Below are 142,269 nucleotides of genomic sequence, written 5' to 3'. Positions count from 1 at the left end.
TACTTGGGAAGTGGAGACAGAATCGCAGGTTTGAGACCAGTCTCAGCAATTTAGAGAGACTCCCAGTAACGTAGGGAGAACCTGTTTTAAAATAAAAATTTTAAAGGACTGAGGATGTAGCTTGGATGTAAAACGTCTGTGGGTTCAATCCCCAGTAACACACACACACACACACACACACACACACACACACACACTCATGGTAAACCTATCAATAAAAATTGGATTTGAGCTGAATGCTGGGGTGCAGTTTGTAATCCTAGTACTTGGGAGGCTGAGACAGGAGGACCACAAGTTTGAGGACAGCCTCCTCAAGTAGTGACAGTCTCATCAATCTAGCAAGACCCTGTTTCCAAATAAAAATAATATTGGGTTGGGGGATGTAGCTTAGAGGTAGAATATCCCTGGGTTCAGTCCTCAGTCCCCCCTCTACCCCAGTGGATCTGTGCTAAAATACAGTTAAGTGTTTTTTCGATACAAGGGATGGAACCCAGGGGCATTCTACCCCTGAGCTAACACCCCAACCCTATTTTTTATTTTTTATTTTGAAACCGGGTCTCACTGAGTTGCAAAGGGCCTCACTAAGTAGCCGAGGCTGGCTGTGAACCGTGATCCTCCTGTCTCAGCCTCTGGAATGCTGGGATGACAAGCGCGTGCCACCACGCCCGGCTGGTGGTGTTTAAAGGTATTAAGTGCCTGTTTTCTGCTCGGGAGGTGTCGTGGGGGCACCGGCCTTATCAGCTGCAGGACTCTGAGCAGGTTTGTCTCTGGGAGCCGGGGGCTGCGCCTACCTTACGGGTCTCCCTGTTCTACTGGGTCATGTGATTTACTCCTGCACTGCGCTGAGGGGAGGCACAGCCTTGGAGTTGAACTCAAGAGTAAACAAATCCAAATCCCTGCCTCAGCGGAGCTGACACTCGATGTGAATGACAAGGGAGGAATTGGATGAAGTGTTAGCAGGGCCTGCCTGGGCCCTGGAGAACCTTCAATAATGTCAATAAAGCCTGCTGGAGCCGGTCGTGGTGGCACAAGCCTGTCCGTCCAGTATTTGGGAGGCTGAGGCAGGAGGATCACAGGTTCAAGGCCAGTCTCAACAACTTTGTGAGCCCCTGCCTCAAAATAAGAATCAAATAGGGCTGGGGGTGTAGCTTGGAAGTAGAATGCCCTGGGATCCATCCCTAGTACCCCCTTCCCCAGGCCAAGTTGGAGTCTTCTGTTTCATGCAGTTTGTCAGTGTGAATTGAGTCACTCCCTGGCTTCTGTCCAGAGGGAAACTGCAGCAGCCTGGGCCTGCTTAGGCGCGGTACACGGTAGGTGCTCCGTCGATGCTATGGATGTTGGGATGCTGTCTCTGCACGTGGCTGCTGGTACTGTGTTCAGTTCCGGCTGAGGTCCGTTCCTGGGAGCTGCGGGTGGGCGAGGGCACTCCGTGCCCAGTGGACAAAGTATCTGGCCCAGGGCCACTCGGTCTGTGTGAAGTGTGAGCGGCCTGCCCAGGCACCAGCCACCCGCGCTGCTTTGGGGATGGCAGCGGAGCCCCAGGGTGAGCGTGGTGCGGTACCTGGGCACACGTGACTGCAGGGCCCCGGCTTCTCCGCTGCCCGAGCCGCTCCCCAGGGGCGGGGGCCAGGTCGGGGGGCCAGGTGGGGGCCCAGCAGGGTCCGGGTCCCAGTGTCCAGATCAGCCCGTTAGAAGCCAGGGTCCTGCCAGCCCCAGCTGTGTGACCTTGGGCAGACCTCAAAACCTCTCTGAACCCCATGTGCTTCATCTGAAATATGGGTCTTAGGAGGCCCTGTCCACGGGGCCCTGATTGGCGGGGAGGGAGGGTGTATGGGTTGTGGACTGAGCGCAGCTCCTGGCAGCCAGAGGGCTCTCCCCGAAAGGAAGCTGGGCTACTGTGGGGTCCTCCAAGGCCCTGAAACGCCAGATTCAGCTCCCTTTCATTTACCAATGGAAAAACCAACTCAGAGGCAGGTGACCTAGTCAGGGTCACACAGCAGGGTTGACCCAGATTTGGCTAACAGGAGCCCCGTGGATCACCTCCCACAGGGCAGGTGTTTTGGAAAGCACCCGCCTGCTAATTACAGTAGCTGGCAGCTACTGAGCGCCTGCTGTGAGCCGGCATCAGTCTAAGCTCCATCCATCCATCATCCATCATCCATCATCCATCCATCCATCATCCATCATCCATGCATCATCCATCCATCCATCCATCATCCATCCATCCATCCATCATCCATCCATCCATCATCCATCATCCATCCATCGTCCATCATCCATCCATCCATCCATCATCCATCCATCCATCCATCCATCATCCATCATCCATCCATCATCCATCATCCATGCATCATCCATCCATCCATCATCCATCCATCCATCCATCATCCGTCCATCCATCCATCCATCCATCCATCATCCATCCATCCATCATCCATCCATCCATCCATCCATCATCCATCCATCATCCATCCATCCATCATCCATCCATCGATCCATCATCCATCCATCCATCCATCCATCCATCCATCATCCATCCATCATCCATCATCCATCCATCATCCATCATCCATGCATCATCCATCCATCCATCATCCATCCATCCATCCATCATCCATCATCCGTCCATCCATCCATCCATCCATCATCCATCATCCATCCATCCATCCATCCATCCATCCATCCATCATCCATCCATCCATCATCCATCCATCGATCCATCATCCATCCATCCATCCATCCATCCATCATCCATCCATCATCCATCCATCCATCATCCATCCATCCATCCATCATCCATCATCCATCCATCCATCCATCCATCATCCATCCATCCATCATCCATCCATCATCCATCATCCATGCATCATCCATCCATCGTCCATCATCCATCATCCATCCATCTATCCATCATCCATCCATCCATCATCCATCATCCATCATCCGTCCATCCATCCATCCATCATCCATCCATCATCCATCCATCCATCCATCATCCATCCATCATCCATCCATCCATCATCCATCCATCGATCCATCATCCATCCATCCATCCATCCATCCATCCATCCATCATCCATCCATCATCCATCCATCCATCCATCCATCCATCCATCCATCATCCATCATCCATCCATCCATCCATCCATCATCCATCCATCATTAATCCATCCATCATCCATCATCCATCATCTGTCCATCCATCCATCCATCGATCCATCATCCATCGATCCATCCATCATCCATCCATCGATCCATCATCCATCCATCCATCATCCATCCATCCATCGATCCATCATCCATCCATCCATCCATCCATCTATCCATCATTCATCCATCCATCTATCCATCCATCCATCCATCCATCCATCCATCCATCATCCATCCATCATCCATCCATCCATCATCCATCCATCCATCATCCATCCATCCATCCATCATCCATCCATCCATCCATCCATCCATCCGTCATTCATCCATCCATCCATCCATCTATCCATCATTCATCCATCCATCTATCCATCCATCCATCCATCCATCCATCATCCATCCATCATCCATCCATCCATCATCCATCCATCCATCATCCATCCATCCATCCATCCATCCATCCATCCGTCATCCATCCATCCATCCATCCATCCATCCATCATCCACCCATTCATCCATCCCTTGCTTGCTGAGCACTCATTCTTGAGCCTGTACCAGGGAGCATTCTGGGCTCTGGGGAGACAGCAGGGAAGAAGGCGGCGTTCTGCAGGGGGAGGCCAATAAGTAGGTGTGAGAGAATGTTAGCCGACTGCAGGTCCTCACCGCCAGCCTCCCTCCGCCTCCCTCTGCCGCCCTGTCCCAGCCCGAGCCTCCCTGTTGGAGCTTCCTTCTTCGGGGGTAGGTGCTCCCTGGGGTCTCAGCCTGCCGGCCGCCGGCCATCTTTGAATAAGCCTTTTTAGCTCTAACGCTGATTGATCCAAACTGTGCTCATGCAGCGCACCTCCCCCTCCCTCTCTCTCCCTCCCCCTCTCTCCCTTCTCCCTCTCTCCCTCCTCCCCCCTCTCTCTCCCTCCCCCCTCTCTCTCCCTTCTCCCTCTCTCCCTCCTCCCCCCTCTCTCTCCCTCCCCCCTCTCTCTCCCTTCTCCCTCTCTCCCTCCTCCCCCCTCTCTCTCCCTCCCCCCTCTCTCTCCCTTCTCCCTCTCTCTCCCTTCTCCCTCTCTCCCTCCTCCCCCCTCTCTCCCTCCCCCCTCTCTCTCCCTCCCTCTCTCTCCCTTCTCCCTCTCTCCCTCCTCCCCCCTCTCTCCCTCCTCCCCCCCTCTCTCCCTCCTCCCCCTCTCTTTTATGGGGATTGAACCCGGGGCCATGCCATCTCTCTGAGCTACATCTCCATCCCTGCTTTAGTTTTTATTTTGAAACAGAGTCTCACTGAGTTGCCAAGTGGCTTGCTATGTTGCTAAGGCTGGTGGCAAACCTGCGATCCTCCCGTCTCAGCCTCCCGAGTACTGGGATTACAGGCATGGCCCACTATAGCTGGCTCCAAACTGCTCTTTTTACATGCACATGTTCTGGGATGTGGCGCTGGGCATTTTGGTGGGGCTGAGTGAGGGTCACAGGGATGCCTGTGTCCACCGGGGTGGGAAGGAATGGGGGGAGGGCTGGGCTGGGCGAGGCTGACCGTCTCTGCACCGTGCCCCTGGCCGTGCCAGCCTCAGAACAGGTGATGATGGTCTGGCTGGGGCATGAGCTCACCAGGAAGGACCGAGCAAAGCAGGTGGGTCAGCAGGGGAGAGTGGGTGTCAGCGGATTCTTTCCCGGGCAGCTGGGAGGGCGGGCTTGCAAAGGGCACGGCCGGCCAGGGAGCAGCCTGTCAGCAGGGGCCTAGGAAGGGCTCATCGAGCCCGAGAAGTGGCTCTGTGATTGGCACCAGCAGGAGGGACACCTGCCACTAGCTGCTCACCTACTGTGTGTCGGGCACCAAGTAGGTACCCTATGTGTCTTCTCATTTGGGCCTTGAAGCCCTTCTGGGACAAGGATGATTCACTGCAGCTTCTATAATTTTTTTTTTTTTTTTGCAATCCTGAGGATTGAATCCAAGGGCATTCTACCTCCAAGCCACACCCCTAGCCTTTTTTATTCTTTATTTTGAAACCGGGTCTCATTAGTTGTGGAGGGCCTCACTAAGTAGCGGAGGCTGGCTGTGAACCTGCAATCTTCCTGTCTCAGCCTCCCCGGGACTGGTATTATAGGCGCGTGCCGCCACATCTTGCTCCTATATATTTTTTTGATGCTGGAGATTGAACCTGGGACCTCAAGCAGGCTGAGTGTGCACTCTACCACTACGTTATGTCCTCAGCCTTATTTTTGCATTTTGTTAAAGATTTGAATTCTGTCTATGGAAAATTGGCTGAAACATATATGAACAAGTCAATGGATGCTTAGAAAGAAGGCATACTGGGTTGTCATCACTCAGGAGGAAACAGAACCTAACCAGTGCTCCAGACCCCATGTCCCCACCAACTTCCTCCTTCCACATGAAGAAGACCCTGGGCCTGTCTCTCTTGTGGTCCTGTCTCTGATGCTCCTGTCTCTCATGGTCCTGTCTCTCTTGGTCCTGTTTCTCGTGGTCCTGTCTCTGATGCTCCTGTCTCTGATGCTCCTGTCTCTGGTGGTCCTGTCTCTGATGCTCCTGTCTCTGGTGGTCCTGTCTCTGGTGGTCCTGTCTCTCTTGTGGTCCTGTCTCTGATGCTCCTGTCTCTCATGGTCCTGTCTCTCATGGTCCTGTCTCTGGTGGTCCTGTCTCTGATGCTCCTGTCTCTGATGCTCCCGTCTCTTATCCTGTAGTTTCCCCTAAGGCTTTCCTTCCTGGGTGCGGATCCTTAAACAGCGCAGTGCGATTCTGTCTTGAACGTCATGTAAATGGGACCCTGCACAATCTGCCCTTTAGAATCCAGCTGCTTTTGCTCGAAATGTGGTTTTCAAGGTTTGTCATGCATTTACATTTGCAGCTTTAGTTTGTTCTAGAAGCTAGAAGCAGCTGGAATGGCTAGCCGTTATGGTGACCATTTTTGTTTTCTCTGCACACAGCCTCTCCGAGGACCCCGCGGACACTGCAGGGAGGTGGGGATTATTAATGTCTCAGTTTTCCTCTGAGGAGAAGGAAGCTCCTGGGAGCTGTGCGACTCCAGAGCCTGACTCTTAGCCATTCCATGGTGTTGCCTGGCAACAGGGAGAAAAGGGGGCCCAGAGAGGTTAAGTAACATGCCTGGATGGCCCAGCAAGGCCAGGACAGTGTCCAGACCTTCAGTGCTGACTTTGGATTTTCCTTCTGACCTCAGAGGCGATTCTATGTCCCACCTCTCCAGCAAGCAGAGTCTCCACACACACCTGAAGATTGTGTGTGTGTGTGTGTGTGTGTGTGTGTGTGTGTGTGTGTAGTACTGCGATTGAACCCAGGGGCATTGCACTTCCAATCCTACTTTTATTTTGAAACAGGGTCTTACCGAGTTGCAGAGGGCCTCACTAAGTTGCTGGGGCTGGCTGTGAACTTGTGACCCTCCTGTCTCAGCCTTCCAAGTACTGGATTTACAAGAGTGGGCTAACACTACCACTCCAATGGTTTCTTTCCTTCTTTCTTTCTTTCTTTCTTTCTTTCTTTCTTTCTTTCTTTCTTTCTCTCTCTCTCTCTTTCTTTCTCCCTTCCTCCCTCCCTTTCTTTCCTTCCTTCCTTCCTTCCTTCCTTCCTTCCTTCCTTCCTTCCTTCCTTTCCTTCCTTCCTTCCTTCTTTCTTTCTTTCCAGTACTGGGGATGGAATCCAGGGCTATTCTACCTCTGAGCTACACCCCCAGCCCTATTTTTTATTTTGAAACAGGGTCTCACTGAGTTGCAGAGGGCCTCCCTAAGTAGCTGAGGCTGTTCGTGAACCGTGATCCTCCTGTCTCAGCCTCCCGAACGCTGGGATTGCGAGCCTGCGCCACCATGCCCGGCTTCTCCAACAATGTTTTCATTTTAATTTTTTTCAAATAAGAAGGGAAAGCCAATATAGTAATATTGAATATTAACAACAAATGCTGCCTGTATTATGGTCCTCTTTACCCACGAGGTCACAGACCATGGAGGGGCCTCGAAGGCCCAAGTTGCCCAGCCCAGGGCGGCGCAAGTGTGGCCGCCGAGCCGGCCTCGTCTCTTCCAGGCACCAGCTGTTGCTGTAACAGGCAGCTGACCACCACAGTGCCGAGGGGCCTGGGACAGGCTGGGGCAGTTCCGAGACTGCACCTGCCCCACGGTGCACAGCCTCGTCTTCATCTAGTGCCTGCAGCAGAAGCCTTCCTCCAAAGGCTGCCGGGCGGCCGGGAGCCCGGGCCTGGGATCCGCAGGAGTGAGAGCAGCGCGCGGTTCCCAGGCTGGAGCCACCGCCTGGGCACTGCCTGGACGTTGACGGTGACATCACACCTCCGCTGGGCGCCAGCAGACTCGCTGACTAACACCGTCTCCAGCCCCGGCTCCCAGTCCATCTCTCAAGCATGTGGCCTTCCCTCTGTAATTACTGCATCTTAATTAAAAAAAAATCAACCCCTTTTTATACTTAAATAAATATATTGTAAAAGGAAACTTATGCTTAAATACATGCGTTAAGGAGGAAATATTTGACCGATTACAAACGAGGATAATATTTATAGCTGGGCGTGGTGGCACATGCCTGTGACCCCAGTACTTGGGAGGCTGAGACAGGGGGAGCGCAGGTTTGAGGTCAGCCTCAGTGGCTTAGTGAGGCCTCTGCAACTTAGTGAGGCCCTGTTTCACATTTTTTAAAAAAGGGCAACTTGGGGCACAGCTTGAAGGTAGAACATACCTGGGTTCAATCCCCCAAATAATAATAATAATAATTAATAATAATAACAACAACAACAATAATAATAATAGCACCTGACATTTATTAAGCATCTATTTTTTTTTTTTTTTGCAGTACTGGAGCTGGAACCCAGGGCATTCTACCTCTGAGCTACACCCCCAGCTCTATGTTTTATTCTTTCTTTTGAAACCAGGTCTCACTGAGTTGCAGAGGGCCTCACTAAGTAGCTGGGGTGACAAGCGTGCCCACCACGCCCGGCTCTTAAGCATCTATGGCGTGTCAAGCACTCTCTTGGGTCACTCCAGGTATCACTCATTGGATCCTGAGGTTCAGAGAGGCTGAGCCACTTGCCTGACATCACACAGCAAGCGCGAGACCGAGCTGGAGTTTGATCCCACGAGCTACACCAGTGTGTCAGATCCACAAGGGCCAGAGGCTGTGGTCTGTGCATCCCTGGGCCCGGCACTCAGTCATGCTCAAGAAGTATTCGTTGAATAAATAAAGGAACGAGAGCCGTGTGTGTGTGTGTGTGTGTGTGTGTGTGTGTGTGTGTGTGTGTGTGTGGTGGCTCATGGAGGCTGAGACAGGAGGATGGCGGTTCGCGGCCGGCCTCAGCTACTTAGTGAGGCCCTCTGCAACTCAATGAGACCCTGTTTCAAAATAAAGAAAAAAATCAGGCTGGGGGTGTAGCTTAGAGGTCGAATGCCTCTGGGTTCCATCCCCAGACCTGCAAAAAAAAAAAAAAAAAAAAAAAAAATAGGGCTGGGAGTGTAGTTTGGAGGTATAGTGCTGCTGGGTTCCATCCCCAGTACTGCAAACAAAAAAAAATGAGTAAATGAGCAGTTGGTTGTCATAAGAAGAAAAGGATCAGAAAAATAAGTGCGGTGGAAACCAAGAAGATCTGGCTACTCAGTGATACGCAGTGAGCCCACTCGGATGCCAAGCGCCAAGCCTGGACCCCTTTTCCAAATAAGAAACGTGTGTGTGGAAGGCCTGGCATCCCAGCACCTGGGAGGCTGAGACGGGAGGATCACAGGCTCGAGGGCAGCCTCAGCAAGCAGTGAGACTCTCATCAACCTAGCAAGACCCTGTTCTAGAATAAAAATAAAATAGGCCTGGGAGTGTAGCTCAGAGGTAGAATGCCCCTGGGTCCAATCCCTAGTACCACAAAAATAAAAAAATAAAAATAGAGAAATCAGCGTGCGTTGGAGAAATGGTAGGGACACTATGGGATCCCAGGCTGTTTCTTGGCAACTCAGAAAAAGTACAAGAGTTGCTGGGCGTGGTGGGCACGCTTGTCATCCCAGCATTCGGGAGGCTGAGACCGGAGGATGGCAGTTCGCAGACAGCCTCAGCTACTTAGTGAGGCCCTCTGCAACTCAGTGAGACCCTGTTTCAATATAAAGAATAAAAAAATAGGGCTGGGGGTGTAGCTTGAAGATAGAAGGCCCCTGAGTTCCACTCCCAGTACTGAAAAAAAAAAAATAGTACAAGAGTCAAATTGGTTAATTTTCTCTGCTTAGAAATCAATTGTATTTCCTCCTCCTCCTCCTCCTCCTCCTCTTCCTCCTCCTCCTCCTCCTCCTCCTCCTCCTTTTTGTGGGTCTGGGGATGGAACCCAGAGGCATTAGACCTCTGAGCTAAACCCCCTGTCCTATTTTTTATTCTTTTTAAAAAAATTATTATTATTATTTATTTTTTTTATTTTTTATTTTTTTGGTGGTACTGGGGTTCCTGGAAGCCCTTCTACCTCCCAGACCTATTTTATATTTTTGAAACAGGGTCTCTTACACCAGCGCGGCTGGCTTCGAACCTGCGTGATCCTCCTGTCTCTGCCTCCCAAGTGCGGGGATTACAAGCGTGCGCCACCACACCTGGCTTTATTCTTTATTTTGAAATAGGGTCTCACTAAGTTGCAGAGGGCCTCACTGAGTAGCTGAGGTTGTCCGTGAACCGCGATCCTCCGGTCTCAGCCTTCTCCTTTTTTAATACTGGGGATGAACCCAGGGGCATTCTACCTCTGAGCTACACCCCCAGCCCTTTCTGTATTTTTCATTTTGAAACAGGGTCTTGCTAGGATGAGGCTGTCCTTGAGCCTGCAATCCTCCAGTCTCAGCCTCCCAAGTACCACAATTACAAGCGTGCGCCCCCACACCTGGCTAGGTCCAGACACCCTCCGCTGGGGTGCCGTGACACCCTCGCACACAGCAGCCCCTCTGCGGGAGCATCTCTGCAGTGAGGCCAGGGCTTGGGAGAAATCAAGGCTCCATCTGAGGCAGCTCTTGGCATGCTGGTCCAGGCCTCCCTGCCAGGGGCGGGCGGGGTCACATTCAGCCGTCCTGGGGCCAGGGAGGACGGGCCCAAACGTGGCTGCTACTCGATCCTCCTTCCTGGACCAGGGTGCTCTGGGGGTCACTGGCCACTCCTGCTCTCTGGGCCTGTGGATGAGTCACGGCATGGGCATCTGGGCGGCACCTGTGTGTGCCGATCTGCGATGATGGATGGGGTGATGGGGGCGGGGAACAGAGGAGCAGACCAGCCAGGGGGCCAGCGAGGGGCTGTCTGTCCAGTCTCGGGGACAGGATCCTGGGATGGCATTCCTTCCCCGTAATCTTTGGTCGCAGGAGGCCACCATATGTGTACAGATTCCAAGCTGGCCCTGAAACAGTGTTGTTCTTTTTTTTTTTTTTTTTTTTTTTGGTACTGGGGCTGGAACCCAGGGGCTTTTCTACCTGTGGGCTATACTCCCAGACCTATTTTCTATTTTATTTGGAAACAGGATCTCACTAAGTTGCTGAGAGCCTCACTAAGTAGCTGAGGCTGGCTTTGAACCTGCGCGATCCTCCTGTCTCAGCCTCCCAGGTACTGGGATTACAAGTGTGCGCCACCACGCCCGGCTATGGTCCCTGTTTTAATCTCCTTAAGGATCCCAGAGTATAGCGGTCTTTTCCCCATTTACAGATGAGGAAATTGAGGCTCAGGAAAGCCCAGTGATGTGGCCAAGATCTCATGATTGGGAAGGTCAGAGCCGGATTAGAAGTGGATTTAGAAGTCTGTGTTATTGTGTGTGTGTGTGTGTGTGTGTGTGTGTGTGTGTGTGTGTGTGTGTTGCTGGGGATTGAACCAGCATTCTCCCTCTCCCTCTAGCATTCTCAGAGGAGCATTCTACCTCTGAGAGACAACCCCAGCCCTATTTTTTATTCTTTATTTTGAAACAGGGTCTCACTGAGTTGCAGAGGGCCTCACTAAGTAGCTGAGGCTGGCGGCGAACCCGGGTCCTCCTGTCTCAGCCTCCCAAAAGCTGGGATGACAAGCGTGCGCCACCATGCCCGGCTGAAGCCCGTGTCCTTGACTCAGTGTGAAGGCCAAGGGTGCGATAGGCCCAGCCTGGTCATGGGCCATCTCTTGGGTACCAGGATGCGGGACATTTTCCTTAGGCACATCTTCTGGGGTGTGCACTGGGGCTTGGCCAGGGCATCGGAATCTGCTGGGGGTTGGAAGCTCGCTGTCTCCATCCAGCTGATATTTATTTGTTGTGTTTTTTTGTTTTGTGACACTGGGGATGGAACCCAGGGGCTTTCTACCTCCAAGCTACACTCCTAGCCCTATTTTTTATTTTGAAATAGGGTCTCACTGAGTTGCAAAGGGCTTCACTAAGTAGCTGAGGCTGTCTGCAAACCGCAATCCTCTTGTCTCAGCCTCCTGAATGCTGGGATTACAGGCGTGCGCCACCATGCCCAGCTCTCCATCCAGCTGATATTTAAAGATGGGAAGGGTGTTGAGGTTGGAGGAGGGGCGCCCAGTGCGTTGCTTTGGCGCCTTGCTCTGCACCTAAGGACCTTGGGTCTTGGCATTAGTCAAGGCTGTTTGGGGATGAGTGACAGAACTCAACCGATTTTAGCAAAAAGCAGAATTTATAGCCAGGCCTGGCGGCGTGTGTCTAGATTCCCAGCTATTCTGGAAGTGGAGGTGGGAGGGTAATGAGATTGAGCTTAGTCTGGTAACATAGAAAATAGAGTTGGGGGTTTAGGAGGGAGGCAAAAACACCAACTGGGCTATCAGAGACCCCTGTTTTATTGGGACCCGGCCCCTCCGGAGAGTCAGCCGGCCGTGGGGGAAGGGACCGAGGGGCCACGTGTCTGGAGAGCTGCGCATAGCCCTGATCGGCCGGCTGAGTCACGTGGGGGATCGGAGGCACCGCTGTTTTATAGGCATGCTGATTCTCGCGACATCTGCAGCATCGCGATGTTTGGAGTCTTGAGGCACCTGTAGTCTTGCGATATCTCCGCTTCTGGCTTCTGGGGTTCCGCTGCGAGATCGCACGGGGGAGGGACCCTACTTATCACATATTAAGACTTCAACTCAAAAAACATGAGCCTCTGGTTTTGGGTTGTGGTGCACACCTCTAATCCCAGTACTTGGGAGACTAAGACAGGGAGATTTCAGGTTTGAGGACAGTCCCAGCAACTTAGCAAGACTATTTCAAAAAGCAAAAAATAAAAAGGGCTGGGGGCACCCAGTACTTGGGAGCCTGAGACGGAAGGATCTCGGGCTCATGACCAGCCTGAGAAACGTAGTGAGGCCCTCCACGACTTAGTGAGATCCTGTTTCAAAATAAAGAGTAAAAAATAGGGCTGGGGATGTAGCTTAGCGGTAGAATGCCCTGGGGTTCAATCCCCGGGACCACAGAAACATTTTAAAAGGAATTTTATTCTGCTACCTTGGATGGTAGAATACCCTAGTACCACAAAAAGGGGAGAGATTCAACTGATTCATGTAATTAAAATATTAAAGATAGGGATGCTTGCAGGTACAGCTGGATCCAGGGATTTGAAAGCCCATGCTTCTGCCCCTTTCTTTCGGCTCTTCTGTGTTAGTTTTGTTCTGCGGGGGGCACCCCGAGATGGCATTGAATGGCGACCGGTGGCTTTGGGCCTTCTTCCTCCCGGCTCAGCACCACTAAGCAGAAGACGGCTCTCCCCCTGGCCTGGGCCTGGACTGACCCCTGGGGCTGCGCTCACTCCCCCGGCTCCTCTCATCTTTATCCCCTGGTTCCCATTCCTGAACCAATGGGGGCGAGGCGCGGGATAGGCTGCTCTGATTGGCCGAGGAGACTGGATCAGGCGGGCATCCTTGGAAGTGGGAGAGGGGACCAATGGGGTAGGGACGACTCCCCTGGGGGAACTCGGGCGCTGGGATGGGAAGCAGCTAAAATGGGGACTGGGCAGGGGCTACCCCCACCCATCTGGCTCTGCCACCAACTTGCTGTGTGAAGGGGAGCCGGACTTCCCTTCTCTGGGTCTCAGCTTCCCCCTCTGGACAGTGGTGACCTCCAAGGGCTCTCCGGGCTCCCAGCTCCTCTCCCAGCAGCTCAGCACCTGAGCATGTCAGACCCCAGCTGGGGCCTGGGAATGCGTGGTCTTCACGGGCCCCGGGGTCTAACCTGGGAACCTGGCGCGGGGCCTCCGGTTCCTCCCCTGTTGGTTGGTCCGTCAGTCCTGGCAGGGTACAGCCTGTGCCGGTGGGCGGGAGGGGTGTGAGGTCTCCTCACCGTGCCCAGCACTCTCCATGTATAATTGGCTTCAAATGCAGTGATCTCATTTCTGAACGCCGAGGAAGAGAGGGTGGGGGTGCGCCCGCTCGCTGGCAGCGGCCGAGATCCTTTGTGACTAACCTGTCCCCCCCACCCCCGGGGAGGCCGGGACAGCCGGGGGCTCTCTTGAAGGCAATGTCACAGTTTGATACAGACAAACCGCGCTTCGTGGGCTTTAGGGAAGCCCTGCGTGTTTATTTCTCCATCCGGTTCAAAGCCCAGGTTAGGCCTCTCAGAAGCCCACCCGACCCAGCTATTAACCTCCCTGGGGAGGAGGGAAGCTGGGTCCCTTCAGGGCCGTGTTGTCCCGGCTGGGTGCTCGGCGGGCCTGCGGCCAGCTGAAGGGCCGAAGCTCGTTTAAATGCCCATACATTAATTTTGAAAGCAGAGCTTTTATAACTTGTAGGCAGCCTGTCACAGCACCATCTGTTTGGCGTTTGTCACTACTGCATGCATTACATAAGAGGAAAGACATTTTTAAAGAATGCGGCTACATTTAGTAATTGGATTGCCGGAGAGGAGCCGGGGCGGATGGCACCGTGATTCAGAAATGCCATGGGCCTTCTCTGGGGTGCGGGGGCTCCCCGAGTTCCACCCAGTCTTGGCAGACACCTGAGCGCAGCCCGGCTCGGCAAACAGGCCGGACGCTTCTCCCACCCTTGCCTAGATCGCTTCCCTGATACCCTCCGTGGTCGCCTGGGCTGGTTCACTCGAGTATTCCCAGTAACGTAAGGACCGTAAGTCCCTGAGCCCCAGTTTTCTAGCTGAAAAGCCCCTGAGCCCATCTGCCATGCTGATGCCCTGTGAAGGGAACGGAGCCTCAGTGTCCCCATCTGAACAGCGGTGATCTCTATGGGCTTCTGGAAAGTGGCATGCTGATAACACCACTGTGTGTGTGTGTGTGTGTGTGTGTGTGTGTGTGTGTGCGCGCGCGCGCGCGCGCGCAAAATTGAACCCAGGGGCACTCTACTACTGAGCTTACCCCTCTAGTCACTTTTTTTTTTTTTTTGGTGGTACTGGGGTTCCTGGAAGCCCTTCTACCTCCGGGCTACACTCCCAGACCTATTTTATATTTTTGAAACAGAGTCTTTTAAGCCAGTGCGGCTGGCTTCGAACCTGCGCAATCCTCCCGTCTCCGCCTCCCAAGCGCGGGGATTACAAGCGTGCGTCACCACGCCCGGCTTCCCTCTAGTCACTTAAAAAAAAATTTTTTTAAAAAAATTACGCTTGTAATTCCAGTACCCCAGTACTTCACGGGTTTAAAACCAGCCTCGGTAACTCAGTAAGGCCATTTGCAATTTAGTGAGATCCTGTTTCCAAATTTAAAAAAATAGGGCTGAGAGTGTAGCTCTGAGGTAGAATGCCCCTGGGTTCTGTCCACAGTACTAACACACAGAAAGAAAGAAAGAAAGAAAGAAAGAAAGAAAGAAAGAAAGAAAGAAAGAAAGAAAGAAACGAAACGAAACAGGTTCTTGCCAAGTTGCTAAGGTCTTGCTAAGTTTCTGGGGCTAGCTTCCAACCTTGATCCCCCTGCCTCAGCCTCCCAAGTTCTGGGATCACAGGTGCGCACCACTACAATATCTTCTATGCTGGTGTGTGGTTCGAGCGCAGCCCACGTATAGAGCCTGCCCGTGGGAAGGGCTTTACAAATGCCAGCTATTTTAGAGCCGGGCGTGATGGCACACGCTTGTAATCCCAGCGCTTGGGAGGCTGAGACAGAAGGGTCGCACAGGTTCGAAGCCAGCCTCAGCTACTTAGCGAGACTCTGTTTCCAAATATAAAACAGGTCTGGGAGTGTAGCCGGGAGGTAGAAAAGCCCCTGGGTTCCACCCCCAGCACCAAAAAAAAAAAAAAAAAAAAAAAAAAAAAAAAAAAAAGCAGAATGCCAGGTATTTTATAAAATACTTTATATTTTCATTTATGTCTGCTGCCTAGTGAGTGCCAGGTTCATGTTCCTTGCCCTTCTTCCCAGCCCTGTCCCTTCCGCTTGATCCGGCGAGTACGTAGGAAGTGCCGACACTGGAAGCAGAGCTGGCTTCAGGCGTGTGTGACCTGCAGTTCTGCACGGGGCCCTGTGCTTAGAACGTCCTGTGCTTGGTCCAATGTTCTGCCGCCGCTGGCTTGAAATTCTAATTTTTTTTTTGTATGTGTGGTACTGGAGGTTGAATCCAGGGACATTCTACCTTTGAGTTACACCTCCAGCTCTCTTTTAGTTTTTCAGTTGGAAACAGAGTCTTGCTAAGTTTCTGAGGCTGGCCCCGAACCCTCCATCCTGTTGTCTCAGCCTCCTAAGTGCTGGGATTACAGGTGTGCACCACCACGCCCGACGGAAATCCTTAATTTTTGGACAAGAACTGCATTTCCCTGGCGCACTGGGCGCTGCAAATCATGCTCTGCTCCTGCCTAAATCTCTGAAATAATGCTGTATTTTCATTTGACTGTCAGATAGTGAAAGTAACATTTGAGTTAACATTATTTTATTTTTATTTTTTGGTACTGAGGATTGAACCTAGGGCATTATTTCTTTGACCTACACCCCCAACCCCTTTTTTTTGTGGTTCTGAGGTTCCCGGAAACCCTTCTACCTCCGGGCTATTTTATTTGGAAACAGGGTCTCTTAAGCCAGCGAAGCTGGCTTCGAACCTGTGTGATCCTCCTGTCTCCACCTCCCAAGTGCGGGGATTACAAGCGTGCGCCATCATGCCCTTTTTTAAATTTTTTTTTTTTTTTTTTGCGGTACTGAGGATGAAACCCAGGAACATTCCACTTCCGAGCTACACCTCACAGCCCTATTTGTTTTATTTTAATTTGGAAACAGGGTCTCACTAAGTTGCTTAGAGACTCAGTAAGTAGCCAAAGCTGGCTTCAAACCTGTGTGATCCTCCTGTCTCAGCTCCCAAATATTGGGATCACAAGTGTGTGCCACCACGCCCGGCCCAACCCTTTTTAATTTAATTTAATTTTGTTTGTGGCACTGGAGATTGAACCCAGGGGTAGTCTGCCTCTAAGTTATACTCCCAGTCCTATTTTTTTTTTTTTTTTGGTGGTACTGGGGATGGAACCCAGGGGTCTTCTACCTCCGGGCTACACTCTCAGACCTATTTTATATTTTTTATTTGGAAACAGGGTCTCTTAAGCCAGCTGAGTCTGGCTTCGAACTTGCACGATCCTCCTGTCTCAGCCTCCCAAGTGCGGGGATTACAAGCGTGCGCCACCACGCCCAGCCTCCCAGTCCTATTTTATTTTTATTTTGAAACAAGGTCTTGCTGGGGTGATCAGAGTCTCACTATTGCCGAGCTTGTCCTCAAACCCGCAAGCCTCCTGTCTCAGCCTCCCAAGTACTAGGATTATAGGTGTACACCACCACACCGGGCTTTTTTTTTTTTTTTAACAGGGTCTTACTGAGTTGCTGAGAAGTTGTTGAGGCTGTCCTTGAACCTGAGATCCTCCTTTCTCAGCTTCCCAAGCACTGGGATTATAGGCATCCACCACCCTGCCTGGCTTGGAGTTATTTTATTAATTAATTAATTAATTAATTTATTTATTTATTGGTGGTACTGGGGTTCCTGGAAGCCCTTCTACCTCCGGGCTACACTCCCAGACCTATTTTTTACATTTTTATTTGGAAACAGGGTCTCCTAAACCAGCGCACGTTGCTGGCTTCGAACCTGCGCGATCCTCCTGTCTCCGCCTCCCAAGCACGGGGATTACAAGTGTGCGCCACCACGCCCGACCTGTTATTTTAAAATTGGGAGAGCTTGCCTAAAAGTCTAGCTTATTTTGGAATATGAGAACATCGTGTCTTTTTTTTTTTTTTTTTGGTGGTACTGGGGGTGGAACCCAGAGGCTTTCTACCTCCGGGCTACACTCCCAGACCTATTTTATATTTTATTTGGAAACAGGGTCTCACTAAGTTGCTGAGAGCCTCACTCAGTAGCTGAGGCTGGCTTCGAACCTGTGCTATCCTCCTGTCTCAGCCTCCCAAGCGCGGGGATTACAAGCGTGCGCCACCACGCCCGGCCTGTTATTTTAAAATTGGGAGAGCTTGCCTAAAAGTCTAGCTTATTTTGGAATATGAGAACAGCGTGCCTTTGAGAGTCTGCGCCCTCGCACGGGCCACAGTGGGTTGGAGCTGGACTCCTCTTCGCGGGATACATCCGCCGTTGTCTCTGCATTCCCGGAGATGTGACCCTCTGCCCATCCACAGAGCATGGTAGTCAGGTTGTGGACTTACCGACAGGGCTGTCTTCCAACTGCGTCAGTCGGCCGGCATTTGAGCACGGGTAAGTAGCTCTTAATAACAGAAACCTTTCCTGAAGGGCTGTGGGATTAAATAAGCTACTATATGAAAAAGATCTCGAACACATGTATTGTATTTCTTTACTCTTGGCTGGTGCAGAAGTCAGTCAGAGGCTGTCCCCTCCAGGAGCTGGAAGCTGGGGCTACGGGAAGCGACCCTGAGGCCACCTCTTCTCGCCTCTTGGCATGTGGAGCAGCATCCCTTGTCAGTGTTTCTGTTTGCCCCCACCCCGGCCCCACCCCTGCAGGACCGGTGTTCACGCTGTGGCCTGCTCTCCCAGAATTACAAGCCTCATTTTGGGGGGAAAGGACTTCTATCCCTTAAATAGCCCAAGTCATAGCTGCCTGGGGCCTTCCTTAGCATACGCAGCCTGTCCTCTTCTCTCCTCTCCCTCCTTCCTCTTTTGCAGTACTGGGAATTGAACCCAGGGCCTTGCTCACATCTAGCAAATGCTCAGCCATTGAATTAAATCCCCAGCACCTTTTACTTTTTTTATTTTTTTATTTTTTATTTTTTTGCGGTACTGGGGATGGAACCCAGGGACATTCTACCTCTGAACTACGCCCCAGCTCTATTTTTTATTCTTTTTTTTTTTTTAAACAGGGTCGCACTGAGTTGCAAAGGGCCTTGCTAAGTAGCTGCGTCTGTTCAAGAACTGCAATCCTCCCGTCTCAGCCTCCCCAATGCTGGGATTAAAGTGTGTGCCACCGCGCCTGGCTCAGCCCCTTTTAATTTTATTTTGAGACAGGGTCTTAAATTGAACTTGTGATCCTCCTGCCTCAGCCACCTGAGTAGCTGGGATTGCAGATGTGTGCCACTGCACTGGCTTATACTTGCTGCTTAGAATACAGCTTTCCCTCATCTTTGCTTAGCGGTCTTCTCATGCTGTCCAGTTCAAATGTCACCTCCTTGGCGAGGCCTTCCCTGCCCACCCTAGGAAGAGGAGCCTGTGACCTGTCCATAGACATTCATTTCTACTGTTTCTTCCCAGAATATATTTGTTTTATCTCTCCCAGAGGGCCTGGCCTATCACCGCTGTCTCCCCAGAACCCACACCATTGCCTGGAGCATGGTAGCTGTTCCATGGTTATCTGTGGAAGGAAGGAAGGAAGGAAGGAAGGAAAGAAGGACGGAAGGAAGGAAGGTGTCCCACCATCCTCATGATATATTCAAAACAACTGACCACACAACTTAGAGGAAGGTTTATTGGCTCAGTCTTCTTGGCGATCCCAGGTTTAGTCCATGTGAGGCCAGAGTCTGTGGGGCTCAGGAAGCAGAGAGAGAGGCAGAGAGCCAGGCTCTGCGCTCATCACAGAGGCGGGAAGCAAGAGAGAGCCAGCGAGCAAGGGGACTCACATACTAAGCACAGGCACTACCACACCCCAGGGACCCGCCTTCTCCAGCCGCACGCCACCCGCCTAGGTCGCCACCCAGTAAGTCCATTACAGTGGATTTATTATCTGCTGATGTGATCACAACCCTCACAGCCGGGCTGATATAAACCGCAAACATTAAAACACGAGCTTTTCAGGGAATGTTCTATATCTACTACGACAGAACTCTTTGACTCCTGTGACCACCCTGTAAGGCAGGCATAGGAGACCTGAGACACCGAGAAGCAAAGAAGGGGCAGGAGGAAGGGATCCACCCAGGTTTTCTGCTTCTAAGCCCCCAGTCTTCACCCTTGCCCCGCAGGTGGGAAGCAGGGTGGACCCGTGGACCACTGGCTCCCCGGCCACCCCGAAGGGGTCCAGGGAACAGCTTCTGAGGGTGGGAAGAGGGAGCCAGTCAGGCAGCCACAGCCTGGGGACTGTTTACTGGGGGCTGGTGGCCATCGCCATGACAACCAGACAGCCTCCAGCTTCCTGCATCACCAGGGAGGCACGTTTGGCTGGGGTACAGTGGGGACAACGCGGGAGGGTGACGGCAGAAGGGAGGGGACCCAAGCACCCATTCTGGGGGAAGGAGTTCTCAACTCTAGAGTTGTGTGAGGACTGGACGGGCCTGGCCGTGTTGCGTGTACGTGTGTGTGTGTGTGTGTGTGTGTATCCATCCTAGAATGTATGGAGCCAAGATATCCAGGTTTGAATCTCCGCTTTGCTGACTTCCTGTGACCCCTTGAGCAACTAAATTAACCTCTTGGTGCCTAAGTCCCTTCCCTTAGTCCCTTGGGGAGGGACAAGAACAGCAGCTTGTAGGCTGTCGAGAGGAGAATATTCCTCGGACTGTTCCTTAGTTCTTGAAGTCAGCAGACATCTGACTGGAGGTCATGCCCTGCTGGGCCAGTGGGGACTCTCCTCCTCAGGATCGCCACTACCCTGGCTTCTTTCATTCATTCAACAAATATTTATTTATTCATTTATTTTGGCTCTGGGGATTGAACCCAGGGGCATTCTACCTCTGAGCTAAACCCCCAGCCCTTTTTATTTTGTTTTAAACAGAGCCTCATTAAGTTGTTGAGGGTCTCACGAAGTTGCTGAGGCTGGCCTCAAACCTGTGATCCTCCTGTCTGTGACTTCCTGATAGGGTAGACAGACGTTACATAGGAGAAAAAGGAACATATATATGATGTCGGATGGTACTCCATCCTACGGAGAAAGAGGAAGCGGGGTGGGGGATAACAGCTGTGTGTGGGTGGGCGGGCAGTGTGCTGCTAACGTTTCAGAAAGCAGCAGATGAGCCTGTCATGGAGGGCCTTCCTGAGAACGTGACCTGTGAGTGACGTGGTGGTTTGGGGCAGGAGTGTTGGGGCAGAGGAAACGACAGGTGCACGACAGGCTCGTGTGTGGTGGCCTGTGGATGGTTCTGTGGGTGGTGATGTGCAAGCGTGTTTGCTCCTGTCCTGAGCTGCTGTGTTCGGCCACAGGGTTGGTGCCTGCATCCCCTGTGGCCCCGCGCACATGTGGAACTGCCTATACACACGTGTGCGGAGCATTCCTATGTGTGTGCCTCTGGCATGTGGGTGCGAATGGTATGCAAATGGCTGTGTATGTACGTCTTTATTTAAAATGTTGGCATTTTAGCCGGGCGTGGTGGCACACGCTTGTAATCCCAGCATTTGGGAAGCTGAGATAGGAGGATCATGGTCTGCAGCCAGCCTCAGCTACTTAGTGAGGCCCGTTGCAACTCAATGAGACCCTGCTTTAAAATAAAGAGTTAAAAATCGGGCTGGGAGTCTAGCTCAGAGGTAGAATTTCCCTGGGTTCCATCCCCAGTACCACAAAAATAAATAAATAAATAATTTATTTTGCAGTACTGGGGATGGAACCCAGGGGCATTCTACCTCCGAGCTAGACCTCCGGTTCTATTTTTTAGTCCTATTTATTTATTTATTTATTTATTTTGCAGATCTGGGGACGGAACCCAGGGGCATTCGACCTCCGAGCTACACCCCCTGCCCTATTTTTCATTCTTTATTTTGAAACTGGGTCTCACTGAGCTGCAGAGGGCCTCACTAAGTAGCTGAGGCTGTCCATGAACCGCGATCTGCAAGTTTCAGCCTCCTGAATGCTGGGATTACAAGCATGTGCCACCATGCCCGGCAAAATGTTGGTATTTTCAAGACACACACCTGTAATCCTAGGACTTGGGAGGTTGAGACAAGAGGATTGAAGGTTCAAGGCCAGCCTCAGCAAGTAGTGAGACTCTGCAACCTAGCAAGACCCTGTTTCAAAACAAAAAATAAAATAAAATAGGTCTGGTGGTGTAGCTTGGAGGTAGAATGCCTCTGGGGGTTCAATCCCCAGTAACACACACACACACACACACACACACACACACACACACACACACACAACACACACACATACACAAACACATACACACGCATTGATATTCTGTTCTTGGAATTTTGCATTAATTTTTTTTTTTTTGATAGTGAGACTTGAACCCAGAGGCATTCTACCTTCAGCTACACGCCCAACCCAAATCTATTTCTTATTTGGAAACAGGGGTCTCACTAGGTTGCCGAGAGTCTTCCTAAAGACAAAAGGAATGGTGATGCACACTTGTAATCTCAGTGCTTGGGAGGCTTGAGACAGGAGGATCGCAGGTTCAAAGCCAACCTGGGCAATGTAGTAAGTCAGAAACAAATAAAATTAGGCTGGGGGGCATAGCTTGGAGGTAGAATTCCTCTAGGTTCAACCCCCAGTACAAATACATAAATAAAAAAAATAAATTACCGAGGTTGACTTTAAACCTGCGATCCTCCTGTCTCAGCCTCCTAAATACTGGGATTATAAGCGTGTGCCACCATGCCTAGATAATGTTGAATTTTGTGTGTATGGTACTGGGAATGGAATGCAGGAGGCATTCTACCTCTGAGCTACACTCCCAGCCCTACTTTTTATTCTTTATTTTGAATATTTTGAATATATTTATTCTTTTTAGGTCTCACTAAGTTACAGAGGGCCTCACTAAGTAGCTGAGGATGGCCTCGAACCTGTGATCCTTCTGTCTCAGCCTCCCAAGTACTGAGATTACAAGCATGAGCCACCACACCGGCTTAATGTTGACTTTTTTTTTTTTTATAAAAAGAAGATAACACCAAAATATTATTGGTTTTGATTGCTTGTATTTTGGGTGCCCCTTGGTACTCTGTGTCTGAGGCAAGTGCCTGGCTCTCCTGCCCTGGGGAGGGAGGCCTGGCAGAGGCAGGAGCCTCCCCCTCTGGCTTCAGCCGGCATCTCTGCTCATCAGCACAGGACAAGAATCCAAACCCCACTTGATCACACTTTGTTCTTTTAAGACAAGATTCATTCAGTGCTATGTGCCAAGGACCCTGCATGTATTATTTTGTCTTATCCTTACAACTATCTCTGGGGCAGACACCGGTGCATTCAAATGAACATATGTTTATGTAGGGCCTACTGTGTGCCAGGAGCGCCATCTGGGTACTCATGCAGGTCTGGCACCCGGTCCCTATTTTTCTGATTACAGCACCCCAGTTTTCCTTTAGGGAACTTACCCTACCTCCCTCACAGTCCAAGTGCTTCAGCCTGGGCTTTCTGCAGCCCTCCCCCAGGGTCCACCGGTGAGCACGTGACCCAGGTGGCCCAATCGGCAGAGACTAGTCCTCTGGCCACATCTATTGGTTATGGGATGAACACGTGACCCATGTCGGTCCAATCAGAGTGACTCCTGGGACTTTTGCTTCCCTTTTGGGAAAAAGAGAGTACTTTCTTCCCTCACTCCCTCCCTTCCCTCCCTCCTCTCTCTGTCTCTTTTCCTTTCTTCCTTTCTTGTGCTGGAGATTAAGTCCAGGGACATTCTACCTCCGAGCTGCACCCCCAGCCCTTTTTACTTTTCGATTTTGAAACAGGGTCCTTAGGTTACTGAGATTCCCACTGTTGCTGAGGCTTTCCTCGAACCTGTGATCCTCCTGTCTCAGCCTCCTAAGTACCAAGATTATAGACATGTGCCGTTACACCTGGCTCCGCTAATATTTCTAGCTCTGAAGATGATTTAACCCTAGTGAGAGTCCACTATATGGAGAGAGAGAGAAAACGAGTCTTTATGACATCTTCAGTGCCCCCTGGATCCAGCCATGCCTGAAATCAGTAACTCTAAGGCTTTCCGGGTCTGTGAATTTATAATTGTTTTATTTAACCAGCTTGAGAGGGCCTCCGGCATCCTGTGCTCGGCAGCTCCCAATGTCATCTGCTTTAATTCTGAGATGCCTCCTGAGGAAGGGATCTTAATTCTAAGGGAACTATCTGGTCCCCGGGGGGAGCACGAGCCTTGTCCAGGCTCACACAGCCGGTCAGCTGCCCCTCGAATCCGAATCCAGGTCTTTCTGACTCCGGATCCTTGGCCAGTCCACACACCTGAGCTCTGGACGACAGGGTGGTGGGAGATGCAGTGAGAGAGACCGAGTCCATCGAGGCCACTGTTTTGCAGTGTGCCCGTGGTCAAGGCATTTCTCTGGTGCCAGCCTCAGTTTCCCCATCAGTAAAGCGATGGACACAGCAGTACCTAAACATGACGATATCATAAGGGTCAAAGGAGAGACCGTCCGGGCAGGTAAAGTACTCAGAGCTGGGCGAGGCACGCAGCCGCGAGCTCGGGCTGTTCCCAGGGGCTCTCACACCACCGCGGTCGTCTCCCTGCCGGCGGTGGCTCCCGGCGGCACCGCCATCTGTCTTCTGCCAGACAGACGCACGGGCCTGGCTCGCTGGCCCAGGAGCAGCCACTTACGGAGCTGCTTCCCCAGTTTCTCTTTAAACGCCCCTTACGTAAACTTCACATTTCCTGGAATAGAGCTCTTGAACGTCTGGACTCATTTGGAGATCAAGTCAGCGAAGGGCCTCATTTATATTAATGGGTCTCGCGTCTGACTCGAGAGGAGCCGGGACAGGGATGGATGGTCCCGACTTCGGGCTTGGTGCTGCCTCCCCGGCAGATCCAGCTCGTAACGTGGGGGTTCCTGGAACTGAGCTAGTGTGGTTCCCCGAGAATCACCCCACTGGCTGCTCCCAGAGTAAAGGCTCCGCTGGGCCCGGCCTCGCCCTCCTCCTTGCTCGTCCCTCCCCAGCCATGCTGGCTTCCGGAGCCTTCCTGCCTTCCCTCGGAGAGTATAAATGAGTATAAATGAGAACGCAACTGCCCCCTTTGTCGCCCTGGGGTCGGGCACTGAGGAGCTGCTTGGTAAGTATTTGTGCAACGGCGCGTGGTGCGCGCTTGCAATCCCAGTACACGAGAGGTTGAGACTGGAGGGTCCCAGTTCACGGCCGGCCTCAGCTACTACTTAGTGAGGCCCTCTGCAATTCAGTGAGACCCTGTTTCAAAACAAAGAATGAAAAATAGGGCTGGGGGTGTAGCTCAGAGCTAGAATGCCCCTGGGTTCCATTCCCAGCACCACTAAAGAAGAAACAAAAAATTGTGCAATGAAGCTTGGATTCATTTAGCAAACCCTTCCTGAAGCCCGCCCTGCATGAGGCTGTGCTGGGCCTTGAAACGCAGGTCGTTTGCAAGAAGCTCGCATTCTGGTTCAGGCAGGAATCAGCGGTAGTAACGGACGCTTATTGAGTATGATAGGTGGTTTTTTTTTTTTTTTTTTTTTTGGTGTGTGTGTGTATGTGTGGGGAGTACTGGGGATGGAACCCAGGGGCATCAAACCTTCAAGCTACACTCCCAGCCCTATTTTTCGGTGTTTTTATTTTATTTTATTTTTTATTTAAAAATTTTTTGGTACTGAGGGTGGAACCCAGGGGCTTTTCTACCTCCAGGCTATACCTATTTTTTATACTTTATTTGGAAACAGGGTCTCACTAAGTAGCTGAGGCTGGCTTTGAACCTGAGCGATCCTCCTGTCTCAGCCTCCCAAGCGCGGGGGTTACAAGCATGTGCCACCACCTGGCTCACTCTTTTTATATTATATATTATATTATATTATATTATATTTATATTTTGAGGGTCTGGGGATGGAACCCAGGGGCATTTGACCTCCAAGCTACACCCCCTGCCCTTTTTTTTTTTTTTCCTTTTTGGTGGTACTGGGTTCCTGGAAGCCCTTCTATCTTAGGGCTACACTTCCAGACCTATTTTATATTTTTATTTGGAAACAGGGTCTCTTAAGCCAGCGCGGCTGGCTTTGAACCTGCGCGATCCTCCTGTCTCCACCTCCCAAGCGAAGGGATTACAAGCGTGTGCGCCAGCACTCCTGGCACTGCCCTATTTTTTATTCTTTAATTCGAAACAGGGTCTCACTAAGTTGCGGAGGGCCTAAGTAGCTGAGGCTGCCTACAAACTGCAATCCTCCTGGTCTGGTTACAACTATGGCCACCACGCCTGGCTATGATAGGGGTTTTAAAAGAGACAGCACTTTTTTTTTTTTTTTTTTTTTTTGTACTGGGGACTGGACCACAGGCATGAGGCTCACCGGGACCATCTTGGTGACATGATGACAGGGAACTGAGCCCAAGAGGCTCAGCTCTGGAGATGCTTACACAACAATATGGATGTATTTCTTGCCATAGAACTGTACACTTAAAAACGATTACCATGGCAAATTTTATGTCATGTGTATTTTGCCATAATAAAAAGTTGGCGGGAGCCTGGCGCGGTGGTGCACATCTGTAATCTCAGTGCTTGGGGGTTGAGACAGGAGGATGACAGGTTAGAGGCCGGCCTTGGCAATTGAGTGAACTCTAAAGAGATCTAGCAAGACTATGCTTCAAAATAAAAAATAAAATAGGGCTGAGTGCATAGCTTAGAGGTTGAATGCCCTGGGTGCAATCTCCAGTACCACAAAAAAATGGGGAGACATAGTGTCTGGGTGCAGTGGCAAATGCCTTTAATCCCAGTACTTGGGAATCTAAGACAGAAGGATCACAGGTTAGAGGCCAGAAAGACCTTGGCCAGCCTGCCTGCCTGCCTGCCTGCCTTCCTACCTTCCTACCTTCTTTCCTTCCTTCCCTCTTTCTTCCTTCCTTCCTTCCTTCCTTCCTTCCTTCCTCCCTCCCTCCCTCCCTCCCTCCCTCCCTCCTTCCTTCCTTCCTTCCTTCCTTCCTTTCTTTTCTTGTGGTGCTGGGGGTGGAACCCAGGGACAATCTACCTCCGAGCTACACTCCCAGCCCTATTTATTTTGAAATAGGGTCTCACTGAGTTGCGGAGGCCTCACTAAGTAGCCGAGGCTGTCCTTGAACCACAACCCTCCTGCCTTAGCCTCCCAAGTACTGAAATTACAAATGTGCGTCACCACACCTGGCTTACAAGTTTTTGTTTTGTTTTGTTTTGTGTGGTTTTGGGGGTGTAGCCCAGGGGCTTTTCTACCTCCGGGCTATACTCCCAGACCTATTTTATACTTTATTTGGAAGCAGGGTCTCACTAAGTTGCTGAAAGCCTCACTAAGTAGCTGAGGCTGGCTTCGAACCTGTGCGATCCTCTGGTCTCAGCCTCCCAAGTGCGGGGATTACAAGCGTGCGCCACCACACACAACTACAAGTTTTTTTTTTTTTTTTCTAAGCCAAGTGTGGTGACACACACTTGTGATCTCAGTACTTGGGAGGCAGAGACAGGAGGATGCAAATTCGAGGCCAGCCCCAGCTACTTAGTGAGACCTTGTTTCAAAATAAAAGAATAAAATAGGGCTGTGGATGTAGCTCAGAGGTAAAATGCCCCTGGGTTCCATCCCCAGTACCAAAAAAATAAATAAATAAAAGGGGCTGGGGGTATAGCTAAGGGGTAGACTGCTCTGGTTTCAATCCTTGGTGCCAATAATAAGAAAGAGTTTGGTTTCTATCCTTCCAGTCTTCTCTCCCGCACTGTCCACTCAAGAGCCAGGGACAGAGGAAGAAGGACGTGTGCAGTTCCTGTCTGCCTGGCCCCGGCCTGGCCCTCGGAGGCCGAGTAGCCACTCACCCGGCCTTCGCAGCTGGCACCGTGGACCTGCGGCCAGCTGGCTGTGCACACAGCCTCCTGATGTCTGCTGCAGGCGTGTGGCTGCAGGAGTGGCCGGTCCCCAAACAGGCCATGAGCTCAGGCCCCGGGCATCGCCCACCTGCTCCCCTCGGGGGAGGTGGCCATGCGGTCACTGACGATGGGGCCGTTTTGAACTCGGATCTGTGTGCATTCCTGTCCAGGGGCAGGAGGGCAGCCGCGGGGCAGGCGCAGGCTGACAGGGGCTCGGGTGGGGACGAGATGTCTGCGGCTCCGCCTGTGGTTGGCGCTGAGCCGGCCCGCGGGTCTCCGTGCTCTCATTTCTCAGATATTTTTGGCCATGAGCTGCCCGTGACGTGTAACACACACATGTGTGTGCACACATTCGTGTAATGAAAGCTTCCTGAATCTGTTCTTACCTTTTTGTTAAACAGCAATGCGTGTTGATTTCTCTTCTGTTCAATTATTTGTTCAATTATTATATTTCTGCTCAATGATTATATTTCTCTTCTGTTCTATTATTCCATTGTTTTAGTCTTTATTTATTGTTTTTGGATGTGTGTGGTGCTGGGGAGGGAACTCAAAGACATTCTAGCGCTGAGCTATACCCTAGACAAATTTATATTATATTATATACTGGAGATTGAACCCAGGGTCATTATATTTATGTTATATACATTATATTTATATTATATATATATATATATATATTTTTTTTTTTTTGCAGGTTTGGGGATGGAACCCAGGGGCATTCAACCTCTGAGCTACACCCCCAGCCCTATTTTTTATTCTTTATTTTGAAACCGGGTCTCACTGAGTTGCAGAGGGCCTCACTAAGTAGCTGAGGCTGTCCGCGAACCGCGATCCAACTGTCTCAGCCTCCCGAATGCTGGGATGACAAGCGTGCACCACCACGCCTGGCTGTTATATTATATACTGGGGATTGGACCCAGGGACATTCTACCTTCAAGCTACACCCTCTGCCCTGTTTAATTAATTAATTAATTAATTAATTATTTTATTGCGGTCTGGGGATGGAACCCAAGGGCAATCTACCTCTGAGCTACAGCCCCTGCCCTAATTTTTATTCTTTATTTTGAAACAGGGTCTCACTAAGTTGCGGTGGGCCTCACTAAGGAGCTGAGGCCGTCTGTGAACTGCCATCCTCCTGTCTCAGCCTCCCGAATGCTGGTGTCACAAGCGTGCGCCACCACGCCCGGCTGCCCCATCTCTTCTTGATCTCTCTCTACCAACTTCCTTTTTCTTCTCAGCCCCAGAAGCATCACATCTTAGATAGGCACAGTTAATAATCCCAGTACTTGGGAGGCTGAGACAGGAGGCTCACAGGTTCAAGGCCAGCCTTAGCAACTTAGGCCCTCAGCAATTTATTGAGACCCTGCTTCAAAATAAAATTTTAAAAAGGGCTGGGGGTAGAACCTTCTCTCTCTGAGCTGCACCCCTATTTTATTCCTTTATTTTGAAACAGGGCCTCACTAAGTTGCTGATGCTGGCTTAGAACCTGTGATCCTCCTGGCATAGCCTCCCAAGTACTGTGATCATAGGTGTGCACCAAGAACCTTTCTAGAAAGAAATATGCACAGTATGAGATGACTCCATTTCTTTAGGAAAATTACTTTGTTTTATGATCAGTATTTATTAAACACCTACTATATGCCAGATGCACATCTAGGCACTGCAAGCAACAGCAGACAAAACTGATAAAAATCTTTGATGGGAAGCCGGACGTGGTGGCGCACGCTTGTCATGCCGGTACTTGGGAGGCTGAGACCGGAGGATCGCGGTTCGCGGACAGCCTCAGCTACTATTTAGCAGTGGGCCTCCGGGACGCAAGAGGCAAGAGAGGTGAGGACGAGTCAGGAGTCACAGGGGGCAGAGGCACAGAAGGGGCGTGGCCGGGCGGGTCACGAGGTGGACCCAGGGCCCATGTTGCTGCAGAGCCGTCTCCAGGAGGGAGCCGGGGACGGGAGTGGAGGGGCAGGGGCCGGGCGGGGCCACCTTGCAGACTGCACCAAGGGCCTTGGCATCTGTCCGCCATGTGAATTGCAGCCATGGGCAGGTCTGGGAGGCCAAGGGACATGATGAGTTTGGCAGATGGACAGGACCCTCTGGCCACCCGCGTTGAGCAGAGCCTGAGGGAGATGAGGCACCCGGAGCTGCAGGCTGAGGTGGCTGCGCGGTGGGGCGGGACCTGCGGATTCCGGATGGATTCCGGATGCCCTCTCTCTCTCTCTCTCCAGTGCTGCCGTGACGGCCAGAGTTTGGAAGCCCCAGCGAGAGACAGCAGGCAGTAGCTTAGCGATTACTGCGTACAAGAGAACGAGAGACGGGCTTGCAAAGGCCAAAGGAGGTTCCTAGTGCATTAACACAGATGATCACTCACTGAGGCACATTGAACGAAAACCGCAAGCCGGAGCCGGGGTGCTGGGCACGCTAGTCATCCCAGTGTCATCCCAGCGTCCGGGGCCGAGACAGGAGGATCGCGGTTCTAGCTACTTAGGCCCTTTGCAACTCTGTGAGACCCTGTTTCAAAATAAAGAATAAAAAATAGGGCTGGGGGTGTAGCTCAGAGATAGAATGCCCTGGGTTCCATCCCTAGTATCGCACGCGCGCGCGTACTCACACACACACACACACACACACACACACACACACACACACACACAGGGCTGGGGGTGTCACTCACTTGGAGATAGAATGCCCCTAGGTTCCATTCCCAGTACCACATTAAAAAACAAAAAAACAAAAACAAACAAACAACAACAACAAAAAAAACCCCAGAGTGCAGAGCAGCATCTGTGGTAAGCTACTACTTGGGTAGGATAAAACAAAACAAATCCCAGCACTCGGGAGGCTGAGACAGGAGGATCGCACAGGTTTGAAGCCAGCCTCAGCTACTTAGTGAGGCTCTCAGCAACTTAGTGAGACCCTGTTTCCAAATAAAGTATAAAATAGGTCTGGGAGTATAGCCCAGAGGTAGAAAAGCCCCTGGGTTCCACCCCCAGTATCACAAAATAAAATAAAAACTATAACGAAGCTGGGCATGGTGGCACACGTCTGTAATCCCAGTACTTGGGAGGCTGAGACAGGAGGATCACAGGTACAAGGACAGCCTCAGGATTTAGCAATTCTATAGACAACCTAGCAAGGTCCTGCTTAAAAAAAAAAAAAAAATAGCCGGGCGTGGTGGCGCACACTTGTAATCCCCGCGTTTGGGAGGCGGAGACAGGAGGATCGCGCAGGTTCGAAGCCAGCCGCGCTGGCGTAAGAGACCCTGTTTCCAAAGAAACATATAAAATAGGTCTGGGAGTCTAGCCCGGAGGTAGAAGGGCTTCCAGGAACCCCAGTACCCCCCCCCCCAAATAATAATAGTAAAAGAAAGTAAGCCAGGGCCCGGCATGGTGGTGCATGCTTGTAATCCTAGAACTTGGGAGGCGGAGACAGGAGGACCATGCAGGTTTGAGGACCACTCTCATGTCAGCCGTGGCTGGGTAGCGCTCTACCCAGGAGCAGGTAGGGTCTCAAATGTCGATGAATGAAGCTACCAAAGCCAGGATCCTGAGTGCCGCCTGGGGCCGGTGCCACTGGCTTGCATATTAGATTCGATATTAGCTTACATGTTAGATGTGCCAAGCCAGTTACTTAGTTTCCTGCCCTCTGTCTTTGGGGGTGGGGGGAGAAAACACCCTTGATGGCCCATCAGGCCCCCACTTCCCAGATTCAGTTCTTATAGGCCTTCCCGCCCCGCCACCCTGAGCCCTCCAAGAAAAACCACACAAACACCACCTGGCTTGCTTTCTCCATACTTTTTATTGAACTCTGCAGACTTCATGAAGGGACCATTCGTTTGGAAATTCTGAAACATCTGGACGCATTTTACAAGACAGGACAACAGCTGTAGGTCACACAAGGATCACAAGTTCATCTCACCACATGCATACAAAGACACTGGGATTTTCTCATTGTTTGGTTTCTGTGTGTGTGTGTGTGTGTGTGTGTGTGTGTGTGTGTGTGTACACGCCCAAGGCTTGTTTATTTATTTATTTTTTCATCTTTACAGGAAGGATGAGAGGCGTCAACTGATGAGAGATGGGCAGGACCCACCGATGCGACCCAAGAAGAAAGAACGGCCGAGGGCAGTTGGTTGTTTATGGCTAATGTGATTGGCGTGGCCCCGTGGCCGCCGCGGGCAGGGCAATCAGAATGGCTTTGCTGGCAGAAAAACTCTAAGCCTCACACACCACCGGTTCTTGGGAGTGACGGGGGATCCTAGCTGATGGTTTGGGGGCATGTGCTGTCACGGTGGCGGGGAGCTTTGGGGCTCAGCAAAAAGGGAGACCACTGCCTCCAAAAGCCAGAGGGCAGCCGGACTCCCAGGGCTCAGGGGCTGCAATCCAGTTCTGGTGTCGGTTCCCATGTGCCTGCCCCGGCAAGCCCCAGACCAAGGGAACCCCCATTTTGGACCTCGGCTTAGCCCACTGGAAAACCACCTTGTGTTCGCTCCACGGACTATGAGAGCTAAACTAGAACAGAGGCTGAGAAACGCAGGTAGGAGAGGAGGAAGCCAGGCTGGGGCTGGCCCCGGGGCTCCCACAGTGAGGTTCCGAGAGGGCTGTGGCCCTCATCTGTTTGGGGCCTGCAAAGGTTGAGTTTGGACATTAAGGTGACCCAAGATTGAGTCAAACAGCAGACGGCACGGGAGCAGAGGGCACACACGTGTCACTGAGCTGGGCTTTCCATCTCTCCTGTCTTCTTGGGCAGCAGCACCTCCAGCCAGGGAAGAACTCATGAAAGTGAATTCTTCCATCCACTCACTCAGAGACCAGCCATTCACAAGTTCACTCGGGCAAGAGAAAATGAATGAATGAATAAATAAATAGAAACACATGGGTTGCATGACTGCTATGTGCCAAGGGTGCACGTTGGCCGATTACCCTGAGATCCTGAGACAGAAAGGTGGACCTCCTGGCCCCTGACCTTGGGCTGAAGTCAAGGTGCTTGGGAGAGCAACGACCCTGTGCCCAGCGCACATGCCCAGGCATGCCGGCTCCCAGCCCCATAGGGAAGCCCAGGGAGCCCCGAGCTGCCCCGGGAGAAGCGGCCGGAGTCTCCTTCCCGGGCATCACTGCCGTGCGGCCCCTCATTCCACACCCAGCGGGGCCTCACAACTGCAGGGATCCCCAGTGAGGCCGGAGCGCTCCCTGGACAGAGCTGGCAGTTTCTCCCGACTGTCTCATTATTGCATGCTTGAATCATGAGAAACTTCGGGAGGGCAGAGCCTCCGTGGTGAGATCGTGAACACCGGCTTTTGTTTTATTTGGTATTGGAGGAAGGTGGCTGCTTGGGCTGCCCATCTGAACACGCCAGCGGGCCCCACCTCGTGACTTTATCATTATTAGTTCTTTGCATTGGTTGGGATGGAAGCTGGGCTCCCAGCGTGCCAGGCAAGCGCTCTACCACTGAGCAACACCCCAACCCCAGCCTCTCCTAAAAATCCCTAAGACACCTGCACCTGGGCTCACCCTGCGATGGAATCCATCGCTCCCAAACCTGTCACACATAACCGAGGGGGCGCTTTTCAGCCTCTCTTGCCAAACACTCTTCTTGGAGAATGAGGCACCAGGCTCGTCCACGGAGGAACGCAGGACCCCGGCATTCTGCGGGGTGGGAGCCGCCATCTTTTTTTTCTTTTTTCTTTTTTGTAAATCTGGAGTTCAGCTGCTTCTCCTTTTGCCTTTCTGGATTTACTTCATGGGTGGAGATTGTCTAAAGGTCTGCAACAGCATCTCCTACTTCACTTGCCAGGAAAAAAAAAAGCCCTTTGGGAACGGTGCTATTTGTGACTGCCTGGGCAGTGGGTCGCTGGCTACTGGGCGAAAGATCACCGTGTCCCTTTGAGACGGAAGCACCGTGAGACCGGCCTGAGATGGGGACTCGGTGGCCCAGGGGAGGGAGGGCAGCGAGCATGGCCCACAGTGTCCCACTTGCTAGGCCACTGGGGATGGGTAGAACGGATGGTGGACAGAGTCACTGAAATCGCCCAGGACAGGAAATAGGCAGGAACCAGGAGACCCGCCGCCACCTTCCTGCTTCAGCAACCTGCGACGGCTTGGGATTCTAGAACCTGAGTTCCTGCTGACTGTGTTCCGGTCCTTATCCTCGGTGGCTTGAACCTGTGCCCCGAATTATCAACACACACACACACACACACACACACACACACACACACACACACACAGACTCGCCTTGGTGCCTGGTCTAGTTCCAGGCCCCTTTATGACACCTCTTCTATACAGCCCCTAGCCTCTTTTTAAACACTGCGGGGGCACTCAGGACCTTCCACAGCCTTGGGTCTGCAAGCAGGAAACAGGCCCCCGGGAGGGCTTTCTTAATCTCAGAGGAAACTGACCGCCCTGTCCCTGTCATAAGAAAAGCCTTCAGAGACCTGAAGGCAGTCACCGGCAGCTGGGCGGCTTCTCTTGGTCAGCTGCCCCGCGGCACCCGACCCGGCCAGCCTCTGTGAGATCTTTTTAGGAACTTTGCAGAGAGGAATGGAACTGGGGTTAAGAGGAGACGAGGAGGGTTCGCTCGATGAACAGAACCCTTTCCAAAAGTGATCCTTCTAGTTGCCAGTCTGGAAAGTCGAGGAGAAACTCCAAATTAAGAGAGTATTATGGATGGTGGATGGAAACGCAGACCGTACAACCTCCTTCCGGATAAGACCGCCATGGGGAAGGGCGTTTGCTTATCTGGGCACCAGACCTAGGAAATGACCCAGGAGGTCATTATTTTAAAATCTTGTCTGTTTTATTTGGCTTTTGTTTGAACCAGATTACCAGGGAATTGGGTGGGGGTGGACTCTGATTCGGGTCATTGCCAGGAATAATAAATTTGTTTTGAGGTTGGCTTCCTCTTGGGGTTGCTCTGACGGGCATCGGCCAGGGCCTTTGGGGGTCTCTGGCTCTCTGATCTGGGCAGAGCTCAGAGCTCTGCTGCTGACCAGGAGGCTCGGTGGGTGCCAGTGGGGATCATCGGCCATTCTTCATTCTCCTGTGTGAATTGATGGTTGCAGAATCTTTCCACTAAGGTCCTGCTCAGGAGATGTCCTCTGCCCAGCGGTGGCTGAAAACCGCCTCGTGGAACTAATTGTCAACACAGACCCCAAACTCTCCAAGGCGTGGGCAGACAGAAGCCGGAGAGCTTTGTCAACACCTTGGGAACAAAGCGTTTGCTCTTGGGAGCCAGGCGGTCGGGAAGGGAAGGGGAGCCAAGATGGCAGATGCTGGGGACACCTCTTCTCAGCCTTTGGCTGCTGTTTTCCAGCGAGACGGTTAGAAATGAATCGGGACGAGGAGTTCATGATAAGTTGATGAGGTCTGAGGCCCCGGATGCTCTGAGGTTTGCGAGGACCTGAGCCCAGCTTCGACAGAGGGACAGGGGAGCGGGCACTGCGCACGGGAACAGTCTGGCCAAGGACTGGGGTGTTCAGGGTCTCAGGAATGCCAGCGGCAAGTTTGCTTGCATGAGGTTTATGGTTCCAAGATTTCTGGGGAGAAGAAATGCTCAGTCCCGGCAGATCCCTTGGAGGGTCTGGGGTGTGAGAGCAAGAAACCCACGTCCCGTCCTGATTTCGAGGGCCACTGTAACCCCGCCTCCCTTGTCTCACCTCTGCCCTGGACGCTTAAGAACAATGGACAGAAGCTGGGCGCTGTGGTGCACAGCTGTAACTCTAGCTACCCGGGAGGCTGAGGCAGGAGGGCCGCAAGTTCAAGACCAGCCTGGGCAACTTAGCAAGCCCCTGTCTCAATAAAAAACAAAAAGGCTGGGGGAGGCGCTCAGTGGTAGAATGCCCCTGGGTCCAATCCCCAGTCCTAAAACCAAAACAAACAACAACAACAACAACAAAAACCCCACTGGATAGGGGAAAGACACAGACTGAATGAGAACACAGACATTTCATAGCTCCAGGAAGTCAGAACCCAAAGAAAGAAAAGGAAAAACAGCCCAGGAGGCAACGAGAAAGACCAGAGAAGATCAGCTACGATCACGACAACAATAAAACCCCTAAGATATTACTGTATAAGGATAAGAGCGAAAGAAGAAATTAGATTCAATCGCCCTATTGTAAGTTTGCTTAAAAATACACGTACAGGTATATATTTTATCTGAACAGAAAAAGAGACCACCCTGAGATGCGTGGACGCGCTACGATGAAGTCACGCATCAAATACCTCTGGAGCCGGGGAGACGGCAACGGAGAACGCAGAGGTCACTCGTACTTCTGGGCACCGCGGGGGCTGGTTAGGGCGGCCCTGGCAGGGTGACGTGGAAACATCTAATTATTATTATTAATTTTTTTTTTACAGACAGCATCAGCTCTAAAAATATCTGAAGTGGTGGCCGGTAAGGAAAAGCCTGCCGGGGGCCTGGAAGCTTTCTGTGGTCCTGCTGGGGACTCAGGGAGCTTTTTTTTTTTTTTTTTTTTTTACCTGCCAACTTTGAAACCACACACACACACACACACAAAAGTAAAAAATAAATTTAAAAAAATCTCAGAGGCTCATGTCCTGGGGGCTTTCACTGCATCCTCCTTTGATTCAAAGTTACTTGAGAGAATGTACACACAATCTGGCTTTAGAGACCCTTTGTCTGTGGTGAATTTTAAATATCCCCTTCTTTGTGGTTTAGACCGTCCAGCCACAACTGGAAGCAGGACAGAAAATGTACGATCGTTACAAATAACAACACTATATTATCGTTTTACAGCAGAGAATACCGCTTTGTTTGTGTTTCCTTTGAAAGGCGGCTCTTACTAGAAGTCAGGGCAGAGGCGGAGCTACAGATGCCGTGAGAGAGAAGTTGGCCTGTTTGGAAAGGTTCAGATCACCCGCAGTAGTTGAGAGTTGGTGGCAAGAGGAAGGCATTGGAAGGTCATGGCTTCCTTAGCATCCCCTCGTCCTCCTCCTCCTCTTCTTCCTTCTTCTGTCTTCCTTTTCCTTCTTAATCCCCAATCTTTTTAGAGAAAGGGGCTTCCCAGGAACACATGTCCCTTCCTCTTCCTTCTTTCCCCTTCAAGTGTGCTTAAGATAGAATTCCTAAGGAAGGCACTGGGATTTGGTCGGCTCCAGAGACCTGCCATTTTCTTTAATCCGAAGACAGAAAGGTGAACGCACAGGCTCCCCCACGGCCGCCCGCCCCTCTCCGCACTGGCCAGACTCCCCTTTGGGGTTGAGACCTGAGCTACCGGACCCCTGGCCCTTCCTGTCAACGGGGGAAGTTGGAATTCAAGTTCATCTGGGTTCATGACCCGTTTCCTTGAATTCGCCAAAATGACCGGGGTGCGCCCACCTCCAGGCCCTTGTTTGGTTTACGAGGGTCCACCCGTTTCTCTCTGCTCCGGTGCGGGAAGAAGCGGTCCACAGGAAGGCAATCTAGCTGCTTTACCTCGGGTTCCCTCCTGTCTACCAAGACCGGTTATCACGTTCAGCTCCTTGGTGGAGACCCTTAGATGGATTCCCCAGCGCACGTGCGTACGCGTACACCCCTACAGGTTCGTGGACACGTGTTAAGAATCCTAGTATGTCCTTTTCCGGCGAGGAAGGGGCTCGGGAAATTTGTAATATTTTATTTGGAGTTGAGTAACAGGGCAAACGCTGCGTCCCCGCAACACACACACACACACAAGTAAAAGGAAAGCAAACCCCCCCCAAACTGAACCCAACACAATGCTTCCTAAGCATAGTATATGCTGAATTTCAGTGATTCTGTTTCTATAAGAACTCTATAGGTCTCTGGCTATTAAGCCTGAACAGGTAGGTTCTTAGTGATACTTCTGAATGCGTCCTTCAAAAGTGACTCAGTAAAATACTACTTCAAGGTCAGACGAAACACAGGAGGAAGGAAGGAACAGGTCCTGCGTGGCACAAGGAAGAGAGGGCCTTTGGTTACAAGGGCAGTCGCACCAGTCGGTTATTAGTTAAAAAAAAAAAAAAGAAAGAAAGAAAGAAAGAAAGAGAGGAGAAGAAAGGAAGAAAGAAATCATTTCCAATCTGTATACGTCTAACTTCAACCAACAAATGAAATGCCTTGATTTGAAGAAGGGGTGGTAAGTTCCTTCTTACTATATATGGCTATATTTAAACATGTTCACTTTCCTGATATGTAAAATAGACTATATTATTATTAATTATTATTATTAATTTTTTTTACAGATAGCATCAGCTCTAAAAATATCTGAATTGGAAATCACAACTATGTACTTTTATCAAAAAGCATTTGTTTGTTTGTTTGTTTTCCCTGAATTTTCACATTTGTGCTGATGGTGGATGGAAATGGTGGTGGAGACACAGAGACACTGAAGATGGCCGGTGGGGAATTGTCCCAGGTCACTCGTCAACAGGCCCCGGCCGGGGCTGCGCGCCCGGCAAGGAATTCCAGCGGTGAGCCCGCTTCCTGTCTCCGCCCCACGCCCTCCCTGCCCCAGTCCCTCGGCACTTGCTGTGGACGATACCCAGGAAGAGTCAAGTTCTTGTTTTCTTGGTTAACACAGCAAATACCAGGTCTGGATCCTCTCGGGAGGATCCGCGGTCCCCGGAGATGCCAAGAAGGGGTACGAACTGGGTTAGTATATAGCAGAGTACACGTGATTTTTAAGGGTGGTAGAGTGACCCCCAGGTAATCATACCTGCGACGGGCGGCCCAACCTCACGCCACTGAATGCAGTGAAGGCGGGCGGGGGTCACCCTGTGACGTTCCTGTACTGACAGGTGGGTCATAGGCAGGTCAGCAAGAGATTGCGCTACGGCGAACTGACACCATCTTTGTTCCACCAGGAAGACCAAAGCCTGTATCAAGGACGGGCGGGACTATACTATTGTACTTGGGACATTGTCTATCAACATTTATTAAGAGAACGATATGGCTCCATCGTACCACAGACCAGGCAGACCGATAATGAGTCATCGCTGCGGACAGACGAACCAGTGGCCCGAGCCCGCGTCACCGCGCCGGGGAGTGGCCAGCGGCGCCGGGTCGCTGGACGCAAAGCAGGCAGGACCACGCCAGGTCACCAAGCTGGGACAAGAAGACCGACACCAAGAAATACAGCGGAACTGCTCAGGACGCACACAAATACTTATTGCTTTTGTCTGTACTCTGCGTCGATGGCTGCAGGAAGGAGAGCTGAGCTTTTAGGACAGACGGTCACACCAAAAACACCAATGGCTGGTTGACAAGAAAAAGAGCAGAAGACAACCGGTGCCCAAGGGTCGCTGCGACCTTCTGAGATGTGCGCGTCTCCTGTACAGGTGACTTTGGGAGAGGCCCTGCCAGAGGGCCAAGGCCCCTCCTGACCCCGAGGGGTGCGGGGAAGCGCGAGGGGCAGGGAACGGCAGACAGTGGTACCCACGGTGGCCGGAAATGGCCCCGTGGCCACGACCCAACCGCGGAGCCAACCAACGGCCCACAGGAAATGGTGCTTGTTTTAAAGTGCAAGATGTTGACGCTGTCCCTGGTAGAGCTATTTTTGGAAAAACATAAAGTGCTTTTTATTCACTTTTTTTTTTTGACTTTTAGCTTGAATACCACAGGAAACAAAAAAAAAAAAAAAAAAAGAATCCCTATTACAGTAAGTGTTTTGCCTGCCGTAGCAGGAAGTATTCAGAAGTCTGGACGGGGCATTTCATTGAGGATTTTTTTTTTATTGTTTTTTGTTTTCTTTTCATTTCTGCAGGTTAAAAAAAAAAAGAAAAGAAATCAGATTTTTATGCTGTTCTTCAGCAACACAGGGCCTCTTGGAATCAGCTCCTTCTTTTGCATATTTGACACTTGCATATCTTTTGAGTCTACGCCAGCAACGCACAGAAAGCGGTTTCCTTCTAGGACCCTACACCAGTGCTCGGGTTTGTTCATCCCTCTGGCGCGGCGCCCGCCTCCCGAGCCCTTCCCCGATTTCGGGGCGGGGAGCGGGTTGGCGCGTGGCCTTCAGTACAAATGGTGCGACTCCGCAACTCAGCCTGATGATATCTCAGAATAAAATCTCAGGGGCTACAGAATACCGAAGCCAACGAAGTCGCCGGAGGAAGGGTTTTGCGCTGGGATGGTGGCTTACGGCGCCGGGATTTCCCTGCGATGTGGCGTTGCCTGTAGCCTTTGGACAGTGGGGTCCATCCAGGAGGGGATGGACAGGTTCCTAGAAGTTGCCAGGTGACACCCAATAGCAAAGCAGCCAACCCCCTCTCCCGATACCAGCCACGTGGTCCGGCACCCTCCTCCAGCTGGAGCCGGGAGGGAGGGAGCTGTCACCCCAGATGCACGAGGGTGCAGGGGGCGGGTAGCCTCAGTTAGGTCTAGAACGGCGGCAGAGGTGGCTGCCGTCTCTGCTCAGGAGGGCAGTAGAGCTGTTGCTAGGAGTCACTGTCTCCCGCGGATCGCCCGATCTCACGTGGATGGACCCGTCATGGCTCTCCAGGTGTTAGGGAACCTTCTCTGGAGTCTCTCTTCTCCGCAGGGGCCTCTGTGTTTCAGAGTCCACCCAGAAAAGCTCTGTGGCAGGTGTCCGGAACAGCCCTTCTCCTTGGACCTGACCCACGAGTCTCCCCTCGGTGGCAGGGGAGTTCAGATGCTCGGATCCCTGGTGCTCCCGTGGGCTCCTCCCCCGGGCAACACGCGGACGTCGGGGGCAATGTGGTTCTCGAGTTTGTACTTCTCCTGACCACTGGGGCCTTTTCCAGTCAATACTTCCGTGGAATAAATACAGTTCTGCCTTAAGAACTTGGGGGAGGTGGCCAAGGGGGAGCTCTCAAAGTGGTTCTTCTCTGCTCGGCTGCCCACGCTGAACTTGGGGCTGGTGCTCCCGCGCAGGCTCTTGGGCGGGCTGGAGTCCACGCTGTAGAGCAGCTGCCCCTCGTCGTCCGTGTCCGCATCGATGTACTGGTGGACCCCAGCCTCAAAGTTGAACGCGACGGCCGCGGGCTTCTCAGGTGACCTGGGGGGCGTCCTAGCACTTGCAGTGGTGTAGACGGAGGACTCGGGGCTGAACACAGGCTTGTCCAGGAGCGAGGCGCACTCCAGCCCGGCGACGGCAGCCGCGGCGCCCCCTCTGTTCCTGAGAGGGTCGTGGTACAGCCCCAGCATGGGGAGCAGGGGGCTGGGGTCGCCCTCCATAAAGTTGACTTTAAGTGAGCGTAGTTTGATGGGGTTGTGGGTCTTCAGGGAACCCTTGGGGCTCTCAATGAAGAAGCTGGAGTTGTGGCTGCTGTCGGGGGTGGAGTTGGCCTCCGCCAGCCTGCCGCCGGGACCCGCCGCGCCCCGCCAGCACACCTCGGGAGCCCCGCCGCCCCCTGCCTTGCTGGGGAGCGAGGCCAGAGGGCTGTGGGAGAACCTGGGGGCCTCGGGGAAGTCTGTGGCACAGCTGATGAAGCTGTCGATGCTGGACATACTGCGCATGTCGATGACCCCTTCAGTGCGCACGGGCAGGGGGGCCACGGGGCTGGGGACGCTCTTCATTTCCAGTTCTTCTTTGGGCTTGCTCTGCGGCGCCGACTCCTTGGTCGTGAGGATGGGCTGCGACTGGGTCTTGGCCATCTTGTTGAACATGTCTTCCAGCTGCTGGACACTCAAGTGCTGGGGGCTCGAGGACGAGTGCGCCTTCTCAGGGGACCCCTGCTCCTTGGTCTCGAAGGACTTACTCGAGCTGGTTTCGGACAGCGTCCTCTTTGTCCACCTCCACTTGCTGGGGGACAAGTGGTTGTCTTGGATCTTCTCCTTCTTGCCCAGATTCTCCCCGTTTTTCTCCACCACGATGTCCATCATCTCGATGCTCCGGGCGAAAGCGTCCTTCATGTTCATGGAGACGATGCTGCCGTTCCTCTTGGCCCTCTCCAGGGCTTCTCTCCGCTTAATCGCCTTCTCCTGCCTCTTCTGCTCCTTGTAGAACTCGGAGAAGTTGTTGACGATGATGGGGATGGGCAGCGCGATCACCAGGACCCCCGCGATGCAGCAGAGCCCCCCCACGATTTTCCCCAGGAGAGTCTTGGGGTAGATGTCTCCGTACCCCACGGTCGTCATGGTGATGGTGGCCCACCAGAAAGAGGCCGGGATGCTCTTGAACTTGGTGTCGTCCTCGTCCTTCTCGGCGAAGAAGACGAGGCTGGAGAAGATCATGATGCCCATGGCCAGGAAGAGGATCAGCAAGCCCAGCTCGTTGTAGCTCCGGCGCAGGGTAAAGCCCAGGGACTGGAGGCCGGTGGAGTGGCGCGCGAGCTTGAGGATGCGCAGGATCCGCATGATGCGGAAGATCTGGACCACGCGGCGGACGTTCTGGAACTGCAGCACGCTCTTGTTGGACTCGGTGAGGAAGATGGTGACGTAGTAGGGCAAGATGGCCAGCAAGTCAATGGCGTTGAGCGGGCCCTTGAAGAACTTCCACTTCTTGGGCGAAGACAGGAAGCGGAGCAGGTACTCCATGGTGAACCAGGCGATGCACACGGCCTCCACGTGCGCCAGCTGCGGGTTGTCCGTGCTCTGGCCAAACTCATCGAGGCTCTGCAGCTCCGGCAGCGTGTTGAGGGACAGCGCGATGGTGGAGAGGACGATGAACATGATGGAGATGATGGCCAAGATCTGCGAGGAGAAGGGAGGAGGACTGAGTTAGCAATCGGCAGCGGATAATCACCACGGGCTCGCGAAAGGGTCTGCAGGGCCCCCTGGCCGTTCAGGAGTGTTTTCATATCTCATTAGTCCCCGAATGAATGAGCCCAAAAAGGTAACTTATCCAAGCCGGGCGTGATGGCGTACGCTCGGGAGTACTTGGGAGCCTGAGACAGGAAGATCACAGGTTCAAGACCAGCCTCGCCGACTTAGCAGCAGTCTCCACAACCCAGCAAGACCCTGCTGCAAAACAAAAAGTAGGCGGGGCGTGGTGCCGCGCTTGTCATCCCAGCACTTGGGAGGCTGAGACGGGAGGATCGCGGTTTGTGGACAGCCTCAGCTACTACTTAGTGAGGCCTTTTGCAAGCCCGTGAGACTCTGTTTCAAAATAAAGAATAAAAAATAGGGCTGGGACGCCGGGCGTGGTGGCACACGCTTGTAATCCCTGCGCTTGGGAGGCGGAGACAGGAGGATTGTGCAGGTTCGAAGCCAGCTGCGCTGGCTTAAGAGACCCTGTTTCCAAAAATTAAAAAGTATACGATAGGTCTGGGAGTGTAGCCCGGAGGTAGAAGGGCTTCCAGGAACCCCAGTATCACCAAAAAATAAAATAAATAAATAAATAAATAAATAAAAAGTTAAAAAAAATAGGGCTGGGGGTATAGCTCGGAGGTAGAATGCCCTTGGGTTCCACCCCCAATACTGCAAAGAAAAAAGAAGGAAGGAAAGAAAGAAAGAAAGAAAGAAAGAAAGAAAGAAAGGAAAAGAAATAGGGCTGGGGGTGTAGCTCAGAGGTAGAATACTCCTGGACTTAATCCCTAGTACAGAAAAAAAAAAAAAAGTAAAAAGGGTTGAGAGTGTAGCTTGGAGGTAGAATGCCCCGGGATTCAACCCCTAGTATCACAGACAAAACACAACAACAAAAGAGATAATTTATCTGAATCTGTACAGATGTGACTACCAAGGCCCAGAGAACTGAGATGATTCCAAGCCAGTCGGCAAGCCCAGGGCGGGCGGGCTTTCTCCTCGAGGGCCGGGCGGCCCATACTCTGGCTTTGAAGCCCAAGTCTTCTCTGCTGCACTGACTCAGCTCTGCAGCTGTGGCACAGAAGCAGCTTGGGTAACATAAGAGAATGTGGCTCAGTCAGCTAAATGCCTAAATAACATGCAAATGAAACAGGCGTGGCTGCGTGTCAACCAGACTTGATCTCCAGAGGCAGCGCGGTCTGAACTTGACCTGCAGACCACGGTTTGCGGACTCCGGAGCTAGACGGCGGCTCATACATACAGTTAGAGTGGAGTGTTGCTTCCAGGACATCGATCCTCCTGATGATAAGGAGAAGTGGCCCTTTCTGAGTGCTGGCTCCAGGAGATTCTCATGCAATACCTTACCTCCGTCTACAACAACCCTATTAAGTATTATTAGCTCTGTTCAGCCAATGGGAAAACCTGGGCAGTAAGTGGCAGAGACAGGATTTCAACGCAGGTCAGTCTGACCCCAGAGCATGAGCTCTTAAGGCTGTGTTTTAAAGCAGATGAAAGCCACAGACCCTTTTGCTAGCAAGATGCCCGGCACGAGATTTTGACAGGCAATTTCCGGGGAGGCACGGATACCCTGGACCCTCGTTATTAACTCCCCAATGGAACGCTGAACTTTTGGGGCTAAAGACCATGGCTTACAGAGGCTGAATCACAAGCTCAAGGGAAAGAAGTGGCAGAGCTGGGACTTGGGGACCCCAAGATAGGCTGCCACCAAAGCCCAAGCTCTGGCCTCTGAGCCCTCGTAGGAGGCTTCCACGTCCTCCCTTCCTCTTCCCCCTGGCTTCTGAGACCCCGGGATCATGAGAAGAGGGTTCGGCCAGAGAAAGGGCTCCATGGGTGCTCATCAAAATGAATAGAATCCAGGCTGCGAGTAGATGTCATACAGTTCTCTTGTAATCCCAGTACTTGAGAGGCTGAGACAGGAGGATCACAGGTTCTCAGCCTCAGCTTCGGCTACTTAGCGAGGCCCTCCACAACTTACTGAGACCCTGTTTCAAAACAAACAATAAAAAAAAATTGAGCTGGGAGTGTAGCTCGGAGGTAGAATGCACCTGGGTTCCATCCCCAGCACCATGAAAAAAAGGAAGGAATTGGGAGAGCCACTTATGAGCACACACATGCAATTCCAGTCCTTGGGAGGCTGTGACCAGAGGATGGCAGATTTGGGGCCAGCCTCAGCAACCATTTGGAGAGACCCTATTTCAAAATAAAAAATAAAATAGGGCAGGGGGTGTGGGTCAGGGGTAGAACAACACTGGGTTAATTCCCAGCATTAAAAAAAAAAAAAAAAAAGGGGATAACTGAACCTTCTTGAGTCTGCAGGCCCCGGCTCTGCCATCTCCTGGTGCTGGGTACTACTGACTGTGTGGGTGGAGGTCAGAGGTCAACATCCCATGATACACAGGACGGCCCCTGGAACCAAATATATATCCAGCCTGAAATGCCAACAGCACCCAGGTTGAGCAGCTTGGGGACACCCCAACACTCAGCCCTGTGCCCGCTGCGGAGCAGGGACACGTGCGGCTGTGGGTGCAGGACTGGGCACAGATGGGGATCCCATTTTAAGGGATGGCCAGCTGGCCCTAGGCTGAGCTCTGTGGGAGCTCCTCGGCCTCTGACTCCCGGCAGGAGGGCGTGGGAGCAGCAGACTCCTGGCGACTGTATCCCTTTAAGAGCCAGGAGGCCCCTCCCTCATAGGCCGGCTGGGGAAGCCAGCTCTGCTAACCCCAGACAACTCCAGGGAAGGCCCACATAATGGATGTTCTGTTGACAGACGCATGAATTATGCACCCAGCTATTGTACCATCCTTGGGCCTGTTATTCTAAGGCGGGCACCCCCTTTGTGCCTGGGGAGGTGCCTCCTCCACCCTGCTCAGCCCCGGGATGCCAGGGAGGAAGAAAGTAGGGGCTGCTGCTGGGTCCAGGGCTGGGGGGGGGGTGCTGGGTGGTGCTGGGAGTGTCAGAGCTCCTGCAGTCACCAGCTCTGGGCCTGTGCCTCCTCCTATCCAGTGCGCAGCGCGGTGGTGGTGGGGGTCCCCTGGCCCCACCCACCGACTCTTCATTTTCAGATTCACCAGAGCCCTCAGAGTCAGGCCCCATGTCCTGCCTGGGGAACTCACCAATGTGAGTTAAGCCCCCTGTGCCTTGGTCTCCCCTTCTGTAAGAGGGGAGGTCACTGCAAGATTGCAGGGGGAGCCGGGCGAGGGGGAACACGCTCGTCATCCCAGCATTTTGGAGGCTGAGATAGGAGGATCGCGGTTCGTGGACAGCCTCAGCTACTTAGCAGGGCCTTTGCAACTCAGGGAGACTCTGTTTCAAATACTAAAAAATAGCTGGGCGCGGTGGCCCACGCTTGTAATCCCCGCGCTTGGGAGGCGGAGACAGGAGGATTGCGCTGGTTCGGAGTCAGCCTTGCTGGCTTAAGAGACCCTGTTTCGAAATAAAAAATATAAAATAGGTCTGGGAGTGTAGCCTGGAGGTAGAAGGGTTTCCAGGAACCCCAGTGCCACCAAAAAATATAAAATAAAATAAAGTAAATAAAAAATAAAAATAGCCCGGTGTGGTGGTGTAAGCTTGTAATCCCAGCATTCGGGAGGCTGAGACAGGAGGATCGCGGTTCGCGGGCAGCCTCAGCTACTTAGTGAGACCCTCTGCAACTCAGTGAGACCCTGTTTCAAAATAAAGAATAAAAAAAAAAAATAGGACTGGGGTTGTACCTCGGAGGTCGAAGGCCCCTGGGTTCTATCCCAGACCCTCAAAAGAAAATAAATAAAAAATAGGGCTGGGGGTGTAGTGCAGAGGTTGAATGCCCCTGGGTTCCATCTCAGTACCAAAAAATAAAAATAAAAAGACTAAACAATAGGGCTGGGGTGTAGCTTGAAAGTACAATGCCCATGGGTTCCATCCCCAGTACTGAGAAAAAAAAAAAAAAGATTTCGGGGAGAACCCAGGGGCCCCTAGCAGTTCGGGGCACAGCAACTCTTATTTACTTGTTTTTTGTGGTCAGCAGCTGACAATGATCATTAAGCTGGGTGGGGACTTGGTTTGAGTTTATTTCTGAGCTGTGTGGCCTTACGTCCCTTCCCCTCTCTGAGCCTCTGTTTCCTCATCTCTTAGATGGAGAACTCAGAACTTGCCACATAAGAGCCGCTTTACATATCTTGTTATTAAATTATTATTTGGGTAAGTTATTAACCCCATCCTCACCCCTTGAGCCAGTTCTAGAGAGCCAGCCCTAGGTCTCTGATCCCACGGCGCCTGGCCATAGACCCAGTTGCATTCTACCTCTGAGCTACACTTCTAGCCTGTTTTATTTTTTCTTTGGAAACAGGGCCTCAGTAAGTTGTGGAAGCATCGCTATAAATTGTTGAGGCTGTCTTTGAACCTACGATCCTCCAGTCTCAGCCTCCCAAGTGCTGGGATTATAGGTGTGCGCCACCATGACCCGGTGCTGATCTGCTCTGAATGGGCCCAGCTGCCCGGGACCGGCCGTCAAACTGGGAGTCCTCCTAGCCCCAGCTCAGGCCTTGACGGGGCCTCTGCTTTTCTGAGATCTGAGCCCTACTGGGTTTGAGCAGGGCTCTAGGCTCTGAGGGGACACAGAAGGACGGGGAGCTGTCCCCAAATTCTCTGCCTGTGAGCAGGTTCTGGGCCCTGGAACCGACCTGTCTGCACAGGTGGAGAAGGAGCTTAGGCCCTCAGTTAGGAATTCAGGGTTGCTGGAGCCAGCCCTCCCCCTGCTGTCTGCTAACTCCTAGCTCCAAGGCTGAACACGGACTGTACGCCATTGCTGCTGCACCTTTCTCTGGCTTCCAGAAATGTGGGTGAGATAGTGAAGGTCCACTCAGAAAAAGGTACAAGCCGCCAGGCGTGGTGGCGCACACTTGTAATCCCGGCATTTGGGAGGCTGAGACAGGAGGATCGCGGTTCGCGGCCAGCCTCAGCTACTAGTGAGGCCCTTTGCAACTCAGTGAGACCCGGTTTCAAAATAAAGAACAAAAAATAGGGCTGGGTGTGGAGCTCGGAGGTAGAATGCCCCTGGGTTTCATTCCTAGTACCCTCTCCCAAAAAAGGCTCAAGCTCCTCCGCATGGACGGCGGGGGTGGGGGGTGGGGGGATACGCAACCAGAGTCACACCCCATCCTGGTCAGGGACACCTGGGGCTTTGGTGAGCTCAGAGCTGCACAGCGTTTGGGGTCTGCCAACTGTGTTTCATGCACGCGTGTGTCACAACAGCTGCACAAAAGGAATCCACCCAGGTGTCCACTGCCGGGTGAGCTGAGGCTCAAGACGGGGTCTATCACATGGCTGCCTGCCCTCCACATATGCGGAGGACAGCGGCACTACGATCAGCGCCACAACACGATGGACTGCGGCTGGCAAGCAGAAGCAGCCAATCACCAAGGGCCGCACACTATCTGATGCTATTTATATGCAATGTTCAGAAAAGGCAAATCTATGCCAGGAGAAAGTAGGCTAGTGGCAGCCGGGGTGGGAATGGCGATCATCGGGCCGAGGGAGTTCATCGGGATAAAGAAAATGTTCTACAACTGGCTTAAACCGGGCGTGGTGGCGCACACTTGTCATCCCCGCGTTCGGGAGGCTGAGACGGGAGGATCGCGCAGGTTCGAAGCCAGCCTCAGCTACTTAGTGAGGCTCTCGGCAACTTAGTGAGACCCTGTTTCCAAATAAAGTATAAAATAGGTCTGGGAGTATAGCCCGGAGGTAGAAAGCCCCTGGGTTCCACCCCAGTACCACACACACACACACACACACACACACACACACACACACAAAATAAAATATAAAGCTGGTTTAGAATGACGGTTACAAGACTTGGTAAACTGACTAAAAATCATTGAATCATACGTTGGAAACGGATGAATTATGCAGCATGTAAAATAGGCCTCAATAAAATGACATACAAAGTTGCTTTCCATAAAGAGAAACTCATTGCCTTTTGTGTGTTTGTGGTACTGGACACTGAACCCATGTGCATTCTGCTTCTGAGCTATTCCCTCTAACCCTACTTATTTTTTATTTGGAAACAGGGTCTAAGATGTGGAGGGCTTCACCTGGTTGCTGAGGCTGCCCTCGAACTTGCGATCCTCCAGTCTCACCTCCTAAGTACTGGGATTCCAAGCGTGCACCACCATACCCAGCTATCCCACTGTTTTTTTTTTTTTTAAACCCTCTGCCCCAACCACAGGGACCCACCATAAATCTGAGCAGGGAGCGGCTCTGTCTAAGGCCTGCAATGGCTCCCAGCTCTTCTCTGAAGCTCAGCCCACTGAGCATGAAGCTTCTCTGAAGCCTTCATGCTCAGTGGGCTGGGGGTGTAGCTGGGAGGCAGAATGCTCCTGGGTTCTATCCCAAGTACTGCAAAAAAAAAACCCCAAAAGCCCCCAAAACAGCGCCTGGTGCCAGGTGGGTGTTTCTTAAGCAATTGCTAAGTTAAGGACCAAGCAAATGAATGAAACCGAGGCCCAGAGAGTAGGGTGGCTTTTTCGGGGGCGCGACCCTGGGTCTCCCCGGGAGGTTTTCAAGGACAGTCATCAGAGGCGGCTTCTGGACCATCCAAACTTTCGCTCCTTTTATGGCGCTTCCGCTTCCTGCGGCTTTACCGGGGGGATTACAGCTGGGGAGTTTTAATTAGAAGGGTCACTGGCGCAGATCCGATTACGGGGATTGGGAGCAGGCTGGGGGCTTTGCCCTCCTCGGGGCAGGTGGGGCCTATGCTGGAGGTTGGTCAGAACTGTCGGAGTTGGCAGCCTGCAGGGGGCGCTGGTAGGCACACAGCGCTGAGCAGGCCCCAGGACAGAGGTGCCGGGCTCGCCAGGGTGGAGAGGGTGCTGGGCACTCCTGAGGACACCCCAGCTATTATCTATTGATTTTGTGGTACTGGGAATTGAAGCCAGGGGCAGACACCTCTGAGCTACACCCCCACCCCTTTTTATTTTTGTTTTTATTTATTTATTTTTATGGTACTGGGAATGGAATCCAGGGGCATTCTAGCTCTGAGCTACACACTCAGCCCTCTGTTATTTTTTATTTTGAAACAGGGTCTCACTAAGTTGTGGAGGGCTTTGCTAAATTGCTGAGGCTGGCCGTAATGCTAGCTCAGCTGCGATCCTCCTGTCTCAGACTCCCAAAGTACTGAGATTACGGCTTTATTTTTATTTTATTTTATTTTATTTTTTTGGTGGTACTGGAGGTGGAACCCAGGGCCTTTTCTACCTCTGGGCTATACTCCCAGACCTAGTTTATATTTTATTTGGAAACAGAGTCTCACTGAGGCTGAGAGCCTAAGTAAATAGCCAAGGCTAGCTTTGAAATTGTGCTATCCTCCCGTCTCATCCTCCCAAGCGCGGGGATTACAAGTGTGCGCCACCACGCCCGGCCTTATTTTATTATTTATTTATTTATTTATTTATTTATTTATTTATTTTTGCAGTACTGGGGATGGAAGCCAGGGGCATCTACCTCTGAGCTACACCCCCAGCCCTACTTTTTATTTTTTATTTTGAAATAGGATCTCACTGAGCTGCAAAGGGCCTCACTAAGTAGCTGAGGCTGCCTGTGAACCGCGATCCTCCTATCTTAGCCTCCTGAATGCTGGGATTACAAGCGTGTGCCACCACGCCTGGCTACCTCAGCCCTTTTTTTATTCTTTATTTTTGAAATAGCCTTAGTGAGTTGCAAAGGGCCTCACTAAGTCACTAAGTAGCTGAGGCTGTCCGTGAACCGCGATCCTCCTGTCTCAGCCTCCTGAATTGGGATTTTGGCCAATGCTTTTTCACAAACACACCTGCATCCAACTCAATTTTCCACCTGCCCTAAGTCCCCACCAGCTCCCACCAGGTCCTCAGCAAAGAGACTTCTCTCTGGTCTCCCCAAAGCCACCCTGGCCTACTTGATAGCCCGATGTCTATTCTTCCCTTCTAGCTGGATACAGGGCTACCCAGAATAAAGACTACATTTCCCAGGTTCCCTTGCAGTTAGCTCTGGTCATATGATCAAGTTCAGCCAATGGAAGGTGGGAGGCTCATGTGCTGGGCAGAGCTGTAGCTACCATCTTGATCTGAGGTGGTGCCTAATCTCAGCCCTAGATTGGCTCTTAACAGAAAAAAAACCTAACCAATTCCTGGTCTACCTTATGCTGTCTGACTTGTTTAAGGCTCTGTATTTGGGGTCTCCTTGTTCTAGCAGCTGAGACAGGAGGATCACAGTTCACAGACGGCCTCAGCTACTACTTAGTGAGGCCCTTTGCAACTCAGTAAGACCCTGTTTCAAAATAAAGAATAAAAATTAGGGCTGGGGGAAGCTTGGAGGAAGAATGCCCCAGTACCGCAAAAAGAAAAGAAAAGAAAGAAAGAAAGAAAGAAAGAGAAAGACAGGAAGAGAGAAAGAGAAAGGAAGGAAGGAAGGAAGGAAGGAAGGAAGGAGTAAGCAGGCACAGTGTCCAACATTCTGCGGGGCGCACACCAGCCCCCCGAGACTGGCTGGCTGGGAGCTTGTCATGAGTGACCGCGCTGTGAGCTGAGGGCCCTCCCATCTCAGGGAGAGGCCTGGCCCCTACAGGAGAAGCCTGGCAGCTCAGGGCGCTCTTAGCTGCCTGAGCCCCGGAGGGACGCCCGCACTTCATTCTGGCAGCGAGGTGGATGGGGAATCCTGCCCCCCTCATGGGGATGCAGGAAGCGCTTTGGAACCTATAAAATATTTCACAACAAGCAACGGAAGAGGGTCCCTGGGTTGGTGGAATGTGAACAATATAATACACTGAGGTGCAGGAGAGACACTGCTAGCATTTCCACCGTGTGTGTGAGTGTGCGCGCGCGCGCGTGTGTGTTACTAGGGATCGAATGCAGGGGCCAAGCTGCATCCTCAGCCCTATTTTTTTTTTTCATTTTTATTTTGAAACAGGGTCTCGCTAGGTTACTGAGAGTCTTACCACTTGCTGAGGCTGTCCTTGAACCTGAGATCTTCCAGCCTCAGCCTCCCAAGCACTAGGATTACAGGCATGCACGTGCAGCTCCACATTTTAATGTTAAAAAAAAAAAAACACAAGAAGCCCGGCGTGGTGGCGCACGCTTGTAATCCCCGTGCTTGGGAGGCTGAGACAGGAGGATCCAGCCTCAGCTACTTAGTGAGGCTCTCGGAACATAGTGAGACACTGTTTCCAAATAAAATATAAAAAAGGTCTGGGAGTATAGCCCAGAGGTAGAAAGCCCCTGGGTTCCACCCCCAGTACCGCCAAAAAAAAAAAAAAAACCCAAAAAAACCCACAAGAGTTTTTCTGGTACTCACCTATGAACCAGCACTGAGACCTACTTCTCTCTATACTCAGAAACTCTGGGAAGTGGGGTGTCTGCTCACGGGCTTGGCGAGGAACCTGGATCCTCGCCCTGTTGTGGAAGGGGCCCCTAGAATGGGTTCTCCTCCTCTTCCTGGGCTCTCTGAGGACTGCTGGGATTCCTCCCCGGGTCTGGCCTCCAGGAGGTGCGTGGAGGTGGTGGGAGCCCCCAGGGGGCCGAGGCCTGAAGAGTAGGCACGAATTCTCTGCTGTGGTTTTGCTTGTTGCTGCAGCGAGACTTAGCACATCCTGACTAATTCATCTGGCGGAGTCAGATCACAGATTCCTGGTGTCGGGTCCCTCACTCATGTGACCTCCTCACCCACGTGACCTCTGCGCAGGCAGGGGGCAGACCCTGGAGGCAGAAAAGAGTCGGCCTCACAAGTAGTATCTTGTGAGAATTGCGTGTTCCCACGAGTAAACCCCACCCCCCGAGATGCACAGGTTAAAAGCAGGGCCCTCCCTTTCTAGCCTCAGATGGGCGCGCGGTCCCGGGAACTGCCCATCCCCATCCCCCGAGAACCGTATCATTAAAGCTGATACCACGCGTACTGGACTTCTCTCGTGTTTTACACTGTATATGGACTTGAACTTTACAATTCCAGTCTCTGGTTTTAACCAAACTAGTCCTCCCAGACAGGGCCAAGTGGCTTATGGAGATCCCAGCAGCGCGTTGGGAGGGCGTGCTAGGAAAGCAGGCCCGGTGAGTGTGTGACGGCTGCTCAGCTCCCTGACAGCCTCGGGGCAGGTTAAGGACAAGATTATCAGGAAGGCTCTCTGCAGTATGAACCCTCATCCAATCTCTCCTATGGCTGGGGTTGGGGGTGGTCCACTCATTAAACACAGAAAGAAGGCAGCACAAGTGAAATTTTAAAAAATGAATAAATGAGCCGGGCGTGGTGGCGCACGTGTGTAATCCCCCTATGCTTGGGAGGCGGAGACAGGAGGAGCGCGCAGGTTCGAAACCAGTCTCACTGGCCTAAGAGACCCTCTTTCCAAATAAAAATATAAAATAGGTCTGGGAGTGTTGCCCGGAGGTAGAATGGTTCCATCCTCAGTACCACCAGTAATAACAATAATAACAATAATAATAATAATAATAATAATAATAATAATAAAATAAAAATAATAATGAACCGGGCGTGGTGGTGCACCCTTGTAATCCCCATGCTTGGGAGGCAGAGACAGGAGGATCGCAGGTTTGAGGACGGCCTCAGCAAATAGTGAGACTCTCATCAGTGAGATCCTGTAGGAGGAAAGAGGAAATGGAGGTGTGAGGGTCTCCAGCCACACACGTGCAGCGCAGACCCCCCTCGGCCATCGCTGGCCGCAGTGCCCCTCCGGCTGCCCTCTCTTCCCCTCTAAGGACCTGCTTTGGATACAAGACAACCATCCTTTTTATGGTGCATGGTACTGGGAACTGAACCCAGGGGCACTCGACCTCTGAGCTACACCTCAGCCCTATTTTATTTCTCTCTCTCTCTCTCTCTCTCTCTCTCTCTCTCTCTCTCTCTCTCTCTCTCTCTCTCCCAACCTCTCCCGGTGGAGCTGCGTGCTGTCCCCCAGGCGGCACCCATTTTATTGCCCGGTCACGCCAGATGTTTTCAGGTAGAAACTAGGTCTTATCATCCTCAAAGTTCTCTCGAGGCTCAGAACGAAGCCCGGAGTCACACAGAGATGCACACGCCCTGCCCGCTCTGGGGGCGATCGCTCCCAGATGGCTTCCTCTCTGCCTTCTTCCGCACAGCATCGCCACGTATCTGCTTCTCCAAAAGCCTTTGAGTGCTGTTTCCACTCTGGCCTCAGGACCTTTGCATGTGTTGCTTCTCTGTCCAGAATGTCTTCCTCTCAGACTTTTCTCTGACGGGCTCCTTCGTATCCCTCACATTTTCCCCACAGAGGGGCTATCCCTGACCTCCGATGCAAAAGAGCTTCCCCATGACTTGCTCTTGGGACACCAGCAGGGACTGGGTGTTATCTCACAGGTTGGATGCCCCTCGGCCATGCATCTGCAGAGCCTGGCCTGGTCTGGCACTTACAAATAAGAGTATATGATGAAAATTAATGATGGTTGGTTGGCTAGTAAGATGGACGGATGGGTGGGCTTAGAAGCTCTGATCTCAAAAGGCCCAACCAATGCAATCTGCTTGTCAAACGCCCATCTTACACGAGGCACTAGGGGGGAACCCGAGCTTCAATTAGCAGCTGACTCTGCTAATCATGATATAATAATAACAGCTAATATTTATTGATTTCTCACTATGTCAGGCGCCGCGCCAACTGCGTTACACGACCAATCTCAATCATTCCTAGGCCGACCGTGAGAGATCGATGCTTTCAGAATCCTGGTTTGTAGCAGTGAAATAACTTGCATCACCCAGCAGAACCAGGGCTTGAACTCAGGCCTGCCTGACCGGGGTGGGCATTCTGGGTTAGAATGATTGGTTTAGCAGGGTGGGCGTAACTTAAACTGACCAATCAGGGTCTGGGTTGGACATGTTGGGGCAGGATGATTGGTTTATGCAGTGGGCGTGACCCAAGCTAGCCAATCGGGGCCTGGGTTGGGTGTGCTGGGTTATGATAACTGGTTTAGCAGAGTGGGTGTGGCTCAAACTGGCCAATTAGGCTTCATCAAGGGGCTTTTCTGGAATTACTGAAAACGAGGTGCTGTCTTTCAACAGAGGCTATTCAATTGATAGTGTATCAACCCACAGGGACGGCAGGGTCACCTCTGGCCTGGGAATAATATGCCCCAAAATATAGCTGATGCAAAGGGTCTGTGCCAAGAGTCAAAGGGAGATTTCTTTTCTTTCTTTCTTCCCTCCCTCCTTTCCTTCCTTCTCTGCGTGTGTCTCTCTCCCTCTCCCTCTCTCTCTCTCTCTCTCTCTCTCTCTCCCTCTCTCTCTCTCTCTCTCTCTCTCTCTCTCTCTCTCTCTCTCTCTCTCTCTCTCTCTCTCTTTCTCTGTCTCTCTTTTTCTGTATTGGAAATTGAACCCAGGGGCATTCCACCTCCAACCTATACTCCAGACCTATTCTAATTTCTATTTTGAAATAGGATCTTTCTTGCTGAGAGTTGCCGAGGCTGTCCTCAAAGCTGCGATGTTGGTGTCTCAGCCTCCCGTGCACAAGGGTTACAGGCATGTGCCACCTTGCCCAGCTCAAAGGCAGATTTCTCTTTCTTTCTTTCCTTCTTTCTTTCTTTTTTTCTTTCTTTCTTTCTGGTGGTACTGGGGTTCCTGGAAACCCTTCTATCTCCGGGTTACACGCCCAGACCTATTTTATGTTTTATTTGGAAACAGGATCTCTTAAACCAGCGAGGCTGGCTTCGAACCTGCGCGATCCTCCTGTCTCTGCCTCCCAAGCGCAGGATTACAAGTGTGCGCCACCACGCCCGGCTCAAAGGCAGATTTCTAATGATATTATTTGAACACCCAAATATAGCCATTTCTGAAACCAGTATCCTTAGGTTTTCCAATAACATGAACCATAGAATGCTATTTTCTTTTAAATTAAGCCTGTTTGGGTTGGGGTTTTGATGCTTCTGAATTAAAAGTAACCTGGCTATCAAAACTATCGTTTGTGTCTGTGTGTGTGTGTGTGTGTGTGTGTGTGTGTGTGTGTGTCTGTGTTTGTGTGTCTATGTGTGTGTCTGTGTGTGTGTCTGTGTTTGTCTGTGTCTGTGTCTGTGTGTGTGTGTCTGTGTATGTGTCTGTGTGTGTTTGTGTCTGTGTCTGTGTCTAGGTGTGTCTCTGTGTGTGTGTGTCTCTGTGTGTGTGTGTGTGTGTGTGTGTGTGTGTGTGTGTGTTACTGGGGATGAAACCCAGGGGCATCCTTCCTCTAAGCTACATTGTCAGCTGTATTTTATTTTCTTTTATTTTGAAACAGGGTGTCACTGAGTTGCAGAGAGCCTCACTAAGTTGCTGAGGCTGGTCTCGAACCTGCGATGCTCCCATCTCAGCCTCCCAAGTGCAGGCATGCACCACCACACCCGGCTCAAAACTGTCATCCGAATTTTACGGGGAGATAGCTAAGCTTCGTGAAGTCAGAGACCAGCCTAGGTGACACGGTCAGGAAGTGGCCGGATCACAGAGCACCACGGAAGGAGCCTGGCGCCGAGCAGGCCTCAGCAGACGCCATTCCTTTCATCATCGGCCCAGGAGCGCAGAGTGGAGGCCCGGAAGACATTCGCCAAAAGTGGATGGAACCTCCCTGAGCGCCAGGCTCCGGGCCGCTTCTGGATTCCATCCAGAACCTTCTGCTCCCTGACTCTCCCAGCCTGCACCAGGGTCTGGCAGGAGCAGGAGCTAAGGTTCAGGGGTTGGTGGGTAAACCAGATGCCAGAACATCAGTATTTGAATTATTAAATTCCTGATGATCTTATTCCCTCTAAAAAATGTCCCCCGGGGGTCCTGGCTGCCCCCTGGCGTTTGCAGAGCAGAGCCCGTGGCCCGGGCACTTCTCAGAGGCCGATGCTGAGCGGGGCCGTCCACAGATAAGGGTGCCAGTGCCCGAGGCCTGTGCGGGCCTTGGAACTCCTCCGGCCCTACTGCGGGAATTGCACAGACTCAGTAAGGCCTGCCCTGCGAGCCCCGCCGCCGAGGTGCGCTCCGGTCCTGGCCCGACCCTCGCCCGCTGGCTAGAGACTCTGGCATCGTAACTGACCTCTCGGAGCCTCGGTTCCCCCTTGTGTGAGATGAGCAGGACGGAAGAGCCGAGTGAGACAGAGCATGCCGGCCCCCTGGGCACAGAGCTGCGTCCCTGGAGGTTTTGGGCGAGCGAGCGAATTCCAGATGGAGGTTGGACCTGGCATGAGGGTCACGCCCTCTCTCGGAGCCTGCTTCCTCGTGGGTCGAGTGGGGGTCAGAGCATGAGCATGATCACATGGGCATGAAAACAAACCCAGAGCCGGGCACGGTGGCGCCTGCCTGTCCTCCCAGGGCTCGGAGGCTGAGACGGGAGGATCGCGGTTCACAGACAGACTCGGCTATTAGTGAGGCCCTCCGCAACTCAGTGAGACCCTGTTTCAAAATAAAGAATAAAAAATAGAGCTAGGGGTGGGGTAGCTCGGAGCTAGAATGCCCCTGGGTTCGATTTCCAATACCATGAAAAATAAATAAATAAATAAATAAATAAATAAATAAATAAACAAAATGCACCCCCAGGCTGGCCACCTGGTGCCAGCGAAGGGTGACCCAAGGCCACCTGCCCACGGGGTCCTGGTACCCCTACAGCCAGGGAGCCTGGGCCACAAAGTGGGTTCATGACCAGCATTTTTTTTTTTTTTTTTTTTTGGTTCTGGGGATTGAACCCAAGGGCACTCTACCTCCCAGCTGCACCCCCAGCTCTGTGTTTGTTTTTGTTTCAGAACACGCTCTCACTAGGCTGCTGAGAGCCTCTAAGTTACTGAGGCTGTCCTTGAACCTGCGATCCTCCTGTCTCAGCCTCCCAAGTACTGGGATTATAAGTGTGCACCACCACGCATGCCGGGCTAGTGGCTAACACGTATTTTTCCCTATGAATTTCGGTCCCAGCTTCTCCAGGAAAATCCAGAGCTCTGGCTAACTCTGAGTCCGCATTCCTCTGTGGCCTCCCGAGTGCGGGGAGTCCAGGCCTGCGCTCTTGCAGCATGGAAGGCCTGGCAGCGCACAGAGTCTCTGAGGCCCGCGTGGCCTCAGCAGGGATCTGGGCATCTCAGCCCGGGGAATAAATCATCAGATTTATTAGCCAGCACGGAGGGAAGATTAAACAGTGCCGGGAACCAGTCACGGGTTCCTCGGAACGCCGGGCCTGGCGTTCTGGAGCGGGGCGCCGTGGGAGGTGGGTGCTGCGTCCTCAGAGCCCGGCCGCCTTTCCTCCCCCCTCACTCCGGCTGCTTCTGGGCCACTTGGAAACCCCTCCTCTCCCTAATGCTCTGCCTGCCACACCTCAATATAACAGAACTTGGAGGTAAAAATGGACGAGGAAGGTGGGCAGGGGTGGCCACTTGCGCTCACGGCCTGGGAGGGCCTCTCTGGGGAGGTGGTATCAGGGGGAGATCGAAGGGAGGCGAAGGGGCCAGGCCTCTGAGAATCGGAGGAAAAGTGTTCCAGAAAGAAGTAATGGCAGGTGCAAAGGTTCTGGGGCAGCGAAGAGGTTGACGTTTATGAGAAAGAGAAGGAGCGTGGTGGACCTGGGGCTGGGGAGGAGGTCGAGGGTGTTAGAGATGAGGTCGAGAGAGAAGGGTGTCAGGCCCGATAGACTGGATGAGATGATTTTATTCCGAGGACCCTGGGAACCACGGAGGATGCCTTAGCCTGGTGTAGGTTTTAAGGTCCAGTAGCGGCATCTGGGAACAGCCTGCAGGGAGACTGGAAAAGAAGAGGGAATGGAATCAGCAGGCCATAGCAAGAGTCCAGGTGAGTCCTGGTGGGACAGAGAAGAGAAATTCAAGACACAGATTTTGGAGGGGAAACCAAACAGCCCACTGATGGCGCAGATACCTGCAGGGAAAGAAGAAGAATTCAAAATTTTGTCCCGCATGACCAGGAGAGCGGAGACATTGCCTGGGATGGGGACAACTTGGAGGAGCACTGGGGGCCTGATCAAGGTGGGCCGTGGACACTGGCTGAGGGCCTGGCTGAGCCCCTGCAGGCACCGGGGAGCTACAGAGGGCTTTTGAGCAAAGGCAGCATAGTGATTCAGTCAGTCGACAAAGCTTTAGGGCCCGTATTCCACTCTCTCCTGGATACTGACACTTCCCTCAACCAGGCATGGGTTTTGTAGCACAGACTTCTTTCCCGGGACCAGGACGCACATCAGGAGACTCTGTGTAGGTGAGATGGTGGCGCACGCTTGTAATGCCAGAACTTGGGAGGCTGAGAAAGGGGGACTGCAGGTTCGTGGCCAGCCTCAGCTACTTGTGAGGCCCTCCTCAACTCAGTGAGACCCTGTTTCAAAATAAAGAATAAAAAATAGGGCTGGGGGTGTAGCTCAGAGGTAGAATGCCCCTGGGTTCCATCCCCAGACCTGCAAAAAGACTGTCTGCCGTTCCATGGTCTCCCTTTTCCTCCTTCCCTCATCCAGGAGCTGAAGCGCATTAAAAATACTCATTTAACCGGGCGTGGTGGCGCACGCTTGTAATCCCCGCGCTCGGGAGGCTGAGACAGGAGGATCGCGCAGGTTCGAAGCCAGCCTCAGCTACTTAGTGAGGCTTTCAGCAGCCTAGTGAGACCCTGTTTCCAAATAAAATATAAAAAAGGTCCGGGAGTATAGCCTGGAGGTAGAAAGCCTCTGGGTTCCACCCCCAGTACCACCAAAAAAATAAAATAAAATAAAATAAAAACACTCATTTATTGCCCGTCTCCCTCTAAATGTTCATGGAAGGAGGGACCATCCTTGTCACTTCCGGATCTCCTATGGAGTAGCTCCTCTTTAAATCATAGCTACTCAGTGATGATAGAGGGACTGACGTGTGTGTGTGTGTGTGTCTGTGTGTGTGTGTGTGTCTGTGTGTGTGTGTCTGTGTGTGTGTGTCTGTGTGTGTGTCTGTCTGTGTGTGTGTGTGTCTGTGTGTGTGTGTGTCTGTGTGTGTGTGTCTGTGTGTGTGTGTGTGTCTGTGTATGTGTCTGTGTGTGTGTCTGTGTGTGTCTGTGTGTGTGTGTGTTATTGGAGATTGAACTCAGGGATGTTTTTGACAGGTTGTGTCCCTCCGCGCAGGGGCGGGACCTTAGAAAAGGAGGAGACTCTGCTGGGCGATATAGTGAGGCAGGCAACATCGCGAGAGGGTTGGCGTTCCTATGCGCAGCCCCACCCACAAGACGTAAACCTTAAAAGGAAGGGCATTTCCTTTCCAGTGGCGGAGGGGCTCGGAGGTCTCTAGGAGCTGTCCAGCCCCTATCCCCGAGAGAAGACCACGTTAAAATTCTTTTCCCGCACCTGGTCTTTCTTGCTTTTTATTATTATTATTATTATTATTTTTTTTGGTGGTACTGGGGGTGGAACTCAGAGGCTTTCTACCTCCGGGCTATACTCCCAGACCTATTTTATATTTTATTTGGAAACAGGGTCTCACTAAGTTGCTGAGAGCCTCACTAAGTTGCTGAGGCTGGCTTCGAACCTGCGCGATCCTCCTGTCTCAGCCTCCCAAGCCCGGGGATTACAAGCGTGCGCCACCACGCCCGGCTCTCTCTTGCTTTTTTACTGAGCCAAAAACCTAACATCTGGTGCAAAAACCCGGGACGATTACTTTATTTTAATTAAATTTAAAAAAATTTAAATTCCTTTCCACCACGGCGGCATGCTCTGGGCGGGCTTGGTGGAAACCTCCGCCAGGATCTGCCAGGGTGCTCGGACCTTTGGGACCGCTCCCACACAACCTGCTGCTCCAGGACTGCTGTTGCCGCTGCTGCCCCCTGCCTGCCATGACCGTAAGCCATCTCCCCGGCCCCAAACTTTGCTGAGAGCCAGTGGTCATCTTCCCCAGCCCCAGCACATTGCTCTCTGGGAGAGCTGGTGGCCATCTTCCCGGCCCGAGCTCTGCTGAGAGACGGCGGCCATCTTCCCAGCCCCACAATCTGCTGAGAGCTGGCGGCCAGCTTCCCCCAACACACCCGACACACACTCAGAGCCGGTGGCCATCTCACCGCCCTGCCAAGCCCCGAAGGCCATCTTAAACCTCATCCAGCCCTGATTCCACCCAACAGCTCCACAGCATGCCTTCCCGGCTCTGCACCCTCTCAGCGCTTCTGTTTCAGCCAGCATTGGCTGATAACACTACACTGGTAAGCTTAACCTTCCTTGGACAAGCGGGTTCCGGCTTTTAGCCTCTTCTGGACTTGGGCTCACGGCTGTTAAATAAACCCAAATATTTGGTTACCAAGTTCTCTGGTGGTAGCCAGGCTGCCCTACGGCTGTGTAAAGGGAACGGAGATGTCCTTCTCTAACACAACCATGCTGTTTCCGGATGTTAGGCAGGATCTTGAGACACCAAATTCCTGTTTTCATCTTCACCCACTGACCAGTCATGGGGGGAAGCCAGTCATCTAAAATAGACTCCCAATCCGCACGAGGCCGTGTTCTGGTTAATCTCCAGACTCTAGGTTTATCCGGGGAACTGTGCCCCGAGTGGCTCATATTTTTCTGCACAAAAGTCTGGCCCACTTATGAGTTGGGTAATGGTTCTCGGTGGCCTGAGATGGGTACATTAGATCTTAAAATGTTGACTGATCTCAGTAACTTTTGCAGACAGGCAGGTAAATGGTCAGAAGTTCTGTACGTAAAGGCTTTTCTGTGTATGTGTTCCTGGCTTTCCCTTTCCACCCCTCCTGACTCTACTGCTCGAGTCATGCTGTCTGGGAATTCCCACCAGCTGCAGCTGCCATCTTGGTCACCACGTGGCAACTCACAGGCTCCACATGATGGCCTTTCAGGGTCACAGACCTGCCATTCTGCTAACTCAAGGTCCCCATTCTGTGATGACACATGGATGCCGGAGTCTGACCCAGCTGAGTTTCAGGCCCCATTTCCTGACGACCCTGACCCACAAGACCTCTCCTTACCACCGCAGTCCTCATCTTATTCTGGGGCAGCCTCCCATTCTAACCCACTCCTTTTCCCCCCGCCTTTCTCCTTTAAGGGACCAACCTTTACCTCCCCCTCGCCTACCCCCATAGGTCACCCTACCCGTTCCAGAGACGCCCACCTTCTCTCTTGGCCCTGCTTCATGAGGTGGCAGGTGCAGAAGGCGTGGACCGGGTCCATGTTCCTTTTTCCCTTCCTGACCTTGCTCAACCTATCAAAAGAGACTGGGCTCTTTTTCTGCCAATCCCTCTAGTTTTATTAAGGAATTCCAAAACATTGTACAAGCATATGATTTAACTTGGCGGGATCTTCATGGCATTTTAACTTCCTCTTTAACTGCAGATAAACGAGATCATATTCTTAAGGCTGCCAAGGAACAGGCCGATCAGGCTCACCTGACCAATCCACAGCTCCCTACCAGAACAGCTGCAGTTCCTTCTGAGGATCCCCACTGGGATTATGATGACAGGGGTGAGGAAATAAAAAAGAAAAATCACATGATACTATGCCTTCAAGCTGTGCCCAGGGTAACTCTCCAGGTAGCGGGTAAGCCAATCTCCTTCTTGATTGATACAATAGCTACCTACTCTGTCCTCCCTTCCTTCTCAGGACCTAGTTTCCTTTCCCAAATGGAGGTTCAGGGGATTGATGGCATGCTCTCTTGCCCACGTACTACAGGCCCCATTTTATGCCATTTAGAGACCTTTATGGTTAATGATCTATTCCTGATTATTCCTTCATGTTCTACCCCCCTTTTAGGTAGAGACTTTTTAACCAAAATTGGGGCTGCACTCTCATTTAATTTCCCCAGGGCTTCTGTTTCCTCTAATATAATTTTAATGGCTGCAGCTACAGTTGATGACCGGGAAGCCAAACCTCCCCTCCCAATAGATTTGGTTGACCCTATAGTATGGGACACCAGCACCCCAGTTGTGGCAACACACCACACCCCGGTCCAGATTGTCCTGTGAACCCACTATTTTCCCTGCCTGCTCCCAGTTTCCCATATCCCTCCTTCACCGATGTAGGCTTAAACCCATTATTTCTCATCTCCGGGGCCAGGGACTGCTTATCCCTACTAACCCCCTTATAATACCCCCATTCTCTCAGTTAAAAAGCCTAATGGGACCTATAATGATGCAGTGGTCCCAATCCACCCAGGTGTCCCTAATTCCTATACCCTCTTATCTCAGATTCCCCCCAATACCACCCACTTTTCAGTTCTCGACTTAAAGGACGTGTTTTATACAATATCGCTGCATCTTGAGTTGTACCCCCTTTTTTCCTTCACTTGGCAGGACCTCGATGCCAAGGTTGCTCAACAACTAGCCTGGACCATCCTCCCCCAGGGTGTTCCAGATAGCCCACACCTCTTTGTTTGTATTTTGGTGGTACTAGGGGTGGAACCCAGAGGCTTTCTACCTCTGGGCTATACTCCCAGACCTATTTTATATTTTATTTGGAAACAGGGTCTCACTAAGTAGCTGAGGCTGGCTTCAGACCTGTGCGATCCTCCTGTCTCAGCCTCCCAAGCGCAGGGATTACAAGCGTGCACCACCAAGCCCGGCGTAACACAGACCTCTTTGGACAGGCTCTAGCACAGGACCTCCTCCAGTGCCCCTGGGAGCCTAGTTCTCTGTTACAATATATAAATGACCTTCTACCTTTTAGTCCCTCCCTAGTAATGGCCAAATGGCACACTGCCCTTCTCCTTAATTTTCTTGGAAGCAGGGGTTACAGGGTGGCCCCACATAAAACCCACTTATCAGTGCCTAAGGTGCGTTATCTAGGCCTACATCTCACCTCAAACACCTGAGGACTAACTGTTGACTGGGTCAAGGCCTTATGAGACTTGCAGCCGCCCACCTCAGTGGACCAGATACAAGAGCTGCGAGTGTCATGGCCTGAACTCCTGCCACTAGCTCTGGCCCGTGTAAGGGCCACCCCTCGAAGCCCCACCTTTATGAGCCCCTTTGAATTGCTGTACAGTCACCCTTTCCTGCTTAATCACGCTCTCCCTTCGGATCCCCCTCCTTTGTCTTCCTATCTTCCTTACTTGTCATTTTTCAGGCACCTTCTTAGGGAACATGCTGACCGGTATCTTCCCCAATTTGGGACTGAAAAAGCAGCTTCACACCCTGTAGTCACGGCCCTTAAGCCAGGGGATCGAGTCCTCCTCAAGTCACTTCAACCAAAACATCTCCAACCACGGTGGACTGGGCCCTTCACAGTGATCCTCACCACACCTACCGCAGCCAAACTCCTGGGGGACCCCAACTGGCCTCATCTTACCCAGCTAAAAAGGGCTCCGTTACAACAGTCCCATGACACATTCTCTTGCACAGTGTTGGGGCGTACTAAGCTTCATTTTTCTCGGCATAATTCTGTTTGATGTTTTATTTTAGCAGATCCACTTGTTCACAGACTCTGGTGCTCTCCCTCTTCGGATGCCATACTGTCATAACTCCTTGTCTGCTAAAGTCTCCTCGAGCACACATCACAAGCTGTCCAGGGTAACCTCCGACTCACGCCGCAGCCATGCTCCCACCTGCCCACTTCTGGAGGACCCGACCTCTCCTGGCCGAGGGGCCCCCTTACGACGCCCCTTGACAGCAGGAAGTAGTTTAAGATTCAAATCTCTGCCCATTATCACCAAAAGGCCGGGATGACTGGCTGGGTCCCTTCCTGCATGGGCGGGACCTTAGAAAAGGAGGAGACTCTGCTGGGCGATATCGTGAGGCAGGCGATGTCACAAGAGGGGTGGCATTCCTACGCGTAGCCCCACCCACAAGACGTAAACCTTAAAAGGAAGGGCATTTCCTCTCCAGTGCCGGAGAATCTCGGAGGTCTCCAGGAGCGGTGCAGCCCCTATCCACGAGAGAAGACCACATTAAAATTCTTTTCGGTGCACCCGTTCTCTCTCACCTTTTTACTGCGCCAAAAACCTAACAGTTGTACCTCCCAGTTATACCCCTAGCCCTTTTTTGTTTCAGAACAGGTTCTCACTAAGTTGCTGAGGCTGGCCTGGAACCCATGATCCTCCTGTTTCAGCCTCCCAAGTACCAAGATTACAGACATGTACCACCACGCCCAAATGGAGGATTAAATTTGTAACATGAATAAACAAGCCCTACACCGCCACACTGAGAGACCGGCTGAGACTGGGGAGCTGGCTCCGGCCTGGCGCGCAGTAGGCAATCAACACGAGATGGCCGCCTGGGCTGCTCTTGGGCCTCCAGGCCCCTGTGGTGGGCAGGGCCCGCGCAGCAGGAGAAAGTGGTGGCTGGTGTCCACCCTCCCGGCGCTGCTGTGGCCCTGGGCTGGTGGGCGTGGCTCCGCGCTAATCCTGGCTCAGCGGCATAATCCTGTCCTGCTGGCTTTGGCCCGACCTTGGCTGCGATGACCCAACTTCCCCAAGGCCACGCAGAGTCGAGACCCCTCAGCGGGCTGGGGAGGGAGCACAGAGGGGAAGGGGCAGCCCACTGAGGCCAGCCCCCTGCCGCGGGCCCTGCATCTCTTTCCCAGCATCCTCCTCGGTGGGGATGGTGGGCGTCTATTCATTCATTCAGGCACGCCTGCAGCAAATATTGCTGCAGCCCCAATTGTGCTGGCACCGTCCCAGGCCCCAGGACATGGCAGAGACGGAGGCAGACCCTGTCTTTGGGGGGTGCACATTTGGGTGGGGGCAACAGACAGGCAATCGTCAGGTCACTCCAGGTACAAACACAAGAAGACGGACCAAAGGGTGGGGCCAGGGCATGGGGTCACGGGGCGAGGCTGGGCACGGGGTCACAGGGTCATGGGGCGAGGCCGGGCATAGGGTCACGGGGTCATGGGGTGAGGCCGGGCACAGGGTCACGGGGTCATGGGGCGAGGCCGGGCCGGGGTCACAGGGCGAGACTGGTGAGGGGTCACGGCTGCGGGGTCACGGGCAGGGAGGGCTCCCCTGCAGTCCAGATGCCGTTGCTGCCCTGGCTCCTCGGGGTGACAGGGCCGGCGGGGCCTCTCAGAGGTGGGGCCTGGTTGGAGGTGCTGCCTGGGAGGGGTTAGGGTCCTTCACTGGGCCCTTGAGTTAGTTCTTGGGAGAAGTTGCCATAAAAACACCAGCTTGTGGTGGTGCGCACCTGTAATCCAGGACCTGGGAGGCCGAGACCAGAGGGTCACAGGTTCCGGGACAGGCTCGGCAACTTAGACCCTGTGTCAGAGGTAAGCCCCTGAGTTTGACGCCCAGGATTGCACACAACAGCGACAACGAGGAGAACTAGTACCCCTGGCTTCATCTGGGGCCGTGATCTCTCTGTCTCCCACACATTCCGGCCACTGTGGCTTTATCTGCTGGGAGGTGGCCCAGTCGGGGAGGGGAGGGGGCTTGTCAGAGCTGTTTGGACTTTTAGCCTCCAACCCGGTAAGCTAAATACACCTCTCTCTCTGTTTTTTTTTTTTTTGGGGGGGTGCCCTGGGGATTGAACTCGAGGAGCATTACACTTCTGAGCTACATCCTCAGCCCCTTTTATCCTGAAACAGGATCTTGCTAGGTTGCTGAGGCTGGCCTTGACCTTTGGTCCTCCTGTCTCAGCTCCCAAGTCCTGGGATTATAGGAATGCGTCACTGCCACCCGCCAACCTCTCTTCTTTGTAAATACCCAGCCTCGGGAATTTTGTTATAGTAACTAAATGCAGATGAGTATTGGAGGTGACATCTGAGCTGAGGCCCAAAGGAGAAAGATGGCGCTGCCTGAAGAAAAGGGAGGGGCGCCCCCAGCAGAGGGAAGCCATCCGGTCCTCAGCCGTCATATGAGTTGATGCCGCTACACCCATTCTACAGATAATAGAAATGGTAACTGAACTTCCCAGTACCCGCTAATCGCCGGCCCGTTCTAAGCACTTCACGCGCAATAAATCATTTAACATTCAAAACAATCCACTTTGTCATCCCATTTTACAGATAGGGAAGCCGAGCCACAGAGATGCTAAGTACCCAAAGCTGTACCGCTGGGATTTGATCCTGAGGCGTCTCTATCCTCCAACAAACACATTTGCTGTTCCTTATTCTCAGAGCACAGGAAGGGGAAAAAAATTAATGGCTGGGCATCTACTAAGCTAGGTGCTTTGGCCCCTGTCACCTGTACCCGGCCCTCTCCCCCAAGTCCGCCCAGTGGTCCTCTGCCCCACGCACCCCTTTTCTCTTCTGACAGTTCCATCCCGACCCTACCTCTGGCTCAAGGAGTGGCCCTGTGAATAGCCCTGTCCAATCAGTGTAGGCCAACTCTCCGAGACATGGGATTGGCTAAGGGATGGACACATGACATGAGATGGGCCAATGAGAGTGAGCCCTGGGACTGTGGCTGCAGCCACTGGGCAGAGGGATTCCCAGATGCTGAATGGGACCCAAAGAGCCCTCCTGAGAGCGCCCGCCCGGGTGCAGTGACAGTGCTGGTGACATTCGTGGGGCCTGGGTGTCCGGGCCGGCAGCCAGAGCAGCCTGCAGAGCCAATAAATCATCCGCCCTTCCTCGTCCAGCTTAAGCCAATTAGAATTGGATTTCTGTCCTTTGTGACTCAAATCACAACACCGTCTCTCCTTCCTTTCTCTACTGCTCCCAGAAGTATTAGTCTCACTGGGCCAGGGCCGACATGGCCGCTGCTGTCATTGCACTTCTGCCACCATGTCCACACTGTCACCGCCACGGTGGACACCATGACCCCCAGGCCACCGCTGCCACTGTAGACGACGTCGTTGCGACCGCTCGGCATGATGAATAATGCGTTTCCATCTCCCAGCTGTGCCCACTTCGCAAAGCACCTTTTTTGTGTGTGCGCCCCGGAGACTGAACCCAGGGGTATTCTACCGCCAAGCTACACCCTCAGCGGTATTTTTCTCGTGTGTTTGGAAACAGGCTCTCGCTGGGTTGCGCAGATCCTCGCTAAGTTCTTGAGGCTGGCCTGGGACCTGTGATCCTCCTGTCTCAGCCTCGCAGGCGCTGGGATTATAGGCCTGCGTCAGCGCGCCCGGCTAGGAAGCGCTTTCTCCTTGTTCTCCTCTCCCTTACAAACCTCACCGCAGCTCAGGAGGGGGTGAGGGGGCCCTGGTCAGTTCCTTCGTGGGGGCAAATAACACTGGGGTTTGCACATGGCTGGACACTGCCTAGAGCGGGAGCCAGCCCTCAAACTCCCCTGCGCATGTACTTACCGTATGCCTTCTGTCCAGGGTCTGCGCGGACTTGGTGGAGGCCGCAGGCCTGCTCTGCCTCACAGCTGCCCTGCAAGGGGGGAGGGGCTCTGGCACATTCCAAGCAGCCCCTCCCGGGCCCCACTGGAAGCTTGGGGTGAGGGTGTGGGTCTGAATTGTCCCCCAGGGACTCACGTTGAAGCGAGTCCCCTGCACCGCAGGGCTCAGAGCTGGGCTTTTAGGCGGTTCTGATGTCATCACGGCTGAATGGACCACTGGGTGTGGTTAGTTGGAGGCGGCGCCCTGGAGGACTCCCCTTCCCTGCCAGCTGCCAGGAGTGGAGCAGCTTTCCCGGCCACGCCTTTCCGCTGCCACGTTCTGCCTAAGGGCCCAGGATGAAGCCCTTGAGCTAAAAGTCAGCCATTCCACCCCAGGATGTTTGTGTCTGGTCTTTTGGTTGCAGTGGCGAAGGGCTGGCTGGCACCTGGCCAGGCTCATTCCCTCCTCCTCCCACTCCGGAGGGTAGCCGCTGAGAGCAGGATGGAGGGATCCCATCCCCATCTGGGCGCCTTGGGCAGCAGACGCGGCCCCTGAGCCTTTCAGCGGGTTCCTCGGCAGGGAGGGCCCTGGCTGCTCTACTTTTTCTTTTGGTGCCGGGGGTTAAACCCAGGGCACACTGCTTCCCAGCCACACCCCCAGCCCTATTTTATTTTTAATTTTGAAATGGGGTTTAAGTTGCTGAGACTAGCCTCGAACCTGTGTTCCTCCTGTCTTAGCCTCCCAAGTACTGAGATTACAGGTGTGTGCCACCATGCCCGGCTGGGGCTGCACATTTCTCTTGGCCAGAGTGCCTGGCACAGACTTGGTTCACCCAGCAAACACTGCTACACACATATTAGTGAGCTGCTGCTGGAGGCAGAACTGGCCCGACTGCCTTCACTACACCTAACTCCTATCCATCCATCCATCCATCCATCCATCCATCCATCCAATTACATCAATACCTTTATCTGACATCCACCCATTTCCTTTTCTTCCTTCCTGTTATTTATTTATTTGCTTATTTATTTTGGTACTAGGGATTAAACTCAGGGGCATTCTACCTCCAAGCTATACCCCCTCCAACCCTACTTTATTAGTTTTTTAAATCTTTTGTTACTGGAGGTCATCAAACCCAGAAGCTAAATTCCAACCCTATCTTATTTTTTATTTTATTTTTAATATTATTATTATTATTATTTTATTTTATTTTTTGCGGGTCTGGGGAAGGAACCCAGGGGCATTCAACCTCTGAGCTACACCCCCTGCCCTATTTTTTTTTTTAATTCTTTATTTTGAAACCCGGTCTCACTGAGTTACAGAGGGCCTCACTAAGTAGCTGAGGCTATCCGCGAACTGCAGGCCTCTGGTCTCAGCCTCCTGAATGCTGGGATTACAAGCGTGCGCCACCATGCCCAGCTTTTATTTTTTATTTTGAAACAGAGTCTCACTTCAAGCTGCTGAGGCTGGCCTCGAACCTGCGATCCTCCCATCTCAAACTCCCAAGTACCAGGATTACAGGTGTGCACCCCCACGCCCGGCTCCCCTTCCTTCTTTCCTGTCCACCCTCCCTCCATCTTCCACCCATGCATCTTCCTGCCTTGATTTCTCCTCATTCATCCATCCACTCACCTTTCTGTCCGCCCATTTCCTCCCTCCCTCCTTCCCTTTTCTCTTCTCTCTTCTCCACTCCCTCCCTCCCCAACCCCTCCTCCATCCCTCAACTCACCCATCTTCCACCCACGTATCCAGCGTCCAACATTCCGGAGTCTTCCATCATCCACCCTTCCTCCCTCCCTTCCTCGTATCTGTCTTCCTTCTATCAATTATTTATTCGTCCCTCAAGTGCAGGATGGAGGCCGTGCTCCAACTGTCATGGATAAAGTGTTGCTACTTGGTCCCTGGGCCAGAGAGAGCTGGGCCTCCGAGCCAGCCCAGTGGTACCCAGCATCAGGACCCCTTCCCCTCCCCTAACTTCTCCTGAACCCCTCCAGGGCCCCGGCTCCATCCAGGCCCGTGAAGCTCTTCAGTGGCTCCTTTTTCTTGCCTGTGTTTGCAATCGCCCTGAGTTCTGAGCCACAGATCCGGGACGCTGGGCACCTCTGTGTCTCTGGGTGCTGTCCCCAGCCCTGTCTTTGGGGAACACGGTCCTGGCCAAAATGTTGACAACCCCCTGACGATGAAATAACGCCACTCAGCTGGGCTGAGGGCGCACGCGTGTCATCCCAGCGCTTGGGAGGTCGGGAGAGGAGAATCGCAGGTTTGAGGACAGCCTCAGCAACTCACTGAGGTCCTCTGCAACTTAGTGATGGCCTGTTTCAAAAAAAATAATAAATAAATAAGAGCCGGGCGTGGTGGTGCACGTTTGTAATCCCAGCGTTTGGGAGGCTGAGCTAGGAGGATTGCAGCTCATGAACAGCCTGTTACTTAGGCCCTTTGCAATTCAGTGAGACCCTATTTTAATATAAAGAATTAAAAATAGGGCTGGGGATGGGATGTTGCTTGGAGGTAGAATGCCCGTGGGTCCCATCCCTAGTACTGAAAAAAATTAAAAAAATTAAAAAGTAAAAGAAGGCTGGGGGTGTAGTTCATAGGTAGACTGCCCTTGAGTTCAGTCCCCAGTACCACACACACACACACACACACACACACACACACACACACACTAATAATAACAATAATGCTGCTGCTGATGTTTGAGCACCTACTGTATACTGGCACCGTGGGATATAATAATAATGACAGCCTAAGGTTTCTGAGCCTGAGGCCCGTTCTGGTTGAGTCCTTCCTTTACCCCTTCTGGGTTTGGAGGCTGGGCCTGGACCCCGAGGGGAAGGACCAGGCCGGCTGACCGGCAGAGCCAGCCCGGCGTCTGCCCTTTGACCAGCCGGCTCCCTTCTCCGGGCCAGGAGGGCTCATCCAGGCTCCGGGTTTTTGCTCCCGCTCAGCAGCTTCTTAGCGCCCCTAGAACGTGAACATTTTCCTGGCTCACACCCGTTTGCCAGGAGCTTGAACAAACAAACAAAAAGCCTGATTTTTTTTTTCCAGCCACTTTGCAAGGCTCTCGAAATTCCTCCAGGACTTCTCTTTGCTGACAACCCAGTCTCCTCTAGAACTGTGTCTGAACCGCGTGTCACCTGCTCTTCAGCTTCTACAGCCCAGGGGTTGAAAACCGGTCAACAGGGCCAGGGCTGCGGGTGGGCCACCTCTAGCTCCAGGAGGGAAGAGGGCTGGCCTTGGGGTGGCCTGATCCCCCAACAACTCAACAGAAACAACAACAACAACAAAACAGAGAGAGAGAGAGAGAGAGAGAGAGAGAGAGAGAGAGAGAGTGTGTGTGTGTGTGTGTGTGTGTGTGTGTGTAAAAATACCTGTTTATTTATGTTGGCAACTACTTAAAATATTTGTATGCACCTCAGTTCAAAACCGACATTTCCAGGCTAGCTCTGCCTCTCCCCTCTTCACAGCCTCCCAGTTAGTAGCTGCCCCCAACCCCCACCTTGTGGCCACAGGAGAGTTTAGCTCCAAACAGAGCCTACCGCTTTGGAGTACAAAGACCATAATTATAACACGAGCAGCTACCAGAACTCGCAGAAGCAAATACTGAAACCAGCCCTATGAGGTGACGCCATCCTTTTACAAGTGAGGAAAACACCGGGCTCTGGGCGGTAAAGGGACTTGACCAAGGTCACACAGTTACGTGAGGACTTGGATTGGAGCCCAGGCTAGGTGACTCAGACAGTGATCTACGCGGCAGAGCAGCGGTGATGGCCCTGTCCCCTGGAGGCATTTTGGGAGTGTGGGGGAGGGCAGGCGTTGCTGGTTGTCATGGTGATGATGTCACACCCACTGGCTTTCGTGGGCGGGAGCCAGGCAGAAGCTTCTCAGATCTGCAGAGGAAGTCTCGCCCTGACCCAGTGCCAGCCGGGCCACAGTTTCTCTGATCCACCACCGTGGCGGCCGTGGCTGGGTGCCAGCCGTAGGCCAGGGACTTTAGACCCAGCAGCCCGAAGAGATGGGTGCTGCTAGCACCCCCATTTTACAGATAGGGAGGCTGCAGCCCCGGGAGGGGAGGGGACCTAACGGTTTTGTCCTAAGGTGGCAACATTGCAAGTCGACCATCAGGAACCCCGGGCCTGCTGGGCACCCACCCTGCAGTGCAGCGCTGTGGACCTCCCGGGAACCCCCACCGGGGGCACTGTGCCGCTGCCCCCCAGGAACTTGGAGAGGGATCAATCGTCCCAGGAGCCTGGAAGAGGGATCGATCATCCCAAGCACTGGCCTGGAAAGACTGAAATTCAAAATGCCAAGTGTGGTTTCTCCAACACACACACTTATTTCACTTTTACACTATTGTACAATCACGGGCAGACGATCCTGGGCTGAAGACTGTAATATTTTAATGCAACTTGGGGAGGTGCTGAATGTTGAACCCAGGGGCATTCTACCTCCAAGCTACACCGCCAGCCCTTTTTGTTTTGTTCTGTTTTTGTTTTTTTGCGATACTGAGGATGGAACCCAGGGGCCTTCTACCTCTGAGCTATACCCCAGCCCTATTTTTTATTCTTTCTTTTGAAACCGGGTCTCACTGAGTTGCAAAGGGCCTAAGTAGCTGAGGCTGTCCGTGAACCACGATCCTCCTGTCTCAGCCTCCCAAATGCTGGGATTACAAGCATGTGCCACCACACCCAGCTTTTAAATTTTAAAACAGAGTCTCATTAGAGGGTGTGGTGGCACACGCTTGTAATCCCAGCATTCCAGAGGCTGAGACCAGAGGATCGCAGTTCACGGCCAGCCTCAGTGACTTAGTGAGGTCCTCTGCAACTTAGTAAGACCCTGTTTCAAAATAAAGAATAAAAAATAGGGCAGGGGGTGTAGCTCGGCGGTTGAATGCCCCTGGGTTCCATCCCCAGACCTGCAAAAAACAACAACAACAACAACAACAACAACAAAAACTCACTAAGTTGCTGAGGCTGGCCTTGAACTGTGATCCTCCTGTCTCAGCTTCCCAAGTATTGGGATTATAGCCGTGCACTACTGTGCCTGGTTAATGCAATTTTTTAAAAAATCAAACTTAATGGGCCCAAACCCAGGATGTGGCTCAGTGGTAGGTGCTTGCCTAGCATGTCTTAATTAATAATAATAAATTATTTATTATTTAAATAATAAATCCATGATGAACAAGATATCAATATTTTAAATAAAGACAGGCTGGGCCACAGTGGTCCACTGAGCCCCACCGGAACCTAAGGTGAGAGGGAGAAGGAAGAATACCTGGGCTTCGTGCCCATGTCCACGCTGGGGCGCCCCGTCTGTCTACTACCAGGGGAGTCAGTGTCCCACTCCCGGCCGGCGGAGCCTTGAACACCACAGGGTAGGCAGGCCCCGAAAGCTGTGAGGCAGAAGACTGGCCTCCCCGTGAGGCCTGGCGGGTGATGGCTGCCAAGGTCCCCAGCCCCGGGCGCTGTCGGAGTTCTGTAGTGGGACCTGCCCGCTCACTCACCCGCTTTCGGGAGGCCTCTTTGAAAATTTGCTCATCAAAAATAGGATAAACAAGCCAAGCTTGTTGGCGCACGCCTGTGATCCAGGGGGCTGAGGCAGGAGGACCGCAGGTTCGAGGACAGACTCAGCAGTGAAGGCAGAATCGTGACCCTGGTTTCAGACAGGGACGCCGAGGCCGGGGCAGGGGGTGAAGGAATTTGTGCTGGGTCGGATGAGGGAAAATCCAAGGACTGGAAGCCGGTTCTGAGTCCTGGGTCCTGTTTTTTAAGGCACGTGTCTCCCCCACCCTTGCAGGCTGTGTCAGGAAGCCCTCCTGGGTCTAACCAGAAGGACTGGGGAGGAGGGCAGCTCTCAGAAGCAAGCGGGGCCAGGCATCTGGGCTCCAGTCCCAGCCGCAGAACTTGCTTTACTGTGTGACTTCAGACAAGTCTTTGACTGGACCCTTGAGCCGGGCGGGCGGGGAGCAGGAGCTTCCCAGGAGCGGGGCCGCCTCCTCCCTCACAGGTTGCCCTGCCTCCCCGCCTCGCTGCCCGTGATGTCCTCTCTGATCCTTGTAGCCCCCTTGGAAGTTTCCAGAAAAGGACCTCCGGGCAGCCCCGCCCGACTGGAATCGCGGGATCTCGCCGGGCCACCAGCCGCGCTGCGCCTGCGATCGCCCCGCTGGGTGCTGTCAACAGCTGGTCTCCCATCCTGGCCTAATAGTCTGTTTATCCACGTGGCGGCTCTCGGTTCTCGGCCCTTCCGGCTAAGAGCGATGTGCATTTTTCCCCAGTGAGTGTGTACCCATGATAATTGCCCTCTGAAGTCAAGGAGGCCACGGAGCCCACAAGTAGACACCCCAGGGAAGTCCACAGGCCCGGGCCGCGCACCCCAGCCGGTCGCAGCCGCTGCAGCCTGGACAGGACCCTGCTAGCCAGGAGGTCGCGCCCCTGGGGGTGACAGGTGACCCCGAGGCCACTGTCTCTGAGTCCCCGAAGGGCGCTTCCGTAGGGGAGGCCTGCTGCTGGAACGCTTTGTGTCTTCTTTCGTGTGTGTGTGTGTGTGTGTGTGTGTGTGTGTGTGTGTGTGTGTGATACTGGGGATGAGAATTGAACTCAGAGGTTTTCAATCTTGTGCTACACCCTCAATCCTATTTATTTATTTATTTATTTATTTATTTATTTATTTATTTGTGGTACTGGGGATGGAACCCAGAAGCATTCTACCTCTGAACTACACTTTAACCCAATTTTATTTTTTATCTTGAAACAGGGTCCCACCGAGTTGCGGAAAGCCTCACTAAGCTGCTACTAAACTGAGCCGGGCGTGGTGGTGCACACCTGTAATCCCAGTACTTGGGAGGCTGAGACAGGAGGATGGCATGTTCGTGACCAGCCTCAGCTACTTGGTGAGGCCCTCTACAACTTAGTGGGTGGGATCCTGTTTCAAAAATAAAGAATAAAAAATAGGGCTGGGGGTATAGCTTGAAGGTAGAATGCCCCTAGATTTAAAATAAAAACAAAAGCCGGGCGTGGTGGTGCACGCTTGTAATCCCAGCATTTGGGAGGCTGAGACAAGAGGATCACCGTTCGCGGACAGCCTCAGCTACTTAGTGAGGCCCTCTGAAACTCAGTGAGACCCTGTTTCAAAATAAAGAATACAAAATAGGGCAGGGGGTGTAGCTCGGAGATCAAATGCCCCTGGGTTCCATCTCCAGACCTGCAAAAAATAAAATAAAATAAAATAAAATAAAATAAAAACAGAGCCGGGCATGGTGGCGCACGCTTGTAATCCCTGCACTTGGGAGGCAGAGACAGGAGGATCGCGCAGGTTTGAAGTCAGCCACACTGGCTTAAGAGACCCTGTTTCCAAATAAAAATATAGCCGGGCGTGGTGGTGCACGCTTGTAATCCCCGCGCTTGGGAGGCAGAGACAGTAGGATCGCGCAGGTTCGAAGCCAGCCGTGCGCGCTGGCTTAGGAGACCCTGTTTCCAAATAAAAACGGTAAAAATAGGTCTGGGAGTGTAGCCCAGAGGTAGAAGGGCTTCCAGGTACCCCAGTACCACCACCAAAAAAAATAAATAAAAATAAAAAATAGGTCTGGGAGTATAGCCCAGGAGGTAGAAAGCCCCTGGGTTCCACCCCCAGTATCACCAAAAATAAATAAATAAAATAATAATAAATAATAATAAAAATAAAAAATAAAAATAAAAAGTAGGGTTAGGAGCGTAGCTTCAGGGTAGAATGCCTCTGAGTTCAATCCCCAGTACAAAGATGAGAACAGGTACGGGAGGGCTGCTACATGAGCCGTTAGCTCCCGGGCTGCCCTGGAAGGTTCCAGAAGGCCCTGCCAACCACCTTGTCTAATCTCAGAGGAACTGTCTCCCTGCACCACTGGGCAGCCACCGCCCCGACCCTCGACCTGTAGTCCTAGGGCCCAGCGCTCAGCCGGGAGGAGCCAGGGCCTGCACAGCCCTTCTCTGGTCAGAAGGCCGAGAGGCCAGGACGGGACTCAGGCTCCCCGGGTCCTCAGTGCGCAGCGCGCTGTGAGCCTGGCTCCATGCTGGGCTCTGGGGGTGGACAGTGGAGGAAGTTGGACGTCTACCCCGAGGACAGTAGGGGTGTCAAGACAGACGACAGCGGGCTGCGGGGTGCGGGGAGAGAGGCGTGGTCGTCCTGGAAAAACCCTTTGGAGACCCTGCGTCTCTGCAGCTCCCGTGCAGAGACCCACTGGGCCAGGCAGGCTGCTGCAGCGTCCATCCCAGGGCCCCCAGGGGGTACGACGAGGTGGCGGGCCAGAGAACCCAGGAGTCTACATTTTTGGGAGTGGGTACTGTACTAGCGACTGAACCCAGGGGCATTCTGCCTCTGAGCTACACCCCCTAGCCCTATTTTTTTATTCTTTATTTTGAAACAGGGTCTCGGTTGCAAAGGACCTCACTAAGTAGTAGTTGAGGCTGTCATCAAACCGTGGTCCTCTGTCTCAGCCTCCCGAATGCTGGGATTACAAGCATGCACCACCACGCCCGGCTAGTTCTAATTTTGAAACAGAGTCTTGCTAAGTTGCTGAGGCTAGCCTCAAATCTGCAATTCTCCTGCCCCAGCTTCCCAAGTACTGGGATTACAGGCATAGGCCCCCATGCCTGATGGAATCCACATGTGAAAGGAACTCTCAGGTGGTTCCTCTGCCCAGCCTTGGGGAGACAGGCGGCAGGGCAGGCGCCGTGCGAGAGAGGGAGGCGGCCGGTGGAACCTGCCGGGCCTGGGTTCAGATCTCAGCCTTGACATTTAACAAACCTGCTGCGAGCCTCATTCTGTCTTAGAGCCTCAGTGTCCTCATCTATAAAACACGGGCAATCACATCTACCCCAAAGTGATGTGAAGAAAATGATAGATACAATACGCGTAGCTTACAGTTGGTGCTTAATAACTGCAGCCTGGCCCCGACCCGCAGCTGATCCCAGGCCTGCATAAGGAGCCCAGGCATACACTGAGCCTCACCAGAGGCAGGCGATGCTCTCTGGACCGGGGTGGACATTTTTTTTTTTTTTTTTTAAATAGAGATCCAGACAGTGACAATTTTAGCCTTCGTGGGCTGTGTCTCCGTCACACCAGCAGCTCTGTATGGTGCCAGCAGGCCTGGCCGCGAGCCAACGAGCCTTTAGGGCTCCTGAAATTTAGAGTTCATGTCATCTTCACTTGTCACGAAATAATATTTCCCTTGGGATGTTTTCAGTCACTTGAGAACTTAGAAACTGCGGGCGCTCGCGGCCGGCCGGAAGCGTGTGGCTGGATTTGGCCCGAGGCTCCGGTTGGCTTAGACACTTTGAATGTATCAAGCCCTGGCGCCCACGGAATCGGTCATTACAGCCCTGTTTTCAGGTAAGGGGAAGGAGACACAGAGGGGCGAAGAAGCGTGGACGAGGCTCCCCAGCAGTAACAGTGCTCGAGATTTTGCAGACCCTTTGGTGTCTGTAGCAAGAAAAAACCGTGACGTTGGAGCTGGGTTTGGAGCCACACCGGCCCCGATGTACACAGCCGCCCCTCAGTACCCACGGGGGACGGGTCCCAGGATCCCCCATAGAAACCAAAGCCCACGGACGCTCCAGCCCCTTCCATAAAAAGGTATTTTATAGAAACAGATACAGATGGTATTTGTATTTGCATAGGACACATATTTGGGGGGAGTACGAGGGGTTGAGCCCCAGGGGCATTCTACCCCCAACCCACACCCGCAGCCCTTTTGTTTTTTGTTTTGAGAATAGGTCTTGCTGGGTTGCTGAGTCTCACTACTGGCTGAGGCGGTCCTCGAACCTGCGATCCTGTCTCAGCCTCTCGAGTACGGGGATGACAGGTGTGCCCGCCGCATGCACGGGGTTTCCGAGGACTTTAAATCATCTCGGTACCTGATGTGACGTAAACGCCCTGTGAATCCTTGCTACCGTATTGTTTGATGGATAACGACACAAAGGAAAGTGTCTATGCTCAGTTCGGGATGTAAGAGTTTTCCAGTTTTTCTGATCCATGGTGGATAGATGGGAAGGGCTGAATATATACCATATCTTAAAACCCCTATTCCTCCTGTTTTGAAAAAAAAGAAAAAAAAGTAGCTTCCCTGCTGCCTACATATAATTTCACATAAACAATCTCTTTGAGAAAATTTGGCTGGTTTTCGATGTGAAAATAAAATAAAAAACAGTTCTCAGAATTATTACTAAACAGAATGTGACTAGAATCTTTTCTTTTTTTTCTTTCTTTCTTTTCTTTTTGTTTGTTTATGGCACTGGGGATTAAACCCAAGAACATTCTACCTCTGAACTACACCTCCAGCCCTATTTTTATTTATGTATTTATGTATGTATTTATTTATTTAGTGGTACTGGGGGTGGAACCCAGAGGCCTTCTACCTCTGGGCTATACTCCCAGACCCATTTTATATTTTATTTGGAAACAGGGTCTCACTAAGTTGCTGAGAGCCTCACTAAGTAGCTGAGGCTGGCTTCGAACCTGTGCGATCCTCCTGTCTCAGCCTCCCAAGCGCGGGGATTACAAGAGTGCGCCACCACGCCCGGCTCTTATTTATTTTTAATGAGCGTCTCACTACTTGCTGAGGCTGTCCTTGAACCTGGGATTACAAGCGTGCTCAGCTCTAATCTTAATGTAACAGAAATGTACATGATAGCCGGGGTGGGGAAAGGAGTGGACCGTACGGCCTGTTACACAGTCTCTCCTCCTCTTACGGTTACAGGTCCACTGATGCTTCAGAGAAGCCTGTCAGCCCAGAGGAAGGACTGCTCTGCTTCCTCTGCAGCTATGGTCATGTGGCTGTGTTCTGGCCAATGGGGCGTGCTAGAAGTGAGTAGACAGCTGGGCTTTTCCTTAAAGGGAAGGGGCGCACCTTCCACCCGCCTTGTTCCTCTTTTTCCTCAGCTGGAAGTTCTTTATACCTCTCTTATCTCTCTTTTCCTAACCTGTCATCCATCCATCCATCCATCCATCCATCCATCCATCCATCCATCCACCCACCCACCCACTTACCCACCATCTATATCACCATCTATGGCCTTGTCCATCTTTCATTCATCTACCCATCTATCTATCCACTTATCCACCCACTTGTCCATTCCTCTGTCCCTCCATCCTTCCATCCATTTGGTAAGCATTTCTGGAGAGCCTGCACCAGATTCTGGGGACGCAAAAGCCAAAACACGCCGGGCGTGGTGGTGCACATCTGTAATCCCGGTACTTGGGAGGCCGAGAGGAAAATTGAAGGCTCATGGCTAACCTCAGCTACTTACAGCGAGGCCCCCTCAACTTAGTGAGACCGTGTTTCAAAAAAAAAAAGTCAGGCTCTATAGTGGAGCAGTGTCGAGTCTGGATCTTGCAGAAAGATCCGTGGTCCCTGGAGGAGGAGTCGGGGGCCAGAGGGAGGGCGCAAGGGGCAAAGGAGACCAACCGGACAGCCTCTCTCCCTCTCCTCCGATTCTTCGATTCTTCGGTTTCAGCCTCCCAAGTACTGGGATCACAGGTGTCACCGTGACCAGCCGAGAAGGGCTCCTAACAGCCCGCTGTACAGGCGAGGAAGCGGCAGAGGCGGGCGGGAGATGGCGCCCCTGGGCGACCGGCCCTCGGGGCTCAGCCTGCACTCTGTGGGCTCTTTAAGTGCAGAGAGCGGAGCAGGCCCCGTCCTGGGGGCAGATGGCACCTTTCCACAAGCCTGGGCAGCTCCTCTTGGTTTCCCTAAGCAAGATGTCAGCTCAGTAAAACAGATCCCAGAGTTTAATTAAAATAATGAGCTGCGTCAGAGGAAGGGCGCCAGGGCCAGCAGAGTGCGGAAGATGAATTACGCCGGGCAGTGGGGAGGGCGGGGTGAGCGAGCCCAAGGGGGTGCAGTGGGGAGAGGATGGGGGGAGAGAAAGGGGCAGAAACGGAGATGGGAGGAGAGGCAGAGACCGAGGAGGAGGAAGAGGAGGAGGAGGAGGAGGAGGAGGAGGAGGAGGAGAAGGAGTCCAGTTGCCTCCCTCTTGTCCCCCCCCCACCCCCTGGCCTCCTCCAGCTCCTCTCAGGGACTCCCAAACATCTCTCTGCAAGGTCTAATCTTGCCACCCCTCTGCTCTAGAGCCTCCTCAGGCTCCCCAGTGCCTTCAGAATCAACCAAGACTTCACTGAGGACCGAAGGCCCGCAGTTCCCACGCTCCTCCCGGCCCCCCTGTCCCCCCAGGCTGGCCTGGGGTCCCGGGGGCCGTGCCCTCTCCGGGCTCCTCTAGCTGGGCCAGCTGAACCTGCCTGTGACACACTCTGTGCTGGGGGCTGGGCGGGGAGGGACGGATGGCACCCAAGGACCCACATAAAAGGAGAGAGAACTGCCCGGGCAGGGTGGCGCATGCTTGTAATCCCAGCATTCGGGAGGCTGAGACCGGAGGATCGCAGTTCGCAGACAGCCTCAGCTGTTGTCCCCTTCTCCCATGAGGCTGCTCCAGCCTCACGAGGGGACGGGGGCCCCGAGGCAGCCTGACTCCAGAACTCCTGACTCCAAAGGGTGAGGAGACAGGCAGGCGTGGGGCAGCTGGATACTTGGCAACTTCAGCAAGGCCAGGACCACCAAAGCAAGGAAGATTCTGGGTCCCATGTCAACCTCATGGGCACCTGCCTTTCCTAAGATGAGACTAGCCAGACCTGTGGGGTACTGGGGGAGGCCGGAGCCAAGTTCATTAAGCAAAAAGCTTGGGAACCACCTCTCTTTGTTGTGATGGGAGAAGTTAAGTCAACAGTGGGATCTCTGCAGAGTGGAGTACTATGCTGCTGCAAAAAATGAGAGAGATGGCTTAATAAGCATCGACAGGGAGTGTCCCTGAAGTGTACTGTTAGCAGACAAAGCAAGGCGAGGACAGTACAAACAACAAGCTCCCGCTTCAATAACACACAGAAAAAAGAATATGCACTTACATGGATTTACTTATGTATGGATATATTATTTCTGGAAGGGATCCTGAAATGTTAATAAACAGGCGTGGTGGCGCACGCTTGTAATCGCCGTGCTCGGGAGGCGGAGACAGGAGGATCGCGCAGGTTCGAAGCCAGCCTCAGCTACTTCGTGAGGCTCTCAGCAACTTAGTGAGACCCTGTTTCCAAATAAAGTATAAAACAGGTCTGGGAGTATAGCCTGGAGGTAGAAAAGCCCCTGGGCTCCATCCCCAGTACCCCCCCCCCAACACACGTTGATAACAGCCCCTTCCTGGGACGAGGCTGAGGAGGTAGAGGCTCCTCACTGTGTGCCCTTCAGATCACTGACTTGCATTCTAGGAAAACATATTACCTATTCAAAAACTTGACATTCCGGTATTTTTAGAAGTTTGACCTTATGTCTAAATGGGGAGGTCCACAAATGGGAACAGAGGTGGTAACTAAAAGGACCGTCACCCGGCCAGGCTGCGCCCTCTCTGCCCTGAACCCCCATAGGGCACTGCGGCTCGGAGACAGAAACAGCCCCATACACAGGACGAACCTGGGCTCCCTGCGAGCCCCACACTCAGGTCGCCTTGGGATTATTTCCTTAATACATGGTAGCCTCACATCACAAAGGAGTTTTTGTTTATTTGTGTTTTGTGGGTCTAGGGACGGAACCCAGGGGCATTCTACCTCCGAGCTACACCCCCAGCCCTATTTTTTATTCTTTATTTTGAACCAGGGTCTCGTTAAGTTGCAGAGGGCCTCACTAAGTAGCTGAGGCTGTCCATGAACCGCGATCCTCCCGTCTCAGCTTCCCTAGTGCTGGGATCACAGGTGTGCCACCACCACGCCCGGCTCCTAATAAAGTTATGAACCTAAGTGCCGCATAGATCACGCTGCGCAGGCGGGTCAAAGGCGTGGCTCTTGGTCAGTCCCAGGCCGTCTTTAAAGGCACCACCACCTTAGGAACGTCTATACAAATTAATATTGTTGGAAAACAAAGCTGTGTGTGGTGGGCACGCTTGTCATCCCAGCACTCGGGAGGCTGAGACAGGAGGATCGGGGTTCGCGGACAGCCTCAGCTACTTAGTGAGGCCCTTTGCAACCTAGTGAGACCCTGTTTCAAAATAAAGAATAAAAAATAGGTCTGGGGGTGTAGCTTGGAAGTACAATGCCCCAGGGTTCCATCCCCAGCACTGCAAAAAATATGTATATATTATTGTTGGTAAACAGAAGCCCCCAAGCTTCTGGTGGTCTGAGGGAACCTGTCCCAGGTCTCCCTGGGGAGGCGGGATGGGCACAGGAGGCCCCGGGAACAGGGAGGGCAAGGGGAGTTCTCAGGAGGGCCAAGGTCCACATTTCGCCGTTTCCAGGGGACGGTGACAGTCCACCAGGGCACAGCAGTGGGCCAGGCCTGCCCTGGGGACGCGGCTCCTGTGGACCGCGGGCAAGGCCTTCCCAGCCCGGAGGCGGCGTCGGCCGTGCTCAGGAGCGGGGGCATCATCTCTTCTGGAAAGGGCGCCTCGCAGGGCCCGCCAGAGCGCTACCCTCTCACCAAGTTACCAGGCACTGGCCTTGGCTGTGCGATCCTCCTGACTCAGCCTTCCCAGGCCTGGGCTTACAGGCGCGCAGCACCGCGTCCCTCACGCGCTGTATTAGTGTGAGACGTCTTGACTTGGTCATGGTGGTGACCTTGCCTGAATCAAGGTGAAAGCTTCCCAGAGGCCCGCATAACAGCAGAGATGGCAAAAATGGTGTTATTAATAACATTATCAGAACGCACGCCTGCCACCCCAGCGCTTGGGTGGCTGAGACAGGAGACAGCAGGTTCCAGGCCAGCCTCAGCCACTTAGTGAGACTCTGTTTCCAAATAAAATCTAAAAAGGGCTGGGGGTATAGCTCAGGGGTAGAACGCCCCTGGGTTCAATCTCTAGTGCCAGCAAAAGAAATAATAAGATGTAACCTATTTAACCCGTTCTCGAGCGTCCCTCTGCTCTGCAAAGCTCTGCCAGCCTGATTTGCACCGGCTTCTCACGACCTCCTGAAGAGCTCCTAGGGTTGGTTTCATGGGTCCCACTTCACAGATGGAAAAGCTGGGGTTGTGGGCAGGAAGGGAGCTGAGCGTGCCACGCGCAGTAAGGGTCTCCATCCCCAAGGCCTCGCTGAGACAGCCCAGGGAAGCTGCGGGCCTCCTCTGTGCTGGTGCCTGGGGTGTGGGGGACGGGTGCCTTATTGTGGGCAGAGCTCTGGGCAGACACCATCCTATGGAGCCCGTGATGGCCCGGGCTCCGTGAACCCTCAGCCCTGGGACCCAATGTCTTAACACACCAGCAGGCCCTGCCAAACTTGGCTTCATGAGGTACCATTTCTCACCACCCCACAGAAGTGCCCGGGCCCGCCATGGCCCTTCCCTGCCCGTTACCTCTTCCCGGCCCTGCTCCCGTCCCGGCTCCTGTGATACAACCCCATCTACCCCCCACATCCTTCAGGAGGGGGCCCCTTAACTCCAGCCAGATCTGGCCACTCATCTTTGTTTAAAGCTCTCTCCCATCCCCCAAAATGCTCAGGACGAAACTGAAGGTTTCACAAGGGCCCCCGAGGCCCTGTGTGGTGCCCCCCACCCCGGCTCTGGTCACCCTCCTCCACGGTCACTCCCCTGTGGCCACCCTGGCCCCTGATCCCTACACCAAGCTGCAGCAGCCTCCGGACCTTTGCACTTTCTGGTCCCACGGCCTAGAAGATCCGCCCCCAACACACGCCCATCTCCTCTCCTCACTCTCCTTTGGGTCTCTGCCCCCATGCCACTCCCCAAAACAGCTTCCCCTGCCCCTCTGTGTCCGCGGTGCTTGAGCACCGTCATCCACGTCCCCCACGTCCCCCGCTCCTAACAAGTTACATCTGCGGACAGGTATGACATATTTAATTATACCTTAGTTTTTGTTTACTTCTGTTTTCCTTTCCCTGGTAGAATGCAAGCTTCGTGAGCCCGGGCCTTTGTCCTTTCTTTGATTACTATATTCTCAGAGCCTGGCAAGGGTCCAGCAAACAGTAGAGACTCAAAAGATTTGTTGGAAGAACAAGATGATGAATTCCGGGTCTCAGACAGGCTCCCCGGGCCTCTGACTGAGCTCTGAGGCGCTCCATGAATCTCTCTCCCCCCCTCTCGCTGTCTCTCAAAAACAGACCCAGTGTCTCACCGCGAGTCGGGGCGGTTTATCTGCTGGCCGCGTGTCCGGAGGACCACAGTGACAGCATCCATCAGTCAGAGTGTTTTTGTGGCTGGAGAAGTACACTCTGTTTCCTCAGGCAGTCGAACAAACACAGCGAGGACTTGGGGAGCTCAAAGGAAAATCTGTAGAGTGAAAGCTTGCTCTAAACGGATGGTTTGTGGGGGGAAATAGAAGGCAAGCAGGATCATCTCCCCGTCAACAGGAGGTGATGTCTTGTGCAAAGGTGGCTTTCGCGGGGGCTGGCTCCCACTTCCAAAGACGAAAACCAGAGGCACGAGGTATTATTTTGCAGAAAAGATGTGCCCATCACAATGACAGCTACCACTAAGCTAAGCAGCTAGGAGCCAGCCCTGTACCGCGCACGTTAAGTGCCTGGTCTCATTGACTCATGTCATCCTGGAAGCAGATCCCCGCCTGCCCGAAAGGGAGGCTCAGAGAAATAAGCAGGCTTCCCGCGTTCAGAAACTGGCCCCGCGGTCAGGTCTTTACCGCCCACACCCAAGGACAGCCTCAAGGACACGGGCCATTTGCTGTCAAGGTGGCCCTGCAGTGCGGAGCGGAGACATCCCACCAGCAAAGGTGGCCCCCGGGCGGCACCCAGAGTCCAGGCCAGGCTGCCGTTCCCTGCCTGCGTGTCCAGAAGATGTCCACCCAGCGCTGGCCAGTCGGGCATCAAAGCTCGGTGAGGGGCGAGGGAAGATGTTTGCAAATGTTCTGGGGGTTCTGTCAAAACACAATGTCCTGCTGTCTAAGAGGGCCCTGGCCGAGGCTGCCAAGGAGGCCTGGATTTCCTCCTGTGGCCCGGGGCAGAGGACACATAGGCGAGGGGCCTGCCTCGCCCTCGGCCCACACCGCCTTTGGTCACCATGTTGTAAAGCATGCCCTATTTAATGATCCCGGGAGCACTGTCCTCCCAAACCTCGGGGTCTCCTACCGTTGCCATGAACTTGCTGGCCTTGTGAATCTCAAACATCACTCCCACAGCCTTTGAAGGGAGGTTTATGGCCCTTTTCCTTTGAATTTGGGTTTTGCAATGACTTGCCAGAACACGGCAGAGGGGACACAGTGCCAGTTTCAGCAGTCAGACCGCCGGCACCTTACACTTCCTGTTCCCTGTCGGGCTCACGGGGAACCCAGACGCCATGTTGTGAGGAAGCTGAAGCCGCCTGTGGAGAGGGCCTGGCACACAGCAGCCACTGGCCTCGGCAGCCGTGAGCTGCCCGGAAGGCCGAGTGCAGAGCCAGAGCAAACCAGGACCCCAAAACAGGAATGGGTTTTGATTTAAACCACTAAGTGGCCGGGCGTGGTGGCACACGCTTGTAATCCCCGCGCTTGGGAGGCAGAGACAGGAGGATCGCGCAGGTTTGAAGCCAGCCGCGCGCGCTGGTTTAGGAGACCCTGTTTCCATATAAAAATGTAAAAATAGGTCTGGGAGTGTAGCCCAGAGGTAGAAGGGCTTCCAGGAACCCCAGTACCACCAAAAAAAAAACCCACTAAGTGTTGGGGGGTCAGGTGGCTACACAGCAATAGATGAACGGATCATCTGACTTAGAAGGAATTTCTTGAGCTCTGGAGTGACTTAAAATCCAGATGTAGGAGTTTAGTCCTAACAGTGAGGCCGGTAGCAACAGAAGGAGGGTTACTAAATCAATCCAGGAGTTTTCATCGTTTTATGGGTGTTCCCAGATCCTACCCTCTAGAACAGCTGAGACCAGACTGGGAATACTGCGGTTTGAGCCCTCTGTCCACCAAACGCACCCCAGCTCCTCCAGAGTGAGGGTAAAGGTGGCAAAGGGGGGGGCGTAGTGTTTTTCCTTCATTTTTGTTTTTAATTTTTTAGTGGTACTGGGGATTGAACCAAGGGGCGTCCTACCTCTGAGGTACACCTCCAGCACTATTTTAGTTTTATTTTGAAACAGGGTCCCATTAAGTTGTCAAGGCTAGCATCACACCTGTGAATCCTCCCGTCTCCGACTCCCAAGACCTGGGATGACAGGCTCATTCGGGGTCTTAGGTATTTTTTGTGGGACGTAGAATGATCTGGTGGTGCTGGCCCAGCTCAAGACACAGAACGGAATCAGCTGCTGCACGGGCAAGTTCCAGAAGCGTCTCCCCAGCCTCTCCGCCTTTTCTCGGGCATATGGGGGGAGAGGCAGGAAGCTCGGCCTGTAGCATCTTCATTTTCGTCTCTTTTTCTTGGAGCCGGCTTGGACTGGCTCTTTGCTTGCCAGGGAAGTGAGTTTCTGTGTGGTTTTTAAAGGTCTCTACCACTGTCTGCCAAACTGTCCCCAGCTCGTATCCGAAGTCAGCTAGAGCTCCCCAGAGAGCCAGGGTGGGCCCCTAGCAGGTCGGAGCCGTGCCCGTCAACGCCTGCTCCCCGCCTGATCACGCACGGAGCGCGTCCGCCAGGGCCATCTTGGGGAGGGCGACTGGATAGAAACTGGGGTATACTGTACCCTGAAATACCATGCAAAAACGCAATGGGGCACATCCTACGCCGTGGGTGGGCCTCTAAAATATCACGTTGAGCTAAAGCAGCCAGACAAGGAAGGCCACGTATGGTGCGATTCCATCCATTAGCCCACCGATGTGGTGAGAGCCCTCACAATCCAATTATGTGGCCTCTGAACACCACCGCACCGCCAACACCTGAGGTTTGGGAGACAGTCCAGATCCAAACCATAGCACCCCCCCTTACAAGACTGCGCCCTGGGATCCTCGGCTGAGAGCAAATCCACCACCCAGTGTCCCCTTGGGCCACTTCACGTGGCTCTCACGTGGGGACAAGGAAAACTGATGCCACCCTAAGCGTGTGCCGCCTCTGGGCTGTGGACCACGCTGCCATAGGTTAATCTGTTAGTTGCAAAGGATGCAAAACCTCAGACTGCCCATGGTTCTCAGGCCCGTACTTGCATCGCACCTGTTTAGTTTACAAGTGGGGACTCAGGCCTAAATGACAGAAGCTGCTTCCTTCCCCTTCTCCTTCTTCATCCAGGGGCATGCCACCTCCAAGCTGCACCTCCAGCCTCCCCCTCTTTTTTTATTTTAAAAATGTTGAAACGGCATCTTGCTGAGTTGCTAGGGGACTCACTAAGTGGCTGCGTCTGGCCTCAAACTTGCAATCCTCCTGTCTCAGCCCCCCAAGTACTGAAATTACAGGTGTGTGCCGCCACGCCTGGTGGAAGGTGCTTGTTGGTGATCACCCAGCTGGCAGGAGACACAGCCAGGGATGAAACCCAGATAGCCTGGGAAAGGCAGGAGATCCGGGTAGGGATCAGAGCCGGGGACGGCTAGCAACGGCCCCAAAGGCACACAGAAGGCTGCACCTCTCCGCCTCCCAAACCTGCACACCCCCAGAGGCTGCCTGTCCCCACATCCGGCTGCTGGGGCTGAGCAGCCAATTTGGGACGACCGCGATATATTTAACGGTGAGTCACGCTCTCTCCAGCAATCCGCGGTGGCAGGCTCGGGAGGGTGCAGAGAGCAACTCTGGGAATCCATGCCCGAGGGTCGCCATGGCAACCCCGCCCGAGTAGCCTGCCAGCAGCTGGGATGCCAGCGCCCTCCCAAACGAAGGCAGAAAATAGTCTCCTGGGCTGAGAGCGGCCAAGGACAGGAGCAAGCCCGCTGCCGGCATGGGCACTGGGTCACAGGGCTGACGGGAGCGTCATGAGGACTTGGGGGTCAGGGAGTCCCATGGGGTCACCATCCACTGTTCTGTGGAAGCCTGGGGTCCCCGGCCTGTGTGGACACTTGACACCAGGAGTATTTGGGAACACTTCCTTATGCCTTGGGTCCCTGGGTGGGGGGGGGCCGCCTTCTGGGACACACCTACTCTCTCAGAGAGTCCCCCTCTCCATCTGGGTGTTGCCATGACAACACCCAAAGACTGACAGCAACCTGGGGATGTCAACCCCAGGTCACCTTCCAGAATAATTCTGAAGCCTTGGGAACCTAGGACTCATCAGCCACGCCCACACGCCCACATCAAATATGAATGTTCTGCCAAGAACTGCCTGGCGTCATTCACGCACAGATCCATCCATTCAGTCACCGGCTTGTTCATTCTGAATTGAAACCAGGGTCTTCTGAGCCCTATATGGAACTGGGCTTGGGTGTGTGTGTGCGTGTGTGTGTGTGTGTTACTGGGGATCGAAACCGGAGGGGTCCTACCACTGGGCTATACTTCCGGGGCTTTTTATTTTTTACTTTGAAATAGGGTCTTGCTAAGTTGCGGAGACTGGTCTCGAACCAGTGATGCTCCCGTCTCAGCCTCCCAAATCCTGGATGACGGGTGTGGGCCACCACACCCAGCTCGGACCCGGATACTTCTCCATCCTCGTCCTTCGCTCTCGGGCCCGGGGGCCTGGAGACCACAGGCTGCACCAGCCTCAGGTCTCTGTACCTGCCCGTGTGCCTGCCCCAGACAGCCACGGCCTGTCCCCGAGACCCTGCCCAAATGACACCTGCTTAGAACAGCATCAAGACCACCATGAGCAGGAAACTCAAATCAGTCAGGGATAAGGCCGCATATATACACTACATAGGATACATATAGGTGACTTAGGCACCTCAGTCTGTAGTCTGTAGCGGGAGCATGAAGTTGAAACCTGGAGGCCTGGATATTGGATTTAGCCTGCAGGTTTGTTTCGATGGGTCTAAATAGTGTTGTTGTTTTTTAATGAAGTCAGCTAGGCATGGTGGCAAACACCTGCAATTCTAGTACTTGGGAGGCAGAGACAGAAGAATCGCAGGTTCAAGGACAGCCTCAGTAACTTAGCGAGGCTTTCAGCACCCTCGTGAGACCCTGTTTCAAAACTAAAAACAAGAGAGAGCTGGGGACATAGCTTGGGGGTGGAGTACCCCTGTGCTCAGTCTCCGACACCCCTGCCCCCGAATTTTGAATGCGCTGCTAACATTTATACCTTTGGGGGGTTTATTTCTCCCTCTCTCCTTTTTGTATCGGGAATTGAACCCAGGGGGATCCTACCTCTAATCTCCATCCCAAGCCCTATTTAATTTTTATTTTAAAACAAGGGCCCACTAAGTTGTGGGGGGGTCTTGCTAAGTAGCCGAGGCTGTCTGCGGACCTGCGACCCTCCAGTCTCAGCCTCCCAAGTATGTGGGTTACAGGCGTGCACCACCACGGCTGGCTGGAAATTTCATTTCAAAATCCCAATTTTCAATTTATTTTGAAAATCTGGGAGCTCAGGCTACTTGTTCCTGCGTACGTGACCGCAGGTGGCGGGGGCAGGATCCAGCCCGTCCTGGCCCTCTTCGCTCATGTGTGTGGCCAGCCAGCGTTCAGCCTCCGGGAACCTCCGTGCTTGCCCTGGGGCTCCAGCCCGAGGTCTCTGAGGGCCCTGGTGTGTGCTGGAGAGAACCCAGCGGGTGAGAGTTGAGCGCACGGGCTCACAGCCTGCTCACTTCATTGACGGCTTCTTTCCCACGTGGAATCTGCGATCTGCAGCGCTAGCGCACAAATTGAACAAAATAACACACCCAGTCAAATGCTCAACTTAAAGAGCCTTGCAGGAAGTAGGAACAGAGAAAGAAAGAGGAAGCAGGGCGCAGCGGCGCACACCTGCCAGCCCAGTATTTGACAGGAGGATTGTAAGTTCAAAACCAACCTCAGCAACTTAGCAAGCCCCCGTTTCCTAACAAAAAGTAAAACAGGAGCCGGGCGAGGTGGTGCACATTTGTAATCCCAGCATTTGGGAGGCTGAGACAGGAGGATCTCGGTTCCTGGACAGCCTTAGCTGCTTAGTGAGGCCCTCTGCAACTCAGTGAGACCCTGCTTCAAAAGAAAGAGTAAAAAATAGGGCTGGGAGTGTAGCTCGGAGGTCAAATGCCTCTGGGTTCCATCCCCAGAATGGGGGGGGGTGGAGAAAGGAAGAAAGGGAGGAGAGAGGGAGGGAGGAAGGAGGGAGGGAGGAGGGAGGGAGGGAGGAGGGAGGGAGGAAGGAAGGAAGAGGGGAAGGAGTTCCTTTGCTGTTAGGGACAGTCCCTCCTCCTCCAAAGTCGGGGGGCTCTGTGTGGCTGAATTTCATCTCATGTCAAAGCAGGGGGGCCTTGGCTGGAGTTCCGAGTTTAACCCTCTTACTTCTCAGGTGAGCCGGCCAAGACCAGAGGACGGGCCCTTTTCAGAAGCATTCCCAGCCCGTCTTTCCCCAGATATCTGCAGCCCAGGGGGATCTGCTCTAAGTCAGCATTGACCGAGTGTAGACAGGGCAATGGGACGGTGTGGACACCTGTGTTCCTAACTGCCCAGCGCCCAGTCACCCTCTGTCCGTAGCAGCTCCTGGGCTTTCCTCCGGGAACCAGCCCTCCCCACCCCCCAGGAACTGACCGTCACGTGTGCACGTGTCCTGGACCTGCCCATCAGGCCTCTCCATTGGTGGCCACAGTGGGTGGCTCAGGGGGGCTCACGGCACAGCCGTGGGACTCTTATGGATCTACGGGTGGCCAGCGGAGCTGCTGTGCTGACTGGATGCCTGGCCAGCACCGCCAAGAGCCATCTTTGCCGTCATTTATGGGATCCGCCCAGGAGGAAAGCCCACGCAGGGGAAAAGGGCCGGAAGACACGGGAAAATGAAAACCTCAGAATGTGTGTGAGTACCTGGGTTCAGGCGTGGCTGAAGCTGCGGCCCTTGAACGTCTCAGTTAAGTGAGCTAATTGCCCCCTCTATGCTTTGTTTTGTTCAATCAGTTAGACTGGAGGCTCTGGACTAACCAGGCGTTGTGTGTGCAAGCACTGGGGGGCAGAGTCCCAGAGGCACAAACATGCAGGCCGAGTTCTGGGACGGCTGCTAAGTGCTACCACCGTGGGGCTGAGACCTGCGGGGCCTTGAGTGCCTTGCTAGGTCACTTCAACTTTATCCAAAGGGCAATAGGGAGACACAGAAGGCGCTGGAGGAAGGAGCAGAACATGTCAGTGGTGGGGAAATTGGAAGAGAGAATTTTTTTTTTCCAGTACTAGGGATTCATCCCAGGGGCATTCTACTTCTAAGCTACACCTCCAGCCCTATTTTATTTTTTTACTTGGAAACGGGGTCTCAACACATTATGAGGACCTCACTATAATTTGTTGGAGCTGGCCTTGAGCCTGCGATCCCCCCACTGCAGCCCCCCAAGTACTGGGGCTCCAGGTGTGCACCCCTATGCCCGGTGGACACTAAGCGTGGCTTGGGATCCTCTGGGGTCAACCCCCAGGCAGGCGGGCACACAAGGGCGGGAGGGGCGGTGTCTTCCTCCGGCACCCTCAGCTCCTAGCGCCCCCCTGACGGTCTAATAATAACGGTATTCTCAACACAGACATTCTGGGTCCCCTGCTGCGGATCACGCAGCCACCCGTCCAGGGAGAAAACAAAAAGCAGTGTTTTTCTGTGTCTATTTTGAGCTCTGCCTACATCTTTTTTTTTTTTTTTTTTTTTTTGTACTGGGGTTCCTGGAAACCCTTTTACCTCCGGGCTACACTCCCAGACCCATTTTTATATTTTTATTTGGAAACAGGGTCTCTTAAGTCAGCGCGGCTGGCTTCGAATCTGCATGATCCTCCTGTCTTTGCCTCCCAAGCGCGGGGATTACAAGCGTGCGCCACCACGCCGGCGTCCATCTTTGTTCTTCATGAGGAATGCATCCCCCCAGGGGTCCCTCCTCATCTAGGGCCTGGCAGCCAGGTCTGGACCACCGCGCTGTTTCATTATGGGAAGGAAGCAGCAGATGTCAGGGAATCCAGCCAATCAGGCCAGGAGCTGCCCGGTAACGATGTTATCATTCAGTCCCAGAAGATGCGGAGGGAGGAGGACCAGGCCGACCATCTCTCCTAGTCTGACTGTTCTGAGCCCACCTTGGTACCCCAGGACGCTGCCCGGGATTTGGAGGTTGCCTGGCGTTTGATGTTGGTGCCTGCTTTGCTAATGGGATAGAGAAGAAGCAGGGATTCGCCTGAACCTGTCTGGGTCCAGGCTACCCATTTTACAGGTGCTACAGCTGAGGCCTGGAGAGAAAGCCCAGTTGCTCAGGGTTAGATAGCATTTGCCACAATCGATGGCTGAAAAGACCAGAAAGCCACACCTTAGAGGGGGTTAGCCAGGTGTGGTGGCGCACGCCCGGAATCCCAGTATTTAGGAGGCTGAGACGGGAGGATCGCAGGTGCAAGGAGGTAGAACACCCCTGGGTTCAATCCTCAGTACCACCAACAAAACAAAACCAAACAAAAACTTAGCAGGGGCTGGCTTTGTCCACCGGTCCCTTCACGGCCTATTACATATCATGGTGCCTGTCAAGTAGCGCGTCCCCCAGGGATGCCCGTGACGGGAATGGATAACATCTCCCCGGCACCTGGAACCCTTGCAGAGAATCCTCCCGTGGGCCCTCCTTTATCAGGGTTGCCTTTCTCACCAAAGTGTGCAGTGAGGCGTTTAGTTGCCTGCCCCAGATCACACGGCCTGGCAGTGGCGAACACAGGGCTGGAATCTGCGCCATCCTGCGGCGGGCTGGGGTGCGACCTGCACGATCTTCAGCTAGAGGACGAGCCCCGGAGATGCAACGGCTGAGAGGCGAAAGTCTCGATTCATAACTCTGACGTTAACTATGCTACAAAATTGGGGGGTGGGGAGCAGGCCAAGAGGAGCAGGGCCTCAGAATGTTAAGCGGGGACCAGGCACCCCAGCAATCCGCCTCCGGGTTAGACCCGGGCGGACTGAACACCTAGCACGTCTGTGCAGAAACGCGTCCATCAGGGTTGGCGGCGGCATGATTCGAAACGACCGCATGCCCGTCAACGGAGGAAACATGCCGAGATGCGGTCTACTACCCAGCCACCACGGAGGTTACTCGTCCAGGAGAGGGAAGCCCGTGCCGATTCGAGCTGCACCGCGACGAACCTTAAAATATTAAGCTAAGTGAACCACGTCAGGATATCACGCTATTAGGATTCCATTTACAAGAACCACCCAGAATACTGAAATCCACAGAGGCAGGAAGATGGTGGTTCCCAGAGGCCAAGGGGAAGAGAGAATAGGAGTGACTGAGAAGAGGTGCAAAGGTTTCTTTTTGGAGTGATAAAAATGTTTAAAAAAAAACAGATTGTAAGCTGGGCATGGTGGTGTCTGCCTGCAATCCAAGTACGTGGGAGGCTTAGACAGGAGGATCACAGGTTCAAAACCAGCCTTAGCAACCTCGTGAGACTCTGCAACCTAGTGAGCTCCTGTTCCAAAACTCGCCCATGCATCTCCTCATCATCCACCCACCCACCTGCCCATTGGTTCACCATCCATCCATCCACCTGTATACCCACCCATTCATCCATCTATGTATCTATTCATCTATTACCCATCCATCTATTCATCTATCCATCCACCCCCTACCCAATCCTCTCATCCATCCTCCTACACATTCATCTGCTCACCCATCAACCCACTCAGCCATCATCCACACACATTCATCTATCCATCCACCCACCATCTATCTATTCATCCATCTTTCCATCCATTCAATCGTATATCCATTCATCCGGGCTTCCATCCATTCAATCGTATACCAATTCATCCATCCTTCCATCCATTCAATCGTATATCCATTCACTCAGCCTTCCACCCCTTCTTTTCCCCATCTATTTCACCCATTTATTAAAGCGACAACTTGTTTTTATTAAAAATAGACTCTGTGCCAGCATGAATTAGCCACTGTGGAAGAAAAGACAGAACAAGATCGTTATCTTTATGGAATTCACAGCCTAGAGGTGAAAACAGGCCTTAGTAAACACCGAGTATATCCAGAAATTGGAATGGATGCCACCAAAGAGAGGCTCGGAATAGCAAAAGAGACCAAATTCCCCTTGGGGAAGGGGGGAGGCTCTCTGAGGAAGTGGACACTGAAGATAAACTCTGAAGTATGACTTACGATTCATCAATTAAGGAAAGTATCTTGGTTCAAGAAGTAGAAAATGCTAACTAAGGCTCGGAAGATCAGGGGACTTATTCTCCCACATCACAAAAGTCCCATGTCCAAGTCTTGCCCCGTCCACTCCTGCCAGCCTGAGAGGACCGGCTCTGTTCCCAAGCTGGCTCACCTCATGGGCCCACAATGTCATTACATATCGGCATGACCATAGTCAAGGGAAGAAGAAAAGATCCTCTCCTCCTGTCATTTTCCAAGATGGAGGAAACCCCCCCACACACACACTCCCCAGTAGACCCAGAGGTGGTGTCACATACCCACAGATAGCGCAGAATAAGGGCTGGGCCGCCATGTTGTCTCAGACCCACAGTTCTCAGCCAGGGCCGACTCTGCACTGGTGGGGGGGACACTGGAGACAGTGTCCGGCTGTCATCATTGCGTGTACATGCGTGTGGAGGGGTGTGGGTGGCGTGTAGTGAGAAGAGGCCGGGGTGCTGCTACGACCCCGCAGTGTAGAGAACAGCCCCCTGCAACAGAGAACAGCCCAGACATTGACCGGCCGCGGAGGAGAAGCCCTGCCCTGGGCCATCAGACGCAAGCCCTGAGCCATGGGGCACCCGGTGGGCAAGGGGAAAAGTTCTTCGGGAAGGAGGACGTAAGAGCTCAGCTAAGTCGTGGGAAGGCGGGACCTGTGACGCCAGTGGGTCGCAAGCCAGCCGCCTGCATCGTCTGCCTAGCCTGGTGGCCCCTCCGCCGTCCCTGCCTCTGTGGTGGAGGCGAGCCCTGCACCGGCGCCCACACCCTGTCGGTCACAAGAGGACTGCCTGAGCCAGTAAGAAGACTCTTAGCAGTCCAGTGAGATGTTTCAAAGTAAAAATAACTTAGGGTTGGGCATGGTGGCACACACTTGTAATCCCCGCGCTTGGGAGGCGGAGACAGGAGGATCCCACAAGTTTGAAGCCAGCCACACTGGCTTAAGAGACCTTGTTTCCAAATTTAAAAAAAATATAAAAAAATAGGTCTGGGAGTGTAGCCCGGAGGTAGAAGGGCTTCCAGGAACCCCAGTACCCCCCCCCAAAAACAACGGCTGGGGCCAGGCATGGTGGCACATGCTTGCAATCCCTGCACTTGAGAGGCTGAGACGGGAGGATCCCACAGTTTTGAAGCCAACCTCAGCTACTTAGTGAGGCTCTCAGCAACTTAGACCCTGTTTCCAAATAAAATATAATTAGGTCTGGGAGTATAGCCTGGAGGTAGAAAGCCCCTGGGTTCCACCCCCAGTACCACCAACCAACCAACCAGCAAACAAACAAATAAATAAAGCTGGGGCTGTAACTTGGAGGTACAGTGCCCCTGGGTTCCATCCCCAGTACCGGGATGGGGGGAAACTTAGGGCTGGGGGTGTACGTCAGAGTTATAATGGCCCTGGGTTCTATCCCCAGCACCCCGACCATATATATATATATGTGTTAGGTAATTGACCTAACAGTGTTGGCGGCTCCAGGGCCATTTTCCAGCTGATGGCCACACACTGGGGCCGGCTTGGGACAAAAGCGCCCATGTCGACGCAGTGCCCACCTGGCCCCCAAGGGCATCTGAAATGGCACCGGGTGCAGACGAGGGACCCGGGACTCCAGGCAGGACACGCTCCCTCTCTCGGAAGGAAGCGCCTCGGTTGCTATGGCAATGCACTGCTGTTTGTAACCCATCCTCCACCTGGAACAGAGAGGAGATGACACACACATCCCTCCCCTGAGCTCAGCCGACATCAGCTCCGGCATCCCCTGGCCCTCCGAGCGAGGAGGGGGTGTGAGCTGTCTTCTCCAATCTGGGCCCCGAACGCAGATACCCCGAACACCCCCAATTGTGCGGCGGACCCAGAGCTGGGGCGTTGGGAGGGGCTGATGTAGATTCCATCTTATATAAAAAGACCAGAACATTTTTGACTAGAGACAGAGGAAGGCGTGGGTGGCAGAGACAGAGCTCTCTGTTTTTTGGGCAAACATACACATTCCCTCCCGCTGCCACCGGCTCTCTCCCCACCGCCTCGGGCAGAGCACAAACAGACGACCCTGCCTGCTAATCTGTGGGGAGCCGGCCCCCAATTTTGGCCTTGGACACCCCCATGCCACCCCGGGTAGCAGGCGCCCCCAGCCGCCTTCAGAATTAGGAGATGAAGGAACAGAGGAAGGCATCTGTCTGGAGCAGGGGGAGACCTCCTGCAAGAGGAGGGACCTTTCAAAGGGTCCTGCCCTTTGAAAGGCAGAGTTTCGACCAGGAGCTGCGGCCGAGATCAGAAGTCTCATTGAGAAAGGAGGCCGAGTGCAGGATGCTAATCAGGCCCCTCCTGGGAGTGTCAATCCATAAATATTAATGACCGTAATCATCTGGTATTAGTTATAATGCCTTGTGAATTAAGGTCATTTTCCTGGGAGTAAATAGCCAAGTTCACAGCAGCCCAGCTGAGGCCCGCCAAGGTGAGGGCACACGTCAGGAAGGACAGGTCCGCTGCTGACAATGTAGGGCAGTGGATCCAGGAAGGGGCAGCGGCGGTGTCCCCGCAGGGTGCCTGGCAGGTCAATGGCTCAGGCAGGGAGGTCTGGAGAAGAGGAGGTAGGTTGTCAGGGTCAAGGCCCTGCAGAAGTGGCATGCGGAGGTGGCACTGGCTAAGGACACAGGGCACCAGCCGGAGCCACCATGACCCTAAAGGGCTGTAGACCTGGACGCCACTAACTTGGGGTGCGGCCCTCTCTTGTTCTACCCTGTCCCTCCTCCTACCGGGACCCACCACTCTGTTCTACAGAATACACACAGCTCGGGGTTCACAGGCCTCCCTTTCTCCCAGTGTTTTAACTTTTCTAATTAGAGCTTTTAGGGAGAATACATGTTTCGGTATAGGACATCGTCGTATTTGTTTCTGTACGGATGCAGTCATAAAATAATCATGTTTTGCATTTTTTTTGTGGGCAGAGGCAAAAGCGTCCAGGGCCCGGGAGACTCCCCCGGTGGCCCGGCCTCCTGTCCCGCTGCCCTTCCAGCTCCCGCCCTCCCCACCTGGCGCCTTGGGCGCTCAGCATCACCTGCTGGAGTCGGAGTTTCTTTGCAAAACACAGCAATGAGAAGCCTCCCCAGCAGGGCTTTGAAGTGAAATGACATCAGGAAAAGCTTTGCAAAGTGGAGTCAGCCCACGGGATGTCCTTGCCAGGAGCTTCTGGGGGTCCTGGGCTAGAGGTGGGGGAGGCTGTATGAGCATCTCAGGGGGCAGAGCCCGGGTCGAGCATCCCAGCTCTGCCTCCCACCTCTGGGCTCTCCAGCTCCTCTAAAGGTAACTACGTCTCAGCATGGTGACACGATCCTGTAACCCCAGGTTTTGGGAGACTGAGACAGGAAGACCGCAGGTTCAGGCACTTCCTCAGCAACGTAGTGAGGCTCTCAGCTACCTAGCAAGACCCTGTTTCAGAACAAAAAAATAAAAAAGGGCTGAGGGTATAGCTCAGAGGTAGAAAGTCCCAGGAGCAGTGCCAGGCATCGGCTGGCACTCCCTGAGCATGGATTTCACCCTGGCACAGCTGGTCACGAACTGCCAGAGGGGTGGGGTGGGATGGGATGGGGGTCGCTTCCAATGGGAAGTGTGGGCACCACACACCCACACCCCACACACGATCCCATTTCAAAAGGCCTGAAGAAGCCGGTGTGTGTGTGTGTTGTGTGTGTGTTTGTGTTACTGGGGAGCGAGCCCAGGGACATTCTACCTCCATGCTGCACCCCCAGCCCAATTTTATTTTTATTTGAGAATAGGGTCTCGCTAGGTCATCGAGATCCTCACTACTTGCTGAGGCGGCCATGAACCTGTGGACCTCCTGTCTCAGCCTCCCAAATCCTGAGATTCCAAGCATGTGCCACCATGCTCAGCTGAGAAGCCGTCTTCTTAGCCCCACGTGGGCCCTGAGGAGGACTCTCCGCCAGTTGCTAAGAGAATGTGCCTTAGCTGTAAAAGGAACTGGAAACAGAAGGCTGAGGAGACACGCCCAGGTCCTAAGACTCAGATGTGGCCAAGGACCATTCCATTCACGCCCAACAAGAAGCCAAGCAAGGGATACGGGGAAGATGGTTTCGCTGAATGACTGTTACGTTCTAGGCATTTTGTGTGCGCTGCTTCTTTAAAAATCACATTTATTCATAAATAATGCTACTTCTTAAGGGGTTATACATACGTACAGCTTGGAAAAAAATACAAAAGTGGACACAGGAGACGTTCCCTGCTGTCCCCACTCCCCGAGCCCAGAGGTGACCGCTGTTCTCTGATTCTTGTGGACCCTTCCAGCACACTCGAAGTGGCAGACTCTGCTGGAGCTCAGTATGCACCCTCTGCCTCCTCCTAACAGAACCATAACTTTGTTCACTAGCGTTCCCAGACTCCCTTGCAGCTAGAGGCCGTCATGTGACCCGGTTCTGTCCAATAGGATACACGCAGAAGTCCTGCAAAGGGTCTTCATTTCCATTCCCCATAAAAGCTTAGAAGAGAAGGCCCTTATGTTTTCCTTTTGCCCTGTGTCTCCCCCAAACCCTCCTCCGCCACTAACTACAGACTTGGTGCCTGGAGGTGGAGCGGCCATCTCAAGACCATGAGGACCAAAGCCGCACCCTCAGAAGCAGGGAGAGTGGGGAGACAGCCGAGCTCTGGAGCAGCCGCACGGCGCTGCGCGGCCCGGCTCTGCCCCGTGTCCGCGCCCTGTGCTTCAGGCTCAGACCCTGGCAGCTGCAGCCTTCTCGACAGAGGCACCAGGACGAAATGCATGCTTATATTTAATGCTATGCCACCCTTCTTTTCCACAGAAATGGCAGCACATCCTACACCCACCCGTCAGGAGCTTTGTCTTCACTTAATGATAGAGCTCGGAGGTTGCCACCGTCAGAGTGTCCCTGGACTTTTAACGAGCGTGCCAAGACATTGCACGGATGTGCCACAGAGCCTTCAACCCGTCCAGACCGCTCCCAGCTTCTGCTCTGCCCACGGTACTGCCAAGACCAGCCCGGCGTGTCTTCCCAGCCTGCCTTCCCCGGGAGCATGTCTCTGCAGACGGGGAACTCTGAACCAAAGGGCAGATGCCTCCTGAATGTTCTGAGATGCTGGCAGATTGCCCACAAGGTCTGTCCAGCTTCTATTCCACCAGGAGCATGCGGACACGCCCACATGCTGGCTCTGATCCCTTCCACAGCAAACTCTGCGTGTCCATTCCTCCCAGGCTTGGGGAATTATAGGTCGTGGCCTGCTCCAGGGTAGCACAGGTAACCAGCAGAGCTGGAATTGGAACCAGGCCTGTGTGATGTCAAAGCTGGGCTTGCAAACACTTCCGCGCCATTGCTGCCCAGCAGGCCGGAGTCCAGAGCCCAGCAGGGAGGGAAGGGGGAATGTCATCAGCAGGGTCCCCGGAGAGGCTGCAGGCAGAGTCTGGGGGCGGCCTGTGCTGTGCTGGCCTGAACTCCAGCTCAGATCTGCCTCTGCCTGTGTGAGCGAGTCCTGCCTCTGCCCCCTCTCTGGACCTCAGTTTCCCCACCTGATAGATGAAGGGCTTGGAATTGCTGGTGTCTGGAATCCTGCAATGCTCAGTTTCTTAAAAATCTCCATGTCTGAGGGTCTCCTGGGAGTTGCTTCTCAGACCCCAAAATGGAAGCAATCTTCTGGGTGAATTTCCCTCCACTCCTGACCGAGAGCGGAGGCCAGTGGCATCCGGGCTTCTATTTCTATCTGTGGACTGAGCTGCACTCCCTGGGGGAAGCTGGCCGTGGAGCAGGGAATAGCGCTGCCCTGCTCTCTCTGCTGACTTCTGACTCTCCCACGGCCAGGCGCCGGGCAGGGCTGCCAAGGAGTATCTCGTCCATCTGGGCCTGCTGGTTGGGGCCGCCCATCGAATCTGAAAGAGTGGGGCAATTCTCCCACCGTTTCACAGGTTAAAAGACACAGGCAACAGGTGTGGTGGTGGTGGTGCACACCTGGAATCCCAGTCCTTGGGATGCTGAGACAGGAGGCACACAGATTCAAGGCTGGCCTCAGCAATTTAGTGAGACTCTTAGCAACCTAGCAAAACCCTGTTTCAAAAAAAAGGGTTGGGAGTCTAGTTTGTAGGCAGAATGCCCCTAGATTCAATTCTTACTACACAAAACCAAAACAGAAACAGAGGCAGCGTTTGGACGGCTGGCCCTGGTCACCCTTTCTCCTTTCCACTTGTCCGGGGCAGCCTCTGCCTCCGCTCTCTCCCTGGGACAGGAGGACAGCCCCGTCCCACTTCCAGCAGAGCACACACGTCTGCTCCAGGGCTCTCGGCGTGTCCCCGGAGCCAGGTGGGCAAGGAGACAGGTGAGCAGGAGGTGGGGTGTCAGTCCTCCAGGGAGTCAGGGCCCAAGAGCGACAACGCAGATATGGTCAGATACGTCCCCACTGGTCAGATGCCCAGCACGCTTTCAGACACGGAGACAGGTGAGGGGGGAGGATACAGACAGACAGCCATCTTGTCCTCCAGACACAGCCACATGGTGACACAGGCGGTCGGCACCGCAGACGTCCAGGGGGGACAGAGCCGGCAACTGGACACCAGACAGATGGGCCAGAGTGAGGTTAAAGAAATAAAAGAAATTGGCACACAGGGGACATCAAGGAAGAAAGAGGAAAGCGTCAGTGCACTAAGGGTGTCCTGTGCTGAAGCCCCTCGCTCCCTAAGCCAGGCCAGTGGCCCCCACGGTAAAGGTAGGTTTATAAGTCTTTACACATTGTTTGCTAGGGAGCTGGATAGAGAGGCTGCAGGCAGGATTGGGATGGGCCTAGGCTCCTGGGGGTTTGGGGGAGCAGGCCCTTGGAACGGAGGCAGCGCCAGGGTCTCCTTAGGCCCCCGCCTGGGCCCCGTGGGGAAGAGTCCAACCTGGAGAAAACCACGCACAGGCGCACTAAGGTGAGGCTGAAGCCAATTGGCCGCCCGGAATAAATATGCAGGAGGAAGGAGGCGTCCGGAGGGGATTTGAGGCTTCCCACTGGAGAGCACTCCTGGACAGAACCCCACCTCAGCCTTGAAAATCACGGCGCCCTTCTATACTATGCCTGAGCCGGCGCGGTGGTGCACGCTTGTCATCCCCGCACTTGGGAGGCTGAGACAGGAGGATCGCACAGGTTCGAAGCCAGCCTCAGCTACTTAGTGAGGCTCTCAGCAACTTAGTGAGACCCTGTTTCCAAATAAAATAGAAAATAGGTCTGGGAGTGTAGTCTGGAGGTAGAAAGCCCCTGGGTTCCACCCCCAGTACCACACACACAAAACCCCCCCACAACTTCTGATATTCCCCTATCTGCACTTTGTTTGAATTAGAAGAAGCAAGAACTGAGAAAGAATTACTGCCCAGTAACACCCTGAACACTGCTAGCTGTCCCTCTGGTGAACAGGGTGTTTGTTTGTTTGTTTGATTTGCAATTCTGGAGATGGAACCCAGGAACATATTATCTCTGAGCTACGTCCCCTGCCCTATTTTTTATTCTTTATTTTGAAACAGGGTCTCACCGAGTTGCAGAGGGCCTCACTAAGTAGCTGAGGCTGTCCTCGAACTGCGATCCTCCAGTCTCAGCCTCCCGAATGCTGGGATGACAAGCCTGTGCCTCCACGCCCGGTCCCTTCTGATAAACTGTTTAAGTAGGAGATCTACTGATCGGACAACGGAGACCACAGCCAAGACCTGAGGGTGACCAGCCCGCCACGCTGTGGCTGTCACCTCAGGCCCCAGTGACTGTCTTCTCCAGTGAGTACTTTAAGCAAGAGAGTTTTCTACTGGTCAAGAATGGGAACCACGGTGGGAGAGATGGCCAGAACACCTCGGACCATCTTGTGATCGCTGTGCTGTCAGCGATCTTGTCATCTTGTGACGTCATCTCAGACTCCTTTCCTTACCCCCCCCCACCAAGCTTCTGTTAAAAGGATGGCTGTAGCTGGGCGTGGTGGTATGTGCCTGTACTCCCAGTACTCGGGAGGTGAGCCGGGGGATCGCGGATTCAAGGACAGTTTCAGCAACTTAGTGAGGTCTTGTTTCAACATAATTATTTAAAGCCGGTCGTGGTGGTGGTACGTGCCTGTACTCCTAGTACTTGGGAGGCTGAGACGGGAGGATCGGGATTCACAGCCAGCCGCAGCGACTTAGTGAGGCCCTCTGCAACTTAGTGAGACCCTGTTTCAAAATAAAGAATAAAAAGGTGGGCTGGAGGTGCAGCTTGGAGGTTGAATACCCCTGAGTTCAATCCCCAGTACTGCCAAAAAAAAAAAAAAAAAAGTAAAAAAGGGCAGAGGTCGCCGGGTGTAGTGGTGCTTGCATGTAATTCCAGTACCTGGGAGGCTGAGACAGGAGGATTACGGGTTTGACGACGGCCTCAGCAAGTACTAAGACTCTCAGCAACCAAATAAAAATAAAAACTGGGCTGGGGGTTGTGGCTCAGAGGTCAAATGCCCCTGGGTTCAATCCCAGTACCACAAAAAAGGGGGGACTAGGTGTATAATTCAGAGGTAGGAAACCCTCTGGGCTCATCCCCAGGACCATCAGAAGAGCTGTGAGCCCCAGGGTGCATCTCTCCTGCTGGAGACGGCCCACCTCCGCCCTTGAATGTGTATTCCTTGCTTTTCTAAATAAATCTGTTTCTACCCCCACTGGCTTGAGCCTTCACTGGTCCCGAGCTCAGTCCCCTCTGGGAACTCCTGGGACCCTCCTTGGAATCCTTTCTTGAGCAGAGAATAACTGTGGTCTGGACACCTCTTTGGTCCCCTCTCCCCTGACGCACCCCTAAGCAGCCAAGGAAAGCTTCCTGGAGGAGGAGGTGCAGGCTGGGTGAGCTAGCTGCCTCCCTAACCCAGCAGGGAGAGGGGTGTCCACCATGTACCCCAACCTCAGCAGGCACTCCCACCCAGGAGCCGCCCCCATCAGCCCCCAAGTGCCCAGCCTCCCTCTTGGGCCGCAGGGCTGAGGATGAGTCCGTAGGGTGCGTGTGCGTTCGGGGTGCGGGGGCCTGGGCGGGGCAGCATCACTGGCGGGGCCCCTCCTTTCTCCCAGCTCTTGCCCCCCTTCCTCCCTCCTGCCCTGAAGTGGGGGCTGGGAGGCCCTCCTGGGCCACTTCCCATTTTGGGAAATAGACTGCGAACTATGCAGAAGACAGAAATAATTCCTTTTTCGAGCCTGGCCAGGGCTGCAGCGGCCCAAACACTGGCACAAACCCCGTGCAGGGAGGGGCCTGAGGGGGCGGCGCGCGGCCGCCGGAGCCCTGGTGCTCAGAGACGAGGCCTGGCCTCTGCCGAGGAACCCCCGCGTGCGGCCCCCATGCCAGGTTCTGGGACCCAGAACACTCAAGGCTCCCAGCCTGGGGATGCTGGGTCTGGAGAGGTTCCAGGGAGAGCCAGGCTTCAGAAAGAAAGCAAGAATCCCAGAGATGCCCTGAATTCCTTCCTTCCTTCCTTCCTTCCTTCATGGTACTGGGGATTGAACCCACAGGCATCCTACCTCCAAGGTATAACCCCCCAACCTTTTTTTTTTTTTTTTTTTTTTGCAGTACTATGGATTAAACCCAGGGGCATTCTACCTCGGAGCTACACCCTCAGCCCATTTTTTATTCTTTATTTTGAAACAGGGTCTCACTGAGTTGCAGAGGGCCTCACTAAGTAGCTGAGGCTGTCCGCGAACCGTGATCCTCCTGTCTCCGCCTCCCGAATGCTGGGATTACAAGCGTGTGCTGCCATGCCCGGCTATTCTTTATTTTTGAAAGAGTCACTAAGTTGCAGAAGGCCTCACTAAGTAGCTGAGGCTGGCCACAAACCTGCAATCCTCCTGCCTGAGCCTCCTAAGTCCTGGAATTAGAGGCCTGCGCCACCACGCCCGGCGTGGGTCCCCATTTTCTGGTGATGCCACCTGGACCGTCCTCTCCTCTGAGTTTTCAGCACTCACCTATTCTGTAGGGCGATAGTTCCCAACAGCAAAAGAGTTCTGGGGTGCAGGAGTCCCCAGCGATGGTGAATGTCTGATGGTAAACCTCCTCCTTGCGTACTCTCTCCTCCCCCCTCCCTGCTCTGAGGAAGCCAGCCCCACTCCCTGCGCCAGGGAAGGCTGGGCTCCCCTCCTTCAGGATGACTTGGTACCCAAATTAATCCTGGAAGTGCTGCAGTCTGGGGGCTCCTGTGAGGGGAGCATCCTAGGGACAAAACTGGCCAGAAGCGGGGGGTACAGCGTGGTGACCCCCGCGCACCCGTCCAGCCTTGCTCTGTCCTCTAACGGTGCCAGCTTGATTTCGCTTTCTGTTTCTTGCACCCAAACACATCCAAACAGAGAGATCTCTGTTACCAAGATTTTTTTTTCTTTTTGCCATCTTTAAACTTCATCCTGACCCTTCTGAACAGATAGTATTAGACAGGTATGGTGGTGCACGTCTGTAATCCCAGCATCTGGGAAGCTGAGACAGGAGGATTGCGGGTTCTCCGCCAGCCCCAGCAACTTAGCGAGGTCCTCTGCAACTTAGTTTCCAAATAGAAAAGAAAATAGGGCTGGGGAAATAGCTCAGAGGTAGAATTCCCCCCTGGGTTCCACCCCCAGTAACACACACACACACACACACACACGCACGCACGCACGCACGCACGCACGCGGGCGCGCGCAACAATAGATAATATTTTTCAGAAACTGGGGCTTGGAAAAGTGAGATGACTTGTTCCAACTTACAGAGCCAGAAAGTGTCCACGCTGGGATTTGAACCTGGAAATGTCTTAGTGTCTTCTCATTCTGCTCATCTACCTCTGGACGATGAGCCCCAGAAAACCAGTAACAGCTCCCAAGGAAACCCCAGCAGTAATCATGTCAGGGAAGACTGATCTCATAATGTCGAGCCTAGAAGATGCTTAGAGTTCACTCACCACAACCTCCATTTAAGGGACAAGGACACGGGGGCAGGAGGCAGAGTGGGAGCGGTCCTGGGACACAGGAAGAGACCCTCCTGTGAGGAGGAGGGGGCTTCCTCCTGGTAAGGAACCCTCAAGCCCTGGTGTGGAACCATCCCTCCTGGAGATGCAGGCCAGTGGTATAAGTGAGGTTGGCCCCACCTCTATCTCCAGGCCTGGCCAATCAGAACTCGGCACTGGTCCCACCTCTGTCTCTGGGCCTGACCAATCACAACTGTGCATTTCCCTGGCATCCACAATTGGCTCAGCTTAGGCATGTGACCCACAGCAAGCCAATCAGAGTGAACCCTAGGACTGAAGGGATGCACACGGGATCCCACCTGAGCCAGATGGAGGACAGGCTCCAGGCTCAGAAGCTCTGGCAGGCCACGGGGTAGCTAGAGCTTAGTAACTTAGTTCATTTCAGTGGTATTCGTTTTTTAACCTGGCTTCATTTTAGGGTGAGCAGCTCAACCTGGTTTGTGAGGATCATCCTGATTTATTCTGAAAACTCCACACCCCGGAACCACCTCAGTCCCTAAGAACAGAGACTGGGATGATTAATCACCCTATTTCGATATGAGTATCAGATACTGGCCTTTGAACGGCAGATTCCTTTACAAATACACAATTAAATTTAAAAAATGAAGCCGGGCGTGGTGGCGCACGCTTGTAATCCCCGCGCTTGGAAGGCAGAGACAGGAGGATCGCGCAGGTTCGAAGCCAGCCGCGCACACTGGCTTAGGAGACCCTGTTTCCAAATAAAAATGTAAAAATAGGTCTGGGAGTGTAGCCCGGAGGTAGAAGGGCTTCCAGGAACCCCAGTACCACCAAAAATATTTTAAAAAATTAAAAAGATTAAAAAATGAAGCTCAGTGTGAGGGCCCACACCTGTAATCCTAGCTACTCTGGAGGCTCAGGTAGGAGAATCAAAAACTGGAGGCCAACCTGAGTAACTTAGTGAGACCTTGTCTCAAAATAACATATAAAAAGGGCTGGGAATGTAACCAAGAGAGCTTGGCTAATGTGTGTGAACCTGGGTTCAACCCCCAGTACAAGAAGGAAGGGAGAAAAGAAAAGAAGGAAGGAAGGAAGGAAGGAAGAAAAATTTAAGAAGCGTGTTACTTCAGAAAAATACTATAAAGACAACGGCGCGCTGGGCGTGGTGGCGCACGCTTGTAATCCCCGCGCTTGGGAGGCAGAGACAGGAGGATCGCGCAGGTTCGAAGCCAGCCGCGCTGGCTTAGGAGACCCTGTTTCCACATAAAAATATAAAAATAGGTCTGGGAGTGTAGCCCGGAGGTAGAAGGGCTTCCAGGAACCCCAGTACCACATACACAAAAAAAGATAGCGGTGCATTGGGGGACACACAATACCCACAAGTCTAGAAACCCAAGCCCCGATCCTGGGTCGGTGATGACCGGCTGTTTGAGTCCGGGCAAATCGTTTTCCTTCTCTGAGCCTCCGTGACCTCCCTACCCCAGCCCACAAGGCCAACTGGCCTCAGAGGGAGAGAGAAGGCAGAAGCCAGGCTGGTGCGGACAGGAGGACTCTGTTCACACCCTCACGGAGAGCTACTTCTCTTTAAAGCGTGAGCTCCTCACAGTACGGAACCCGGTGCCCACAGCAGCCCCACCACAGGCCCCGGAGGACCGGCCATTCTCCCTCTGGAACTGCTACCCTTGCCGATGAGACCGAGCCTGCAAATCAGCCACCATTCAGCCGAGGCGCCCTTCGGCGATGCTAATTGCCCGGTGCCCGTGGGCCCCGCCCTCCCTGGCACAGGCGGCTGGCTGTCGATCCCCTGTCATTATCTGCTGCGCACAGTGCTTGATTCGGCTACGCCAACCGGGGCCCTCGCGTGCCTGCTGTTAGCGTCTAACCGGCAGCCAGAGCGGCGTGCAGCCGGGTCGTTAAGGCTCTCTAGCAAAGTGCACAGGTGCCGCAGAATCCAACCAGGGTCTGCGGACACAGGCGCCCCCATGCATGCCTTCCTAGATGGGCAATCCGTGAGCCATTCATAACCGGGCTCAGAAGCACCCCAGACACAGCCACACGGGCCCCAGGGCATGCGTGTGCACCAGCGATTGCTAAGCGGGCTCGTTGTAAGGGTCGACAGAGGACCCTAAGGCCCCGGCACCTGCTCAGCTCCGCGAGGTCCCTAACTGCTGACTTTCTCCGGTGCTTTCATTCACTGGGGTATGGTTCACACATAATAAAACACGCAGGTTCTGAGTGTTGAGCACGGTGTCTTTCAATAAATGGCTACGCTTTTGTAACCACCACCCCAATTAAAGTGCGGAGTATTTCCATGACCTCGAGCGTTCCCTGAGGCCGCCTTCCAGGCGATGGCCCCCAAGCAAGCAGGGATCTGATTTCTCTCCCTCCCGGTCAGCTTGGCTGCTTGAGGAACCTCCAGGGAAGGGGTCGCACAGTGGGTCCCCCTGCAGAGGCCTACGACGCATGCTCAGATGTGTGCACACACCTGCACACGCGGGCACGGATGCTCAGACACCCTCCGAGGGGGGCGATTCCAGGCTGTAACTCCCAGGCCTGGGTGCACAGAGGGAGACGGGAGCCCCCCAAAACTGGGCCCAGATCTCGGGGGCTCCTTTCATGCCCCCCGCGTTTCCCCTCGTCGCGTGACCTCAGGGGAGCGTTTGGGATCTCAGCTTTATCCTCGGTAAGATACCGCGAGCCTGCCCTGCTCGTAACTCCCCACAAGTCTGAACCCACACGACCCTCCGGCGACCCTGTAATCCAGGCACTTGTCCTCCTCTGTGGGCAAGGAACCTGTGGCACAGAGAAGTCCAGCAGCTTTTCCAGGGCCACACAGTAAGAAAGGGGCAAGGCTGCGATTTGACGCCGCTGCAGCCCCCCATCGACCCTCCTCCCGAAGGGACCACAGGATCACTGACCACGTCTGTGCCCTGGTATGCACTCAGTGCGTGCGTGCGTGTCTTCCTGAGGATGGAGCCCAGGGGCATTGCACGCGTGAGCCACACCCCCAGCCCTACTTTATTTTTATGTATTTGTATGTGTGCGTGTGGCACCAGGTTTGGAACCCAGGGGCATTCTATCTCTGACCTACATCCCCAGCCCTATTTTTTATTCTTTATTGAGACAGGGTCTCACTAATTTACAAAGGGCCTCACTAAGTAGTTGAGGCTGGCCATGAACCCGAATCCTCCTGTTTCAGCCTCCCAAGCGCTGGGATTATAAGCGTGAACCACCACACCTGGCTATTGTTTATTTTGACAGTCTCACTAAGTATCTGAGGCTGGCCTCAAACCTGTGATCCTCCTGTCTCCGCCTCCCAAGTACTGGGATGCCAGGCATGTGCCACCCACCCAGTTAGTAGGTGCTAACTAAGTGTTAGAAATGGCTACTTGGAAGAGCGTTCACACACACTATGTCACAGATGCCGAGACTAACTCCGTTTGACAGATGAAGAGACGGAGGCTCAGATCAGCTGCCACTCCACCGACAAGACGAAAACCACAAGTGCTGGGAGACCGTGGAGGAGAGAAGTCCTGCACACAGTCAGCGGGAATGTGAATCAGCACGGCCATTGTAGAAAATGGTAGAAAACAGGACTACCCATGATGCAGCGGGCCCGCACCATCCCATCGCCACAGGGAGCGCAGCCGGTGTGGCCAAGAGACAGCCGCGCCCCCGCGTTTGCCGCAAGCGCCCCCACCACAGCCAGGAGATGGAATCACCTCACTGTCCATCGACAGAGAAACAGATGCCCACACCGGGGAGGCTGAGACAGGAGGATCGCAGGTGTGAGGCCGACCTCTGCAACTTGGCAAGACCCCGTTTCCAAATACAAAATGAGAAGGAGCCGGGCTCGGTGGCGCACACCTGTAAATCCCGGTACTTGGGCAGCTGAGACAGGTGGACTGAAGGACAGACTCAGCAGTTTAGTGAGGTCGTCAGCAGCCTGGCCAGACCGTTTCCAATTAAAAAAAAAAAAAAAAATTGGAAGCTGGGCGTGGTGGCGCACGCTTGTAATCCCAGTACTTGGGAGGCTGTGACAGGAGGATCGCGGTTCGCAGACAGCCTCAGCTACTTAGTGAGGCCCTTTGCAACTCAGTGAGACCCTGTTTCAAAATAAAGAATAAAAAATAGAGCTGGGGGTGTAGCTCAGAGGAAGAATGCTCCTGGGTCCCATCCGCAGTACTGCAAAAATAAATAAAATAAAATAAAAATAGGGCTGGGGGTGTAGCTCGGGGGTAGAATGCCCCTGGGTTCCACCCTAGTACCAATAAATAAATAAATAAATAAATAAATAAATAAATAAATAAATAAATAAAATCAGGCTGGGGTGTAGCTCCAAGGTAGAAGAGCCCTGGGTTCAATCCCCAGCACCAAAAATTAAAAATAAAAATAAATTTAAAAATTGAAGGCAGCCGGGCGTGGTGGCACGCACTTGTCATCCCAGCATTCGGGAGGCTGAGACCGGAGGATCGCGGTTCGTGGACAGCCTTGGCTACTTAGCTAGGCCCTCTGCAACTCAGTGAGACCCTGTTTCAAAGTAAAGACGAAAAATAGGGCAGGGGGTGTGGCTTGGAGGTCAAATGCCCCTGGGTTCCACCCCCAGGCCCGCAAAAAATAAAAAAATAAGAAAATTGAAGTCAGTGTTGAAAACAATCTGGACGTCCTAAGCCCCCCTTCTTCCCAGCCCCCGCCCCAGGACATTCTATTCCACAAGACGGGAACGCTGTCTCTTCTGTAGCCTAGAAGCATGCCTGGCATGTACTTGGCACTCAGTGAATCTTTCCAATGAATGAGTCCGGCAGGGAGCGGGGGGATCCCCCTGCCCAGCGCCCCCATTTCCCTCTGGGGGCCTCTAGACCCAGAGGGGATGGGACTCGCCCAGGTCCCAGGCACGCCGGCACCGCCGGGTGCCCTGCTTTCTCGGGACCCGGCTCACCTGCGCCCATCCTCACCTGAGCAGAGGAGCTGGGCCGAGCCCTGAGGACGCCTCGCTGGGGAGCTGGCACCGGGCCACGCCCGACTTCATCAGGCCGCCGAGGTCGGGCGGAAGCTGCCAAGCTAAACCTCAGGAACGCCGCGAGGGGAGGCCCAGCTGGCCGCAGTTGGCGCTGCCGAGAGGAGGGAGCCCCGCGGCCGCAGCCCCGCGCCAGCACATGCCTGGGGCCGGCGGGATGCGAGGGGCCCTGGTGTGGATGGAGGACGCGAGAGGCAGCCAGGGCTGCCCCATCTGGGGGCGCTCGGGTGTCAAGCCCCAGGCATGGCCGCCAGCCTCCAGCTGGCCGCTCCCCGCTGTCCCCGTCAGCTCAGGTGGCCTGAGCCGGGGAGGGACTGACTGTTCTGCTGGCTTCATCACAGAAGCGCCTTTAGGGGACGGGACACAGGGCCGCAAAGACATGGCCGGGGCCACAGCTGCAGCGGCATGGTGACCCCGAGGGAGCACCGGGCAGGCGGCAGCGTGGACCTGAGCCTGCTGGAGGGCGGAGGCTGAGTTCTCCAGGCCAGCGGACGTGAGCCCCGGGGCAAGTCCCGTTTGCCAGGAGCAGGTGTGAGGCTGGGGTGCGGGGCGGGTGTGAGGCAGACATGAGTTGCAGGCCTGTGCTGCGGGCGTGGGCTCTCTGCAGCTGCCCTGAGCACCAGGCCGCGCTGCACCAGGTGAGAGCGATGGGAGCCCTGGGCGCCCCACTGGCCCTCAGCCAAGCACCCTGGCGAGGGGAAGCGGACCTGAGGCCGGTGGCCATGCCTGCCCCGCGGCCCCGAGTCCAGTGCTGGGCGGAGGGCCGCTGGGTGCAGGCGGAGCCTCTGGGTGTGCAGAGGGAGGACCTCCGTGGGCTTCAGGGCCTCTGGCGGGGCTTGGCTGGAGGACCAGGCTGGGCAGATAAACTTACAAGGTGAGGGGCCCTGCCGCGGAGGACAGCGAGATCCGATCCCAGGAGGTGGCACAGCAGAGGGTCCGGGGAGGGCAGGACCTGGCCTGCAGCCCCCACCCCAGCTACAAAAGGCGCAGCACCCACCTGGCAGTGCCCAGGGAGGGCCGCCCCTCAGCCTCACCCACGCCGAGCTGCAGCCCCAGCGGGCATAGCATCTACAGTGAGCAGACGACCATTCACTCCGCGTCGTGAGCCGGGGCGTCAGGACCTAAATCCTACCCCTGGGGAGACGGGGCCCGGGGCGGGCACTGACCACACTTGCTAGTGAATGTGACCCAGCACCTACTATGTGCCAGGGAGGCTTCAGTTGACAGAGCAGAAGCCCCTGCCTCACAGAGCAGGTAGGTTACGGTGGGCCAGGAATGGTTGAGGACGGAGGTCATAATCATGAGGGGGAATAAGGAAAGGGGAGGACGTGGATGCCAGCGTTTGAAAATGATTGTCCCGGAAAGTGTCACACATAAAAAGGAGGCATGGAATAAAAACTTAGAGGTGAGAGAACAGGACTATCTTACTCTCATGAGACGAGGACAGCCTACGCCAAGGCCCTGAGGCAGCTTCCCGTGGGAGGCTGGAGAGAGGCTGAAGCTGGGCTGATCCTGCCTGGCCCTGCAGGCTGTAAGGATGTGGCTGTTGGACTGAGTGAAGCGGGAGCCCTGGAGGGCTCAGCTGATGAGGTGATGGCCGTGCCGGGTTCTCACGGGATTGGCCTGGCCGCGGTAGGAGGGGCTGAGAATGGCAGCTGGGGTCCAGTGAGCCGGCACGTGTCTGGGTCTAGCAGAGGGTCCGTGACGCGGTGGAGGTCCATGGCTGGAACGCCTCTGTTGTGAGGCAGGCCTGTGTACACATTTAGAGCTCCCTGGCCTCCATCCGCAAGACGCCAAGAGCACCCTCACCTCCGGTGTGACAGCTCAGACTGTCTGGGGACACTGCCAGATGTGCCTGGGGAGAAAAATCTCCCCGGTTGGGAACTTCTGGTCTGGAGCAGTGGGCAGCCATGACGGCTGGCAGACCCAAAGCAGCCTGCTGCCTGTTTGACCGGAATGCAAGTCGAGAGCAGGCTCCCCCATCTTAAATGATTATGTCAGGACCTCCCCAAGGACCTCAGTCTTGCCTGGCGGCCCACGACACCTGCATTATTGCCTTCTTCTGGCCCTTTAAGGAAGTGCTGGCCAACTCCCATCAGGACCGATAATGGAGGGATGAAAGCCCGTTTGAAAGTCGGGCGGCTTGCACAGGCTGGGTCCCGGATACGCGCTTTTCTGTTGGGCTCCGAGACCTGGGTGACATGCCTGAGGTGTGTTGCGAGAGCCACCTGCTCGGCGTGGACCGAGACCCTTGTTAGGAAGGAATGCAGGCCCGGGGCCACCTCCAGGGCTTTGAGCCCATGGGCGCCGGGTCGGACGTGGGCATCCGACCCGCCTGGGCTTGCAGAACCCCACCCGGGCCTGGGCACCTGGTGAGGAGCGGCAGCGGCCTTTCTCCAGGAACACTCTGGTCCCCAGAGTGGAGAGCGCACAGCCCAGCACGGTGCCCCGTTATGCAGCCATGGGCTTGAAGATCAGAGAGGCCCAGGGCCTTGGCTGAGGCCACACGGCCCAGCAGGGCCTGGGTGGGCCGTTAGACAGGGCGGGGAGAGCTGCGTTCTGCTTCAGAAATCGAATCCTTCTGGGCTTGGAGAGGGGGCGGGGCTCCTCCCCTTGTTAGTTAATTCCGTGGAGAAACTGGAGCTGTTCTGTTCTCCGTGACACTGCCGGGCCAGCCAGGGCACCCGGGCTTAGCCCGCTCCTGCAGCCGGGAGGGAAGCCCTGTGCGCGCCACGGAGGCGTGCGGCCGGCCCGCGAGGCACTGAAGTCGGATTTCTCCATCTTCAAGTCACCTTGGGCGCTTTGAAAAGTGCCAGGCCCTGGGCCCCAGAGACCTTGGCGTGGGGCTTCTCAAAAACGCTCTTGTGCAGGCAAAGTGGCCAAGCTGCCGAGGACTTTCAGTCACAGGTCCGAGGAGAGATGCTGCCGCCAAGCCTCCCGGTTCCCTCCAGGAGAGCCGCCTGAGGCCGTGTGGCTCTGACACTCTGCCCACACCTGTGCCGCTCCCCGATCAGCCCCGAGAGCAGGTGTCTGCTTCTGCACCTGGCTGCGGTTCACAGGCAAGGGTTCTTCATGACCCAAAATGTCCTTTTGAAACCACAGTGGTGGTACATGGAATCCCAGTACTTGGGAGGCTGAGACAGGAGGATCACAGGTTCGAGGACAGCCTCAGTAAGTAGTAAGGCCCTCTGCAGTTTAGTGAAACCCTGTTTCAAAATAAAGCCCTGCGCTTGGGAGGCAGAGACAGGAGGATCGTGCAGGTTCGAAGCCAGCTGCGCTGGCTTAAAAGACCCTGTTTAAAAAAAAAATTTATATATATATATATATATATATATATATATATATATATATATATATCTGGGAGTGTAGCCTGGAGGTAGAATTCCCTGGGTTCAATCCCCAGTACTCTAGTACTGCAGAAAGAAAGAAGAAAAAAAGAAAGAAAGAAAGGGGTTGGGGTTATAGACGTCCCTGGGTTCCATCCCCAATAAAAATAAATAAATAAATATCCTTTTGAAATAGCTTGATTTCACCAAAATGGATGAATTAAACAATTTTTTTGTTTTTTTGTTTTGGTGGTGGTGGTACTGGGGATTGAGCCCAGGGGTCTTCTACCCCTGAGCTACACTCCCAGACCTTCATATATTTTCTTGAAGATCTCACTAGGTTGCTGAGGCTGGCCTCCAGCCTGGGATCCTCCCGCCTCAGCCTCCCAAGTACTGGGATGGCAGATGAGCGTCACTCTGCCCGGCTCTGATGAATTCGCTTAAAGAATGTTGAGTAGATCCTGTTTTAGGTGCTTCCGAGACGTACTGGTGGCCAGGCCTCCGGCTCTCTCTCATCCTCCTCATGGCTGGACACACTCTGAGCACCAGAGAAGACATCTCTGTGCAGAACGAGGGGCCGATCCCATCAGGGGGCGGGAACCTTCCTGCCGGAGCTGCAGCTGGACACTGCGACCCGGCGCCCTGGCCACCCACGCAGGTGCCGCCCGCCTCCTCCAGTCTCTGGTCCATTCACTCACTCACTCGCTCCTTCTGGGCCGGGGAGGGAGGCAGTGCTCCCTGCAGGAGAGACAGGCTCGGGCTATGAAGCCCGGCCGTGGGGCGCCCTGGGCCAGACAGGAGACGTTGGGTAGTGATCAGGGGAAGCTTGAACCCTGTGGAGTTTCAAGGGGCAAAGGCCACCAAAGACAGGCTCACAGAGGCGGAAAGCCCACAGTTGGGGGTGTGACGCAATCAGAGATCCTGCAGGCCTCCGGGAGGAGGTGAGCCTGGACCTGGAGCCAGGCGCGGTGGCGCACGCTCGTCATCCCAGCCTTCGGGAGGCTGAGACAGGAGGATCGAGGTTCTCGGCCAGCCTCAGCTACTTAGGCCCTCCGCAACTCAGTGAGGCCCTGTTTCAAAATAAAGAATAAAAAATAGGGCTGGAGTGGAGCTCGGAGGTAGAATGCCCCTGGGTTCCACCCCCCAGTACCAAAAAGAAAAAAAAAAAAAAACTGGATCTGGGAGCTTCGGGATGATGAGAGTGAGTCCAGGCGGAGGGGGAGCCGGTGCGCAGGCCGAGGGCTCAGACTGAGCGTGAGCTCGTGTGGCGGCGGCAGACAGAGGTGTTGATGGAGCCCGGGAGGCGGAGGCCGGGGCTCGGGGAGCCGCTGCGGGCACTGCTGTCCTGCTGCAAGGCCAAGGGAGAACTCCCTCCCTCCCTGTGCCATAAAGATGTGGGAAAGCCGCTGCCCTTAGAGCTTTTGCAATTTCAAATATATAAAGCATCTGCTGGGCGCGGTGGCGCACGCTTGTCATCCCCGCGCTTGGGAGGCGGAGACAGGAGGATCGCGCTGGTTCGGAGCCAGCTGTGCTGGCTTAAGAGACCCTGTTTCCAAATAAAAAAATATAAAATAGGTCTGGGAGTGTCGCCCGGAGGTAGAAGGGCTTCCAGGAACCCCCATACCACCAATAAATAAATAAATAAATAAATAAATAAATAAATAAAATAAAACCGGATTGGGGGGGTGTAGCTTGGAGGCAGAATGCCTCTGGGCTCGATCCCCAGTACATACATACATACATACATACATACATGTATATATATAAATTAAATTATAATTTATAATCAAATCAAATATTATATACTATTTAAATTATTAAATTATATCTACTTATATACTTATATAACATAATTGTATATAATTTAATTATATTTATTATATTTTCTTATTTATCTTATTTACTTGTATATTTGTATATTATATATTTGTTTATATAACATAATTATATTTTATAATATTATCTAAATTATTGTTTAATTATTTTACTTAAATATTTTCTTTAAATTACATATTATAAAATATCGCTCTATATGTGTATATACACAAACATATATATGATATATATATATATAATCTACACACTTGGAATCATCTCTAACTTGGGGAGTCTGAGTCACAAAGGCCACCTCCCCCGTAAGGAAGCCCCAGTTCAAGGAGGGTTACCCCGCAGTGCTGAATCTAGGAATCTAAAAGCAGTGACCACGGGCTAATGAGAAATTCTCAGAGGAATGCCAGGGCCCATCATGGAGGGAAAGGCATGGAGTGTGGGAAGCCAGGGCAGGGGTATCAGGCAGAGACCCAGAGAACGAGTTAGAGCTGCCCAGGAGGCCAGCGGGGCTGCAGGTGTTCTAGCCAGCGAGGACAGCACGTGCAAAGACCCTGAGGTGCGGCCCAGCCCATGTGCAGCAGGTCTGAGACAGGATATCCAGGGGGCTGCGCGGGGCGCACATGAGGATGGGTGGCGGTTCTCCAGGGCCTTGGTGGCCAGAGAAGGGTCTTGCAAGTTATCCAGGGTCATCCCTGGGGAGGCCAGGGACTCTCCAAGCCACTGCTCCTGCTCTCCCCGGCCAGAGCATGCGTTCTCACAGTGCGAACGCTGGCGGAGGTGGGCTCCCTGTGCAGTGCCGGGGAGCTCGGCCAGCTAAGACCACTGCCGGGGTCCAGCCCTAGCAGGAGTCGGGGGTCGTGTGTCATTATTTCTCTCATGACCTCGACTCTTCTGTCACCAACACATGACCCCCGACTCCTGCTAGGGCTGGACCCTGGCAGACCACTTTGGAAGGGGCAGCGAACGCTCGTGCCCACTGCATGCTAGGCACAGTCTGCGCGCTGGGGAGACAGCAGGGAGACCTGCGGGTGATCGGGTAGGATGAGAGTCGGGAACCAGAGAAACACGCTTGTCTGACACCTTGAAAACAGATGGGGGCGGGAGGGGCTGTGGCCGGGAGGGACGCCGCTGTCTGCCTCCCCTTTCCAAAAGGGACTGCCTGTTATCTACACCAGTGTTATTAGAGGGGCTTTTTGTTCATTTGTTTTGTAGTACTGGGGATGGAACCCAGGGGCATTCTACCTCCAAGCTACACGCCCTACCCAAATTTTTATTCTTTATTTTGAAACAGGGTCTCACTGAGTTGCAAAGGGCCTCACTAAGTAGCTGAAGCTGTCCGCGAACCGCGATCCTCAGGTCTCAGCCTCCCGAATGCTGGGATTACAAGTGTGCACCACCACGCCCGGCCCCAGCACTATTTTTGATTCTTTATTTGAAACAGGGCCTCACTAAGTAGCTGAAGCTGGCCGCGATCCTGTGATCCTCCTGTCTCTGCCTCCCAGGTACTAAGATTACAAGCATGCGTCATCATGCCTGGCTTAGATTCCTTCCTTCCTTCCTTCCCTCCTTTTTTGTCATTTCGAAACAGGGTCTCACTAAGTTACTGGGGGTCTGGCTAAGTTGCTGAGACTGGCCTTGAACCTGCGATCCTCCCATCTCTGCCTCCCTCGTCCTAGGATGGCAGGTGTGTGCCACCATACCCGGCTAGTGTAATTAGAGTTTTAAAACGATTTTTTTTTTAGCCTCTCCACTCCACGATCAATGACGCTCCCTGTCCGTTGGCACCGACCGTGCACTTAGGGTGACCGCACTCCACCGCCCCCACACCCCCGTGCCAGCTGCACGTCCCCCCGAGGCTGGGCAGCCGCAGCCCTGGGCACTGCGCTGATCCCTGCCAAGCCCGTTTGCTCTTCTCCCGATGAGAGAGCGGTGAGGTCATCCAGGGCTGCGGAGGGGCTGGCTGGGAAGGAGAGATGGCTCTCCAGGGCTGAGCACGGGCTCCAGGGGCTTTGCCTGTCTTCAGCAAACGTGTCTGGAGGGGAGATGAGGACATCTGACCCACAGGCGCTCCAGCCCCAGCACCAGCGTTGTGAGCCTGAATGTTCCTGCCAGAACCCTGCCCTGGGCCCCGCCACAGCGTCCTGACCTCGGAACTCGGGATTCCGGCACCGGGTGCCAGTTCTGACCCAGGACATCGGCCTCCTGACCTTGCCCGCCCGAGCTCCGGCCACACGCAACCTGGGTCCGATTACAGAGTGGAGGATTCTGTCCGAGGATGGCAGTGTCCCAGCCTTGAACCCTAGGGCCGTGACCTCGGACGGCGGCATTCCAACCCCGAACACACCGCTGGAGTTCCCGGACCCGGCCCTGGGCACCAGGACCCTGGGCACCCTCAGCTCGCGAGGGGCCGCCCGCGCAGCAGAGCTGCTGTTACTCTGCAGGAATACGACACTGGATTTTACACAGCCCCCGCCCCAAGAAATGAGCCCAAAGCTCAGACCACCACAGTGACCCAGATGTGGAAAAAGAAATTATGCAATTAATACAAAATCCCAGGGAGTTATTGTTTTATTTATTTAATTTTTTTGTGTGTGTGGTCCTGAAGATTGAACTTAGACATTCTATCTCTGAGCTACACCTCCAGCCCTATTTTATTTATTTATTTATTTATTTATTCATGGTGGTACTGGGGTTCCTGAAAACCCTTCTACCTCCAGGCTACACTCCTAGACCTATTTTTATACTTTTTTTTTATTTTGGAAACAGGGTCTCCTAAGCCAGTGAGGCTGACTTTGAACCTGCACGATACCCCCATCTCCGCCTCCCAAGCACGGGGATTACAAGCGTGCGCCACCATGCCCGACTTTATTTTATTTATTTTGCTGAACTGAAACTAGTGTCTGAACCAGGGGCATTCCACCTCTGAGCTAAACCTCCAGCCCTATATTTTATTCTATGTTTTGCAACAGGGTCTCCCTGAGTTGCAAAGGGCCTAAATAGCTGAGGCTGTCCACGAACCGCGATCCCCCCATCTCAGCCTCCCAACTGCTGGGATTACAAGTGCGCGCCCGGCTTATATCTTTTCCATTTTGAAACAGGGTCTCACTAGGTTGCTGAGTCTTGCTAAGTTGATGGCTGACACTGTCCTCCAACCTTTGATCCTCCAGTCTCAGCCTCCCAAGTATTGGGAGGACAGGGATGCGCCATTGCGCCCGCCCCGGGGGGGTTATACTCCCATTTACAGGCGAGGGTGCTGAGATTCCGCCAGGCCAATCTACTCAGTCAACACCTAGACCTCGTCCTGGCCTTTTTTCTTCCTGCTCTGCTTGGAGGTCAGACAGGGGCGGTGGAAGCCATTAGCTAGTGCATTAGGATTTCCCACGAATCTTCCTAATTGGTGTTGATATCCACCTGGGCTTGAGCTGCCTTGATTTAAGGGGTAGATCATCACTCCATAAATATGTGCCGAGGGAGGAACCCACGAGCCCCTTCCTTCCTCCCTCCCTTCCTTCCTTCCTTCTTCCTCCCTTCCTCCCTCCCTTCTTCCCTTCCTTCCTTCTTCTTTCTTTCTTTCTTTCTTTCTTTCTTTCTTTCTTTCTTTCTTTCTTTCTTTCTTTCTTTCTTTCTTTCTTGAGGTTGAATTCAGGGGCATTCTCCGTCTGAACTACACCTCCAGCCCCCAGGGTCTAAGTCTCGCTACGTTGCTAAGGCTGGCTTTAAACCTGCAATTCTCCTGCCTCAGCCTCCCAAGTACTAGGATTACAAGTGTGCGCCATTGCACCCAGCGTGTGATGAGTAATTTAAGGTCTCATAGTGACGGCGGCGGCAGCGTGGCCGGTCAGCAGTGCGCCCCACCCCGCTGTGCGGTCTGTGGAGGAGGAGCTGGCCCTTTCTCCTGCCCGCTGAGCTGGGACCTGGGTGTTCTGCCCTCGGATTGAGATTTACACCGTGGGCTCCCAGGGTTCAAGGTTCAGCCTGAATTACACCCCCAGCCTTCTTGGGACTTCTCAGCCTCCGTGATTTCTCACATTCCCATTTCTAGCTGCGTGTGGTGGCGCACGCTTGGGAGGCTGAGACAGGAGGATCGCGCAGGTTCGAAGCCAGCCTCAGCTACTTAGTGAGGCTCTCAGCAACTTAGTGAGACCCTGTTTCCAAATAATATATAAGATGGGTCTGGGAGTATAGCCCAGAAGTAAAAAGCCTCTGGGTTCTACCCCCAGTACCACTAAAAAAAAAAAAAAAAAAAAAAATTCCCATTTCTAGCCATTTAAATTCCCACCCAAAGGCCCTATTTTACACTGTGGAGCTAAAAACACTGGAGCCCCAGGGCCAGGGATGGCGGCTCAAACCATTTACTCCAGCGGCTCGGGAGGCTGAGGCAGGAGGGTCACAGGTTCGCTGCCAGCCTCGGCAAATTAGTGGGACCCTGTTTCAAAATAAAAGAAAAAAAATAGGGTCGGGAGTGTGGCTCAGAGGTAGAATGCCTCTGGGTTCCATCCCCATGACCACACACACACACAAAAACAAAAATATAAAAATGAAAAGGGCTGGGGATGTAGCTCAGGGGGAGAGCGCTTGCCCGGCGGGTATCAGTCCAGAGTTGCGTTCCCAGCACCCCAAAACAAAACAAAACAGTAAAACCTCCGAAGCTGTAGTCCCAGAAATGTTCTATTTGACCCAGCTAAGTGCTCTGAATGTTTTAAAAGTCAGGCTGTCTCGCACGGACACTTAAAGTTCCGGTGAGAGCCAGGACCCAGCCTGGAGCTTCTGAGCGGCCGCTGCCGGCCGGGCTCCCTGCGGCCCTCCCTGCTGCGCGGCCCCGCGGTGTCCAGCCGCCTCTCCTCCCGGGCCAGCCATGTCCCCGGCTCCTGCCCTGGGCCCCCGGCTGGGCTCCAGCACCTGCTTTTCCCTCTGCCGGTTCTCTGCACCCTGGGCCACTTGAGCGCCTGCGCTAAGAAGGGCGCTGGCTGGCGTTGACACTTGCTGTCACCGTCCAGTGACTCTTAGGGGTTTTTGGACGACGGGGCTGCATTTCCATTCTGCACGGCCTCCCACAATTTCCACCCTGCTAGAGGGCGTCTCAGGAATTAGGGTAGCTGGCCCCCACACACCCGCCCCAGGGCAGTCTAATCTGTCCTGAAGCCACCCTTTGGATGGGCCCATGCGGCCAGCCAGGGTCTCAACAGGACGGACTCGGGATCGGCAACCTGGGGGGAGGGGAGGGGCACAGGGCGCTCTCCTTGGATTCCATTCTTTTTTTTTTGGGGGGGGGTAATGGGGATGGAACCCAAGGGCATTCTACCTGCAAGCCACACCCCCAGCCCTATTCCATTTTTATTTTTATTTGGAATCAGGGTGTCGCAAAGTTAATGAGAGTCTCACTATTTGCCGAGGCTGTCCTCGAACCTGCGGTCCCAGCCTCCCAAGTACTGGGATGACAAGTGTGCGCCACCACGCCCGGCTCCCTGGATTCCATTTGCATCAATCCCTATGGAACACGCAGAATGTTCTACGCTGCCCCCCAAAATGAGAGGTTGTGATGGAGATGGAAGAGGCGTAGGGAACACCTCACGCCCCCGCCACCGGGAGCACCGTCACTGCACACGGAGCTGAGGTGAGATCCGGGGTGCGCGCCTGGGGAAGGTGGGGCGGGGGGGGGGAGGGGGGACAACTCCACGTGCCTGAGGCTTGCGGTCGGCCCCGCACAGCGCTGCTCTCCGCCACCAGCAGGGACGCCGGTCTCCCGGAAGCCTTAGCGCTTAGTAAAGTCGCCACGCCCATCTTCCAGCTGGGGAAACTGAGGCCCGAGGAGGCCAAGGGTCTCATACCTCAGGTGTGGCAGCATCCCAGTTATGAGCCCCGGCCTCCAGGGCCCCAAACCAGCTGTCTTCCCACTCACCCCTCGGCAGGGGGAAAGACACCTGTCTGGTGGCCGATCTCACGTCAAACCAGAGAGACTTTGCAGCCGCGTCCCAGCCGGCCGCTCGAGGCCGGGGCGGCCTCTGTGGACAGGTGATGTCCGAGCCGGATCTGGCCGATAAGGGAACGTGAGCTACGGAGCCAGACGCCCGGAGAGCTGAGTCCAAGCTCGCAGCGCCAGCATGGGTGTCCCTCCCCCACGCACCCCCGGAGCCAGGCCCGGACTCCAGAGCACGGTCGGTCGGGAAAGAGAAAGCGTCCCTGGACAGGGCGAGAAGGCGCATGTGTTTTAGGCCTTGTGGGCAGACATCTTAGAGCAGCCGCGCAGAGCAGGTAGATGAACGGGCTTGGCCGTGTTCCCACACAAGCTCATTTACAGAAACGCTGCCCTCCCGCCCCGCTTCAGAGCCCCGCAAGGGCCCGGGGCGGCCGAGGCTGTAGGGACGTCCTGTGTCACTTGGGGAGAGGACACAAGGTGAGAGGAAGATGGATGACGGGGGAGCGTGCCAGACAGCGCCAGAGAGGAGGAATGGAGAACTCCACGGAAGAGAGCTCAGAAGCCAGGTCCAGGCTCACCGTCGAGGCCCCCTCTGACCCTGCCCTGCTAGTCCCCACCAGAGCACCTTGCCAGAGCTGGGCGTGATGGCGCAGGCTCGTCATCCCAGCCTTCGGGAGGCTGAGACAGGAGGATCACGGTTCGCGGACAGCCTCAGCTACTTAGTGAGGCCCTCTGCAACTCAGTGAGACCCTGTTTCAAAGTAAAGAATAAAAAATAGAGCTGGGGGTGTAGCTCAGAGGTAGAACGCCCCTGGGTTCCATCCTCAGTACTTTAAAAACAAAACAAAACAAAAAAACACCTTGCTAGCTCAGCATTGTAGTGGATGTCTATAAACCCAGTACCTGAGAGGCTGAGACAGAAGGATCACAGGTTTGAGAACACCCTCAGCAGCCTAGCGAGACTCTGTTTCAAAACAAAAGTTTTTAAATGGGAGGGGGCTTTAACTCAGAGGTAGAAGGCCCCTGGGTTCCATCCTCTGAACCACGCACACACACACGCACATACACACACACACACACACACACACACACACACACACACACCTCCTTGCTTCCCCCCTTCACAGGGCACGTGCTATACTTTATGGGGCGATTTTTCCACTTGATTATGTATTTAATGCCTGTCTCCTCCAGGAAGTTTATAAACCCCATGGTGGCGTGGATCTTTTTTTTTTTTTTTTTTTTTTTTGGTACTGGCGATGGAACCCAGGGGCATTTTACCTCCGAGCTACGCCCCCAGCCCTATTTTTATTTTTAGTTTGGTGGTACTGGGGTTCCTGGAAGCCCTTTTATCTCCGGACTACACCCCCAGCTCTATTTTATATATTTTTATTTGGAAACAGGGTCTCTTAAGCCAGCGCAGCTGGCTTCGAACCTGCGCGATCCTCCCGTCTCCGCCTCCCAAGTGTGGGGATTACAAGCGTGCGCCACCACGCCCGGCTATTTTTTATTTTTTTAAACAGGGTCTCACTGAGTTATAAAGGGCCTCACTAAGTAGCTGAGGCTGGCCTCGAACCTGCGTGATCCTCTGATCTCAGCCTCCCAAGCGCTGGGATTGCAAGCGTGCGCCACCGTGCCCAGCTTCGACCCATTCTATTTCTGCCGACTTACATCTATTCTCTCCTCCGCTGCTGACTGTGCTTCAGTCTTTCTTACCACCCCTTTCTCATTCTCAGTCCCATCTCAGCACCCGCCATCGGCACGTGACCCGACCTGGCTACGTGATTGGTTCAGGGCTGGGCCAATGACAGTCAGCCCTGGGATTGTGGAGCTGGTTTCCAGGGACAACGAAGGAGATGTCACATACCCACGGCCATGAGGGCTGAGAGCCAATGGGTCCGCTTGGGGCGGAGGTGGCTGCAGACCAGGGAAGGGAAGCCGGCCCCTCGCACCCCTCCTTGGCCCCTGCAGGGCAATCGTGGGCTGCCTCGTTGGTACAGCGGGATCCTCGAGGACTTGGAGCCGGGGCGGGCCAAGGCCAAGGCCCCGGCTCACACGGGAAGGCCGGGGCCGGGCCGTCTGGGGAGCTGGACGGTCTATATTTAGAAGCTGTGCGGATCCAGGGCTGTTCCTGGCGGCCGTGAGCAGCGCTGTGGAACTGACACACGACCACGTTCTCACAAAGGCAGCGCCTGCTGCATGCAGGGCCACAGCAGAGCCCCCGGCAGGGGCGCGTCTCACTGTCGAGAAGGGAGGAGCATGGAGGGTGGGGGACACCCACGTGTCTAATTTAATTGTCTCCTCTCTGCCACTGAGGACAGAAGGCCACTTCCCCCTGCCCAGGGAGCGTGGGAACAAATAGACAGGTAGAGTCTAAGAAGGGGTGGCGTGCCCGGAGACCCTTGCTTTGTAGGGGAGATTCTTCTCATTAGTCACCCCAAGACCAGGCGCACTTGCGGCTCCTTGATTCATTCAACAAACCCTGGCTACCATTTAGCACCAGTAATGATTGTTACACGTGCAGACCTGTGTACTCCCTGAAGGCTTCCTAGAGAATCGGCTACTCTGGCTGCTGCAAACCTCCCCAAATTATGGGTCAGGAAATCAAAGCCCAGGGAAACTACGTCATCCCCCAAAGAGCACACAGCTTAAAAGCGGCGGCACTGGGATTTGAACCCAGGCAGTAAGGCTGCAAAGCCTACGCTCGAAGCCTTCCTGCCTCTCTGTGGGCCGGGCCGGGCATCCGCAGAGCAGCCCACAAGCCAATCTTCACCGTGGTTTGTTCCAAGGAGGTACGGGCTTCCAGAGCACAGGGGCAAGCGGCCGACGCTGTCTGAAGAGGGCTGTGGGTGGCGGAGGGAGGGACAAGAAGGTGCCGTGAACCGGGCATGCAGCTGCACACCTGCGATCCCCATACCTGGGAGGCTGAGACAGGAGGATCGCAGGTTCGCAGCCAGGCTCAGCAACTTAGCGAGACTCTCGGCAACCTAGCAAGATCTTTCTAAATGAAGGTCCTTGAGTTCAATCCCCAGTGCCACAAAAAGAGGGGGGGAGGAATTTTGCAATTTTGCTGTGCCGGGTGAAGGCAATTTGGCAGGCGCAGGCAGGGAGCAGCCAGCACTGGGGTAATGCTTTATCAGGACTGGTCCCTGGCTGCTGCCGCCCTGAGGAGGTGGCACTGGAGGAGGCCTGAGCGGTCCCGTCAGCAGGAAAGCTGGACCAGGCAGGAGGAACAACAGTGCAAGGGCCTGGGGCAGGAAGGCGCCCGGTGTGTCTGAGCATTGCAAGGAGGCCAGCGCAGGAGGACAAAGGAGGACTCAGCGATGGAGGGGGAGCTGAGAGGGCAGGCGGTGGCGGGGCGAGGGCGAGGGCGATGCCAGATCGCAGGCCCTGTAGGTGCCCGCGAGCACTGGGCTTTCCCACGGAGTGAAGAAAGCCCCAGGGGGTTCTGAGCAGGGGCTGAGTTGCTGGACGGAGGGCAGACCGGGGGTGGGAGGAGGCCAGGCTGGTGACGGTCCAGCATCCCGCCAACGACGACAATGGCGGCCGGCCCCGATGGCTGCTGCCTGCCTTCCCAGCACCATGAGCCTAGTTCCACACACTGGCACCTTCGGTCCTCACCACCCATGGCCGTCCTCCACGTCCGGGCTTCATGGTGTCACCCAGGGAGACACCTGGTATTGGGAAAAGGGGTGTCCACGTGCCAAGATTACAACCAACCCTTCCCTCACACCACGTGCAAAAGCTTAAACAGAAAACCTAAACCAGTAAAACTAAATATGAGCTGGGCACGGTGGTGCGCGCCTGTCACCCCAGTATTTTCTAGGCTAAAACAGAAGGGTGGCAGGTTCGAGGACAGCCTCGGCAGTGTAGTGAGATTCTCAGCAACCCAGTGAGACCCTGTTTTGAAACAAAAAAAACCCAAAATCAGGCTGGGGGTATAGTGTGACAAGTAGAACACCCCTGGGTTCAACCCCCAGGACCACCAAAGAGTAAAAATAAAACCAGCCGGGCGTGGTGGCGCATGCTTGTAATTCCTGCACTTGGGAGGCGGAGACAGGAGGATCGCACTGGTTTGAAGCCAGCCGCCCTGGCGTAAGAGACCCTGTCTCCAAATAAAATATAAAATAGGTCTGGGAGTGCAGCCCAGAGGTAGAAGGGTTTCCAGGAACCCCAGTTCCACCAATAAATAAATAAATAGATAAATAAATAAATAAAACCAAACATAATACCTAAAACTGTAAAAGAAAATCTAGGGGAGAGGTTGAAAGCATTGGCTTTGGACAGGATTTCTTGGTGATGACACCGGAGGCACGGGAGACACACAAAGAAAGAAATCAGACTTTATGAAAATTAATCACTCGTGCACAGCCTGGGTTCCATCCCCAACCTGGGGGGGGGGGATTCAAAAACTTCCATGCGCTCCAGGCTACTCCTGGCAGGGAGTGAGCTTCCTGACTCCAGAGGCCAGAAAAAGCCCTTAGGTTTGCAACAAACACGTCATTTTATGGAAATAATCTTTTTATTTTTAAAGAAGCTTATTTATCTTGCAGGATTGTGAGATGAATTGAATGAAATGAAAATTTAAAAACTAAAAAAAAAAAAAAACAGTTATGGAGGTTTTTTTCCTATGCCAGGCCGACACAAAGGCCTTCACGTGTGCTTACGCGTTTACTCTGGCGGGGGGTCAAGGCTGCGGCTCGGCTCTGGCCCCTGCGCTGCCGCTGCCGCCGCCTCCGGGGGAGCCAGGCACGGGCACGGGCACTGCGTAGTTCACCCCCAATCACGTGGTTAATGAGCAGAGGAGAGGGGCCCTGAACCCAGGTGACCCGGCTCGAAAACTGGGCAGCCGTGCGTGTGTGGCGCCATCGACGCCAAGCGCAGAGCGCTGTGTACGCAGCTGGCGCCTAATACATGCTCATTCTCTTCAAGTTAATTATGCTCCAGCCCAATTACGTATCTGGCCGGTGCTTTTCCTTCCTCAGCGGTTTCTCAATCTCCAGTCGACTGAAGCTTTTCAAACCCCCGGGTGACCAGTTGCTGGGACAGGATCCTGGTCCAGGGTCCTGGAGGGACGGGAAGCCCCTGAGCCCCGACAGGGCCGCCGGGGCGGGCGGGAAGGCCGGGGGCTGCTCCGCGATTCTTTACTGACTTGCATGTGGCGCAGGGGAGTCGGGAAGCATCGGGGCCTCTGGGCTTTCCTTTATCAAAAGGGGGTACTGGGTTTACCAACGCCTGCCTTCTGTGGCTGAAACATGGGATCCCTGGGACCGCCCCGGGGCCGGCTTTATTATCCGTCTCATTTACAAGTGGGAATCGGAGCTGTGGAGTGATTGTGGAGGAAATCCAGAGCCAGGGCTGGGTGACCTGGGGTTCTGAGGCCCTGGCACCTGTCCCCCTTGGGTAGAAATGGGCCCAGGGCCAGCAGGAGCCTGGACCGGACAGCTCAGAGGACTGAGGGGGCCCTGGGGCCCAAGATGGTTCCTTGCCGCCTGCCTGCCTTCCAATGGGGCTTAAACCCAGGGGCATTCCGCCTCTGAGCTAAACCCCTAGCTCCCCCCTTTATTTATGTTTTATTTATTTATTGCAGTGCTGGGATGGAACCCAGGAACATTCTACCTCCAAGCTACACCAGCCTTCTTTTTTATTCTTGATTTTGAAACAGGGTCTTACTAAATTGCACAGGGCCTCACTACGTGGCTGAGGCTGTCCGCGAACTGCGATCCTCCTGTCTCAGCCTCCCGAACGCTGGGATGACAGGCGTGCGCCACCGCGCCCGGCTTCCCCTCTCTTTCATTTTTAGATTTAACCTGCTTTTCCTGCTGCACTGTGGTCTCACCTAATAATGAAGTTCAGACTGATAGGGTGCCCCGCACACACACTGCACTTGGTGAAGAATTGTGTGTGTGTGTGTGTGTGTGTGTGTGTGTGTGTGCGCGTGTGTTTGAAACAAGGTTTTGCTGGGTTGCTGGGAGTCTTGCTAGGTTGCTGAGGCTGTCCTCAAACCTGTGATCCTCCTGCCTCAGCCTCCCAAGTACTGGGGGTGACAGGTGTGTACCACCATCCCCAGCCCAGAGCCAGGCCTCACCAAATCCACGGTGGGCAGCATACTGGGCACCATCCGTCACGAAACGCAACTCCCGCTTTTTTAAAAAAGAAAGATAGTTAATACTTGCAAAATCATCCAGGTCTGAAACCCCACGGACTAGTCAGCAGAGCCCGGTGGTGGCTGCAGCAGCTCTCGCAGCCCTCTCCCTTCAGGCTTGGGATCCGCCCAGTTTCCAGGATTTGGAAACACAGGAGCTGGAGAAGCAGATGAGCTTGGGCAAAACTTGGCTCTGTGCTTTCGGGCCCTTGACCAACACTGGCTGACCATTTAGCCGTGTGAGCGCAGGCAAGGGCCTTCGCCCTCGGAGCCTCCGTTCCCTCTTCTGTAAAAGAGTCTCAACAACACCCGTCAAACCCACCCCATCCCTCCTCTGAAGACGCCCCACACTGGCTTTCCCAGTTCCCCCACAGCTCAAGCATGAGCCTGTAACCTGATCCTGGCCGGTGGGATTGTCCCAAGCACCTGCTAGGATGCTCCTGGCAAGGTTTTCAAAACAAAAACAAACACCAAAAAAAGCACAGAAGAAAGCGTCCGATTCACGGGCTGGACACTGCACTGTCTACATTTGAGGGCTAGAACTGTGCAGCCATCTTGTGAGATGAGGCATCAGATGTGAGGACCAAGATACTTGCAAGGGCTAGAGTAGCCGAGACACAGAGAACCCAGAATCCCGATGATAGCACCACGCTATTAACTCTTCCCAAGCCAGCCCCCTGCAACTTCACAACAGGTGAGAAGGTGGTCTCTCTCCTTACTGCCGCTGCCCTGACTTTTCTATTACTTACAGCCCAAAGCAGTCCTGATGGGCACGCTATTTAATTAGACTGTTGGAAGGGTTTCAGTGAGCCGGCATCTGTAAGTGCCGCTCATCAGCGCCTGGCACCGTAAGCAGCAGCTACTCTGGAAAGTAGAAAGTGAGCCCTGGGCTCAACCTCGGAGACCATTCCAGGGAAGCCAGACACTCGTGGTCTGGCAAATTAGCCCCCTCCCGCCTCCTCCTAAGCCTGCAGAAACGCAGCGGCGGCCCCACACTGCCGCCCCGACACCCCGGTGGACTGACCCCATCTTCCCCATGAGAACCAATCACTCTGCCTTGGCCAAATGGATTTTGATTTTCGCTCCCCTGATGAAGAAGCCCGGGACCCGGGCTTTGGATCGTCTCTGAGCTGCTAGCATTTCCCATCAATTATTAACAGCCCGGCTCGGCCTCCCCGGTTCTGTAAGCAGCAGGGGGGAGGGCTTGCGGCCCACCCAGCCTAGAACATTCCTTGTTCAAGATGACACCCACCAGCCGAGCGTGGTGGCGCACGCTTGTCATCCCAGCATTCGGGAGGCTGAGACGGGAGGATCGCGGTTCCCGGATAGCCTCGGCTACTTAATGAGGCCCTCTGCAACTCAGTGAGACCCTGTTTCAAATAAAGAATAAAAACTAGGGCTGGGGGTGCAGCTTGGAGGTAGAAGGCCCCTGGGTTCCATTCCCAGTACTGGAAAAAAAAAAAAATGACACCAAGCCGGGCTTGGTGGCGCACATTTGTAATCCCCGTGCTTGGGAGGCTGAGACAGGAGGATCGCGCAGGTTTGAAGCCAGCCTCAGCTACTTGGTGAGACCCTGTTTCCAAGTAAAATATAAAATAGGTCTGGGAGTACAGCCCGGAGGTAGAAAGCCTCTGGATTCCACCCCCAGTACCACCAAAAAGAAAAAAAAAAAAAAAAAGGCTGTGCGGGCGCGGAGCTAGCCTCAGATAAATGTCACTTCGCTCCGGCCGGCAAGGTGGGCCTTTTGTCTCCTTCTTCCAGGCTGGGGCTGGACAGGTGAAGAGCCTGCCTGAGGCTGCAGAGAGACAGGAGCGGAGCAGAGCCTGGAGCCCCGGCCACGGCCGTGAGCCCTGGCCCCAGAGGTGACCCTCCGTCGGGGCCTCCCCGTCTGCGGCCTCGAAGCAGGCCCACAGCCGGGCATCCCCGCCAGGGAAGGACGGGGCGGCCGAGTGCAGAAGCTCAAAGCAGGAGGAGGCCCCGGGAGCCAGGTCGCAACGGCAGCAAGGGAGCAGGGATGGTCCCGCGGCCGGGCGCGGTGACTGATCGCTGGCTGGCTTGCTTCCTTCCTTCCTTCCTTCCTTCATTCATTCATTCACTTGGAGCTCCTCCATACCAGGCACCTCAGTGTGCGGGGAATGGAGCACAGGAAACCCTTCGGGGCACTCATGCAAGACGCTAATGGGACTGTGAGCAGCACATGTGTCAAAGAAGGCCTCTCTGCCTTGGAAACGTGGGGCAGGCACCTGCTCCCATGAGAAGGAAGACCAGGAAGAGCTCCGCAGACAGCAGCATCAGCAAACGCAAAGGCCCTGTGGTAGGCAGGCAAGTCCTGGCCTGTCTGGAAGCCACAAAGAGGCCAGTGGGGCCAGAACTGAGAGGGCCTGGAGAGAACGGGAGGCAGGAGCTCAGAGAGGTCCTGAGGCCATATTCTACAGGGCCCTGGGTGCCATGACAGAGTCTGGGTTTTATTCTGAGCATGATGGGAAAACTCAGGAGGATTTTAAGTAGGTGACTAGTGTGATCCCATGTACAGTTTAAAGAGCTCGCTCTGGCTGCCGTGTGGGGAATAGATTGCAGGGAGAGATGCAGGAGCTGGAGGCCGGCGAGGAGGCTGTGGCCCTCATTCATGCCACAAAGAACAGGGCATCCAAGATCACACGGGGGTTGGAATTTTCCCTGCAGCGTGACCTGAGGCAAGTTACGTCACCTCTCGGAACCTCGCTCCCCCTTAGGTATCTGCTCGGTGGCAGTCAGGATTACTACTACACGGACAGGCAAAGCGCCTGCATCCCCATTTCAGCGCTGGCTGCAGGAAATCCTAGGCGGCCCATCTGCCAGGATGTGCAGGGACAGCCCAGCCTGGGGTCACGGAGAGGTCAGGAAGCCCGTCCCCATGAGCGGATTAACGCGGGAGAGGAGAGGCTGTTTATTCCCACAGAACGCCTCTTGCAAGCCGGAGAGCCTGTGCCTGGCTGCCAGATGCCAACCCAAACACAGCCCCGAGCCTGCGCCCGCCCGGGGAGGGCAGCCCCCTCGCTGCCCCTTGATCGCGCATCTCAGGGCCCCAGCGGGGAGGAGGGAGAGAGGCGTGTGGGCCCAAGTGAGATGCGGAGCAGGGGAACCTGTGTCAGGCTTGAAAATAACAAAACAAGCCTGCTGATCCTAAGCCGGTTAAGGGCGGGCGCCCCTGTCTTAAGAGGGAGGCTTTTTGGGCACGAAACCCAGGAGCAGGATTATGGGCAGAGGCAGCCACAGCCTCCGAGGAGGAGGAGGAGGTCCGGGAGCCTCCATGCCCGCCCTTTGTAGGACCCACAGCAGGAGGGACGGCGTTCGGGTCCCACCCTCCCTCCTCCGGCACCCTCTCCTCCATCAGTTCCCAGGGGCTTCTCCTCAGGCAGCCAAATCCGGGGAAGGGGCCCCATGGAGTCCCCTCTGGACCAGGCTACCGAGCTGCTGAGGGCCCACAGCGAGAGGCCAGGCTGGACCGGGGCCCGCCCAGGCTGGCCAGCCCCAGCCGGGCATGCGTCTCCTCCTCCCCACTCCCTCTTGGCGTGAGTCTATCCTCCTGCCGCCTTCCCAGGCCTTGCTGTGAGTGAACTGCCTTCTCCCTGCCTTTCCCAACCTATCTTGCTGGGTTTCGACGTCAGCATCCCCCTCTCTGTCCTGGGCTCCCCGGGCCCGCAGGCCCTCGCTTACAGCCCTGAACACACTGTCGTCGTTTACTCCCGACGCTGGCCACGCAGAGACTGGCCTCGGCCCCCCACGCACCCCGACTCCCAGCCCGACTCACAAGAGCGGAGCCACAGCCCCTGCCGGCCCTGGCCCTCGCCCGACCTTCCGGCCCGGTGACCGCTTCCTCCCCCAGCAGCCCCTGCCTGCCAGCAAACTCTCTCAAGACCTCTGTTCCTTTATGACGCTTGGTATCACCTCGTTTTTCCTCTCTCATTTCAAAATTCCAATCGCCAAAGCACCTTTAGAAGCTGCACCGAACCACTCCGGGAAGAAGCTCACCAAAACAGATAAACAAGCCAGCCAGGTGGCTCCTGCCGGAGCCCCCAGCCGGCTGCGGGCATGGCGCCGGTCCACGCCACGGCTCAGCGTCTCTGCCTCAATTCTTATATGTCAAACGCACCCGACAGACTCTGCAAGCACGATGCAGGCTGCTTTTATGCCCTTCTCGGGGGCAAAAAGGAGTTATAAACGCAGGGATGGGTATTAAAATAGCAGGGCCACCCACCCACTCCCTCCGGCCCGGCTGGGACTGCCCAGGCAACCAGGCTCAACTCTGCCCCAGGCGGGGAAAGCTCTTTCCTGGCGTGTGCTCTCCTGTTTTCTGGGCCCATCCTCTGGCCGGGGCTTGTTATAAATCCCTGTACATCATTTCCTCCAGCAAAGTATCGAATGGTCCGAGGAGGGCACGGAACAGGCCCAGGGGTCTCCGAGGCTGGTCCTCACCTCGGAGGGGCCCAGCCAGAGCCCGCCTTTGGGGGATGAAGCCAGGGCCCCCGCCGCGGCCGGCGGAGGCCCGGAGCCACTCACCTTGGCGGCCACCGAGGAGTTGGGCTTCTCCAGCAGGTCCCAGAGCTTCTTGCGCTTCTCGGCGCAGCACGTGTTGTCGAACTCCTCGCCCTCGCGCTCGCGCAGCGTCTCGGCCTCGCGCTTGAGCTCCTCGTTCATCTGCTCCTTCTTCTGGTGGTAGCGCGCCTGGCAGCAGGACTCCAGGTAGATCTCGTCGATGCCCCAGTAGTCCAGCTCCTGGCTGAAGCTGAGCGCGCACATCTCCTCCATCATGTGCAGCCGCCCGGTGCGGTAGAAGTTCAGGATGGACGTGAAGGCGCCCGGGTGGCGGTCGAAGAAGTACTCGTTGTCGTCCAGGCTGTAGTCGTCGCACACCTCGAGCAGCGAGTCGTGCGTGTTGCAGTCGCGGAGCCGGCCGAGCCGCGTGCGCGGCAGGCGGTCCAGCGTGCGCCACAGCACCTCGTGCGCCAGCCCGCCGACGTTGAGCCGCACGCGGCGCGAGCACGCCTTGCTGCGCACGATCTCCATGGGCTCGGGCGGCAGCGAGCTGGTGGAGCGCGAGCCGTGCTTCGCCATGCCCGCCGGCATCGCGGCGCGGCCGCCCCCGCCCCCCTGCGCCCCGGGCCGCGGTCGCGGGGGAGGGGGCGCGGCGGGGGTCGGCGCGGCGCGGGCGTCAGGGCCGGCGGCGTCTCACCTCCATCCCGACGGCTGCGGGCAGAGAGCAGAGCGGGCGGTCAGCGGTCAGCGGGCGGCGGCCGGCCTCCCCTCCCGGCCGCGGCCTTGACCTTCCCGGCCTAAGCGGCTCAAGGGGGCGGGCCGCGCCGCTGTCCCTCCCGCCGGTGCTGAAGCCGGCCCCTCCCGGCGGAGGGGGGCGGGAGGCGCCAGGCCCGGGGGGCCGGACCCCGAGCCCCTCCCGCGGCCGCCCAGATCCCCGCCGCCCGGGCGCTGTCCGCCCCGTCGGTGCTGAAAGCCCCGCGGCCCCGGGCGGGCCCCGAACCCGCCTCGCGAGGGAGGGCGCGGCGCGCGAAACTTTCTTCCTTCCTTTTTAGAAGGTGACTCGTCCCCCCACCCTCCGCTCGAGGGGATCGGGAGGGGGCCGCGGGGGGGGGGCGGCGGCGAGCTCGCGTTTCCCAAGTCTTCAGCGCTCTGGGGGGAGATGCCGGGGGCTTCCCGGCGCCCACCTGTCCGAGGTCACCATGGACAGCGTGTCCGGCTCGGCCCCTCCGACCTGGGGCCTCCCCGCTGCCGGGGACGCCGGGGGGCGCTGGGCCGAGACGCCGGCGCCCGCCCCCCGCCCCCCGCCCGGTGCGCCCCGGCCCTGGGCAGGGGGGCGCGGATCCGCCTGCTCCGCCCCCCGCCGCTCCTCCTCCCGTCCCCTCCCCCTCCTCCCGCTCCTCCCGCTCCTCCTCCGGCTCCTGCGATGGCTTTTTATAACTCCGGGTTCTGCGCCTTTCCCCGGGCTCGGAAGGCGCGGGGCGGGGGAGTGGGAGGCGGGGAGCCGAGCCGGGTTTTCGGCCTGTCCTTCCGCGCTCGCTGCCGGGCTCGGGGCCGCGGCGTGCGCCCCCGCCCGGACCCCCGCCCGGCCCGGCCCAGCCCGCCCCCCGCACTCACTCACCCCCGGGGCGGCGGCGGCCCGGGGCCCGCGCATCGCCCCCGGCGCCCCGCCCTGGCAGCTCGCGCAGCCGGGCCTGGGGCGCGGGCCGGGCCGGGGCCGCCACCTCCTCCTCCTCTCCTCCTCCTCCTCCTCTCCTCCTCCTCCTCTCCTCCTCCTCCTCCTCCTCCTCCCCGCCGCCGCGGCGCCGCCCGCAGATCAACAAGTCGGGCCGCGCTGGCCGGCGCTCGCGCTCGCCGCGGTCTGCCCCGCACTCGGGAGCGGGGGACGGCCGCGAGGCGGGACGGCGCCCCCTGCGGGCGGGACGGCGCGCGGCTTAACTCCTCCCTGCCCGGCGCCGGCGGCGGGGGTGGGGTCGGGCCCGCGGCGCCCGGGGGTGTCCGGCCCCCGCCCGGCCCGAGCTGCCCCGCCCCCGCCGCCGGCGTCCATCCAGACCCCCAGCCCAGCTCTGCACCGGACCCGGGGTGCCGGTGGGGGACGGGGCCGCGGACACGCCGGCCAGTAAACACGGAGTGCGGCGCTGGCCGAGACCTGCTGCGAAGCGGCGGCCGTGAGCTGGGTGTGTCCCCGGCGCCCCGGCCTGCGGCCACCGAGGCTGGACAGCTGCTTCTGAGCCGCCCGGCCGGGCAGAGCTGGCCTGGAGGACGGCGAGAAGGTGCTGGAGGGTTTGCCTGCAGAGGGGCGGGGCTCTGGGCCCCGGCCGGGCCGGGCCCGGGTTTGCGTCCATTCCTTCTAGCTGCGTGTTTGCTGCGTGCTGAGTGGACTCCGGGGATACCGCGTGGAGGAGAAAATCAGAACGAGGCAGTCCCCAGGGTAAGGCCCTTCCCCTCTCCGGCCCCTTTCTTCCTTTCTAAAATTAAGAGATTCAGTCCTCCTGTGGTTCCAGGACTTGAGAGGCAGAGACAGGTGGGTCACAGGTTGGAGACTAGCTTGGGTAATTTAGCGTGACTCTCAGTGACCTAGGGAGACCCTGGGGACGGAGCCCAGGGGCGTTCTACCTCCGAGCTACACCCCTAGCCTTCTTTTTTGTCCTTTACTTTGAAACAGGGTCTCACTGAGCTGCAAAGGGCCTCACTAAGTAGCTGAAGCTGTCGGCGAACTGCGATCCTTCGGTCTCAGCCTCCCGAATGCTGGGATGACTAGCGTGCGCCCCCACGCCGGCTCAAGGCAAGGGCTTTGAGGGCAAGGACTGGCTCTCACACGAGTGAGGTAGACGGGAGCCACGGAAGGGTTAATGAAGAGCGTTCGGATGGACGGGGTGGCTCTGGTACAGCTGGAGGACCCGGTGGGAATGGGGAGCCGGGCGAGGAGACAGCCGGCTGTCCAGGGAGAGCTGATGGTGGCTTGTTTGGGTGTGAAGTGGAGCCTGGAGCAGGTACACTGGCTGGTGAGAAACTGTTGGGCCCCGCTCACTGGATCCCTAGCGGCAGAGGTGCCGACCCCTCCACTAAGCCAGCCTGCGGAAGGCGAACTCGGCCCAGAGGTCTGGCCATTTCCACCGGAGGCTGCAGAATCCAATAAAGCCTTCCTGACGACGGGGGAATGACGCGCTAATGCTGAGAATTTCCGGGCATTACTACCAAGTTCGACCATCCAGAGGCATCTATAATGACAGGCAGACGTTCCCGCATTCCCCTCTCCAAGGAGAGGCCAAGGAATGGGGATGAAAGTGTGCTGGGCCCCTAGGACAAAGCGCCCCCGAGGCCCCAGCACGTGAGGTCACGTCCAGAGGAGGAGGCCGCAGCTCAGAGGCCGCAGCTTGACCACATCTTGCTGGAAAGTGTCTGGCACGACTAGAAGAGAAACGTCTCTAATTCCAAAATCAATGGGCCCCGCAGACACCGGGGCGGGACCTGCGGAGTCCTTATCAGTCAATTCATTCACGGATTCTTGGAATCATTCCAAATGGCCCCCGATACCTACTACGTTCCTGGCATGGGTGGCATGCTGGGAACTGAGGGCACATACAGATCCTGTCCTCCTGAGGCCAAGACCAGGAAGGAACCTTGGCACTCTTCCATTTTTTTTTTTTTTTTTTTTTTTTTTTTTTTTTGCAGGTCTGGGGATGGAACCCAGGGGCATCCTACCTCCGAGATATACCCCCCAGCCCAATTTTTTTGTTTTTTAATTTCTTCTTTTTTTTTTTTTTTTTTTTTTTTTTTTTTTTTTTTTTTTTGCAGGTCTGGGATGGAACCCAGGGGCATTTGACCTCTGAGCTACACCACCAGCCCTATTTTTTATTTTTTTTTCTTCTTTTCTTTTCTTTCTTTCTTTCTTTCTTTCTTTCTTTCTTTCTTTATTTATTTTAGTGGTACTGGGGGCAGAACCCAGAGGCTTTCTACTCCGGGCTATTCTCCCAGACCTTTTTATATTTTATTTGGAAACAGGGTCTCACTAAGTTGCTGAGAGCCTCACTAAGTAGCTGAGGCTGGCTTCGAACCTGTGCGATCCTCCTGTCTCAGCCTCCCGAGCGCGGGGATTACAAGCGTGCGCTACCACGCCCGGCTATTCTTTATTTTGAAACAGGGTCTCACTGAGTTGTGGAGGGCCTCACTTTATTCTTTATTTTGAAGCCTGGTCCCACTGAGTTGCAGAGGGCCTCACTAAGTAGCTGAGTACTGAGATTACAAGCGTGCACCACCACGCCTGGCTTTTGAGCAATGGCTTTTTAGAAGTATTCCCAAGCTAAGCTGGGTGGCACATGCCTGGAATAATCATAGTATTTGGGAGGCCGAGACAGGAGGATCGCAGGTTTGAAGACAGCCTCAGCAACTTATGAGGCCCTCCTCCACAACTTAGTGAGACTCTGTTTCAAAATAAAAATATAAAATAGGGTTGGGGTATAGCTCGGAGGTAGAACACCCCTAGACACACCACACCACACACACACACACACACACACACACACACACACACACACACACACATACACCACACACACACACACACACACACACCCCACACACACTATTTCCTATAGGTTTGAGATGGCTGTGTCATAGGACATATAGTATATATAACCAAGTATATCCAGGTCTCCTCCCTCAGATGTCTGCTCCTGCTCTAAATTGCTCAGGAGTTCTTCAGACCCATGCTCAGACAACACTAGACATGCCCACATATCTAAATCTTAGCAGTCAAGCCGGGCATGATGGCACACGCCTGTAATCCCAGCACTTGGGAGGCTGAGACAGGAGGATCGCAGGTTCGAGGACAGCCTCAGCAAGTCGTGAGACTCTCATCAACTTAGCAAGACACTAAAAAATAAGAAATAAATAAGAAATAAAAAATAAAATAAATAAATAAATAAAATCTGGCTTGGGGTATAGCTTGAAAGTAGAATGCCTCTGGGTTCAATCCCTAGTACCAGAAAATAAATAAATAACTAGTCTGTCAGGTGCAAAGTAACATCTCGGGTTGCTAATGAGTCGGAGTGTCTCACAGGCTGGTGCACAGGTCCCTGAGTCACCAGTGGACAACACCGCCCAGGTCCCTTCTGCGGGTTTTACTTCTGAGTCGTGTTTTGGAAGGTTTGCGGGACTCCTTTGCATACACTGGATTTTCATTCCCTCGTTGACTTTAGACATTGCAAATATCTTCTTCCAACCCGGCACTCTTCCGTTAACTTTGCCAACGATGTCCTTCACTAAAGGAAAAGTTTTTCTTTTAATATGACCACACAAATCCCCCCGGGTAGGGAACCCCGCGTGAGGAGGGAGGCGGTGGCGATTCTCAGAGGCTCTGGGACTTCACATTTCCAAGAGGGTGTTGCTCAGGACAGCCCCTCCTTGCTGTGGCCTTGCTCAGACACAGCTCCAGCAGCTCCAGGGGGTTTTCCACCAGTACACCCCGGGCTTCCGGCCCGCTCCTCTGCTGTCATGACCAGTGATAATCACAATTATAATCATGAACAGAAGCGTGGCTCACCGTGGACTCCGCCCCCCAGGGTTGCTGTGGGCTAATGAGATAATTCAGTGAAAGTGCTTCACATCTGGCCTGGCACTAGTACGTACTCATTAAAATCGGACTGAAGCAATGCTGGCAGCCACAGTTACAGCTGCTGCCACCAGCTGAGCGCTTGCTGTATACCAGGCACTGCTCTGAAGGCTTCGTGTGTGTGTGTGTGTGTGTGTGTGTGTGTGTGCGTGTGCGTGTGTGTGTGTTTCTGCTTAAGATTCTGCTCTTCTACCCCCAGGCTGAGTATTCTAATATAAATGTGCCCTGTTAGCGGCTGGATGATCCGGAGGGACCAGACGTGGGCTTTCCGTGCCTGCTCTTTTCTCTGCTGGCCTGAGAGTCCTTATCAAGTCCTGGGTTTTGTGGCCCAAGTTACTGGGAAGTGAATGAGCCTGGTTTTCTGGCTCACTCAAACATTTTTCTACCCTTCTCTCCATTCTTTAGACTATCATGTATCCACCAACCTTATCTACCACCTCATCTATCCATGTTCTAAGCCACCCAACAGTCCAAATACATACCCACTCGTCCATCCATCCACCCACCCACCCACCCACCCACCTATCCATCCACCCACCTATCCACCTATCCATCCATCCATCCATCCACACATCCACCTACCTATCCACTCACCCACTCATCTCTATGTTCATCTATACAACCACTTACCCACCTTTTTATGCATTCGTCAATCTACCCATCTACCCACCCATTCATTCATCATCCACCTACACATCCACCTACCCATTTACCCATTCACATCTCCATCCACCCATCCATCCATCCATCCATCCATCCACTCATCCATCCATCCATCCATCCATCCACTCATCCATCCATCCATCTATCCACTCATCCATCCATCCATCCACTCATCCATCCATCCATCCATCCATCCATCCATCCATCCATCCATGTACATATCTACCTGCCCGTCCATCCATCTGATCACTCATCCACCCCAAATATTCACACCTGCCCACCCATCCTCGGATCTTCCCACCCAGCCAGCCATCCGTACTCATCTACCACCGGACGTTTGGTGTGTAGCTGCGTGCTAAGCACATGTGCTGCCCCGTCTGACCCCTGGCACGGTCTCGTGGACTCCCCCACCCCCAGAAGGAAACATGGGAGCCAGCAGAGGGTTCCCGCAGAGGGAGCCGGATAAACCCGCACGTCTTCCAGTGAGCCTCTCGCGGCCAGGACTTTCAAGGGTGTGTGGCCAAACACTGAGGAAATGCAGGGCAGGGACAGATGGGGCCGAGCTGCCAGGGGAGCAAGTACAAGGAAACTGATATCTTTTCCCCACAGAGAAGCCAGGGAGCTCCTCGATGAGCGGAAAAGGAGCGAGTCAGCAAAAGGAGGGATTCAAAGCCACAAAAATGAAGAGCTAATTAACCGATTCTCCTAACATTTCATTAAAATCCACTCTCCGGCCCTCGGGGAACCAAAGTGTCCCCTCCCTCCCCAACACCTTTCCATCCTACCCGATCCCGCCTACTGCCTCCTCTAACCCGACCTCCCCACGCGGGGCACACTTCTAGGGCTCGAGTCTGACAGCGCCAACCCCCTATTCATAATCCTTCTTGGTTCCTCTCTGCTCCTAGGATGAGGACGGGCATCCATTTAGCCCGCATCTCCTGGGCACCTGCGGGTGCCAGCTTGAGTTGCCTGCTGGGGATGAAGGGATGAGGCCAGCCTGCTCTCCTGGGCTACGATTCAAATGGGAGCCATCCACTGGGACCGAGAGAGCCTGCTGTAGAGGCTTGGGGGGTCTCCATTTCTGTAGTGGCCTCAGAACCTCCCAACTGAGGACAGTGCCTGAGAAGCCACAGTCCCTGGGCTGAGTGGCGTCCCCTCTCAGGCAGGGCTGGAGGAGGGATTCTGGGCGGGGGGGGGGGGGGATTTGCCAGTTTCCACTCTAAAGAAATGCAGAATAAAAAGGACTGGGGATGTAGCTCAGAGGTAAAATGCCCCTGGGCTCAATCCCAGTACCAAAAAACAAACAAATGAATAAATGAAAGCAGAAGAGATTTATTTGGGCTTCTGGTTTCAGATCATGGTCCCTTAGCCCCACTGCGGTGGGCCTGAGGTAGGCAGATATGGAGCAGGGAGGGTGTGGTGAGGCAGGGAGATAGATAGATAGATAGATAGATAGATAGATAGATAGATAGATAGATAGATAGATATAGAGAGAGAACGCGCCAGGCATGGTGGCGCACACTTGTAATCCCCGGCTTGGGAAGCTGAGACGGGAGGATTGTGCAGGTTCAAAGCCAGCCTCAGCTACTTAGTGAGGTTCTCAGCAATTTAGTGAGACCCTGTTTCAAATATAAAAATAGATCTGGGAGTATAGCCCGGAGGTAGAAAGCCTCTGGTTCTACCGAGAGAGGAGAGAGGAGAGAGGGAGAGAGGAGAGAGGGAGAGAGGGAGAGAGGGAGAGGGAGAGAGAGAGAGAGAGAGAGAGAGAGAGAGAGAGAGAGAGAAGACCGAGAACCAAAGAGGTATCAGCCCTAAGGACACACCCCCACCAAGCACCCACTCCCTCCAACTAAGACCCACCCCCTGCACCCCCCATTCCGCATGAATCTCCCAATGGATCAATCCACTAATGGGTCGGTGCCCCCCACCCTACCTCTGAGCCTTCTGCACTGCAGACCGAGCCATCCACACTCCTGTGAGCCTTTGGGAGACAGAGGCCGAGCCCCGTCCTGAGTGTGCTAGAACCCCCGCAGAGGCAGGTCCACAGCAGACTTCAGCACGCTTCCACTGGACCATGTCATATGAAAATTGAACGGTCTCCTTCCTTCCGACTAACCTTCCTTCCTTCCTTGGCACTGGGGATTGAACCCAGAGGCCTTCGTACCTCCAAGTTATACCCCCCAGCCCAATTTTATTTCTTATTTGGAAACAAAGTCTTGTTAAGTAGCTGAGGCTGGCTTCAAACCTGCGATCCTCCTGTCTCAGCCTGCCAGGTACTGGGATTACAAGCGTGCGCCACCACGCCTGGCCTAGAATGCTTTATTAAAATGCCGCGCCACTCATGAAACGATGTGTGTATTCAACACCAACAACAGGAGGCCCTGGGCCTCTGGGAGCCTGTCTGGAGAGAGGCAGGCAGCCCAGGTATGGCTTGCAAGGCCCCGCTGGGGGGCCTCAGTCCTCTCTCTGCCCCCGGGGCCCCTGAGAGCACCTCAAGGAGAAAATCAAAGGCATCTAACCTCCCTGGGGCTCCCGGTGGAGAAGGAGCTCCAGGCCTGGGCCGCACCCTCGTGGGGCCCCGCCCCAAACAATTTACTTTTCACTATCACCTCCTATTTTGGGCGGTGAGGGGCACACATTGTCCATTCCCAGCAGCAATCGAAAAACAAACTTAAGTTAAAAAAAAATGAGTCTGCCTAAAGGAAGCTATTTGGTAAACAACCTAGAATAGAGCCCAAATCAAAACCCACTAACAAGGATGCTAAGCAGACCCTTCCTGAAGTCATCTGCGCCCTGTGCTGCGCGCATGTGACTCCAGTGCTCAAGCGAGGTGTGACGGGACCTTCCTCACCAGCCTGCAGCGCAGCGCGGCACGGCCCTCTCTCTTTCCTCTGAGGCTTATTTTTTAAAAGGGCGGGGGGGAGAAGGGAGGAGACAAGAAGAACAAGATGAAAGCAAGAGCAGGTTTAAATCATTGTTTCTGGATTCTACTTCGGTGTCTCAGGTCCCAGCTGGCGCTGCCTGGTTGGGAGAACCACTTTTCCCCAACAATTCTGCTCCAAGGAGGCGCCGCTGCCTCCGCATGAAAGGGAACGGGCCCTTCTTTGAAGACAGGTGAGAATCTAGTCCCAGGGACAACCCAGCTCGATTTGGAAGGGGGAAGTCACAAGGGCTTCCCCCAGCGCCGAGGCTGCAGCCTGCACCCAGAGACCTGCTGCTGCTATTTCTGTTGGCTTTCTTCCTCCCTCCAGCCAGGAGAGGCGGCTGAGGGTTGCCATGGAAACCGGCACATCCTCCCACTGGAGGCTGCCAGCTCTGATCTCCTGCAGAGTTAAGAAGCAGACGGCTGCCGGGTCACCCAGGCGTGAAGATGGGTTTCCCTGGGGATATCCGGCCTCCTGCCAATCACACCATGGGTCTGGGAATCCTGGGGGCGCCCGGAGAAGGAAGGCCAGGGAAGCCCCCAGCCCCCCTCAAGGCTGTTCCAAGAGACCAGCCCTGAAATATCCAGAGGGCTGAGACCTCTCGCATCCCTCCAGCAAAAGCTCTGCCTGCTACTCAGCAGACGCATCCACACTTGGCTGCCTCTGGCTGTCAGCTCTCCATAGCCAAACAGAACTGCTCTCCCCCAGCTCTGGGCCCCAAGAAACAAAGAGCGGCCCACCCAGCGTTTGCTCCTGGGATAAGGAGTGTGTAGGCCGCCTTCTGCCAGCTGTGTGACTGCAGGCAAGTCACTCTGCCTCTCTGAGCCTGCTTGCTCAGCTGTAAAGCAGGCATACCCACCCTCCCCTAACAGAGACACCTTAAGGGCTGGAAACAGACGTCTGCTGTGCCTGGCAGAAGCTTTTTTCGTGTGTGTGTGGTACTGGGGGTAGAACCCAGGGGCTTTCTACCTCTGAGCTATATTCCCAGAACTATATTTTATGTTTTCTTTGGAAACAGGGTCTCACTAAGTTGCTGAGAGCCTAAGTAGCCGAGGCTGGCTTTGAACCTGCGGGATCCTCCTGTCCCAGCCTCCCAAGCGCGGGGATGACAAGTGTGCGCCACCACGCCTGGCTTGGCAGAAACACTTGAAGGAGACTCAAAAGTCAGACCTAATATTAATAGCAGCTGACATCATTAATAAAGGTTGTGAATAATTTTTCTCTTTAAGCCAGTTGATTTTCCTAAAGCTGGGGCAGAGGCACATTTTTTTCTCACTGGTCTAGCACCGAGGCTAGAATGGACGACTGGCCTGAGAACCAGTTAGCTGGTTCTTGCCAACTCTACTGTGTGTGTGTGTGTGTGTGTGTGTGTGTGTGTGTGTGCGCGCGCGCGCGTGTGCGTGCGTAATACACAGGATCGAATCCAGAGGCATTCTACTTCCAAGCAACACTCCCGGCCCTTTTATTATAGTTGAAAAACAGGGTCTCACTAAATGGCTGAGGGCCTTGCTAAGTTACTGAGGCTGTCCTTGAACCTGTGATCCTCCTGTCTCCGCCTCCCGAGTACTGGGATTATAGGTGTGCGCCTCCGCGCCCGGCTTCCTACAGCATCTTTTCCAAGAGTCAGGATGGGGCTCTAACCTAAACACCTTCAGGGCAGGGATGTACTGTGACTGCAGAAATGTCCAAGCCTAAACCCTGCTGAACCCGCGCACATGCCCCATGCCCCACGCAAGGAGCTGGCTGCCGCTTGGCTCCAGTGATGGGATCAGGGGTCAGTGTGGCCAGAGCGTCCCCGTTTTCAGGAGAAGTGGGACATCTGAACTGATTATCCCATAGATGTTGGGGTAACACCTAAGTGTGTGTGTGCACGTGTGTGAGACTGGGGGTGGAACCCAGGGACATCTACCTCCAAGCTCTGCCCCCAGCCCTATTTTCTTTTTTCATTTGAAACGGGGTCTTGCTAAGTTGCTGAGGTTATCCTCGAGCTTGCCATCCTGTCTCAATCTCCCAAGAACTAGGATAATATGCCACCATGTCTAGCTCCAGCTAATTATTTTTGTTTTGTTTTGGTGGTACTGGGGGTGGAACCCAGGGGCTTTTCTACCTCCGGGCTATCCTCCCAGAACTATTTTATATTTTATTTGGAAACAGGGTCTCACTGAGTTGCTGAGAGCCTCACTAAGTAGTTGAGGCTGGCTTCGAACTTGTGTGATCCTCCTGTCTCAGCCTCCCAAGTGTGGGGATTACCATGCCCATGCGCCACCACGCCCGGCCTAAATTATTATTTTTTAAGCAGAGGCCAAACAAGAACCGTCTGTACAGTGCCCGCAGTGGGAGCATCTATACTGCGCAAGCTGAGCTCAGCTCCTCGTCCCGTCCG

General features: G+C 54.2%; 1 protein-coding gene across 1 annotated transcript; it reads right to left on the bottom strand.

The window, feature by feature from the left end:
- Positions 1–39,744: 39,744 nt before the first annotated feature.
- KCNB1 (potassium voltage-gated channel subfamily B member 1) lies at positions 39,745–131,279 on the bottom strand (the record flags this gene model as incomplete). Its single annotated transcript, XM_080716691.1, has 2 exons — positions 39,745–41,751; positions 130,713–131,279. 2 exons carry the CDS (start codon positions 131,277–131,279, stop codon positions 39,745–39,747), a joined length of 2,574 nt encoding a protein of 857 aa, XP_080572817.1.
- Between the last annotated feature and the right edge of the window lie 10,990 nt (positions 131,280–142,269).

This window comes from Muscardinus avellanarius, assembly GCF_963383645.1.
Source record: "Muscardinus avellanarius genome assembly, chromosome: 19".
NCBI lineage: Eukaryota > Metazoa > Chordata > Mammalia > Rodentia > Gliridae > Muscardinus > Muscardinus avellanarius.
Note: the sequence above shows the minus strand (reverse complement) of the source record. Positions and strands in the feature narration are given on the sequence as shown.